General features: G+C 45.4%; 1 protein-coding gene, 2 long non-coding RNA genes and 1 pseudogene across 15 annotated transcripts; 2 read left to right on the top strand and 2 right to left on the bottom strand.

Moving 5' to 3' along the window:
* Positions 1 to 16,471: 16,471 nt before the first annotated feature.
* LOC105496228 (phosphatidylinositol N-acetylglucosaminyltransferase subunit P-like) lies at positions 16,472 to 16,866 on the top strand (annotated as a pseudogene).
* Positions 16,867 to 45,938: 29,072 nt separating this feature from the next.
* On the bottom strand, positions 45,939 to 47,854 carry LOC105496231 (uncharacterized). Of its 5 annotated transcripts, none has more exons than XR_011613407.1 (2): positions 47,571 to 47,854; positions 45,939 to 46,497 (listed from the first exon to the last, which is right to left on the bottom strand). It is a non-coding gene; the product is annotated as an uncharacterized lncRNA (long non-coding RNA). The 5 variants fall into 5 exon arrangements; XR_011613408.1 differs by having other exon boundaries at positions 45,939 to 46,426; XR_011613409.1 differs by lacking the exon at positions 47,571 to 47,854 and adding an exon at positions 47,002 to 47,126 and having other exon boundaries at positions 45,939 to 46,426.
* LOC105496229 (RALY heterogeneous nuclear ribonucleoprotein) lies at positions 47,141 to 134,627 on the top strand. Of its 5 annotated transcripts, none has more exons than XM_011766426.3 (10): positions 47,141 to 47,497; positions 85,681 to 85,763; positions 126,524 to 126,788; positions 127,960 to 128,032; positions 128,213 to 128,260; positions 130,263 to 130,429; positions 131,068 to 131,181; positions 131,394 to 131,614; positions 132,877 to 132,925; positions 134,276 to 134,627. In XM_011766426.3, the coding sequence occupies exons 3-9, from the start codon at positions 126,533 to 126,535 to the stop codon at positions 132,919 to 132,921; spliced, it is 924 nt and encodes a 307-aa protein (XP_011764728.2). In that variant the 5' UTR covers positions 47,141 to 47,497; positions 85,681 to 85,763; positions 126,524 to 126,532; the 3' UTR covers positions 132,922 to 132,925; positions 134,276 to 134,627. The 5 variants fall into 5 exon arrangements, with proteins under 5 accessions (XP_011764728.2, XP_011764731.2, XP_070935595.1 ...); XM_071079494.1 differs by lacking the exon at positions 47,141 to 47,497 and adding an exon at positions 70,476 to 70,567; XM_011766429.3 differs by lacking the exon at positions 128,213 to 128,260 and having other exon boundaries at positions 47,202 to 47,497.
* Positions 102,225 to 123,102, bottom strand: LOC105496230 (uncharacterized). Of its 5 annotated transcripts, none has more exons than XR_011613411.1 (7): positions 122,997 to 123,102; positions 122,729 to 122,797; positions 117,902 to 118,135; positions 112,420 to 112,592; positions 110,359 to 110,502; positions 103,332 to 103,402; positions 102,225 to 102,348 (listed from the first exon to the last, which is right to left on the bottom strand). It is a non-coding gene; the product is annotated as an uncharacterized lncRNA (long non-coding RNA). The 5 variants fall into 5 exon arrangements; XR_011613414.1 differs by having other exon boundaries at positions 118,073 to 118,135; XR_011613415.1 differs by having other exon boundaries at positions 122,729 to 122,841; positions 122,997 to 123,064.
* Positions 134,628 to 143,499: the final 8,872 nt, after the last annotated feature.

Here is a 143,499-nt window from a genome sequence, read left to right as displayed (position 1 = left end):
TTCTTTGACATTCCTCTTATTTAATGGTGGGATCCCTGACCCTTGCCCTTGAATCTGGGCTCTGCGAATGCTTGACCAATAGACAACACCAGAAATTATGTTCTATCAGATTCCAGGAACAGGCCTTAAGAACCTGGCGACTTCCTCTTTCTGTCTCTTTAAACATTCATCTTGAAACCTAGCTGCCATTCTGTGAGGAAGCCCAAGCTGCTTTGAGAAGAGGCCCACCTGAGAGAAAACAGCAGCCAGTGCCAGCTTGCCAGCCATGTGAGTGAGCCACCTTGGCATCGGAGCCTCCAGCTTCAGTAGAGACATCCCTGGTGACATTACATTAACAAAGATGACCTGTCCCCACTGAACCCTGCCCAGACTGCAGTCTCATGAGAAAATAAATGGTCTCTGTCTTATGCCACTAAGTTTAGAGTGTTTTGTTATGCAGCAGTAGTAACTGGGACACTCACCAAACTTCAGCCTCAACTCTCCTACCATGGCTCAGTCCTTCGGTCTCAGTTTCCCCAGCTACACATGCCAGGTCCCCTTCTGGGCCTGTGGCTTTGAGAGGAAGCTTACATCCTATCCCACCCATTGAATGGGATAGGAGCTTATTCTGCTCCCTATATTGCCAGTCGTGTAGGGGTATTGCATAGCCTGCGGCCACCACCCACTTGGTCTCTCCAACAGCCCATGCTGAGAGCCTGAATATTTCATGATAGGCTGCAGCTTTTGAGCTTAGGAAGGAACTGTGGGTGTCATTTTGAGCTAGCTCCCATCCCTTTCATTTCCATGCCTGTATTTGTCAACACTTAGCAGAGGACTCGCCCTTGTGCGCTGTTTGGGAAGCTGTGTGCCATGTCCGATTCACTGCCCCCTGTCACTCCCTGTTACTCCTCACGGAGGCAGACGCCCTAGACTCAGGGGGACCATCTTCAGAGCCTCTGCTAAGTGGTTCTCAAACATGTTTAGATGCCATTTAGCCGCTTGGATGAGCCAGTGACTGCCTCATTAATCTGACAAACGTTGGAAACAACTTGCTTCCTTCCCTCTTTCTGACATTAGGCACCAGCAGCTTCCTCACCTCTGGGACACTTTGAATTTTAGGAGGCCAGTGGAGCCTGCCTTTGGAGGTAGACAGAGGTGAATTCAACTTCCAGATTTATGGTGCGAATCTCTCATGTTCTTGTGATCTTGGGCAGGAAATATCTCCTTGATCCTGGAGGTCTACATTTTTTAATGGGGATAATGCCAGCCTCAGAAAGCTGCTATGAGGAGTCAGTGAGACAAGGTGCACAACTCATAGCTTAGTGGGCCTGTTAGCCCCTTGAGATCAGCACAACATGAGTTCAAATCTCCCACTTGCCCTTGTAAGCACGTTAGTGCTTGTTAGGGCTCAGAATAGTACCTGTTAGGAAGCACTAGAGAAGCCGGGCATGATGATTCACGCTTGTCATACCAGCACTTTGGGAGGTTTAGGCTGGAGGATCACTTAATCCTAGGAGGTCGAAGCTGCAGGGAGCTATGATTGTGCCACTGCACTCCAGCCTGGCAGACAGAGCAAGACCTTGTCTCAAAAAAAAAAAAAAAAAAAAAAAAAAAAAGAAAGAAAGAAAGCACTAGAGAAAGTCCTATGAATTTTATGGATCACTTTTGTGTGTCTTCAACTCCAGGCTTCTGGAATGTTTGCCTTTGATCATAATTATTTTTCTTTTTAGAGATGGGATCCTACTATGTTGCCTAGTCTGGTCTCGAACTCCTGGACTCAAGTGATTCTCCTGCCTCAGCCTCCCAAAGTGCTGGTATGACAGGTGTGAGCCACCACACTTGGCTTGGAATGTCCGTCTTGAGTGGTAAAAAGTGTGGATTCTAGACCCAGTAATTTAATAAATACTATTTATGTGATCTCGGGTAAGTGAACCTCTCTGGGCTGCAGTTTCCTCATCTGTAAAGTGGAAATGATAGTAATACCTACTTTTTTTTTTTTGAGACAGGGTTCAGTTCTGTCACCCAGGCTGTAATGCAGCGACACAACGGACCATGGCTCACTGCAGCTTTGACTTCCCATGCTCAAGTGATCCTCCCACCTCAGCCTCCCAAGTAGCTGGGACTACAGATGTGCACCACCACTCCTGGCTAATTTTCTTTCTTCTTCTTTTTCTTGTGGACATATAGGATCTTGCTATGTTGCTAGGGCTGGTCTTGAACTCCTGGGCTCAAGCAATCCTCCCTCTTCAGCCTCCCAAAGTGCTGAGATTACAGACATGAGCTACTATGCCTGGCTAGTAACACTTACTTCTTAAGGCTGTGATATAGATTAAATAAGTCACTGTATGTGAAGTACCCAGCACAGACATAGCACTATATAAAAGTTATCCTGCATAATGTTGATCCAGATGTGAAATTCCATCCCTTCCTTAATTCCCACAAACTCTAATTCAAAAACATTTTTTTTTGTGTGTGAGTATATTAGAGCTTACAGAAACCTTTGGGTTCGTGCAATGGGTAAAGGAGGGATTTACTGCTTGTTTCACACACTGCTTCAAGTCGAAATGTAGACCATTCATAAACTCCAGCCATGCCTCCATCTGTGGCAGCCCCTCACCATGTCACCCCATGTGGTCCCCATCCTCTCACCTTCTCAATGGTTCCTTGCTTCTCCCTCCCTCCACCTCCATCTCTTCTCCTCAACTCTCCACCCTGGATCATTCTTATCATCCCATCCAAATTCTTCTCCCTTGAGTATGCCAAGCAATTCTTCTCTCCCCAGCCCTAACTTTCTGCACAAGCACGTGCAACACCCACCCCCACCTCCCATGTGCTCAGCAGAACACAACGACTGATATGGTTTGGCTTTGTTTTCCCACCCAAATCTCATGTTGAATTATGATCTTCAGTGTTGGAGGTGGGGCCTTGTGGGAGGTAACTGGATCATGGAGGGTGACTGTTGTTCTTGGGATAGTAAGTGAGCTCTCATGAGATCTGGTTGTTTGAATGTGTGTGGCACTGCCAGGCGTGGTGGCTCATGTCTGTAATCCTAGCATGTTGGGAGGCCGAGGCAGGTGGATCACAAGGTCAAGAGATCGAGACGAGCCTGGTCAACATGGCGAAACCCTGTCTCTACTAAAAATACAAAAATTAGCTGGGCATGGTGGTACATGCCTATAGTCCCAGCTACTTAGGAGACTGAGGCAGGAGAATTGCTTGAACCCGGGAGGCAGAGCTTGCAGTGAGCCGAGATTGCACCACTGAACTCTAGCCTGGTGACAGAGATTCCGTCTCAAAAAAAAAAAAAAAGAAAAAAAAAGAAAGAAAAAGAAGAAGGTGCTTGATTCCCCTTCACTCTTCTGCCATGATTGTAAGTTCCTGAGGCCTCCCCAGTCATGCTTCCTATACAGCCTGCAGAACTGTGTCAATTAAAGCACTTTTCCTCATAAATGACCCAGTCTCAGGTACGTCTTTATAGCAGTGTGAGAATGGACTAATAGAAAGAAAGACCTTCCATTTAAACTGGCCCTACCCTCCTTGGAAAGCAGTTTGAGTTATAAAAAAGAAATGAGGCTGGGCACAGCGGCTCACACCTATAGTCCCAGCACTTTGGCCAGGCTGAGGTGGGATTGCTTGAGTCTAGAAGTTCAAGACTAGCCTGGGCAACACAGTGAGACCCTGCTTCTACAAAAAAATTAAAAAATTAGCTGGGTACAGTGGAATATACCTGTAGCCCCAGTTACGTGGGAGGCTGAGGCAGGAAGATTGCTTGAGCCAAGGAAGTCAAGGCTGCAGTGAGCTAAGATCACACCACTGCACTCCAGCCTGGGTGACAGAGCAAGACCCTGTCTCAAAAAATACATGTAACCTCTTGTTACAGGCATGTAAAGACTATCATAGATAGAGTATAAATTACACAGGTTCAACTATTAGCTAAAATATACATGTATTATATTACATTTACCCCTTTACCTTCTCACCCCCTTCCTCACTAGACCTCAGCTCTCACTGTTCCAGGGAAAGGGAGCCACGGCAGAATAGGGAGAGAAACCAAGGAAGTTAATTTCCAAATATCCGGGTCCTGCTGATTAAAAGGCAGTTCACACAGAATCTTAGGACAATTTTGACAATCAGTAATTTTCGCTTTACAGTGTTGAAGTTAGGACATAACCCCCACATGAGATGGGCATCTATAGCTCAAAAAGTGTTGATGGTCTTCTTAGAAAAAAGAAAATTAGGCTTCTAACAGAGCAAGAGAGTAAAAATGAACATGAAATCTTTGCACAGTTATTTGAAAGAGAAAATTCTGATTTTGGCAATGAGATCTACCATGCTTATGTGGATACTTGTTTCAGCTACAAACATAGGGAAATGTTCAATAAAAGTCTTGAAACAGAGCTGGGGTCTCACTCTGTTGCCCAGGCTAGAGTGCAGTGGCAGGATCATAGCTCACTGCAACCTCCAACTCCTGGGCTAAAGGGATCCTCCTGCCTCAGCTTCCCAAGTACCTGGGACTACAGGCGCATGACACCAACCCCGCCTAATTTTTAAAAATTTTTTTGTAGAGATGGAGTCTTGCCATGTTGCCCAGGTTGGTCTCAAACTCCTGCGCTCAAGTGATCCTCCCGCCTTGGCCTCCCAAAGTGCTGGGATTACAGGCATGAGATGCCATGCTGGGTCTAAAACGTATATTTTTAATACAGAGCTGAGTTGAGAAGGAGGAAAGGGAAATCTCCAAGAGCCTGAAAATAGGAGTGATCTTCAAGCAAGAGCAGTCAACTCTCACCTGCTGTTGTGGCAGCTCCCAGGGCACATCCTTGGACTTTAGGGACAAAGGACAAGGGTTTTAATACCCATGCAGGTCAGGAGATGTGGCCCTGGGGCTCCGTGAAACAGTGATTGGGAACAAAGACCCATTCAAATCCAAGCTGGAGCCTGGAAGGACTCTTCCCCGTGAAATGGGGACCAGAAGTTCTCCAGGCCAGGCCCTGGCCTTACAGGCTGAGGACAGAGCAGATGACAAGGTCAGGAATCCAGACACACGGGCAGAGCACAAGACCATTTATCACAGTGTAGGCACAAGATTGGGGCAAATTTGATGATGAGTCTCAGAGCACAAGATTGAATAATAAGAACGAGAATAACAATGGCCATTTATTGTGCACTCACTGTGTGTCACACGCTAAGTATGTCACTGAATTCTCCTGATGCAGTAGATGCTACTACTGACATTGTCACTGCGAAGCTGACCTTGTAGATTTGGACAATGTCAGGATGGGAAAGTGGTTGTCTACTGGCTCCAGCCTGGCGGGGAGCTTTAGTAGAAGAATTAAGAGGATACTTTTTCAACCCGGTGGCTTTTAAACTGTGCCTCATGGAAGGTCAGGGGCTGCTTTAGGTAGCAAAGGGAAGGTCTTTCTATTTGAGGCATTGTTCCACCCCCTCTTCAACTGAAGCGGCTTCACTTATATCTGTTTTATTATTTATTTATTTATTTATTCTTTTTTTTTGAGATGGAGTCTCACTCTGTCACCCAGGCTAGAGTGCGGTGGCACAATCTCAGCTCACTGCAACTTCCACCTCCTGGGTTCCAGCGATTCTCCTGCCTCAGCCTCCTGATTAGCTGGGATTACAGGCACACACCACCATGCCCGGCTAATTTTTACATTTTTAGTAGAGACAAGGGTCTCATCAAGTTGGCCAGGCTGGTCTCGAACTCCTGACCTCAAGTGATCTGCCCACCTTGGCCTGCCAAAATGCTGGAATTACAGGCATGAGCCACCACGCCTGGCCTCTATCTGTTGTATATATTGTGCTTCTCTCTCATGAGATCTGTTTCACTAAGAGGGTTTTGTAGCTAATCATCATCATCATCATAAATAAAATAACATAACATAAGGCTCCAAAAAAGTGACAATCAGACGTGGTGTCTATTGCTGTGCACAGCCTGTCCCCGTCCCTTCCAGCACCTCACGATGCTACATTGTCAGCTCTTGTTTGGCGACCACTGGACACAGGTCGAGCAGGGACTTTGTTCTCCCAGATTTCCCCAGCATCTGGCCCAGAAGAGATCCTCCACAACTGTGGAAGAGGAAATTACATTGGATTTCCACGTGCCCCAGGCTGACCCAGGAGTCTAAAGGGTATAGACTTGGAACAGGGCTCTGTCCATGGGACATGGGCTGCCCTCCAACCCCTGGGCACCCTATACATAACTAAGAAGAATAAGGGTCTGTTTCCTGCTCATTATATTCACTTAAAGTATAAAATAGGCTCTGCTTCTGGAAGCCCCTTAATTGCGGCTTTATAAAGAGGTCCCACATGCAGAAAAGGGGGGAAATTAATTGGTCTTCCAGGGAGCAGCTGAATGAGGTCTGGTAATTGAATTTCACAATGGATGCCTCCCTCTGGGTGGCCTGCATGTGATCTGGGATGGATATTTGAGGTTTTCCTCATGTCAATGGCTTGGGGTCCTCAAGGTTTATATTTTTTGGTAGGCATTACTCATTCACACTTCTATCTTGGACAAGATGAAGAGGAATTTATACCGTCTTACAAATTCTAAAATGATAGAAGGGAAAGAAGAAGGGGGCAGGGGCCTCTCCTCATCTCGAGATGCAATTTGCTAGATCCTTTGCAAAGGTTGGGGAAGGGCCAATTCAGAGAATAAATTATTACTCAAATGCCGGCTACCCCAGAATGAAGGTGCAGACCCAGCTGGTAGGTACTAGTGCTTGGGAGCTTGGCTCCAAAATGAGTTCTGATAGGTGAGACCCAGAGAGGCAAGAAACACACCAAGTCATGATGATAATTAATACCTTGAACAGGTAGCTTTATACTGAGGTGCCCCCTGAAGATTTGACAAGCACCATGACCCAAATGGTTACTTAAGTCTCTAATGGTTAAAGACTTAACTTGTGTGTTTTCTGTCTCAATAAAATAGCTACTAGTAAATCACTGTCCTTGGGCTGGACGTGCAGGGTAACCCCCAACCACTGCCACTACCAGGATAGGCATCAGACCTTTTAGGTTTTTAAAATCCAAGTCAGCCCTGAAAATATAGAATATATTTCTAGAAATATATCAAACAGATGGAAATATAATACGAGCCACAAATGCAAGTTACATATGTAATTTTAAATTTTCCAGTAGCCATATTTAAAGAGTACCAAAAAGATGATATTGACTTCATAATAGGCTAGGCACAGTGGCTCATGCCTGTAATCCTAGCACTTTGGGAGGCCAAGGTGGGTGGATCTCTCGAGCCCAGGAGTTCAAGACTGGCTTGGGCAACACAGTGAGGCTGCATCTCCACAAAACACACGCGCGCGCGCGCACACACACACACACAAATTAGCTGGATATGGTGGTGCATGCCTGTAGTTCCAGCTACTCTGGAGGCTGAGGTGGGAAGATACCTGAGCCCAGGGGGTTGAGGCTGCAGTGAGACGTGACAGAGCCACTGCACTCTGGCCTGAGTGACAGAGTGAGGCCCCATCTCAAAACAAAAACAAAAACTTTATATTTTATTTAACCCAATATATCAAAAATATCATTTCAACATGTTATCAGTATAAACATTGTTAATGAGACGTAAACAAATGTAAAATGCGAGGTATGTAATGTAAAAGAATTTACATTATTTGAAAATTTTTTGTTTATATTATTTACATGATTTCTTATTATTTGAGGGCTATAAGAGAAGGATCTGTTTCAGGCCTCTGGAATACACTAATTCTTGTACTAAATACATTATTTCTCACACTAAGTCTTTGAAGTCCAGTGTGCATTTTTTAAGAGATCAGATCTCACTCTGTTGCCCAGGCTAGAATGCAGTGGAGTCATCAGCTCACTGCAACCTCGAACTCCTTGGCTCAAGTGATCTTCGCATCTCAGCCTTCTGAGCAGCCCACCATGTATTTTAACTTATAGCATATCTCCATTCACATGAGCCACATTTCGAATGCTCGATAGCCATGGGTGGCTAGTGCTACAAACTGGAGCATGCAGGTAGAGTCCTTCCTACAGACAGTGAAGCCAAAGAAACAGAATAAACCCTTTGTGATTCAAGGGCCACAAAGGAAACTGAAGAGAGTTCTAGGTGAAGAAAGCCAACTGAGGTGGGCGCGGTGGCTCATGTCTGTAATCCCAGCACTTTGGAAGGCTGAGGTGGGTGGATCACCTGAGGTCAGAAGTTCGAGACCAGCCTGGCCAACATGGGGAAACCTGTCTCTACAAAAGATACAAAAATTAGCTGAGCGTGGTAGTGCACACCTGTAGTCCCAGCTACTCAGGAGGCGGAGGCACTAGAATTCCTTGAACGCAGGAAGCAGAGGTTGCAGTGAGTGGAGATGGAGCCACTGCACTCCAGCCTGGATGACAGAGTGAGACCCTATCTCAAAAAAGAGACATAATCTACCACAATAGTGCCAAGATAACTCAATAAAGGAAGGAATTTTAGTTTAAACAAATGGCACTAGGACAATTGACTATCCACACGTAACATAAAGTTGAATTCCTATTTGCACCCTAAAAATTAACTCAAAAAGAATCAAACACTTAAATGTAAGAGCTAAAACTATAAAACTCTTAGAAGGAAAAGATGTGAAAATCAGCCGGGTGTGGTGGCTCACACCTGTAATCCCAGTACTTTGGGAGGCCGAGGAGGGTGGATCACGAGGTCAGGAGTTCGAGACCAGCCTGGTCAACATGGTGAAACCTCGTCTCTACTAAAAATACGAAAATTAGCCTGGTGTGGTGGTGCGTGCCTGTAATTCCAGCTACTAGGGAGGCAGAGGCAGGAGAATCACTTGAACTTGGAGGCAGAAGTTGCAGTGAACCGAGATCATGCCATTGCACTCCAGCCTAGGCAACAGAGTGAGACTCAGTCTCAAAAAAGAAAAAAAAAAAAAAAAAGACGTGAAAATCTTTGTGACTTTGGATTAGGCAATGGTTTCTTAGACATGACATCAAAAGCACAAATGAACCAAAAAACAGATAAATTGGACTTTACCAAAATTTAAAACCTTTGTGCTACAATAGGGAAAAGATAACCCACAGAATGGAAGAAAATATTTCCAAACCATATACCCCCCCTTTTTTTTTTTTTTTAAACAGACAGTGTCTCACTTTGTAACCCAGGTTGCAGGGCAGTGGAATGATCATAGCTCATTGCAGCCTTGAACTTCTAAGCTCAAGAGATCCTCCCACCTCAGCCTCCCAAGTAGTTGGGACTACAGGCTTACACCACCATGCCTGGCTAATTTTTTAATATATGTTTTGGTAGAGGTTGGGGTTTCTCACTATGTTGCCCAGGCCGGTCTTGAACTCCTGGCCTCAAGCGATCCTCCTGTCTCAGTCTCCCAAAGTGCTGGGATTGTGGGCATGAGCCACCACCGTGCCTGGCCTCCAAATCATGTATCTGGCAAGAGTCTAGTATCTAGAATATATAAAGATCTCTTACAACTCAACAATAGAAAGACAAATAACCCAATTTTTAAATAGGCAAATGATTTGAATAGACATTGGCTATAAAAATTACCAAGAAGGCCTGGTGTGGTAGTTCACACCTACTAATCCCAGCACTTTGGGAGGCCAAGGCAGGCAGATCACCTGAGATCAGGAGTTCAAGACCAGCCTGGCCAATATGGCGAAATCCCATCTCTACTAAAAATACAAAAATTATCAGGACTGGGTGGCACACATCTTTAGGCCCAGCTACCCGGCAGGCGGAGGCAAGAGAATCGCCTGAACCCGGGACGTAGAGGTTGCAGTGAGTGAGATGGTGCCACTGCACTCCAGTCTGGGCGACAGAGCAAGACTCCATCTCAAAAAAGAAAAGAAAAGAAAAAAAAAATAGTCAAGAACTACATGAAAAGGTTCTTAATATCATTAGTCATTAGGGAAATGCAAATTAAAACAAAACAGAAAAAAATCAACTAACAACAACGTTGGGGAGGATGTGGAGAAACTGGGACCCACATACATTGCTGATGTGAAGGTAAAATGGTATAGCCTCTTTAGAAAACAGTGTGTTAATTCCTCAAAAGGTTAAACATGTTCATAGTAAAACTCATACACCAATGTTTACGGCAACATGATTCATAATAGCCAAAAAGTGAAAACGACCCAAATGTCCACCAACTGATGAATGCATAAACAAAACGTTGTATATGCCAGGCAAGGTGGCTCACACCTATAATCCCAGCACTTTGGGAGGCTGAGACAGGTGGATTACTTGAGTCCAGGAGTTGGAGACCAGCCTGGGCAACATAGGGGGACATTCTCCCCTTCCCTTGTCTCTACAAAGAACACAAAACTTACCTGGGCATGTTGGTGCGCGCCTGTAGTCCCAGCTACCTGGGAAGCTGAGGTGGAAAGAACACTTCAGCCCAGGAGGCAGAGGTTGCAGTGAGCCAAGATCGCCCACCACACTCCAGCCTGGGTGGCAGAGTGAGACCCTGTCTTAAAAAAAAATAGTTCTGAGAGGCCAGGCGCGGTAGCTCACGCCTATAATCCTAGCACTCTGGGAGGCCGAGGCAGGCGGGTCACTTGAGGTCAGAAGTTCCAGGCCATCCTGGCCAACATGGTGAAACCCCGTTTCTACTAAAAATACAAAAATTAGCTGGACATGGTGGTGCACACCTGTAATCCCAGCTACCGGGGAGGCAGATACAGGAGAATCACTTGAATCTGGGAAGCAGAGGTTGCAGTGAGTTGAGATTGTGCCACTGCACTCCAGCCTGGGTGACAGAGCGATAATCCTTATCAAAAATGAGTAAACAAACAAATAAACAAACAAATAAATAAATAATAGTGATAGTTACACAATCTTATGAATATACTAAAGCTACTCAATTGTACAATCTAAAGTGGTGAATTTTATGGTGTATAGATTATATCTCAACGAAAATAAATGCATGCAAAAAATCCATGATACTTCATTAGAAAACAGAGAAAAATTTAAAAATGTAAAAAAATATATAAATAACAAAAACTGGGATGTAAAAAGAGAGGTGAGAGTACTAGTGCCATCATTTTCAAAATGGGGAGACAGACAAAACTGCAACACATGGTTTAAAATAAAAGCACAGTGACCACAACTTTAATGTATTTGTAATCTCTCCTTTATAAATTTAGAGGGATATTTCAAAAAGTTATCTCTTGAAGTACAGAAATATTTGTTTGACTTTCAACAATTCCTTTAGTTTCTCTCCAGTTCTTTTTTTGTCTAGTAAATTATAATAAAATGTAACATTTCTTAATTAAAATTTGAACCTATAATATAATCTCCTTTTAATAAAATATTTCTATCTCATCCTCCTACTTTTATATTGGCACAAAGACGTTTCAAATAATGCACATCTCTTGTAATTTCTAGACCACAAAATATGATTTTTTTTCTACTATCACCTTCACCCTTTCCTTTATTATTTGAATTCTTCATAATAATGTTGTATCAGTTCCCTGAAACAACAGAGTTCAGGTTCTAAATGACTGGAAGAAAACATGCCAAGACAGCCCATGGTGAAATATAGATTATTTTTTTCTTCACATTATTCTGTATTTTTAAAATTGCTACCCCCACCATCCCCAGAGGAAACTGACCCAACCTTTAGGCTGGAAACAGGGAAAAAATAATTGTGGTTTTCATAAGGGAAATATATCTAAATAGCTTTGGCACAAAACTTCCTGGGCATCTGTACTCCAGAAGAGAATGGTTGATAGGGTACAAGAGCTGTGCCTTGCACCTAGTGTTAAACATGGCCCCAGAGCAGTGGCGGAACTCTGTCAAAGGACCACAATGGTCCATGCTGGGACCTGGAAATAGGGAAACATTGCTGCAGCCTAGGCCAGCAGTACTCAAAGAGGTAGGAGGGTCATCATGTGACAGCAGCTTCTACTGGACGGGAAGTGACTCGGCAACAATAGCACTCCTGGACTCTCCAACGTTGCTCCCATGGCTTTAGGATTTAATCTAAAGAAATAAAAGAGGGCCAGATGCGGTGACTCATGCCTGCGATCCTAGCACTTTGGGAGGCTGAGGTGGGCAGATTGCCTGAGCTAGGGAGTTCGAGACCATCCTGGGCAACATGGTGAAATCCTGTCTTTACTAAAAATACAAAAAATTAGCTGGGAGTGGTGGTGCACACCTGTAGTCCCAGCTACCCTGAGAGGCTGAGGCACGAGAATCGCTTGAACCTCAGGAGGCAGAGGTTGCAGTGAGCTGAGATTGTGCCACTGCACCCTGGCCTGGGCTGGAGAGAGAGGGAGCCTCTGTCTCCAAAAAATAAAATTAAAAAAAATAATTAAAAAAACATAATAATAAAATATGGCTGGGCTCAGTGGCTCACGCCTGTAATCCTAACACTTTGGGAGGCCAAGGTGGGTGGATCACCTGAGGTCAAGAGTTTGAGACCAGCTTGGCCAACATGGTAAAACTCCATCTCTACTAAAAAAAAAAAAAAAAAAAAGGCTGGCCTTAGTGGCATGGGCCTGTAATCCCAACTACTTGGAAGGCTGAGGCAGGAGAATTGCTTGAACCCAAAAGGCAGAGGTTGCAGTGAGCTGAGATCACGCCACTGCGCTCTAGCCTGGGTGACAGAGTGAGACTCCACCTCAAAATAAATAAAATAAATAAATAAATAAATAAAACAATCTATAGCAGTTGCTATCTACAGTTGAGGAATAGTTTACAAATGTTCCATATACAAACTTACAGGTTGCAAGTCCCCTGTAATGTCCATTATTTTATTGAATGCTTTTAAAACAGTCCTATGGGGGAAGGCAAGGATTAGAATCAGTATTTTATGGGTGAGAAAACTGAGGTTCAACAGAGTTCAGTGACTTGTTCAAGATGACACAGCTAGGCCAGGTGTGGTGGCTCATGCCTGTAACCTCAGCACTTTGGGAGGTCGAGGCTGGTGGAACACTTGAGGTTAGGAGTTCAAGACCATTCGAGACCAGCCTTGACAACATGATGAAACCCCATCTCTACTAAAAATATAAAAAATTAGCTGAGTGTGGTGGCACAGGCCTGTAGTCCCAGCTACTTGAGAGGCTGAGGCATGAGAATCGCTTGAACCCAGGAGGCAGAGGTTGCAGTGAGCAGAGATCGTGCCACTGCCCTCCAGCCTGTGCCACAGAGTGAGAGTGCATCTCAAAAAGAGATCACACAGCTAGTTTGAGACTCAAAGTCAGCTTTGTCTAGGCTAGATGGTGCCTAGCACAGGAATCTAAGGGAAGCATGGCTACATTTAGAGTTTTTGGAGAGAACATGTAGCCAGAGGGACAGTAGGTGAGTGTGAATTAGGCACCCAAAGTGAGCTTGGGTCCTGAGCTGAGACCCGGGAGAATCAGTGAACCCTCTTAGTGTGGGTCTTTTCTTCATTCTTATCAGCAGCTCCTCTGCTCAGATCTGCCTCTTTCATCAACTAATACTCACAGCTCTCTCATTTCCAGACACTTTCCTTTAATTGTGTGTGGGATCATATATAGTATCAGGGAAAACTATCCATCGCAAGCCTGATTATAGACACTGGGAAATTAGCAAAGAGAGAAGAGGTTCTGTTTTGTTTTGTTTGCCATTTGTTTAACATATGTGATCTGCTTACCCGTGGTGTCAGTGCCTGTAACAATTATACATGTAACCCAGATGTTCCCCAGGGTCTCTCACCATAGGCAAGCTCAGTAACATGGACTCAGATTCCATTTCCATGGCCTATATGTCCACAGAGCCGTTCCCAAGAGTCTGGAGACCCTAGGGGACTCACATGCTTGGTAACATTGCCTCTGGGGTCCTGATTCTGGCATGAATCTCTATGACCCAGATGTGAAACTCAGCCACACACTCAGACAAATAACCAAAAGCATTCATGGGTATAATTGGATTTTTTCTCAGCTGGTAAAAATCTTAAATACAGAAGAAACAGAGAGCTGTCTAACAAATACCCACGCCCTCCAACTCTTTGAATTTAATGTTATTATTTTACAAGATTGGCTTTTGATTTTTTTAATCTAATAGGGTTAAAAGTGACCTATCTTACGTACGTCTTCCTTCCCAGAGGAATCCACCGTAGGGAATTTGGTGTCTGTCTTTCCAAATCTTGTTTTTACACTTTTACTCATAAAATGTATCCATAAATGTTTGCCTTATGTGCTTTTATAATGCTATTGTATTCCATTTTCTGCAAGTTGCTTTTTTTTTTTTTTGAGACAGAGTCTCGCTCTGTCGCCCAGGCTGGAGTGCAGTGGCCATCTCAGCTCACTGCAAGCTCCGCCTCCCAGGTTTATGCCATTCTCCTGCCTCAGCCTCCCGAGTAGCTGGGACTACAGGTGCCCGCCACCTCGCCTGGCTAGTTTTTTTGTATTTTTTAGTAGAGACGGGGTTTCACCGGGTTAGCCAGGATGGTCTCGATCTCCTGACCTCGTGATCCGCCCGTCTCGGCCTCCCAAAGTGCTGGGATTACAGGCTTGAGCCACTGCGCCCGGCCACAAGTTGCTTTTTTATGCAATAATGTGTGGGTTTTGTTTGTTTGTTTGTTTGTTTGTTTTTGAGACAGAGTCTCGCTCTATTGCCTCAGCCTCCCAAGTAGCTGGGATTACAGGCATGTGCCACCATGCCCCGCTAATTTTTTGTATTTTTAGTAGAAACGAGGTTTCACCATGTTGCCCAGGTTGGTCTTGAGCTCCTGAGCTCAGGCAATCTGCCCTCCTCAGCCTCCCAAAGTGCTGGGATTACAGGTGTGAGCCACCGTGCCTGGCCTGGTTCCTGTTTTTGTAAGGAGATTGGAATGGGATGCAAATAAACAGAGAAGAGATTATATCTAAGAAATACAAACAAGTCTCTCTGCCGCCCTCACTACATGGACATAGACCCACCAAGCAATTCCACCTGCTGCTTCAACTCGTATTATTCCCAGTCGTTTACCTTCTGGCTGGCAACCTTCTCCTCCTTACCTACTTTTAATGCTCCTACCTCCATTCTGTTCTCTCTACCTTCTTCGCAGGGGCAAAAAATAAATTCCTCCCATTTTCTCATGGAAAGCACTTAATCATGTCTTCTGTTACTAGGGGCCTGGTGCTCCTGCCTCCAGTTTGTGGTTCCTCAAACACAGTTCCTTCTTGTGTCAGTTAAGGATTGCAACGTAGCAAGCCCACCCCAAAACTTAACTGTCTTAAAACAATACTACTTATTAGTTCATGAATCTCTGGGTCAGCAGTTTCGGCTGGGCTCAGCTAGGTATTATTTCTGGTCTTGGCTAGGTTCATTCAGGCACTGTGGTTAGCCAGGTGACTCTGCTTCAGGGATTGGTTGACTGTCAGTTGGGACAACAGCAGTGACTTGACCACTGGTCTCTCCTGCTCCTGCAGGCTAGCCAGGGCCTGTTCTCACAGTAGCAGCAGGACTCCAAGAGCGACAGAAGCAGCATGCAAGGCTTCTGGAGGTTCAGGCTCAGAACTGGCACGATGTCACCTCTGCCTGATTCTATTGACCAGAGCAAGTCACAGGCCAGCTTAGATTCAAGATGTCAAAAAATAAACTCCATCTCTTGATTGGAGAAGCTGCAAAGTCACATTCCAAGGGGCCTGGAAACAAGGAGGATGGGAGGACTGTGGGTTGGATTCTCTGGGAAGCCGACTCTGAGGTGGAGATTAACATGCAGGAAGTTACTCAGGGAGCACTCTTGGGATCAACAGCAGGGGAAGAGCAGAGAAGGAAGCAGGATGGAGCAGAGGGAGAAATTGAAGTGCAATGTCAGAACAAAGGCTTCCACTGACCTCATGGAGACCTCTGAAACTGGAATAGGTCTTCCAAGTTGTCCTGAGTAGAGGTAAGGGGACCAGGCCTCTAAGCTCCCAAGCTGATCAATCATTTATGCAGACTGCCCTGAAAAGGCAGCAGCCAAGGAAATTCCCAAAGAGGGCTTACAGCCAAGAATCATCTGCCAACACTTCTCCCAGTAGCTGGTGGAATAAATCCTTCATTCCTCAGTGGGGGAGGAGGGGTGCCTGTGCCAAACATCACAGTCCACTCGACTCCCACCTCTCCCTAAGAATGCTAATGCTTATGATAAAACGCTTGTCACTTGCTATATATGTATACATTAAATATTTATAATCACTTACTAAATGCATCGCCTAACTTGTACAGATTTTAGAAGATCACAATGCTAAATGTCACTCCTTTGAACTTAGTCGTCATAGTTTCATTGCTCATTTATCTAGGTCATCCACTCGAAACTTTAAGGGATGAGGAGAAACAGCTTCTCCATCAGAAACCTAGGGAAGAGCCGCTGGCTGGCTCCCACCCAGGGGGAGGGTCATCGTGCACCTGTGCCTGAGTGGGAGGAGCCTTCGCGCCTAGGCCTTTCCCTCAATTTTTCTTCTTCCCCTCACCCACCCCTCCCCCACCCCACTCCCGCACTGGGGCTTCCTGGTCGGCGCTTTTGCAGGGAACTCAGCGCTGAGACTGTCTAAAGCCCCAGGAAAAATGGTGGAAAATTCACTGCTGCCAGGAAGAGCGATTTATGACTTTGTGCTTCTCTTAAGCTCCCAATTTGGCTTCATACTTTACCTTGTGTGGGCTTTTATTCCTGAATCTTGGCTAAACTCCTTAGGTTTAACCTATTGGCCTCAAAAACATTGGACAGTTGCATTATCTCTCTACCTCCTTATTACTGTAGTAATTGGCTATGTGCTCTTGTTTGGGATTAACATGATGAGTACCCCTTCACTCAACTCCATTCATACAATCACAGACATGCTAAAAATCAACAGCAGAAGAAATACCAAGAGATGGCCATTCCAGCATTAAGAGTTATTTCTACTAGTGAAGTAAACCAAATGTTATTTCTTGCAGCCAAAGACCTTTACACCAAAAACTGAAATGTATGTGGCCATGCTAATGAGAGGTGAAGCTGGCTGGGCTTCTGGGTCCGGGGGGGACTTGGAGAATTTTCTGTCTAGCTAAAGGATTGTAAACACACCAATCAGCACTCTGTGTCTAGCTAAAGGTTTGAAAATGCACCAATCAGCACTCTGTAAAAACAGACCAATCAGCACTCTGTAAAATGGACCAATCAGCAGGATGTGGACGGGGCCAAATAAGGGAGTAAAAGCTGGCCACCGAAGGCAGAAGTGGCAACCCGCTGGGGTCCCATTCCCACACTGTGGAAGCTTAGTTCTTTCGCCCTTCACAATAAATCTTGCTGCTGCTCACTGTTTGGGTCTGCACTGCCTTTATGAGCTGTAACACTCACCATGAGGCTGTGCTCTGCGGCTTCATTCCTGAAGTCAGCCAGACCAGGAACCCACGGGAAGAAAGAAACAACTCCAGATGCGCCACCTTTATGAGCTGTGACACTTACTGTGAAGGTCTGCGGCTTCATTCCTAAAGTCAGTGAGACTGGGAACCCACCAGAAGGAAGAAACTCTGGACACATCTGAACATCTGAAGGAACAAACTCTGGACACACCATCTTTAAGATCTTAAGAGCTGTAACATTCACCGTGAAGGTCCTCGGCTTCATTCTTGAAGTCAGTGAGACCAAGCACCCACTGGAAGAAATAAATTCCAGACACACTGACACCAAGCATTTATTTATTTATAAGTTTTTGCCATCATAATTTTGACCATAAATTAATTCAACCGTTTCTTATTAATAGAGATGTAAAAAATGTAAGTTGATCTTCTCTTAGATTATGTTCAATGAATATTGTAAGTGCTCTCATGTATTGTTAATGAACAGAATAAATAAAATATTGCATTACCATAAAAAAAAAAAGTCTAAGCAAGAACCATTTCAAGCCATGCTGGCAACAGAGTCACCAAACTGCAGTTAAGTTATAGACACAATGTTCTTTGTAGTTCTTTGGAGAGAGAAAGACTGAGATCTGGGTCGTGGAGAGATGATCACTCAACAGGGAATGCGGAAAGCTAGGATAAAATTTGGCTGGCAAATCAGGTCGTGAGAGAAAAAAGAGACCAAGTGAGGCATTGAAAGATAAAGAAACAGACTGGGCGCGGTGGCTCATGCCTGTAATCCTAGCATTTTCAGAGGCTGAGGCGGGCAGATCGCCTGAAGTCAGGAGTTCGAGACCAGGCTGGCCAGCAGGGTGAAACCCTGTCTCTACTAAAAATACAAAAAAATTAGTCAGGTGTGGTGGCAGGTGCCTGTAATCCCAGCTACTCAGGAGGCTGAGGCAGGAGAATCTCTTGAACCCGGGAGGGGGAGATTGCAATGAGCCGAGATCACACCATTGCACTCCAGCCTGGGCGACGAGTGAGACTCCGTCTCCAAGAAAGAAAGAACCCCACGAGGGCAGCTCTTGAAATATGGGAAGACATTTTATGCCTTACAGAGGCAAGTTGTTTTGGCAAAATTCCAGGAGAGCTGTCAAATCAGAATTTGGGGACCTGGGTGGAGAATTGATTTCACCTGCAACAAAGGAGACTCCCTATGACCACATAGAAAAGCCTCTGCTTTTTAGAAACCAAAGGCTGTGACCTTCAAATGCAGGCTTATAGATAGGAACAAACTAACAGGTCAGACCAAAAAGGAGGAGATGACAGAGGTGGCCAGTTGGAAAGTTCTGGGAGAACCACAAAATGCCAGAGTCTTTCAATTAAAGTGGAAAAACCAGTTTACAGTGACTCAATGGAAAGACAAGGATCATGCCATGTGTTGTTAGCTATTCTGTTTAGTCCTCTAGATCTACCCTTCACCTTCTCCACCAGTGGTGCTGTGCCCCAGAGATTCACTTTAACGGAATATATCAAAAGGATTCTTTACTCCCTGACTTTCTATTGGGTTTGCCCAATGGGAGACACATGGAGGATACTAGAGGATGGAAGAAGAGAGAAATGAGGGTATTTATTTACCCAGATCCCCCTCCACTGGGGCCAAGGACTGGAACCATCATGGAAGATCCTTTTCGCAACTCCAGCTCTTTCCACATTCATGGAAGCACTCCTTCTCCCTGCCCCATAATGTACCCCCTCAACAGTCGCAGTCTATGGGGTGCTTCCCCCATTCCTGTTGGCTTCCCTTAACCATTCTTACAACTTTATAAATACTTTCCTGGCCAGGCAGGGTGGCTCACACCTGTAATCCCAGAACTTTGGGAGGCTGAAGCAGGAGGATCGCTTGAGTCTGGGAGGTCAAGGCTGCAGTGAGCTGTGATCACACCACTGCACTCCAGCCTGGGAAACAGAGTGAGACCTTGTCTCAAAAAATAAAATAAATAAACAAATACTTTCCTTGATCACTCCACTTGAGTGTTCTCTCTTTTTTGATGCAATTCTAAATGCTAATCACTGGAGCTAGCTTATTGAAAAGGAGACACCGTGGATTTTTATGGATAATTGTCCCTTTTGGCTGTCCAGCCTCAGAAATGCATACTCACGTCTGGAGAATTTCCCATCATATGAGTCTTGGTGGGAAGTAGAGCTCACTTCCCCACAAAGAATGTGGAAGTGCTAACTATTTGCTTTTCAGCCTCCCTTGCAGCTAAGGCTTGGGCATGTGACCTAGGCTCAGCCAGTCAGAGGCATAAACTAAACTTTGAATGAGAAGTTGGTGATGTAAAGACATAAGGACAGTGTCGGGCATGGTGGCTCGTGCCTGTAATCCTGGCACTTTGGGAGGCTGAGGCAGGTGGATTTCTTGAGGCCAGGAGTTTGAGACTACCCTGGCCAATATAGCGAAATCCCATCTCTACTAAAAAATACAAAAAAAACTAGCCAGGTGTGGTGGCACGCCCTATAGTCCCAGCTACTTGGGAAGCTGAGGCAGGAGAATCACCTGAACCTGGGAGGTGGAGATTGCAGTGAGCCAAGATAATGCTACTGCACTCCAGCCTGGGCAACAGAGCAAGATTCTATTTTTTTATTTTTTAAATTTTATTTATTTATTTATTTTTGTGATGGAGTGTTGCTCTGTCACCCAGGCTGGAGTGTAGTGGCACAATCTTGGCTCACTGCAACCTCTGCCTGCTGGGTTCAAGCAATTCTCCTGCCTCAGCCTCCTAAGTAGCTGGGATTATAGGCACACACCACCATGCCTGGGTACTTTTTGTATTTTTAGTTGAGACGAGGTTTCTCCATGTTGGCCAGGCTGGTCTTGAACTCCTGACTTCAAGTGATCCGCCCGCCTCGGCCTCCCAAAGTGCTGGGATTACAGGCGTGAGCCACTGTGCCCTGCCAAGACTCTGTCTCTAAACAAAAGAAAACACACAACACAACACAACAATAACAACCCAACCCAGACCAAACCAAAAAAACAAAAACTTCCACCTAAATCTTAAAAAAAAAAAAAAAAGACATAGAGACAGTGGAGAGGCCCAGTCTGGTGGTGGTGGCCATAGAAGCAGCAATATCCTGTCTCTGGGGCAGCCCAGGCAGTAGGGCCAGTGACTGTTCCTAGCATCCAGATGTGGAGCTTTAGCAGAATCAGAGAGGCAAGTGGAAGGGTCTGGTACTCTGCACTGGGGACAGCAGGGTCCTCACGGGCCCTGTGTTTCTGCCATTGCGGTGTCCAGGTCTGGTTCTTCAGCCTTCCCAGCAATGCCAAAAATTCTCTGGTATCTTTTCTATGGATTCCTCTCCTGCTTAAATCTACCACAGTCAGTTTCTGTTGCTTGCATTATGAATCCCAACTGGTGGTTTGCCTGCAACCCGAATGTGGATTGCAACTAGGCTTCACAGGGAAATAGAAAACTGGGGCCAATGCAGCTACTCACTCTGCCTCCCACTTTGGTGCCTTAATTTCTCTCTACCTATCTATCTCTTTCTCTGTCTCTCTCAATACAACTCCCACATTCTTCTTTCCAGCTGTGGTTTTGTCTTAATTCATGGAAAGACATTATAGCTTATTGTTTAGGAAGCACCCACTTGGAGGTCAGAATGCCTAGATTCAAATCTCAGATGTGCAGTTCACCAACCACAAGGTTTTGGTCAAGTTACTGATCCCCTTTGGGCTCCGTTTCCTCATCTGTACAATGAGGACAGTAGTAGGGTTTTTCTGTTTTGAGGATGAAATCACACAACATGTGTAAAGCCCTCACCAAACTACTTAGGGAACCATCAGTAATTGTTGCTATTGTTATCTTCATTATCAGCGTTATTATCAGCATGGTTTGGGGACTTATAGAGACTACGCAGAGCAGGCATCTTAAACTTTAAATGCTTACAGGAGCCAACAGGGATGATGAACAGGAGCCATGTATATGAACACAGGCACACACATTTTCCATAGTCCCAAGGGAAGCTCTCCCAAGGGACTATGGAAAGTGTGTGAGTATGTGCCTGTCTAGAGGGAGCAGCCACTTGCCAGCAACAGCCATTTATTGCCGTGTGGAATATGAGCCCAGTGATGCCAGATTTTCCACTATTTCAAGAGAGGTCAGATATCCAGCTATCTGGGGGAAGCTTGATATTTTTCAAAAATCTAAAAAAGCACTATCCTGGCCAGAGGAAAGCTCCCTGGGGCCACAGCAGGCTGCAAACACTAATTTCTATGTTCTAATGCAAATTTCTGGATTGAGTTGAAATTGTCAGGGAGGGAAAGTGGTTAGGTCAGGTTAATTTCATTGGCTCAATCAGGTATGGCCATGGTCCACCACTCACCCAGTGGGGAATGTGGTGGACACTCTCTGACAATGGGGTGTGGGCAGGAATGTAGTGACAGGCATACTTTAGAGAAGGAGGCAAGGACCAAAGGGGTGCCCCGAGAGTTGCTTTCCTATGAATGCCAGCGCACTGAAAACAAATGCATCAGGAATGCAGTAAGTCCCAATAACTGCAAGGTTAAGATAGGGGCTTGTTTATCTTGTTATTTATTTAAATAACAATGTGTCTGGTGGTAGGGCATAACAGGGCTAGCACAAAGGCTCAGATATATCCATGTGATTCCAGACTACTTCCACCTTTTCACACCTCTGTCCTGGCATGTAGGCCTTTGTCCTCATACTTGTCACCTCATGGTTGCAAGATGGCTGCAATTGTGACCATCACAACTATATTCCAGGCAGAAGGAGAGGAAATGAGAAGGAGTAAGTAATGGCCCTTATGTCAGGACTTTTCAGAAATTCCCAGCATATGTATATATTTTCATCTTATTGGCCAGAGCTAGTTCCCATACCCATACCTAGTGACAAAGGAAATTATGAAGGTGAGTATTTTTAGCTTGGTACATTGCAGCCCCAAAGAACATCAGGGTTTTTTAAAACCCTGTTTTGGAAACAAGGAGAGAATAGACCTTGAGTAGGAAATCAGCAGCCTCTGCCACCTCCTCTGGATATGCACCATGTGCCAGACCCCAGCCGAGTACTGAGATACCAGGCTGACAGGCAAAGTCTGCACAGCAGAAAGACACAGAAGTGGGCCAGGTGCAGTGGCTCAAGCCTATAATCCCAGCACTTTGGGAAGCCAAAGCAGGCAGATCACCTGAGGCCAAGAGTTTGAGACCAGCCTGTCCAACATGGCGAAACCCTGTCTTTACTAAAAATACAAAAAATTAGCCAGGCATGGTGGTCTGCACCTGTGGTCCCAGCTACTCGAGAGGCTGAGGCAGGAGAATCACTTGAACCCAGGAGGTGGAGACTATGGTGAGCCGAGATCGCACCATTGCGCTCCAGCCTGGGCAACATGAGCAGAACTCTGTCTCAAAAAAAAAAGAGAGAGATACAGAAGTTGTTGTGGAACCCAACACAGCTGGGCCGGGTTCCAAAGTGAGAAAATCAGAGCTTTGGCTCCTTACAGATCCTCTAGGCCCCCCATCCTTCCTGACCCTTCCCTGACCCTCCTGCTGTCAGTGCAGTCCCACAAAGGGCAGAGTACGGTGGAAAGAATGTGTGACTAACACCGGTAGCAGTTTCAGGAGGCATCCAAGAGATGTTCCAGAGAGAAATATGTAACTGGCATATCTGGTTTATAATGTGTATTAATTCCTGACATGTAACTTGAGTAATATATATAAAGCAAAAAGTCCAAGTGCTGATTTAGGGGCCTTATTATTACTCTGTCAGCAGAATTCATGTTCTATTTGTGCAGTGCTCTGGGCCCAGCATCTCGCCTAGGGCAGCAGGAAGGGGAAGGCTTTCTCATAGGTGCCAGTGGATGGTGGAGGCCCCTGCTGATGGCGATAGGGACGTGGATGAGTACTTGGAGCCCCTGGTAGGGTTGGCAGGAGCTCGTTTGGCAAAGAAGATCGTGGAGCTAGACCAAGTGCCAGCTGAGGCTAGAAGCAGAGGCATCCTACCCCTCAGAGACAGAAGTAACTTAAAGTCTAGAAAACTGTGGGCTGTGGAGTTCAAAGCCAGCTCTGCCACTTCATTGCCATGTGACTTTGAGTAAGTTATTCCAGCTCTCTGAGCCTCAATTTCTGCTTCCGTCAATGAAAACCATAATAGAGCCTACCTAACCGGGCTGTTGTGAGGTTTAAATAAAAGTAACAGGTGCTGAGCATTTACTATGGGTCAACGTAGTGTTACAAGTGTTTGACATGTATTATCTCATTGAATCCTCACAGTAACCTCATGTAGATACTATTGTGATGCCTAATTTACAGTTGAAGAAATGAAGCACAGAGAGGTGAAGTAACTTGCTCGGGGTCACACAGCTAGTGACTGGCAGAGCTGGGGTTCATACCTAGACAATCTGGCCCCAGAGAACACCCACTGAGATGCTTCAACAGACTGCTATATTTTATAGTAAGCACACAGTAAAGGGGAACTCTCTAGGTCAGTGATGTCCAATGGAACTTTCTGTGATGTAAATGTTTTGTAATTCTGTGCTGTCCAATACACGAGCCACTAGCCACAGATGACTATTTAACATTGAAATATGGCTAGCTTGACTAAAGATGTGAATTTTTAATTTAATTTAATGTTAATTAACTTAAATTTAAATAGTCAGGCCGGGCACGGAGGCTCACGCCTGGAATCCCAACACTTTGGGAGGCCAAGGCTGGTGGATCACTTGAGGCCAGGAGTTCGAGAGCAGCCTGGGCAATATGGTGAAACCCTGTCCCTACTGAAAATACAAAAATTAACTGGGCATGTTGGCGCACACCTGTAATCCCAGCCACTTGAGAGGCTGAGGCACGAGAATCACTTGAGCCTAGGAGGCGGAGGTTGCAGTGAGCTGAGATGGTGCCACTGCATTCCAGCTTGGGCGATGGAGCGAGACCCTGTCTCAAAAAAAAAAAAAAAAAAAAAAGAATTTTGAATATTGAACCAGCCTTGCATACCTGAACAAAATCTCACTTGATCATGGTGTATAATTCTTTTTATCTGTTGCTAGATTTGATTAGCTAATATTTTGTTGAGGACTTTTACATCCAAGTTCATGAGAGCTGTTGGTTTGTAGTGTGCCTTCTTTCCACCCTTGAGAATCTTCCTAGGCTTGCTGTGTTATGTCCAGGGATTTTTAGTTGTTAGAGAGAGGTCCTGGGAGAAATGGAGCTATTCCATGTTGGTGGAACTGGAAATCCCACACATTCTTTTTTTAAACATATGTACTATTATATGGATGTGCTGCAATGGATTAAACCAATTTCCTGATTAACACTTAGATTCTTTCTAATTATTTGTCATTGTGAACAATGCCACAATTAATAAGTTCATGCATTTGTCATTTCATACTTAAAGGTAAAGATGCCATTATAAATTCTCAGAAATGGAATTGTTGGGACAAACAGCACATGTATTTTTAATTTTGATGTTTCCAAATTGTCTTCTATAGGCATTGCACCAACTTATATTCCCAATTTTCATGAGACTGCCATGCCCCCTCCACTGACCCTCTGCCAATGGATATCATGTTAGGGTCTTGCTAATCTGATAGTAAAAAAAAAGTCAAGTTTATCTGAGTTTTGAGTCATAGGTAGGCCTTTTCCATACCCTCAAAATAAAGGGATTTTCCTATGTTTTCTTTTGGTATCTTTACTTTTTTTTTTTTTGAGACAGTTTTGCTCTGTTGCCAAGGCTGGAATGCAGTGGCGTGATCTCGGCTGACTGCAACCTCCAACTTCCAAGTTCAAGCGATTCTCCTGCCTCAGCCTCCTGAGTAGCTGGGGCTACAGGCATATGCCACCATGCCTGGCTAATTTTTATATGTTTAGTAGAGACGGGGTTTCACCATGTTGGCCAGGCTGGTCTCGAACTCCTGACCTCAGGTGATCCGCCTGCTTGGGCCTCCCAAAGTACGGGGATTACAGATATGAGCCACTGTGCCCAGCCAACATCTTTACTTTTTTACTTGAATCTTTGATCCAGGTAGAAATTATCCTGAGCTGTATGTGGTGGCATGTACCTGTAGTTTCAGCTACTAAGGAGGCTGAGTCAAGAGGATTGCTTAAACCCAGGAGTTGGAATCTAGCCAGGCAGCTTCACCAGAGTCCTGTCTATCTTTTAAAAGTTCCCGTATTGGCCGGGCGCGGTGGCTCACGCCTGTAATCCCAGCACTTTGGGAGGCCGAGGCGGGCGGATCACAAGGTCAGGAGATCGAGACCACGGTGAAACCCCGTCTCTACTAAAAATACAAAAAAAAAAATTAGCCGGGCGCGGTTGTGGGCGCCTGTAGTCCCAGCTACTCGGGAGGCTGAGGCAGGAGAATGGCGTGAACCCGGGAGGCGGAGCTTGCAGTGAGCCGAGATCGCGCCACTGCACTCCAGCCTGGGCGACAGAGCGAGACTCCGTCTCAAAAAAAAAAAAAAAAAAAAAAAAAAGTTCCCGTATCTTATTACCAGGAACTAGAGACTAAAAAAGAAAAAAATGACCTGGAGATGAGAGGGAGAAATAGATCTAACTTGTTGCTGTTGTTTTCTATCATATGGGTACCCAGTTTTCCCATCAACTCTCTTGGAATAGTCTATCTTATCTCCTCTGGTGTAAGATGCCACTATTATCATATACTTAATTCTTGTGTGTATTTTGGATGTATTCTGGGCTTTCTAGTCTATCCAGCTAGTTGTCTATCTATTCATACAACAACACTATACTGCTGTAATTATTATTTATAAAGATTGAATATTTGATAGCAGTAGTCCTCTCTCATTCTTTTCTTATTTATTTATTTTATTATTTCTTTCTCTTTTTTTGAGACACAGTTTCACTCTTGTTGCCCAGGCTAGAGTAATGGCACCATCTCGGTTCACCACAACCTCCGAATCCCGGGTTCAAGCGATTCTCCTGCTTCAGCCTCGTGAGTAGCTGGGATTACAGGCATGTACCACCATGCCCAGCTGATTTTGTATTTTTTGTAGAGATTGAGTTCCTCCATGTTGGTCAGGCTGGTCTCGAACTCCCAACCTCAGGTGATCCGTCCACCTCAGCCTCCCAAAGTACTGGTATTACAGGCGTGAGCCACTGTGCCCGGCCTTCTTTTTTAATTTTTTTGTAGAGATGGGGGTCTTGCTTTCTTGACCAGGCTGCTCTTGAACTGGCCTCAAGGGATCCTCCGGCTTCAGCCTCCCAATGTGCTAAGACTACAGATGTGAGCCACCATACCTCGCCTTCTTATTTACATTTTTAAAGTTAACTTTAAAACATCCTCAGGCAGGAACTTCAGGAGGTATTCCTGAAGAAGGCATTGTTGTCATCGGAGTTGACAGCTCTATGCATGTCTTGCTGCCGAAGACCTTCCAGTGGCACGAGATGTGGGTGGACCTGGAATGTGATGATATTGGTGATCCTGATCCTGTGTGGGCCTAGGCCAATGTGTGTGTTTGTGCCCTGGTTTTTAATTTAAAAGTTTAAAAAATAAAAACAAACACCTTCAGAATCAAAAAAGCTTATGGAATACGCGTATAAAGAAGGAAAATAGTTTTGTAGAGCTGTACAATGTGTTTGTGTTTTAAGCTGTGTAACAGTCAATAGGTTTTTAACATTTTTTAAGTTTATAAAGTAAAAAAGTTACAGTGAACTAAATTTATTCTTTAAGAAAAAAAGATACTTTTCATAAATTTAGTGCAGCCTTGGTGCCCAGTGTTTATAAAGTCGACAGTAGTGTACAGTAATGTCCTAGGCCTTCACATTCACTCACCACTCACCCACTGACGCACTCAGAGCAACTTCAGTCTTGCAAGCTCCATTCATGGTAAGTGTCCTATACAGGTGTACAATATGATCCTTTATACCATATTTTTACTGTACCTTTTCTATGCTTAGATATGTTTATTTATTATTTATTTATTTGGGAGACAGGATCTTGCTCTGTCGCCCAGGCTGGAGGGCAGTGGCGCAATCTCGGCTCACTGCAACCTCTGCCTCCCGGGTTCAAGTGATTGTCATGCCTCAGCCTCTCGAGTAGCTGGGATTACAGGTGCATGCCACTACACACTGGCTAATTTTTATATTTTTAGTAGAGACGGTGTTTTGCCATGTTGGCCAGGCTGGTTTGAACTCCTGACTCAGGCGATACACCTGCCTTGGCCTCCTAAAGTGTTGGGATTACAGGTGTGAGCCACCACGCCCAGCCAACTTAGATATGTTTAATTACACACACACTTACCATATATATGTCTAGGGTATAGCAATAGGGTGTATAGTAGGGTATACCATCTAGGTTTACATAAGTGCACTCTATGATGTTCTTTGCACAAGGATGAAATCACCTAATGAAGCATTTCTCAATATTTATCCCCATGGTTAAGTGATGCATGACTATTTATATGTACATATATACATATAAAGAGAGAGAGGGAGAGGGAGAGAGAGAGAGAGCACATAGGGACTGTGTATAATTATCATATATATATATCTTTTTCCCTATGCCTTATATATTAAAAAAGAAATACATATATATATATTTTTTATTATTGAGTCATCTTATCCAAGAACATGACACATTTTCCTATTGTTCAACATGTCCTTTGGTAATATTTTAAACTTTTCTTCATATAAATCTCGCACCTTTATTCCTAGGTACTTTGTAACGAAGTGTTTAAATTTCTTCATAAATTGAATCCCTGCATCTTTTTTGTTGCTATTGCAAATGGAATATCTTCTTCCTTTGTGTCTTCTGGTTGACTATTGTTTGCATACATGAAAGCAGTTGATGTTTATTAATTATTTACCATATTATTCCGTGGAATTCATGTATTGTTGTCAGCAGCTTTGCAATTAGTTCTCTTGGTGTTTTCAGTTACATAATATTTTCCCCCAAATACTGATAGATTTATTTCCTCTTTTCCACATCAATGCCTAATAAGATGACCTAATAAGAAGAGACCTCAGTTCCCTACCTTAGTAGTCTATCTGGAAAAAAAAAGCCTCAACAAATTAACCATAATAAAGATACAAAGCGCAGAGTCAAGACAAGAAGCGAAGGTGTCTGGAATCCCAGTCTAAGTTCATTTGCAGTGTTCTATGCAGCCTAAGAGGTGAGGGCCTGCCTGCTTCACCCCCCAATACTGTTGCTTCTCAAATAGCCAGCTTAGAGCTGCTTCTCAAAATCCAACCATAATTTTTCCAGACTGGGCTGAACCAATGAAATAAAATATCTGAGAAGCGAGGAGAGAAGAGGAAGGGTGGAAATAATAATGCTGGCTTTCTTGGGTTTGCACTGTGGCTTCTGGCGCTTGCTTAACCTTTCCACGGTCTCAGGAATGGGAGAATCTACCAGAAAGATCCAGATCCTTTGTGCAACAGATCTATGACCAAGATATATCACTAAATAACACATTCCTGTTACAAAACAATGTACCAAATAGGCTTATAGTAATACTTTTTTTTTTTAAAAAAAGTATTTTTATTTTGAATAAAAATACTTTATTTTAAATACTATTTTATTTTTATTTCAAAATAAAATACGTTTTGAAAAGTATGAATATATGCTGGTACATGCATAGAAAAAGAGATCTAGAGGAATATTAGTTAAGATGATGTCAAAAGCAGTTATGAGCCAGGTGCAGTGGCTCACACCTGTAATCCCAGCATTTTGGGAGGCCAAAGTGGGAGGACTTCTTGAGTTCAGTAGTCTGAGACTAGCCTGGGCAATGTAGAAAGACTCTATCTCTACAAAAAATTTTAAAAAACATTAACTGGGCATGGTGGTGTGTGCCTGCAATCTCAGCTACTTGGGAGGCTGATGAGGGAGAATTGCTTGAGTCCAGGCAGGTGAGGCTGCAGTAAGCCCTGATCACACCACTGCACTCCAGCCTAGGTGACAGAGCAAGATCCTGTCTCAAAAGAGAAAGAAAGGAAGCAGTAATGTCTAGAGATTGTGGCTATGAAAGATGTCTTAGTCTGCTTTCCGCTACTATAGCAGAACACCACAGGCTAGATAATATATAAAGAACAGAAGTTTATTTGGCTCATGGTTCTGGAGACTGGGAAGTCCAAGAACATTGCATTAGCATCTGGTGAGGGTCTTCCCATGGTGGAAGGGCAGAAAGTGGAAGCTAGTGCACAAGACAGAGAGGGGACATTGGGCTAAACTCTTTCTTTTATCAGGAGCCCACTCCCGTGATAATTAACCCACTCCCTCAAGCCCTCATGACCTAGTCATCTCTTAAAGCCCTCACTACCCAATACCATCACATTGGTAAATAAATTTCAACATGAGTTTTGGAAGGGACATTCAAGCCATAGCAAGGAATATTTATTTTCCATGTTATCTGTGTCTGTAACATTGGTGTTTTATAGTAACAACCAGATATTGCTTTTGTCATTAAAAAAAGAAAGATAGCTCTACACATACTAAAATGTTTATGAATGAAACAATGTAATTTCTGAGATCTACTTCAAAATAATGTGGGAAGAAAGAAATGGGTGTAGGTAGAGAGAAACCAGACTAGCCATAAATTGATAAACACTGAAGTTGGATGATGGGCAAATGGGAATTTGATATATTATTTCCTCTGCTTTTGTATATACTCAAAATTTTCCATAATAAAAATATTTTAAAAGGAAGTAATTTTATAGACACAGATATGAAGAGACAGCCACGTTGTAATTTTTAAAGAAACAGCGTTGTATGTATGATATTGCATCTGTGTGCAATGATACTTGTGTCTCTCTCTAGGTTTGGTATATATGTAAGAAAAAAAAAACTTGGGTCAAGTAATAATAACAAGCAAGTTTACTGAACACTTGTGAGGGTAGCAGGGAGCATCTTAAGTATAGAAATCTCTACTTTCTTTTTTTTCAAAATGATGTGTTTAAAGCTGAGCGCAGCACGCACCTGTAATCCCAGCACTTTGGGAGGCCAAGGAGGGCAGATCACCTGAGGTCAGGAGTTTGAGACCAGCCTGGCCAACATGGTGAAACCCCGTCTCTACTAAAAACACAAAAATTTGCCTGGTGTGGTGGCATGTGCCTGTAATCTCAGCTACTCAGGGGGTGGAGGCAAAAAAAAAGATATATTTAAAGCCACCACCTGCAGGTCTTTTGGAAATTTAAGTTTTTGCTAGCCCAGTGAATTTTTTGACGTACTTCCCATAAAAGGGTGGTGTCATGTACCCTCCTTTTGAACCTGGATGGGCTTCTGTTTTGACCAACAGAGTACAACAGAAGTCCCACCTACCTAATATTCGCACCCTTTCTCTACCACTTGCTAATTGTGACCTGTGGCACAATATGAACTTTACGGCTCTATACCTCCTTTTCCACCTCTGTAAAATGAGGATAATCATAAATACCTCATAGGATCATTGTGAAGATTAGATGAGTTGTATGTGAAATTCACAGAACAATTTCTGGGCAGGTAGTAATTACTAAATAAATATTTTCTTCATTAACAACAACAACAAGAAAGAGTACAGCAGAAATGATGCAGTGTGATTTCAGAGGCTGAGTCATAAAATACCATGCAGCTGCTGCCTTGTTCACTGGAGTACTTACTCACAGGTTCCTGAGCCACTGTGTAAGTTTAACTACCCTGTGGCTGCCATGCTAGGAGGAAGCCCAAGCCACATGGAGGAGCTATGTGTAGGTATTGTGATCTGCAGTCCCCACTCTGCCCAGCCTTTGAGTCATCCCAGCCCAGGCACCAGATAGGTGAGCACAGAAGTCTTCAGATGATTCTAGTCCTCAACCCTAGGAGTCTTCCTCAATAAGCCCCTAAACATCATGGAGCAGAAATAAATTATCCCTACGGTGCCCTGTGTGAATTCCTGATCCTCATTATCTATGACCAGAATAAAGTTGTTTTTGTTTTACATCACTAAGTGAGATGGTTTGTTATACACAATAGATAACTGGAACATAACATGCAGACTTTCAATTATATGAGATAATTACATTGGGTTCTTACGGTTTAAATCACTGTAAAGAGCATTTTTGTCCTTACTCACAGTTAATCACAGTCTTACACTGTAGTCTTCTTTACTTATATTTTTAAGTTAATCTATTATTTTTGTTTAAATATATCTTTAAGAAGAAAAAAAGAGTGTTTTTGTAATGCATAGTAGAAACAATTGCTATGAAAATTTTAAATCATGCTTTTCCATGTATCATTTTAAATCATGTTGTGGCTCACCAGGGACGTATCCCACCTTCTAGGAATTACTGCATTAAGCTTTCTTCTGATCACAAAGGTCTCTTCTAACTTTTACATTTGAGAATGTATGAGGTTCCTGTCCCCGGGTTGTCATTGCATGCTGCCCCAGGACACCCTTTCTCTGAAGGAGTTCACAGACAGAGTTCCCGTGCAGTGTATGGGAAAGTTAATACTCGCGGGAGGTGACCCACATCAGGAATGGTGAAGGGTCTGAGATTTTACCCTACTTACAAACTCATTAGCTGGATTATTTCCCGAATGCTGGCAGAAGACACAGACTCCTGGGTCAGAGATAAGAAACTGTATTACTTACAGAGAAAGTAGAGGCTGACATCAGGCTTACCCTGATTCCCCAAACCTCCAAAGTCCTGAGGATGCGATGCAGGTGGGCCTGCTCACACGGAGTTGTGTCACAGGAGAGGAATATTGAGCTAAGAGAAACTACTGCTTTTACAGTGAGCAGTCACAAACCTTCCCTTTGAAGACATGACTTCATCCCTCAAGGTTGTTTTCTGCAAACACAACCCTGAGAAATGGCCTGAGTAAAGGGCAATCAGGGTCTTGCCTTCCTGGTGCACCAGCAAGAACATGCAGGGATGCTCAGAGCTCATGGATATCCTGATCACAAGCTGCATGGCCTAGGTCAGATAGGCTAGGGGGTGCTGTGAGGTCCCAGAGCTGAAACTCCACCACTCCCTTCCCAACTCCTGAAAGCATAGCATAATGTCAGCAAAGCGGAAGGAGGGGTATTAAGGGGATCACCTTGACTCCACTTTAATCAGTAATAATAAAAGGCAAATGATTTGCTCACTTCAGCTTTACTTTATTAGTACAATAATCCAAATGATGCTGAGCTTCTTCAATTTGCACTTTCAAGGAAAATCACACTAACAGGTTTCGTCAATTAGTTATTGCTATAGCAATGCCACATAACAATCAACCTCAAAGTCTCAGTGGCATATGACAGTAAGCACTGGGGTTACAAGTTTCCTGATCAGCAGGTGGCTCTGCATCACTCCAGAAGTAGGCTGGGTGGCTCTGCTGCACGCAACTCCCATCCTCTTCCTGGAACCAGTGGGCTAACCAGAACATATTTAGTTCTTGGAGATGATGGAATTGCAGGAGAGTATGCCTAGCTGTGTAAGCATATTCCAAGCCCATTTGCTTTATGTCTGGTGCTATGCCATTGGCCAAAGCAAGTCTCATGGCCAAGCCCAAAGTCAAGGGGTGAGGAAGTATACTCCATCCATGGAGGTGGAGGGGAAGGAGGAAACGTTCCTGACAACAATGGAATCTATTTTCTATCAAAAGCCCATAGTTTCTCTTCCTATTTTTCACTCACACAGGCCTCACACCCTTTTTGCAAAGTCTTCTTCGTATTCTCCCTTCAAGTCCAAAGTACCGAAGTACAATTAATTCTCAAATAACGAATATTCACATGATAGTTCCTCCCTTACCTCTCAGAATTGGGCTATAGAAAAAATTTGCACTCGTTTTTTCTCAATTAACCAATATTTCTTCCCAAATAATAAAGAAGAAACAAAACATTGACTTGGAGTTTATGCCTCTTAGCTCCTACTTCCGCCCACCCTGCTGGGATCTGCTCCTGGAGGCTTGACAATGACCCCAGCACTTTATGTTCAAGCTTTTACAGCACACGAGAACTTCTGTTTGAGAGATATGTACTGTGCAATTCCTTATAAAGAATGACTATAGTTTTTATGGTTATATATATTGCCTTATAAAAGGTAATAAATTAATTTAGGAACGATTCTGAACGAAGAGCAAGAATAAGAGAACAATAACTAAAACATCTATTTTCTTTGCTGTCTTGTAGAGTTGAAAAGAACATACTTAGGGAATGAGCTTTACAAAGACGTTAAACAATACAGTACCTAAGAATGTTGTTATGGTGATATCTTTTCCTTAAAGATATTTTTTCTTTATCCCTGGTGTGTGTGTGTGTGTGTGTGTGTGTGTGTGAGAGAGAGAGAGAGAGAGAGAGAGAGAATATCAGGGGACGTGTGTATCCCTAGGAGTCTCTGGAAGGTATTTGTTACATGCTTAAAGACCAGTTATTGGCAGCCATTATTATAGCCCCCCAATCTTGTCCCAGCTGTGAAGATCCGCCGCCTGGGAGGGCACCTGAAAACTCCTCATCTTTTCCATTGCTGGCGATATCTGTATTCATCAAAATTCATCAAAGGTTTTTTGTTGGAAGTGATAGAAACCCAACTGCAACTACTTTGAGCAAGAAAGGGTAGTTCATTTGTTCACATAACCAAACCGTGGACAGCGCCCTGTGGAGCCAATACCCCGGATGACTGGATTCAGCTACATAAAGGCCACCAGGCTGTTCTCTCTCTTTTCTGCTGCTCTTTGCCTGTTGGAGCCATTCTCGCCAGTCGCAGGTGGACTTCTCCACAGGGAGGGGAAGACGGACTCTGGCCACTCCAGAATCACAGCCTTTCAGCTTTAGCAACTCTTGGAGTTCAGAGAACATCTCTCCCTTAGTTTTGGTGTAAAAAGTTCCAGGAGATATCTCTAATTGGCCTAGCTTGAATGACATGCTCATGGCCCGGACCAATCACTATGGCTCCATTTCCACGACAAAGGTGGGATGCGCTGATATGGCCACCGGGGACATCATTGGGAACTATGAAACCACTTTAATTTGTATTAGCTATGGAGATTCTTATGAGAACTATCAAGTTGATAGCAAGCCCTCTCTCTTTGTCTGTGCCTTAGGAGGCCCATCAATGGGAGGGAGGGGATCTGGAGGTTCCTCCTATACAGCAGGGTTTGGTCCCTGTGGGTCAGTGAGTGGGGCTTATAAAATTAAAAGCCAGGTGCGGTGGCTCACGCCTGTAATCCCAGCACTTTGGGAGGCCGAGGCGGGTGGATCACCTGAGGTCAGGAGTTCTAGACCAACCTGGCCAACATGGTGGAAACCTATCTCTACTAAAAATACAAAAATTTGCTGGGCGTGGTGGTGGGCGCCTGTAATCCCAGCTACTCAGAAGGGTTAGGCACAAGAATTGCTTGAACCCAGGAGGCGGAGATTGCAGTGAGCCGAGATCGTACCACTGTACTCCAGCATGGGCAACAGAGAGACTCTGTCTCAAAACAAAACAAAACACTAAATGGGTGATGTTTTAGGGTTCTCTCAGTCACACACCTTGAGACAAGAATCCAAGGCCAGGTAGTTTATTTGGGGGATGATCCCAGGGAACACGTTAACAGATTAGGGAGTGAGACAGGAAGGAAAAGGCTGCCAATAAATCAGGTATGATGAAGAAATTCCCCACTGTGGACAACTGGAGCTCAATCCCACTGGGACTTCCAGGACACAAGAACACTCAGGTGTATCCAGTACAAGGGAAGAGGATACTAACATCATCATCAATTCCCTGTCATTGGCTGAACGATATTTCTGTGGGTACCACATCTCCAGTACTTCTGTCTTGTCCAGTGAGTGGGCCAAGTTTGCCTTGGTGTCAGGAGAAAGCTCTCAGCAGAGTCACAGCTGCAGTCATCATCTTAGGGATTCAGGGCTGAGGAGGCACACGTGGGGCCCTAGCAGATGACCCCGGATTTTCAGCCCACAAAACCATGATAGGCTGGAGTTTCTCCATCCCGCTGCTAAGTCAATGGGAAGGGCCTCTCAGGTCATATTCCCAGAGGATGGCTCAAGGATCCATGTGTGACCTGGCTGACACCCAGGCCTTCTTGAGGGAGGAAGAGGTGGGAGGAAAGGAAGACGAACCTTTTACTCAAATGGTATGAAATACTCCTTCATGAGACTTTGAAACTGGAAGAGACTCCGTTACAATTAGTAATCAGATTTATATTTTTCTCTATCAGAAAATAAAGGAAGCACACACACAAAAATGATCACTTACGGAAAATAAAGGCTACTCAGGAGACTGAGGTAGGAGGATCACGTAGGCCCGGAGGGTTGAGGCTGCAGTGAGCTATGATTGTGCCACTGCACTCCAGCCTGGAAGACAGAGAAAGACTCTGTTAAAAAAAAAAAAAGAAAGAAAGAAAGAAAAAAGGAGAAAGAAAATAAAGAACTATGCATTTTTTGCAACTGTGAATTGTAGAGGGTAGAATTCAATCCTTCCATAATCTCCATGATTATATTTGGGGAGCCCTTTATCTGCTTTGATCATTGCCATATTCATTGCATGTAGCACTGTACTAGGCACATAAAAGATGCAGACTAATAATTTATTGAATGAATGTATGCTTCTATATTTCCCTACTAGTGACCCTTTCCCTCCCAAGATTCAAGCCATTGAATTTCAATTAGTATATTGCAGCTTCACCCAGAGCTGTGGGAGTGTTGGTATTTTTTCTCGGACAATTAAGTGCTTTAGTGGAGAGTCAGGGGGTGAGGGGTTGCGCTCTGTGCCCCACACAAGCTACGCTGGCCTCACAGAAAATGGTGAGATTGTCAGAGCACTGGCTGGTGACGGAAGGGCTGTATGTGCCCCTTCAATTTAATGGCCTTTTAATTAGTATCAATAATAGCTAGGCCGTCCCTCGCTGCACTGCCTGTCTGTCTCCAAGGCTCATTATGACCAGGGATGAACAGCGCTCCTCCAATCCCTTATGTCCTCATAGTCATGAGACCCTTTGCTATTGCATAATATTGCAATCCACCATCACACCTGGCCCACAGTAGTTGCTTAGTGGATGCTACTTCTTTTCCACTTTTGGCCCTCCTTTGAAGCCCCAGCAACTTTAGGCATTCGAAGCTGGGCCTCTGCACCCCATTCCTTGTAGACAGAGGGGTGGAAGGGCTGGAGATGAGAGTCCTCAAGAGAAAGAGAGTAGCTACACCCAAGGCCTCCCTGGTGTTCAGGCTCTGTGAGTTGGGCTGGGGAGATAGATGGAACTGCTCTGTGTGCGTAGGGCAGGGCTGGGACCGGTAGGCATCCTTCTTTGATGTCGGCATAAACTCTAGCAGGACATTTTGAAATAATCTGATCCAGGGTTTCAAACCAGCAGACTGTAGGTTTGAATGGCTGTATATTTTTAAACAATTCAAATGAATTCATAACATTTCTTTTTCTTTTCCCTGCTTTTCCTGAGCTGTATATAACATTTTAATGTTGGGAAATTTAACATCATAACCTACATTTCCTGCTTCTCTAAGGAAAAGAAAAAAATCAGGTGATCTAGCTACACTGGGCCCCGATTCCATATGGTAACAGTTGGTTGAAGCTGGGTAGTGACCACCCCCACATAGAAGGGCATAGGCTCAGCCACTATAATCCTCACCTGACCTGCTTCCCTTGTCTGTGTTATCTGCCTGGCCTCTGCGAGCATTTCAGTATGCTTCCCCCCTCACTGAACAGCTGGAAAGACGGGCTCAGGGAGGGAAGTGGTTTGAGTTGTCTAAGCACATACAGACAAATAATGGCCAACTTCAAGCCAGGCTATTGTGAATCCCAGTCCAGTGCTCCTATACCTCACCACTTTCTGCTGCTGCTTATAAGTTTCTTCAACTGGACAGAAGTTACTGCAGTGGGAGGTGCAGTGGAAGGAGCTCACTCAGAAGTGTATGAATGTGACAGCTCTGTCTCTGCTTGACTGGGGCTGTTGCTTCCCATCTTTGGGCCTCAGCTTCCCCATCTGTAAAATGGGGCTAATAACAATCCTAATCTCTTAGATGTGGTAGAGCTCTGAGAACTCTGTGGATGTAGGAAATGTTATTGAACATGATTGTTGTTTCGATTGCTATGTAACCCCAAAACTTTGTGATTTAAAACAATAACCATTTTATTTGCTTATGATTGTTCAATCCGGGCTGGGCTTAGTTGGGTGGTTTTTCTAGTGATCTTGCTGGTGATCACTCTTATGGTTGCATTCAGCTGGCAGGTCGGCTGATGGCTGGGCTCAACAGAGAAGCTGGGATGGCTGGCCTGACTCTCTTTATACAATTTTAGTCTCTTCCCACCATGTGTTCTCTCCATGTGGTCTCTCCAGCAGGGTAGCCAGACTTCTTACACAGTTGTTCAGGGCTCCCAAGAATGAGCATTCCAAGAGGACAAACCCCAGTGTGCAGGCATTTCCCAAGTCTCTGCTTGCATCACAGCTGCTGATATCCCGTTGGCCTAAATTTGTCACATTGAGGTAGAAGGCAGGACTCAACTCCAGAGGTGGGGCTCAAACTCTGGACCAGATTGAAGACTAGCTGAACAGGGAAGCAGTGAAAGCACCTCTCCATAAGACATACCCAGCAATGCCATGTCAGTTTACCACTGTGATGGCAACACCTGAAAGTTACCACCCCTTTCCATGGCAATGGCCTGGAAGTACCATCCTTTGTCCAGAAAATTCTGAATAACTGGCACCTTAATTTGCAGGTAATTAAAAGTGGGTATAAATATGACGACAGAACTACCCCTGAGCTGCTACTCTGGGCATGCTGCCTATGGGGTAGTCCTGTTCCGCAAGGAGCAGTGCCTCTGCTGCTGTTGTACACTGCCGCTCCAATAAAAGTTGCCATCTAGGCCTGGTGCGGTGGCTCATGCCTGTAATCCCAGCACTTTGGGAGTCCGAGGCAGGTGAATCATGAGGTCAGGAGATAGAGACCATCCTGACCAACATGGTGAAACCCCATCTCTACTAAAATTCAAAAATTAGCTGGGTGTGGTGGTGCTTGCCTCTAATCCCAGTTATTCAGGAGGCTGAGGCAGGAGAATCACATGAACCAGGGAGTTGGAGATTGCAGTGAGCAGAGATTGTGCCACTGCACTCCAGCCTGGTGACAGAGTAAGATACCATCTCAAAAAAAAAAAAAAAAAAAATTGCCATCTAACACCACCTGTTTGCCCTTGAATACTTTCCTGGATGAACCTTCCCGGGCTAAGCCCCAATTTTGGGGCTTACCTGCCCTGCATCAACATGGCAAAGTCCATAGTCAATGTGGGAGGGGACTACATAAGAGTATGAATGCCAGAAGCATGGTTCACTGGAAGCCACCAAATTAACAGTCTACTGCAATCATTTCATTGGGGTCTAACTAATGGCTAGAGTAGGCAGAGTAGGCCTTCACCTGCAAGGTGAAACTTGATAGTCCCCAGATCTTCCTGCTCAGAATGTTCTCTCCTGATGAACCAGCCCAGATTTGATGTTTACCTTTACTTTGCAGCTTTGGCCCAGCATGACCAGGCTTTCAGAGTTCACATTAGGTCACAGCCCTCAGTGCCAATCCAAATGATTAGTATGATTGTCCACGTGTGGAGAAGGATTCCATGGTGGGCAGGGGGACAGAATGTCCCGATTGGCCAGGCCTGGGTCAGGTGCCATCACCAGGGCCGGGGGGAATGAAGTCAGCCCCTTCTGAATTAATAGTAATAATATGAATACTAGATGACATTTGGGGATGTTTACTATGTGCCAGTCACTCTTTTAAACATTTTATCTGAATTAACTCATATAATCCAATAACTCCATGAGGTAGATACTATTCTCCACATTTCTTATATGAGGCACAGAGAGGTTAAGGAATTTTTCCAGGTCCACACAGCTGGTCAATGGCAGAGCCAGGATTCAAATCTAGGCAGTCAGACTTTAGTTTCCATACTCTTTACGGCCTGGACCAAGAATAGGAGTAGAGGCTCACAGAAAAATCGGATGCTGGCATGGCATAGTGGCTCATGCCTGTGATCTAAGGCATAGTGGCTCATGCCTGTAATCTAAGCACTTACAGGGAGTCTGGGATGGACAGATTGCTTAAGCTTACGAGTTAGGGACCAGCCTGGGGAACATGGTGAAACCCTGTCTGTACGCAAAAATACAAAAATTAGCTGGGCATGGTGGCATAACCTGTGGTCCCAGCTACTCTGGAGGCTGAGGTGGGAGGATCACCTGAGTCCGGGAAGTTGAGGCTGCAGTGAACCATGATTACAGGACTGCACTCCATCCTGGGTGACAGAGGAAGGCCCTGTCTCAAAAAAAAAATTTTTTTTTTTAAAGTCAGATGCTATTAAGAATATTGGGAAATGATACAGCATAGACAAAAATAGTATCTATAACTTGCAACTACCCACTAATAACCATAAAGACATGATGTGCCATTTAAAGCATGATCTAAGGAAAACCTTCATGTTCTTTACGCAGAAACTTGGGCTAGATGTGGTGGCTCGTGCCTGTAATCCCAGCACTTTGGGAGGCTGAGGTGGGAAGATCTCTTGAGCCCAGGAATTCAAGACCAGCCTTTGCAACATAGTGAAACCCTGTCTTTACAAAAACATTAAAAAAAAAAATTAGCTGGGCATGGTGGTACATGCCTATAGTCCCTGCTACTCAGGAGGCTGAGGCAGGAGGACTGCTTAGCCCAGGGGTTCAATGCTGCAGTGAGCTATGATTGCGCTACAGCACTCCAGCCTGGGAAACAGAGAGAGACTCTGTCTCAGAAAACAAACAACAACAAAAAACTGGGTAATTGGGTATCTTCCTCTCTACTCCAGATGGGATTCTTTTAGTTTTAGGTTCCCCTTATTGGATCCAAAGCTGAGAAGTTCTTGGGCCACCTAGTCAAGAATTCCTGAAGTATAGCAAATAAGAACATCTGGGACCACACGTTACCAACATCTGGCCACAAACTCTTAAAATAATATGGAGAAGTAGATTTGGAGAAACAGATGAAGAACATGAGGGGGAAGGTGCTGGGTGAAATGTACCTGGGGAATCACGATTGAAGCAAGGATGATTGAAAAGTCTCTTCAAATATGTGTGACACTTCTAAGTATTGGGGGGTGGGGTGGGGGTGGAAGGCCTCATGTATCTGTTGTTTCCTGGGCACTCAATCCTCTTTGAACAAGATGCTCTTGATGGTTTTTCTCATTAGAACAAATGTCACAGACCCAATGTCTTCCTCGTTTATATTTCTTCTAATGTGCTTCTGCTTGAGCAAGTGAGCCCTTAATGTCAATTTCAATTAACATCACTGCATCTGATCTCAGTGGTGTCACTCATGGATGCAATGAGGGATGGAGGAAGGTCACTGGGAAGTGGGGAGATGTGTCCCCTCTTGTTCGAAGGCTTGAAGGCACCAGTGAGGGAGGTATTGGGAGGGAAGGTGTGGAATGATTTGCTCCCTACTTTATAAAGACCATACTTTAAAGATGTCAGCCTGTCTTTTGTTTGATAAAAAACTAATGGGAAGACCTAGTGGCAAGGCAGAGAGCAGGGACAAGGGCTCTGAGGGCTGAGCCAGGGAGAAATGAGAGACACACAATCTTGTATTGACTTATGAGAGCTTCCTCCATAACCTTGAGCTCCCTAGTGATCAATCACAGCGTGTGGGAACTGTATGCTCCAAGTCTGCTATCCGGTGTCCTGGGGATTCCCAGGGATGGCTCAAAGTGGTGGTCCGGCCCCACCACTTCTGTGTGTGGCCTGATCTCAGCATGGAAATGGGATGGACCAGAGTTTGGGGTGGGTGTAACAGAGCAAGCCTCAGGGAGAGGTAGAGATAGTCATAACCTGCCAACTCTTCCTCCCTCTTGTTTTCCATCCTTCCTTCCCTTCCTCCCTTCCTTCCTAAGAAGGGAAGTTGTTCCCTTTGTGCCCTTCCAAAGGGAATTTGTTCAGGAAAGAGAAAATATGGATTTATGTTCTCCAAGACACAATCCTTAGGGATGATTCTCCCTCCTTTGAGAAGTCAGAGCATTTGTTCTTTCATCCTCTTTGTCATCAATAACAATTATTAGAAGAGCTTACTATTTCTTGAGCACCTTCTGTGTGTCAGGAGACACTACATATATTATTTCTAGCTTTCACAGCAACCCTCAAGGTAAATGTAATTTATGCCCACTTTACAGAGGAGGAAATTGGGGCTTAGAGTGCTTGAGGAGTTTGTCCAGTAAGTTGATTGAACTGGGCCCGGTTCATTCGATTTCTGGCTCCAATGTCATCAATTACTTGCAATATATACTTGCAAGGGACTGGCTCCTGGCTAAGACCTGCTAATGGATGCATCTGAAACGAGAAATGTCTTCTATTCAAGTCCCAGACATCCATATCAACAAGGATTAAACACAGAGTTTAACCTGCATCAACTGGCAGTCAAGATGCAAGGGCCGTAATCCTGGTTCTGCAACTCTTTTGATGGGCAGCTTTCAGTGTATATGATGTGTGAACTCCCCTCTCCAGACTTCATTTCTCCATATGCACAATGGGCAAGTTGGACTAAATATGTCCAAGAGTCAGTTCAGTTCAATCCAATCTGACAGCACTCATGAGGCTTTCCTGTGTGACTGTGCCAGAAGGATATAAAGATGGACAAGGTAGACCTCCGTTCTCTAGGTGAGCTAGATGCATGCTCTAATACTTATACATAAAGAGCAAGAAAGCTTGGCGAGCACGGTATCTCATTTAGACTCGGCCAGTGGCAATGTGTGTGGCACAGGAGATGAGGCAGGCTTCAGGGTGGAGGTGCCATTGGCACTTGGGCTTGAAAAGGAAATAGAACATGTGGAGGTGGAGACAGGAGGAAGCTTTTCCCAGCCAACACCACATGGAGCAGAAGAACCACCTGGTCATTCCATAAAATTGTGAGAAGTAACAAATCATTGTTGTTTTAAGTCACTACATTTTTGGGGTGATTTCTTATGTAGTAATAGATAATAGACCCCAAAGGTGGGTGTGTGATTATAGGCTTTATCCTATAAAGGTCAGAGATTGCCCATTTTTAGACCACAGCCTACAGTAATTGGTCTGCAGACATAATTCATTTGGCTTGCACAAGGTTTTTAAAAATAGTCAAGCCAACATTTAGAAATTGGGAGATTTTATATGAAAATCCAGATTTGGGGGCTCTCTTGAAGAATCCTACATCTCAGCACCTGCATTCTAGGAACAGTATGCAACACACATCCTCCAGTTCATGACAGTGCTCTCCACTCCCTGTTGTCTCATGCCTAATCTTTCTAGCCCCTGTAGACACTTGAGGGTTTGCTATTGTTGTTGTTTATTTGTTTTGAGAAGGGTCTCGCTCTGTTGCCTAGGCTGGAGTGCAGTGGTGTGAGCATGTCTCACTGTAGCCTTGGCCTCCTGGGCTCAAGTGACCCTCTGGCCTCAGCCTCCCAAGTAGCTGGAAGTACAGGCACATGCTACCATGCTGGCTAGTTTTTTTTTTTGTTTTTTTTTTTTTAGAGACAGGGTCTCACTACGTTGCCCAAGCTGGTCTCAAACTCCAGGGTTCAAGTAATCCTCCTGCCTCAGCCTCCCAGAATTCTGGGATTTCAGGCATGAGCCACTGTGCCCAGCATGACATTTGAGTTTTTGATCCATGCCGATGACATGGCAGTGGGAGGCCATTGAAAGTTTTTTTGTTTTGTTTTTCTGTTTTTGAGACAGAGTCTCTGTCTCTCAGGCTGGAATGCAGTGGCATGATCTCTGCTCACTGCACCCTCCACCTCCCAGGTTCAAGTGATTATTCCACCTCAGCCTCCTGAGTAGCTGGGATTACAGGTGCCCTTCACCACGCCTGGTTAATTTTTATATTTTTAGTAGAGATGGGGTTTCACCATGTTGCTCAGGCTGGTCTTGAACTCCTGACCTCAAGTAATCCCCCCACCTCGGCCTCCCAAAGTGCTGGGATTACAGGCATGAGCCACTGTGCCCAGCCCATTGAGGGGTTTTGAGCAGAGAAGGAATGATGAGAGTTAGGCAGTAAGTAATGTATTGGTTGGGGGTGACTCTGGGGCGGGTGTAGTAAAAATCTATTATTCAATCTGCCCCAGACCATGAACTCCATCTTTTGGGAAATGCATCTTTCTCTGACCATACGGTTCCGATGGGGCTGCCATCTCCCTGTACATCCCATTTCCCTATTCACAGTGATTGGTTAGAGAGTGGCACCTGGCTTAAGTTGGGCTAGTCACAGCACCTGGTTTTCCAGCCATAGATGATTGGTACAGGGACGGGGTCTTACCCATGTTGGACCAACCAAAGTTTTTCCCTAAAATTTTGTCCTTCATACCAGAAGCAGAAACCCTCAGTCTCTCTCCGGTGGAGCAGGTGAGAGTTGTGAGTGGTGAGTACTGCTGCAGCCAGGTGCCTAGCCTTGAGGAGAAAAACTCACATACAGAGGCGAGAAGAGATAAAGGACTGGGAGGAGAGTCCCAGCAACATTGAAGCCTCTGCCCTCACCACTTCTGTGCATTTTCTGGGCCTGGTTCTCCAGCCCTCCCATCAGTTCTGGGAGCTCCCCATTCCTTCCTGATAAATTCATTTGCTGCATCTGTTAGCCTGAGTTTATTTATGTTTCGTAATTTGCAACCGAGAACACTGGTGATAACCGGGGGCTTTGAGGCAATTCCAGGAGGGCTACTTCTCACCCCAGTCAGGGAGGAGCCAAGACAGGGTTTATCCTCAAACGCAGAGCAGGAAGGAGATAGTGCTATTCCCACGGGAAAGTGAATTGTCCTGTGAGGCAGGTATCCCTTCCTGCCACTGACTTCCTCCAGAACCATTAAGTAAATATCTATGCCTTTCTGAGCCTCCATTTCCCTATCTGTAAAACAGGACCTGGGAAAGAATGGTGATTCTTAAACTGTATTCTGTAACACCCTGGGATTTTGTGGAGGGATCACTGCTTAAGAAGGGTGGCCTGTGGCTGGGGTGGGGAGGTCTAGCAGGAAGGACTCTAGGTTCCTCTCCCCTACTTCAAGCAAAGCCACCTCCTCTCCCTCATCTGTTTCATGCCTTGCCTTTCTGTGAAAGGTCTTGCGTAAGAAAGGTGGACAACTTGAGAAGTTTGAAAACCCCTAGATGAGGTGTCTTGGAGGAACTCTCCAATTATAAATAGTTCATGATTTTATGGATTCCAAGAGAAAGCAGGATAACTTTTGTTTTGTTTTGTTTTTGAGGCAGAGTCTCGCTCTGTTACTGAGGTTGGAGTGAAGTGGTGTGATCTTGGCTCGCTGCAACCTCTGCCTCCCGCGTTCAAGCAATTCTCCTGCTTCAGCCCCCTGTGTAGCCCTACATTGGCCATATCACATTTCCTCATCTGTGAAATGGGGGATAAAAACAGAACTAACCTTGTAGGATTACTAAGGGGATTAAAAATGCAGTCAAACCAAATTACATTATATTCTTCCAATCTTGACGCTTTATCATTTATTGTCTCCACCTGTTGAACTGTACTCATCTGTTTTAGTTAGGAAATTATGGCTGCAGGTTATAAAAATCACAACTCAAATTACTATAAAAATATATTTGTTCATGTTAAGGTCCAGAGGTGGGTCAAGCTTCAGGAATGGCTGCACCAGTCTCTGGTTCATTTTTTTCTGTAATGTTTTCTGTCTTGCCCTCCGTGTGATGGTTTTGTCTTCTGGCTGGCTTCCCTCATGATGGCTAAAAATAAAAAAAAAATCTGCTGCAACTCTAGGTAGGCATCATACCCTATGCCATACTATCCAGAAAGCAAAAGAATGTGGCATCTTCATTCTTCACCTTTATTGGACTAACGACCCTAGGTCCTTAATAATTAGGAAGTAGGATAATATAGTAATTCAGCATGTAGGACCCAAAGTTGGACTCCATCATCAGCTGTGTGACCTTGGGAAAGTTAACCTCTTTGTGCCACAGTTTCCTCAGCTGTACAATGGGGTAAGAACAGTACCTACCACATAGGGGTGTTGTGGGAATTAAATATGCTTGAAAAGCACTTAGCAGACTGCATGGCAATTAGTAAATTCTCACTAAGTGTTAGCTAGTGTTGCCAGCATATTTCCTTAGAAATGTCTCCCTTCTGCTGGATGTGGAGGCTCACGCCTGTAAGGCCAAGGCAGGAGGATCACTTCAGCTCAGGAGTTCAAGACCAGCTTGGACAATATAGTGAACAGCCCAGAGTGATAGCACATGCCTGTAGTTCCAGCTACTAGGGAGGCTGAGGTGGGAGGATTGAGTTTGGGAGGTCGAGGCTGCAGTGAGTCTTGATCATGCCACTGCACTCCAGCCTGGGCAACAGAATAAGACCATGTCTCAAAAACTGTACAAACATGGCAGGGTGTGAGGTGGCTCACGCCTGTAATCTCAGCACTTTGGGAGGCCAAGGCGGATCCCCTGAGGTCAGGAGTTAGGGCCCAGCTTGGCCAATTTGCTGAAAACCCGTATCCACTAAAAATACAAAAATTAGCCGGGCATGGTGGTACACGCCTGTATTCCAGCTGCTTGGGAGGCTGAGGCACAAGAATCGCTTTGAACCCAGGAGGCAGAGGTTGCAGAGAGCCGAGATCGTGCCACTGCACTCCAGCCTAGGCGACAGAGCGAGACTCCATCTCAAAAAAACACACAATGAACAGACAAATAAATGACAGAACAAGAAGATAAACTAGAGAACATCTCGAGACAAGGTGTTCAGGGAAGATTTCTTTTGAGGAGGTGATATTAAAGCAGAGTTTAGGGAATAACGTCCGAGGCCTTGCGCTCAGGGTCGTCAACTCTTTAATTTGATTTCTCTTCCTTTTGAAGCAGGGCAGGGAGTCATCAAACAACAGAAGGGCAATTATAACTGCTGGTATGGCAAAGCCAGGACTCTGAATTCAAATTCTGCTCCATTCTCAGGAATCCTGTCTGTTAAGCAGGTTCTGGGGAAGCGATGTGAGTCGTGAAATCACAGGTCAGAGCAGGCATCGAGAATATGGTCAGTTCTCAACTTTCAGGGAAGTCCATAGCTGAAGAATGAAGGACAACGGGCCTCTTGTGCTCTCGTTAGGAAGACTGGTTCACTGGAGGCTGGAACACGATTCAAGTGAGAGATCCCGACAGGAGAAATGTGTAGGAGGGAGGACTAGTACCTGGATCAAGTTATAAAACATCTCCTGCATCTTTTTCGGACATCACCCTCAGCGCGGCCTCTTCGCCCAGTCCCAGATTAGGCAGCGAAGAGCGATCCTCACCCTAAGTGCCACGTCCCTTGAAAGCGAAAGGACCAGGAGTTTCTTCCTGCCTCGTCTCTTCCGGATCCCTCCTGCACCGCCCGCAGCCTGCAGGTTTCAACGCCATCTCCAGGCCCCACCCACCTCAAGCACCACCCCTCAGTCCTTCCTTGGGGCACGCCTCCTTCCGGCACCCGCCCAGAGTAGGCGCCCCTGGGGCCCCTCCTCCCCTCCCTGCTTCCGGGCCCGCCTCCTTCAGGCCCGCTTCTATCTTCCTCCCACTCTAGGCTTCTCTTCAGCCCCGCCTCCCTCCGTCCGTGGCTCCGCTCTCTGGGCGGTTCTCCATTTAGCCCCGCCCACAGCATCTCCTTTCAAGCACTGTCCTGGCTCCCAGCTCTCCATCGCCTGCACGGCCTTCCCTGCCTGTCCGACGACACTCTTCCCAGGGCCTCATCACCCTCTTAGCTCCGCCCCTACTTCGGCTCCAAACCTGTGCAAGCGACTCTCTCTTCCCGCCCCAGCCCCGCCTCCCCAAGCCGCGTCTCAGTCCCTCCTCCCTTTCAGGCCCCGCCCCGGCCCCGCCTTCCTCCTGTCCCCGCCGAAGCTCTGGACCTTTCCAAAGCCAGGCTGAGAGGGTGGGGAGAGCCCATGCGCTTGAGAAGCCGGGCTGTTTCTGGGCGGGGCTGCAGACTCCTAGTTCTCGTGTCACCGTGTCCTTCCGGGAAGACAGAGAGAAGGGGGAGAGCCCGGGACCAGGGCCGGAGCGGCGGGCGGGGCTGAGCAGCGGGGAGCCGCTCCGGCTGCCCCCACCCCCGCGCGCCTCAGTGGTGCCGGCCGAGGGCAGGGCTCGCGGCTGCGGGGCTCGCGCCGCTGTCAGTGCGGCGGGGCGCGCAAGCGGCGCGGGCGCGGGGCAGCGGAACCCGGAGAAGCTGAGGGGGCGGTAGCGGCGGCGGCGGCGACGACGACGACGACGACGACGACGACTCCCGCGCGTGTGCCCAGCCTCCTCCCGCCGCAGCTGCCCTTTTCCTCCCTCCCTTACGTCCCCGAGTGCGACAGTACCGCCTCCTTCCCAGCCGCGCGGCTTCCTCCAGACCTCTCGGCGCGGGTGAGTGGGGGCTGCGGGCGTCTCCTTAGGGGTGCGGGGAGGGTGTGTGCTTTGTGCCTTTCCGTTCACTCACTTCTTCAGGCAGGCCGCTGCCTATATTTAGAAACTCTTATTTCTGCCCTTCGGGGAGTTCCCGAGAGCCCGAGTAACTCTAGGCCCCCTCCGCCGCTCCTTTCTCCCACTGGGACCCGCCGCCCCGGGTCGCCGGCCCCAGCCCTTAGCGCCCGGTCCCGTTCCCGGCCGCCCTGGCGTTCCCTGCCTGCTCCTTTCCCGCGGGCCAAGTCTGGGCCAGTAGTTGGCTGGGTGGGCCCGCGCCCGCTCGGAAGTTGGAGTCTTTTGTGCTCGTGCCCCGCCCCGCCCGACGAGGGGCGGAGGGAGGGGAACGGAGGCTGCTCCGGGGAGGCCTCGGGCGGGCCCGGCCGCGGCTGCTTCCGGCTCTCCTACCCAGGCTGGGTCTACGGGCTCCCGGAGGCGCGCAGAGCTGGTCCTGTCTCGGCTCCCGCCTCTTCTGGGCTGTTTGCACGCCTTGGGCTCGGAGAGAAACAACCACGGGCCCTCGAACTGGGGCCGTATCCGCGTTTTCCTCAGCCCCCTTGGCGGCCGAGCCTGAGTTTGCCTCTCGGTGACATGGGGGGAAAGGGAAACCCGCTCAGGGAGGGAACTAATATGTGAAAGAAGTGGTTAACACCAACAGGGAGCATTTAATGAGACTTCACCCAGGAACTTCCCAAGCCTTATTTCGTTTAATGCTCACAACGGCCTTGTGGTTTATCCTCATTTACAGAAGCAGAAATCAAGGCGCAGAGGGGTCAAGTAATTTTCTCCGAGTCACAGTAGCCACAGAAGTGCAAAGGAGCGGTGCCAGTACCTGTTATTTATTAATATTTCCTGGTGTGAGCATATATCATCTCTTAGTGCAGAGGGCATTTTTACCTAGACTTGGGTCACACCATTTAATTAGGGACATAACTCTGGGTTTTCCTTGACTTCTGGGCCGTTGTCCACTATACTATGGATGAAATTCCATTCTGGGGTTACCATAGCTCCAAAGGAAAAGGTTTGGATGAATTCCTTGCTGGTATTGCGACAATTAGAAGTTGATGGATGCAGACTCCAGGACTCAAACACAACTCAAATTCCCGGGGGTTTTGGCTCAAGGAAGCTTTGAGACTGTAAACGGTGGGATCCACCCTTTAGTTTTTGTGTGGCGTGTTCCTCCTCCCAGACCTTGCAGGTTCTCTATGTTTAGATTTATCAATCCTAGTTTGATGGGGGTTAGGGGGAATCGCTCAAGTCATCTGCTTTCAAATAAATATTTCTCCTATTTTCAGATAAGGCCCAGAGTGGTTAAAGTGAACTAAAATTAACTTTGGCAAATGTTCCAGTTTTTCAATGTGATCCGGTTTGAGGGAGTGTCTAAAAATCAGGCAAGGGAGTTTCTGGGCCAGGTCTTAAGGAGTCTCTTGATGTTCACATTAGTTCTTTGGAGTCTGGTAGGTCTGTGGTGCCTGGCCAGGATTCTGGATTTAGGAGTCCTATGTAGGAGTTGAAAGGGGTCCTACCGACCATCTGGTCCACCTTTTTCCATACCTGCCTTTCCCTGCTTCCCTGCTAACTAAACCTTGGAAAGGGGAAGTAAGTTGTCTGAATTCAGACTGCCTTGTCAGAGCGAGAAGTGAAATTCCCAGTCTTCTTCCTCCTAATCCAGTAATAATTTTATTTCTCCCATACCTTGCCATTTCTTGTATTTTTTTTTTTTTTTTTTTTTTTTTAGTAGAGACGGGGTTTCACCGTGTTAGCCAGGATGGTCTCGATCTCCTGACCTCGTGATCCGCTCGTCTCGGCCTCCCAAAGTGCTGGGATTACAGGCTTGAGCCAGCCACTTCTTAAAAAGGGCACGAAACCACTTATTCAGGTCTTAAGGTCAGGAATCCTGAGTAATTGGAAATCCCAAGGAAGTTTTATAGTCCCCACCACTTTCTGTGCCTTATGGTTAGTATTAAGAGGAGGCCAGGTTTAAGCACAGGTGTACTAGTTCTCACAAGTCACCACTTCGGTTTTATGTGTTTATGGCTTATATACTCTTCCATAACCATTATGTGGTTTAATTTCTAATCCATTTCTGTGAGGGAGTTTGTAGAGCTTGGTTTATGTCTCTTACTGTGAGGGAATGGAGACATAGCATAGCACTTGCCTTAGATGACAGAATGAGTAAGTAGTGAGGACAAGACACTTCTCTGGAGCAGAGGATTTGATCTGGCATCATAAACTGAGCCACTCATTGTGGCTCTCTGAGCCTCAGTTTCCTTATGTGTAAACTCTCATAGGATTGTTGCGGGGATTATTAAAAAAATGGCTTTGAAAGTGCTTTATAGTGGCAGTAGTAATAGCTAAATTTATTAAGTACTTAACGTGTGCCACCGGCCAATGGACTGAGGACTTTATGGACTATATTACTTAATTTTCAGAGCTACCTGTGAATTAAGTACTATTATTATCCCTGTTTTATAGAAGAAACAGGCTTAGAGAGGTTACATTACCTGCCTCAGGGTCATGTAACTGGTAAGTGGCCAAGGCAGTATTCAGACTGCAGACAGTATAACCTTAAAGCTGGCATGCTTTTTTAAAAAAAAATTGTGGTAAAATATATATAACATAAAATTAACCATTTAACCATTTCAAAGTGTACGTTACGTGACATTAAGTACATTCACATGGTTATGCAACCATCATCACTGTCCATTATCTTCCCCAGCTGAAATTCTGTACCCATTAAACTAACTCCCCATTCCCTCCTCCCTCCAGCCTCCTGAAAACTATCATTCTACTTTCTATGAATTTGACTACTCTAGGAACCTCATGTAAGTGGAATCATGCAATATTTGTCCTTTTGTGACTGCAAAGCTGGCACACTTAATGTCTTCTTTAGTCTCAGCGTGCATTGTAAATGCAAAATATTAGTCCTCGCCTGTAGCAGAGATGTGGCATGCAGCTCCAGAGCAGGAACCCAGGCCTGGTTGTATCTCTGAGTAAGACCTACTTCTCTCCCCCTTCGGTTGAGCTTGCTTATCACCGAAGCCTGTTTTGAATCTCTGCTGGCTCCCTCAGTATCTGCAGAAGAGACCTTATACCCTGTGTTTTTGGAGATGGAGTCTCACTCCGTCGCCCAGGCTGGATTGCGGTGGCACAATGTTGGCTCCCTGCAACCTCAACCTGCTGGGTTCAAGGGATTCTCTTGCCTCAGCCTCCCGAGCTGCTGGAACTACAGGCTTGCACCACCACGCCTGGGTAATTTTTGTATTTTTAATAGAGATGGGGTTTTACCATGTTAGCTAGGCTGGCTTCGAACTCCTGAACCTCAGGTGATCCCCGTCTTGGCCTTCCAAAGTGCTGGGATTACAGGCGTAAGCCACCACACCAAGCTATTACACCCTTAAAATAGAACCTAGATAACTTCCCACCCTCACCTCGTTTGCAGCTGCCTTTCTGACAGTCTAGGGTTTGGGGATATGGGGCTGGAGTTATCAGGAATAACAGTGCAGTGGCAGCAGCTTGGATCAAAACTACTCAGGATGATTAAGTAGATCACCTTTATGAAATGTTCCCTCTTTCGTCCCCCTCTTTCCATAAAGACACACAGGAGGGATTAGCTTTTGGGTTCTTAGAGGATGTTTATGGATCCTCACTGCTTGCAGTTGGTTAAGATGAAGTTAGATGCTGCATATAGCATGTCAAAATGTCCTTTTGACCGTCTTCTGTGTTGGTGTATTTAGGGGAGTGGGCTTTTTATGTTTATGAAGATGGTTGGAATTTTGTCCTGATAACAACTGGGGGTTGGGAGAGGTGGTGTCTCAGAGATGGGTAATAGGATAACAAACATGATCATGTGTCTGGTCATGTCACACTCTCCTTAAAGATCTGATGGCCCAAACATTGCCTACATATTAAAGTTAAAACAAATGTGACCCATGAGGTCAATATGTTGAATTTATTGGATAGAATCTTGTAGTTGAGGGACCTTATAGTCATTTAGACCAGCTACCTGGCTGATATTTGAATTGGTTACTTGTTGAGACTGTCTTTCATTGGATACCTCATTTTTGGAAAGTTTTTCATTCGCTGAACAATTAGTAAGCATCTGTCAGACCTGGTACTACGCTTAGGGATTTGGGTTCATATAGCCTAGTGGGAAAGATAGGCAAGGAAACAGGCAGTGTGAAAAGTGTTGTGACAGGGACAGGTACCAGGAGAGCACAGGAAAATGATGCCTAACCCAGCACTGGAAGGTCAGGAAAGGCTTCTTTGGAGGAGAAGTTGGTTAAGCCTAGCCCTCAGGAGAAGAACAGACATAAGCCAGGAAAAGAAGAGATCTGGGGAGTCAGGGAGGAGGCAGAGATAAGACTGTTCTAGGTAGAAGGAACAGCAAGTTCAGAAATGGTGATAATAGGTTAAGACTTTTGGCCATTTACCATATCCATTACGTACTATTCTAAGAATTTAATTTGTATTAACTTATTTCTTCCCATAACCATCCTGAAAGTAAGTACTATTATTAATCCCATTCTGTAGTTGAAGAAACGGGCTAAGAAAGCTAAACAAATTTCTCAGGATTATTGGGTGGAGCATAATGCTTGAGGTGGGTGGATGTGGCCAGACAGGAGACTTTCAAGGTAGGCAGAGCAGAAGCCAAGTCAGGAAAGGGCCTTCTTGCCTGTGTTGAGGAGTTTGGACTTCATCCTGAGGTGAGGGGGCCATGATTCGATGTACATTTTGGAAGGATATCTCTGGCTGCCTGTTCAGGAGTGGACTGGAGAGCTAGAGCACTGTGGGCAGAGAGGCCAGTTAGGAGGTTGGCAAGAGGTGATGATGTTTCAAATGAAGGTGGTGGAAGAGCATGTGCAAGAGTGTGTGTAGAGAAAAGATGGAATTGCTGGGCCTGGGGGCTCACGTTTGTAGTCCCAGCACTTTGGGAGGCCAAAGTGGGTGGATCACCTGAGGTCAGGAGTTTGAGACTAGCCTGGCCAACATGGTGAAACCCCATCTCTACTAAAAATACAGAAAAAAATTAGCCGGGTGTGGTGGCGGCACCTGTAATCCCACCTACGTGGGAAGCTAAGGCAGGAGAATCACTTGGATCTGGGAAGTGGAGGTTGCAATGAGCTGATATCGAACCACTGCAGTCCAGCCCTGAGTGAGACTGTCTCAAAAAAAAAAAAAAAAAGAAAAAAAAAAAAGAAAAAAAAGAAAAAAGGTGGAATTGAGTCATGAGACACAGATTATTGGTGTGGAGGGTAAGGAAGGAATCAGGATGACATCTGGTTTCTACCTGGTGCAGTTTTGTAAATGGGTGCTGTTTATTGAGGTGGAGACACAGGAGAAGGAGGAGCACGTAAGGGAGGGAGTAGGGTTTCTTATACAGGGTCTCCTTACATATGCTTTCGCTTACCTCTAGTTATGGATTCCAGTTCTTTGTGTCAGGTATGAAAGGGAGAGAGTGAGAGTATGGCACAACTGGTCATGTTCCTGGCTAAACTGGATGATGCGAACATTAGTTTAGGAAGAGAGGAGATATTCAATCCTAGACATCTGGGCATGGCACAGCCTGGAAACTACTTACGTTAAGCCAAGAAAAGTTTACATTTTCTCCAGGTTACGTCCTTTGGCACTTTACTTTTCATATATTAGTGTATTCCTCTCTAAGTCGAAGCCACTTCTCTGCTTACTCTCTGCTAGGCACTGGGAAAACAAAGATGAGTAAAACTTATCCTAACGAGCTCATAATCCAGAAGGGCAGAAATCTCAGTAGCTTGGATGCAGCAGTGGCCTGGGGAGAGGGTGGATGGGGCAGGGCAGGGTAGGACAGGATGGAGAGGGACCCGGAAGGGTTTTTATTAGGGATAGGAGTCAGGAGACCCCACTGTGTGTGCCAGTCTTTTTCTCAGTTGGCAAGTGTCTAGGTTTATTCATCCAAATAATGACTAGATGACCCACAAGGTCCCTTCTAGCAATTACATTTTAGGATTCTAGGTGGTGGTTTAGATAATATATCTCTAGGAGAGATGTTTTCTTTCTTCCTCTCCCCCTTCTTAGTTTGGCATTGGTGAGGGGGGAATGGGGGTGGAGATAGCAAGGTTTTCACTTGAGTGTCTTGGTCTTAATTCAATTTTGGCCTCATGCATAAAATGTATAGCTGGAAGGGAGAAAATGACAGCCGTTAACCTGCTTGTCCTGCAACTTCCCCCTCGATACTGTAAGGATAGTTTCAGACCTGTGCTCAGGACGCAGCTCACAGACCCTTAGGAATAGAGAAAGTGTGCAGTGGAATAAATAGGAAGTCTAGTCACTAGCCTGAGCATCGTTTGGTCAGTGTGTGGGCTGGACTAAGGCCCTTTTTATAGCCTTGTTTCCTCATAAAATCATTTGGGGAGTCCCTGAAATTCTGTAAAGGTCCAAAGAGTGGGGGTGGGGAGGTAGGGATAGAAAAAGGGTTGGAGGTCCCCCTCTCTCTCACTTCTCCCCTCTCTTTGAATGAATAAGTAGAAGCAGGTATCTGGCCAAGTATTAATGTTTGTTTCCACAGCCTTGCCTTAATTTTCTCAGTGTTAGCGTCTTCTGTCATTTCATAATGGCTTTCATGGTAATCAATGTCCTGTACCTCCTGGGAGGAAGGAAGGAAAGATGGGATATTGTCCCTGGGCTCTAGTCTCCATCTCCAGAAGAACCATTTAAGACATCCACTGCCCCCTGTTGTTTATTCTGGGGTTGGGATAGGGGGTTGTGGCTGAATACTTGGGTTTCCTAGAGGGTACATACTTGAGTTTCCTAGGGAGTGCTCTACTAACTAAAGTGCAAATCTGGCTATCTTCCCAACACACTAGTGAGTTTGACTGGGGAAAACAGCCGTCAGTGGGCTTTTGATGCTTGCCAAACCCATGTTAATTGTAGGTATCTAATACTCTCTGGGATCTCTGTCTTCCTGTCTGTGAAACAAGGGAATTGGACTAGATAATCTTAAGTGATATTTCTACCTTTTTACAGTTTTGTGAAAGTGGCTTGAGAATTCATCTCTGGAAGGAGAAAGGACTTTGCTAAAGTATTGAGAGGATCTCAGAGGGTTAAATTCTGGGTTCACAGATGATACCTTTCAGTATATAAACAGATGGATATTGCTTTTTAGAGTGGACAGCTTGCTGAAAAATTGCTTGTGAGATGAATTTGTCAAATTGTATGCTGAGCTCCATTATAAACTTGGAGCTGTAGCCTCATGGGACAAACTTGGAGTCTAAGACTATAAAAAAAATTACATTTAAATATGTAGCAAACTTTAAAGTCACATAATAAAGGAAAAAAAAAAAAAAAAACACTTTAAGATTCTCACACTGTGGTAGTAATGGAAAAACACTAGACCAGAAACTTGCATTTCTTAAGGGCTTTAGCTTATGGAGTATATACCCCACTGAGGTTACCTGCCCCTTGAAGTGCCATCTGTAGAGACTGAATAGTTCTGTTTGTCAAGGTAAGACTCACTGCTTTATTTCAAGTAAATACTCTCTTTTAGAATGCCAGGTTTAGAAGCTTAATGTTATTGGCCAGATTTTCTTCATTCCAGAAACATTTATCTGGTATTTAGCTGTCTCCTGTTTGTTTATTTTATTAAGGATTTTAATAAGCTTAGTTAATGGTACTATTTACATGGTGTCTGTTGATCTCTTTGTCTAGTTTCCTTTGAAATTATTTGTGTTAGTGAAAGCAAGCCCAGCAGTAGATTTAAAAGGGTCATTTCCGTAACTTCATTTATCTAGATCTGGGTTTTCTTTGTAAATGTGACCACACTATACTGAGAAGTCAAATGTTTCTTTTTTTTTTTTTGAGACAGTCTTGCTCTGTCGCCCAGGCTGGAGTGCAGTGGCATGATCTCGGCTCACTGCAAGCTCCACCTCCCGGGTTCACGCCATTCTCCTGCCTTAGCCTCCCGAGTAGCTGGGACTGTAGGCGCCCGCCACCACGCCTGGCTAATTTTTTGTATTTTTAGTAGAGACGGGGTTTCACAGTGTTTGCCAGGATGGTCTGGATCTCCTGACCTTGTGATCCGCCCGCCTGTGCCTCCCAAGGTGTTGGGATTACAGGTGTGAGCCACCGCGGCCATGTTATTTCCTTTTTATCCAGAACATGAATTTAAGGCTTTGGAATTTTGTTCTTGCGGATACCTGTAAGGTGGTACTGAGGAATGGTGTTGCTGCCAATGTAATAATGAGGGCTGTGCGTGACTCAGTTGGACACAAGAATAACTTCTCTTCAGACTTTTAAAGATTCACCCTAAATTGATTCTTACACCAATTAAAATCAACCCTTCCTAAAATTAGGGTTCAGAGGAAGTTACTTAGTTGCTGTGGCATGATTATTTATGCTTGGGAGTCCAACAGCCTTCCATCCCTAATCTCAACCATTCGTTCCAGGAATTTGGAGTACCTCCTATGTGTTCTCCTTGTGGAGAACATAAAAACCAACAAGACATAATTCCTGTCCACAAATTACTTTGAGTCTTGAGAGGAAGACAGAGAAGTAATTCAAATCCAGCCTGTTGCCCTGGCTCATATATTTGGATTGAGAGTTCAAACGGAAAATAACATAATTGTTGGCTACGTCAGTAGACAAGGAGACCAGTTTGATAATCTGACTTTCAGTGTGTAGACTTTTTTTTTTTTTTTTTGGCATTTCCTTCTCTCCCTTCTGTTTTTTACAGATATTTATCCTCCGTTGCTAAGGTGTCCAACACCGAGTGTGTAAAGTCAGGAGTGTTAGAGTAGGGGACAACATTGCCCTTCAGGTTTGGGTGGCCAGATACCTGCATCTGGACACCCAAACAGTTCTCTGGCTGGCTTCAGGAAGATTTGGTATTGTTTTGCTTCTTATGAAGAAATGAAGAAAATTAAGTTTCATTCTGAATTATTTTAAGTTTTATTACGCTCTATTTTGAAATAAAATTGCTCTGTTTCGTATGCAAGTGGAATTATCTGAGGTGTGGTTTCTGGCATTCGATCAGTCTGTGATTTAATAATTGTGATTATATTGTAGTTTGTGAAGCCCATTGCCACTGCCTCTGCCAGCCGCCTTTGAACACTTTGCAGCAAGGAGCCCTAGCAAATGGAAATGGTGGGCACATTGAGGCTCTCCTGGTTTTGAAGGGCTCTTCCCTCTTTCCTACCCTTCAGAGAGAAATGTTACTTGGGATGCTGTGTTGTGCTCCCTATTTCTTCCAACAATTTAGCATTGCCTGTGGGGTCTGGAATAATAAGGCCATGTAAACTGGAGATGTCATCTCTCACTCTGAAGTTCCATTTTCTCGTCTGTGAAGTGGGGTTAATACTCCATATCTTGCCTTCCTCACAATGTTATTGTGAGGAGCAAATTAGAAAGTTGTAAAATCACGAGACAATTTATATGTGAAGAATCCATTAGTCATTTGTCAGAGGTGAAAGGTAAGTGACAGAATTTTCCATAGGAGGGGAGATCAATCTCTTTGTAGGGAGCAGGGAGAGTGATCTCAGCTGATCTCTGGGATTGGGAAAAGGTGTGATGAAAGCATTTGGACAGGGGCAATGATGAAGCAAAAGACTAAAGGTGAACTGTGTAGCGGGAACAGTGAGTGAGTGTTCTCTAACCTCATACTCTAAGTCCTAGGTTAGGCATATGTTTAGCTTTAGTAAATACGCCACAGTTTTAAAAGGCCTGCCAGATTACATGGTTAGCGATGAGAAAATTGCTTTTCTTCTGTGTCCTTGTAAACGTTTGGGATTATCTGTCTTTTTCATTTGAAGCCATTCTGTTTAGTATAGATATGAATTTTAAGAACCACAATATGAATTCTCACATAGCAAGTACCATAAAGGGGTACAGTGATTGGGAAGGTCAGAAGGGGAAGAGATTGCTTCCTTTGTACATGGAGGAGGGGCAGAGGGGGAGTTCCCAAGGAACATTTGTGGACCAGTGAGTATTTGTGCTGGACCTTGCAGGATAAGGATAATGACCATCTGTTGTCCAGGACCATTTTAATTTCTAAGATTCTGTCTGGTTGTACTTACAGATTATGAAATACCAGTATTGCCATGTCTGTACCGTATCTCCCATACTATTTAGAAGCAACACCCAGGTATCTTTTCCTCAACTGATGTGCTTCCCTTCCCCCCTTTTCCAGAAAGAATGTTCACAGGTGATTAGGCTGCAGAGATAGAGAACATTCTGTGCAATGGGGACAACTTGAGTAGAGGCACAGATGAATGACTAGACTGAGTAGCATCCATATTTCTGCTAATGATCAGGTGGTAGAAGTGTCCCACACTTTGGAGATGGGTGATACCTTCTCATAGCCTCTCAGAGCAGAGCAAGGTCATGTCGTTATGAAGCCAGTTTGTATTTAAACTGGATAAAAGGATGAGAATGATCTCTTTGCTTATAATTATATCATTTCAGGAAGGAAATTAATCCAGTAAACAGTCGTACTTGAAGTATATCAAAAGAGAGTTTTTCTTCTTAAAATGGTTGGGGAGGGAAGGGAATACTGAAACCTACATAACTTAGTCTCTCAGAGCTCATCTATTACTTGTATATTTGCTCAGGGAAAAAATTGCCATTTCTTTGTCAGCTTTTATCCTGCCAGTGGACCCTAGCTGGGTGTTTATTTTGTGTAGTTTTACCAAATCACTTTGAAGGTTGGCATGAACATTGATCATGTCTTTGAGCCTTTCTTCTTTGTTCTGTCAGCAAATATTAGAAAATGTACCTTAAATTACTTGGTTGGGGAAAATAAGGTGGCCCTGCCTGCTTCCAGAGAACAGCACTTTCATGTTAAACATTAGTCAGCTTCTGATCCTGTGTCAGGTCATGGGGTGTTTGTCAAGATAGACAGGGTGCTAGAGCTGCCACTAGGGACTTTCACTAGAGAATTTCTAGGCCCCCTGTAGAGGAGACTAGTTGAGTAGTTGATTTAAAAATCTGATGGGCCGGGCACAGTGGCTCACAGCCTGTAATCCCAACACTTTGGGAGGCCGAGGCAGGCAGATCATGAGGTAAGGAGATCGAGACCATCCTGGCCAACATGGTGAAACCCTGTCTCTACTAAAAATACCAAAATTAGCTGGGCGTGATGGTGCCTGCCTGTAATCCCAGCTACTCGGGAGGCCGAGACAGGAGAATTACTTGAACCAGGGAGGTGGAGGTTGTAGTGAGCTGAGATCGTGCCACTGCCACTGCACTCTAGCCTGGAGACAGAGTGAGAGACTCTGTCTCAAAAAAAAAAAAAAAAAAAAAAAACTGACCTGGGTTTTAAATGTTAGCGCAGCCTTGCATATTAGTGATATTAATTGGGTGTCCACTATGTTGAGATACCGTATTTAGTACCTTGTGTTTATACTAATACAGCTAATATTTACTGAAGGTTACTATGTGTGAAGCTTTTTATGTATATAAAATATTATTTAATTCTCACCTCAAACCTAAGAAGTAGGTTGTGTTGATCATGATCATACAGATAGGAAATCGAGACACAGGGAGGTTAAGAGATATGCCGTGGTTGGCCGGGCGTGGTGGCTCACGCCTGTAATCCCAGCACTTCGGGAGGCTGAGGCAGGTGGATCACGAGGTCAGGAGATCGAGACCACGGTGAAACCCCATCTCTACTAAAAATACAAAAAATTAGCTGGGCGTGGTGGCAGGCGCCTGTAGTCCCAGCTACTTCTGAGGCTGAGGCAGGAGAATGGCGTGAACCCGGGAGGCGGAGCTTGCAGTGAGCCGAGATCACACCACTGCACTCCAGCCTGGGGCAATGGAGCGAGGCTCTATCTCAGGAAAAAAAAAAAAAAAAGATGCTGTAGTCACGCTGCTGATAGATGGAGTTGCTAGGATTGAAACCTAACTAATTCCTCTTTATTTTTAATATGGAAAATTTCAAATATATACAAAGTTGAATAGGTTAATAAAATATTATTTATCCATCACGTGACTTCAACAGTTAGCAGTTCCTGGTCAGTCTTGTTTCATTTATACCCCTACCTACTTTTTTCCATTCTGTGCTTTGAAGAAAATCTCAGCTATCATATTTTGTCCTTAAATATTTCACAGTGTGTCTCTAAAAGATGACTTCTAAAAACAATTGTAATGCCATTACCATCTTTATAAAGTTTAACAGTACCTTAATAAAATAAAAATCCACATGATTATGTTCAAATGTTCGATTGTTTTGTAAATGTCACAACCTTATTTTGATAGTTTGATTCAGGATTCATATAAAGTCCACACATGGTTCTTAAGTCTTTTAAGTCTCATTTAATTTATATGGTCCCTTCTATAGTCACACTTTGCATAGAGATGTTTCAGTCAATGATGGGCCGCAGATATGACAGTGGTCTAATATGATTGTAATATCTTTTTTTTTTTTTTTTTTTACTGTACCCATTGTATGTTTTAGGTGCACAAATACTTACCATTGTGTTACAGTTGCCTACACAGTAATATGCTGTATAGTTTTGTAGCCTAGGAGCAACTCTATACAGCGTATACTATGTAGTCGAGGTGTGCAGTAGGCTGTGCCACCCAGGACTGTGTAAGTGCACACTGGTGTTTGCACAAGGACGAAATCGCCTAATGATGCATTTCTCAGAATGTATCCCCGTTGCTAAGTGATGCATGACTGTAGTTATCCCCTGTTTATTTGTTGAAGAAGCTGGGTGTTTTTTTCTATAGATTTTTTCATGTTCTGGATTTTGCTCATTGCATTCCTATGGTGTGTTTTCTGTGTTTCTTTGTCCTCTGTATTTCCTGTCAATTGTTGGTTAAGGACAATATCTCTTTTTTTTTTTTTTTTTCGAGATGGGGTCTCGCTCTGTCACCCAGGCTGGAGTGCAGTGGCGTGATCTCAGCTCACTGCAAGCTCTGCCTCCCAGGTTCACGCCATTCTCCTGCCTCAGCCTCCTGAGTAGCTGGGACTACAGGTGCCTGCCACCACACCTGGCTAATTTTTTGTATTTTTACTAGAGACGGGGTTTCACTGTGTTAGCCAGGATGGTCTTGATCTCCTGACTTCGTGATCCGTTGACCTCGGCCTCCCAAAGTGTTGGGATTACAGGCATGAGCCACCACGCCTGGCCAGAACAATATCTCTTAACCTTCATGACAACCCTACAAAAATAGGTATTGTTCTTATTTTGTAGGTCAGAAAACAGACTGAGAGAGGTTGGGTGGCTTGTCCAAGGCCACACCAGGATTTGAACACAGGCCTACCTGTCTGCAAAGCTTTTGTTCCTTCATCACTAAACCACTTTGTGACCTTAGGCAAATCATTTTAAGTTCTCTGGGTCAGCCAGGTACACCTGTAATCCCAGGACTTTGGGAGGCCAAGGCAGGCGGATCATGAGGTCAAGAGATCGAGACCATCCTGGCCAACATGGTGAAAGCCCGTCTCTACTAAAAATACAAAAAATTAGCTGGGCGTGGTGGCACGCGCCTGTAGTCCCAGCTACTCAGGAGGCTGAGGCAGGAGAATTGCTTAAACCCAGGAGGCGGAGGTTGCAGTGAGCTGAGATCATGCCACTTCACTCCAGCCTCGGTGACAGAGCGAGACTGTCACAAAAAACAAAACAAAACAAAAGCCAGGTGCAGTGGCTCACACCTGAAATCAGCACTTTGGGAGGCAATGGAGGGTGGATCACCTGAGGTCAGGAGTTTGAGACCAGCCTGACCAATATGGTGAAACCCCATCTCTATTAAAGTACAAAAAATTAGCTGGGCGTGGTGGTAGGCACCTGTAATCCCGGCTACTTGGGAAGCTGAGGCAGGAGAATCACTTGAACCCAGGAGGCAGAGGTTGCAGTGAGCCAGGATTGCACCATTGCACTCTAGCCTGGACAATAAGAGCGAAACTCCATCTCAAAAAAAAAGAAGTTCTCTGGGCCTTCACTTCTTTGTTTGTGACCGTTTGAGTGCCTACCATGTTATAGTATGGTACTAGATGGTGTGAATAATACCCATATGAGTAAGACTGTCTTCAAGGAGCATGTAGTCAATCAGGGACTGCAAGACCATATGCTATTTCAGACAAGGTCATTGTGGGGCTATGGGATCCTTAATCTCCCTTAAGAGTGTCCTGCCTCCCTGCCTGCCATCCTGTCTTGCTGTTTTCTGTGCCATGCTCTTCACTGCTGCCTGGTACCTTTTCCTACAAACCAGTTTTGTTGTATTCTCCCTGCTGTAAGTCTAGCATAGGAGTTTTGGTAAATAAACAAAAGTTTTTCCAGCAATAAACTTTTCTTTGGATTGAGTTACTGTTTCAAGGGCAGCTACTCTTTTTTTCTCTTGTGTTTGGCAAAGGTGTTATTGCTTTTATGGAGATGCTGAAGGAATCTAGGGAAGATAGAATAATGATGGAATGAAGCATGGGGAATGCCATCCTGCATCAGGGGAGAACATATATTTAGCATTGTACTGTTCACTCCCAAGGGCATCTGACTAATGGGGTAATTTTGCTCTTTTGCAAAGACAAGGAGCTTTTAGTTGTGATGTTCAGGGAGCAGAATTTTAAAGGTATTCTATTTAGGGGAACCAAGCTGCCGGCAGTGTTGTCGTTTTTTAAATGGAGACATGGTCTTGCTCTGTTACCCAGGCTGGAGTGCAGTGGCACAATTGTAGCTTACTGCAGCCTCGAACTCTTAGGCTCAAGCTATCCTCACGCCTCAATCTCCTGAGTTGACATGACAGCTGGAATGACAGAGACATGCCACTACACCCAAGTGTTTTTTAAAGTTTTTTTGTAGAGATAAGGTCTTGCTTTGTTACCCAGGCTGGTCTCACACTCCTGGCTCAAGCAATTCTGCTATCTTGGCCTCCCAAAGTGCTGGGATTATGTGTGAGCCATTGCACCCAGCCTCTGTTATTATTTTGAGTGGAATAAAAGCCTGGGGAGATTGGAACTGCTTTTCAGTGGAGATTGTATGTATGTGTGAGATGAAAGGTCCTGTCATAGGGCTATGAAGGTGACTGATTTCTCATGAAAAAGGAGGACGATTTTTGAGAAAGTAGCAGAGACTAGAACCTGACGCTGACCATGAGCAATTTTTCCATTTATAAGAGTAGGGGTAGGCCTGTCTTCACTCTCTGAGTCCTCTACCTGGGATTTGTTTTGTTTTGTTTTGGTGTTTTTTTTTTTTTTTTTTTTGAGACGGAGTCTCGCTCTGTCACCCAGGCTGGAGTCAGTGGCTTGATCTTGGCTCACTGCAGCCTCTGCCTCCTGGGTTCAAGCAGTTCTCCTGTCTCAGCCTCCCAACTAGCTGGGACTATAGATGCGCGCCACCACGCCTGGCTAATTTTGTATTTTTAGTAGAGACAGGGTTTCACCAATTTGGCTAGGCTGATCTTGAACTCCTGACCTTGTGATCTGCCCCCCTCAGCCTCCCAAAGTGCCGGGATTACATACATGAGCTGCCACGCCCCAGCCTCTACCAGGGTTGTTATATTGTGACTCCTTGTACACTGGCTAGTCCATGCTTTAGAAGCTTGTAACCTGAAGCAAAGAGACATGGCTTGGATCTTTGGGCAACCCTTTGAAGCATTGGCCCAATTTGGCAGAAGCTTTGAGTTTACAACTTCATGTACTTCATGTTCTTCATTTCTCTACTTTTTTCTACTTTCTGCTTCCTTATCGACTGGCTTCTTTAGACAGCATATTTGTTCTCAAGTTTGTCAAAGTCACACCATTTCCTATTGTTTCTTTGATACTCAAGCCCAGTGTCAGTTGCCATTTATCACCAGAGTAGCACTTTTTTTGGGAAACACTTGATCAGCTCATTTTTGCTAGCTGCTTGCCACCAAGGTCCAACCCAGCTCTAGAAGGAACGCTAATATTGAAGAGACTTTTACCCAGTTAAGGTGCTGGTGAATCCCCTGCGACTAAGTAAATTATCTTCATTTTACTGGGAACTTTTGGGGCCCTTATTGGCTGGTAAATCTGTCTCCTGGCCTATCTTAGGACTTCATATGGACAGCAAACTAGTCAAGGCTCAGTGCATCATGTCCTTGTCAAGTTGGCATTTTTTGCAATCCTTGTTATATATTTGTAAGGTAGAGTGAAAGTGAGTCTGATGCGTCATGAAGGAAACCATGGACATTAATTCAAAATCAATAGTGTTTTACTTATGAGTTGGTACCTGGTCTTTTTTTCTTCCAGTGGCACTCTGTTGCCCAAACTGGAATGCAGTGGTGCAATCTCAGCTCACTGTAGCCTCTACCTCCCTGTCTCAAGTGGTTCTCCCACCTCAGCCCCCTGAGTAGCTGGGACTACAGGCATGCACCACCACGTCCTGTTGTTTTTATGTTTTATTTTGTAGAGATAGGGTCTTGCTCTTTTACAAACCAGGCTGGTCTTGAACTCCTGGGCTCAAGCCATCCTCCTGCCTTGTCCTCCCAAAGTGCTGGGATTACAGGCCTGAGCCACTGCACCAGGCCTGAAAGTAGGCAAAAGAATCACCCAGAAAGTCACCTGCTGTTTCCCTTTGACTTCTTGTGATTACTGTAACATCATCCAGTATGTGGAGTATCGTGGTAATTTCCATGACAACTGATCCTGATTTCCAGATAAAGAGAGGGAGCTAATAAGTGTTAGGAACTCAAAAAGGGTAGTAGGCTAAGTTTTTGTGATGCTAAGTAGAATTTTTAGCCGAAAGGCCCTTTCAGCGGCAACTGCCTGATTAAACCTCTTGCTCTTGTAGGTCTGGAGAGGTTAAGCAACTTGCCTAAGGGATTGCTATGTTTGTGGAATAAACTGGATCCTCAGTTTAGTATCTCTCCTTGCCTGCTATTCTGCATAACTTTTTTCATTATATCTTGGCTGAACTGCGAGCTATATGAAGACAGAAACCATGTCTGTCTTGTTGATGAGTGTTTTTCCAGAGCCTGGCATAAGATCTAAGTATTTTTTGAGTGAATGAATAAACTGGGGGTGTTTCTCAAACTGAAATACATGGCTGCATAGTAGATGATACATGAAATCACAGGGTAAAGCATACATCTTCCTGAAGTGTCAGTATACTTAGATTTTTTTTGGAGTTGGATTAGTTTAAATATTATAACTGGTAATTTAAAGTTTGCTTTTAACTTTAAATATCTTTATGGAATGAATGATAAATTAGCATGAATTGTTTAAATGAAGTGACAAAGCATCAAATAAGTTACAGGATTATAGCAGGCCCTTTGAATTCTACCCCAGGGTGAGTCTGGCATCATCAGATCTCTGATATTTTTAAGAGCAGCTAGAAATCTAATTTTTTTAAAAGTGAGACCTGATTTTGAATGTTGGCAATTAACTCAGGTTTTTAAGTAAATTTGTACATATCAGACATATTCTTGGGCCTAAACATCTGCTTGTGACATTTGAGATAAAATACAGGTCTGAGCAGGAACTAGACTTTGGATAGGGCCAAGATAGGTGGTGGTGTCAGGGATAGCTCCTGTTCTGAGTCTGGCTCCCTCAGATTTCAAACTAACCATAAGCAGGGGTGGAAAGAGTAAAGCTAGAGACTTGATCAGAACAAATTCCCACAGTAAACATCCTCTATAGGAAACGGCTTCTGTAACTCACAGGCTACCGTATCCCTTCTCATTTACTCCCCTTGTTTTGCAGATGAAACTAAGGTCCAGAGAGGGAACCAGAGCTTTCTTCTAGGACCTTAAGAAGCAGCCATGGGACCAGATGCAGTGGTTCACGTCTATATTCCCAACATTTTGGGAGGCCGAGGCAGGCAGATCACTTGAGGTCAGGAGTTCGAGACTAGCCTGGCCAACATGATGAAACCCTGTGTCTTCCGAAAATACAAAAAGTAGCCGGGTGTGGTGGCACACGCCTGTAGTCCCAGCTACTCAGGAGGCTTAGGCATGAGAATCGCTTGAACCCAAGAGGCGGAGTTGCAGTGAGCTGAGATTGCGCCATTGCACTTTAGCCTGGGCGACAGCGAGACCCTGTCTCGAAAGAAAGAAAGAAAAGAAGCAGCCATGGGTCCTGGGCAGGCTCTACTTCAAACTCTTGAGCTTTGTTTGGTTTTCCTGCCTCACACACTTGGGCCATGGGGCAGTGGCTTCTGGCATAGCCTGCGGTGGTTGGGAGAGCTGAGCTAAGGCTTCTTGGTGCAGCCCTATCATCATGAAGTGGCGGAAGGTTGAGGTGGCAGATGGTAATGTGCTGAGCCTCTTCTTGGTGCAAAGGGTCTGTTTCTGTCACTAGCATCAGAATGACTTTTTTTTTTTTTTTTTTTTTTGCCTAGAGAGATGTAGAAGACAGCTCAGCAAAAAGAAGCCTCAGGGCCCAGATAGAGCTATCCCTCCTTGTGCCTTCCTTGCCTCTTCTCTTCCTCTTCGTTTTCCTTCCTCCACCTTCTTTCTTTTTGAGCCCTACTTACCCTCTCTTCTGCATCCTCCCCAACCCCACATCCTTTGTTTTTTTCCTCACTGTTGCCCTTCTTGAGAAATTCTTGTATTGCTACTGTAGTACGCAGAGCTTGGGATCGAACCTGTTTTCTGTGTTTTTAAAGGGAACTTGCAGTAAAAAGTAGGGCATCTAAAATAGGGAAACTAGACATCTTGAAACTGTCCCCTCTTCTCCATTCCCACCCCAAGTCATAAAGAATGAAATCTCAACTCTGGCCTTGGCCACAAGGCTCATGCAGTCTGGTGCCATATCACTTTGCTGCCGTTTGTCAGCAGCAAAGTGCTTAATACCTGCTGTTTCCCTGTGTTTCTGCCAGTAGGAGGTTCCCTGTATGTGCCAGGTTGTATCATGACTTTGACTACAGACAGTCCCTGGTTTACAGTTTGACTTACTGATTTTTTGACTTTATGTTGGTACGAAAGTGATATGCATTCAGTGGAAACTGTACTTGGACTACTCATACAACTAGTCTGTTTTCACTTTCAGTACAGTATTCAATAAATTATATGAGCTATTCAACACTATATTATGAAATAGGCTTTGCGTTAGTTGATTTTGCTCACCTGAAGGCTAGTGTTAATGTTCTGAGCATATTCAAGGTAGGCTAAGCTAAGCTACGGTGTTTGGTAAGTGCATTTTCCCAGCCTGGGCAACATAGACTTCATCTCTTAAAAAAACAAAACAAAACAAAAAACCTAGTTTGTGTAATGGGGCATTCCTGTAGTTTCAGCAGCTACTTGGGAGGCTGGGGTGGGAAGATCACTGGAGCCTGGGAGGTTGAGGCTGTAGTAAGCCTTGATTGTGTCACTGTACTCCAGCCTAGGCATCAGAACGAGACCTTGTCTCAAAAAAAAAAAAAGACTTTCAACTTACGATATTTTCAGCTTACAATGGGCTTATTGAGATGTAACCCTGTTGTAAATTGAGCAGCATCTGTATTTCCCCTAAGTAGAAATTCCCCTTATCTTCTTATCTCCTTTACCTGACAGACTCCTATTTATCGTTCATATCAATTTCAATGCCACTTCCTCAGGCAAACCTTCCCTAATCACTACAAAAGCAGAATTAATTTTGATCAAATAAAATGCAGGATTTATAGCAGACCCTTTGACTTCTAGGACTGCTGTAGTTGTACTCTAGTGCTGTGTCACACCCAAATCCTCTCTCGTTCATTAGATTGAGACATTACAGACCAGGGGATAGTGTGCTACTTACCTGTATTTCCCTTGTGTCTCTGAAATAGGCTTGGCACAAATAGTACTTGCAAAATGAATGATGGAAATGTGTATGCATTGATACTTATAGTATAGTTTGGGGTTAAGTGCTACAGATGAAATATGACAAAGTGTGCTTTGAAAGAAGAGGCTAAATTTGGGGGTGACTAAAATCAAAAGAAATTATTGACTTGAGGGTCTCTGTTTTGTAAGAATAGGTAATTAGCTTAAATAAGCAGCAAAAGGTTAGTTTTAATTATGTAGTTTCTGTTAATAAGTGTTTTTGTCTGTTTTACCTCAATTTGAACAGGTAAGTTTGCCTGCTTGCTGGACATGCCTCAGAACACATGAATAGCCCGTACTAGATCTTGGGAACGTGGATCTTAGCGTCACTTTGGAATGAGTTCTTATATAAATACCCCCAGCCTTTTGAGAGCAGGGCTTATTAAAGGACGCATATGTAGGGCCAGTACCTACTGGCAGTTGGGTTCAGGGAAATGGGATTGACGTTTTAAAAAGCAGTCGGATTCTTAGCTCTTGAAACTTATTAACTTTAATTTCCAGTAATTAAAAATTTTAAATTTTAAAATTAGAATTGCCAATACTTTAACCTTTGAGAAGGGTTTCTTAGAAATAAATTTAGTAATGTCCTCAAGACGTTAGTCTTACATTTAAACTTTTTTCTTTAAAACTTGGTATTGGTTGTTAACTTTTACACAGTTCTGAGTACTGTTAATATCTGGAAAGTATCTTGAGATATCAGTGGAAAGCTAAACAATCTAAATTTAACAGGAAATACTTTTTTATGATTCAGAAAATAAAATCAGATTTCTTCAAAGTCAAAAAAAGAAATATGACAAAGTGCTCTGGAAATTTACTGGAATTCTTGAGAGAGAACTAACTGGAAGAAATGTTGGAAGCTTCTAGAAGCTGGTAGCATTTGAGCTTGTCCTTAAAGATTCAGCAGTTCAGTTGGCAGAGATGGTGGGAAGAACCTTCTAGATGGAAGGAATGGTTGGAGTAAAAGTAATGAGGAAATACAGAAGTCAGGCCCTACCTGCTAATCTACCTGTCCCCCTTATTCAGAATTTCTGTCAAATGTGTGCTAAATCTTTGTGGGCCAGCCTAAAGGAAATTTACTTTTCTTCCTATTCTTTCCTTCCCTTCTTCCTACCTCTTTTGTCCTTTTTTCCTTTTATTTTTTGTTTCTTCTCAATGTTTCCCTTTTTTTTTTTAATCTCCCCATTTCTCTAGTCCTTTAAAAAAACCCAAAAAAACAAAAAACTTTATTTACCTTTCTGTACCTACTTCTTTTTTGCACTCTTCCTAGGTAACCCAAGAAATCCAAGCCTTTGGGTGGAGATGTGAATCAGCCATACAATATTTAACTCCAAATAACACCTCCCCTTGTGAAGCTGAGAAGTAATTGAGTCATAATTGCTTCTCATCTGTCTCTTGTGTTTTATTGGCATAGACTTTTCTTTTTAACCTCCCACAGTGCTGGGGGTGTCATTATCATTTTATTTTTCATAGTTGTCAAAATGTCAATTTTAATGAGAAATTTCTGCAGATAGGTCTGCCCTTGAGTGGTAGGAGCCTTCAGGCAAAGCCAGGGCTAGATGAATCAGAAATGTTCATGGATCTGTTTTCTCATGCATACAGGTGTATAGGCCACACAGAGACAGACATACACTTTTCCCCATCTCTGCAGGCTCAATGCTTTGCAACATGTGCACACACACACACAATTGAGTCATGATGGTGCATATATGTTCTTTCTTCTATACACATTCAAAGTATCTCCCTTACACTTTCAAGCCATCTATTCCTCTTCCTCCCGTATGTGCACATATTTACCCTCTTACACCCCTGTCCCACTGTCTTCTACCCAGATACCCAGAATTGTGTGTGCTACAAAAGTATCTGCAAGCCTAACGCAGACACCACACTGTTTACTCCCTTACATATACGCACAAGTCTTCCCCTCCATACATGCCCACATATACTCAGACATCTCTACCCATGCCAGATGCCACACACCGAGTACCACAGCATCCTCCACATTTCTTTATACCCAGGTGCTATCACCACCACCCCTTAGGGTGGTGTATCTTCATAACAGACATTTTAGTTTCAGACTAGTTTTGAAAGGAAATGTTCTTTGCCGACAGCCAAGCTAGCAGACTGTTAGGAAGTTGGAACCATTTATGACAGATCCTTTGGATTCAGGCCCCCAGTATAATGATGGGGGTAGGGGAGGACTGGATCAGACAACAGTGGGCTACCTCTGTTACTGTTTATGACCCAAGGTGAGTTTGAACCTGAGTTCACTACTATTGGAAGGCGATCCCATACTTAGCACAAGAGAGCCAAAGCCCCACTGCATGTGTTCCAAATCAGAATCTCTGGGGTCTGGCATAGAAACTGATGTTTTTAATGAATTCCCTGAGTCCTTCTGTTGTGTAGCCAGGTTGGGAAACACTTATCTAGAGAAAGAACTAGAAGTAAAAAGATATGTATTATCTTCTGATACCACCTTGGATAAGTTTCTTTTCTGGACCTCAGCTTTCTTCACTGAAATATAAAAAACCTTTACTCATAAAGGACCCTTTCAGTTCTAAAATTTCATGCTGCTTTATGATGAATTTAGTCTGGGATCTTTTTCTACCTCATGGTGTCCGTTCTCTGTGTCTGCCTGGGGCAGGGCATTTGGCCAGAGACCAGCGAGGCAGCCCAGGCCCTGACCTTCTGGCAGAAGCACTGACACAGCTCCTAATTAGAAATGGATCAATATGGGCCTGCAGCCAGGCCTGGGGAGCCTGGGAGGAGGCTGGAGTCCTGCTCCTAGGTGAAGAGAATAATTACCATGAAATGGATCTGGTTGTACTTATCAATACAACAGTTCTGCTGGTGTAGCCCACCTCCCCTGGGGACCAGCAGGCAGGGCTACCCTGAGCAAATGGGAAAATGGTTAACTTGTATCCCTATTTGATGTGTTTTCCTCACCTTTTAAATTCTTACCTAATGTGATGCTAGGTACATAGTATAGGCCCCCTCTTCAGATGGAAAAATCACTTATTGAATACCTACTAAGTGTTAAATACTGAGCCTCATTGTGTTTATTTCTCCTTGCAACCTACTGGCATAGGAGGGAAAGGAAACTGAAGCTCAGAAAAGTCAAAGTGAAGTGACTTGGCTGCCCATTGTCATATAGCATAATCTCTATTGTGCTATGCTATTAATATATTTCTGAGCATTTGCAACACCGATTCCAATCTGATGAACTGTTTTCTACCAGGGCCCTCCTTTACCCTTCTACAGACTGAACTGGAGCTCAGGCTGTCTCCCTGGAGCTGTTCAAAGACTGGAGGAAATTCTTTAAAACCTGTGGTAAGGCAGGTGTGGCGGATGGGGAGGGATGCTCTGCTTGCTTTTGCTTTCTCATCTGCTTTCCAAGGTCCCTAAGGAGTGAGCAGGCTCTAATGGGAGAGATCAGTTATCATTTGGGATCAATGAGAAGGTTTTCTCCTCTATGGAGTGCAGAGTCAGGTTTCTGAACTGGCCTTGTGCAAGGAGGGGGAAGGGGTTCATAACTGGATGCATTGGAGAACCTGCAGGCTTAACATCCTCAGCAGCCAGTGTGGTCAGACCAAATTCCTCCTATAGTTGGTCATTCATTCAGCAGATACTTGTTGAGTGTCTCCTGTGTGTCAGGGCTTGTGCTAGTGCTGGGGATTCTTACATGACCTCACAATCTAGCATCAGAGTCAGACAAAGATACAAACCACAGTGTAATGTATGTTCCTTAGAAGAGTGTATAAGGGATTCTGAGATTCCAAAGGCGTGAATGGGGGTTCTCCTAGGGGATATAATTTTGATCTGTGTTTTGAAGGAAGAATGAAGAGTAAGAGTTAAGCCAGGAAGGGCACTCCAGACCAGGGAACCAGCACAAACAAAAGCATAAAGATGTGTCTGGGAATTCTTGATAAAATGGTGGGCATTAAAGCAGTACCTAACATGTAGCAAAGCAGATTGACTGCCCTGAGCCCTTATCCTTTGCCAGATTTAAGGCTGTAGTAGTAGCTATTGGATGGCAGTAATGCAGGAGCAGCAGGTAGGGAGGAGGAGATCGATTTATTAGCAAGTGCCGACTGAAACTTATTTCTAGACTTCTGTGGGGAAGAAGGGAGGAAGCCTGAAGAGCAGCAGCCCTCTGTCCTCTGGGCCAGACCTGCAGAGGTGTTGTAGTTCTTGGCAGTGGTTTGAAAGTTCATCTGGTCCAGGCAAATAGCTTTGCTTCTCTCATGGCAAAGTCCTCTGCTTCACACAGTCTGCCCCTCCTTTCTGTGTTCTTTTAAAGAAAGAAATTAATGGAATCTGTTCAAAATACCCCTGAAATGAAATTACATTTTTAACTCTAATTACCCTAATTAAAACTTGACAGCCGTAATCCTGGAATGGCAGATATGCCTGGGACAAGCTCACTTACCCAGATGGAATGTTGTTCTGTTCTGGGTTTAGAAGAAAATTTCTTTCGGTGTTTGTTTTGTTTTTTCCATCAGCAATTTAGTCTTTGACCCCACAAATTCCACACGATAGGATAGCTGCACTTTTGGACTACAGGCTTGCCCAGGACCCCTAATCTCAACAGAGGTTCCTTTGCATCCAGAGGTAGAGCTCCTGATGATTCTTACTACATACCTTTGAGTTTTTTCTTCAGTTGAGATTGAATTGCAGCCTTTCCCTCAGTGAAATCACCTGCCTTGGGGAACTAAGGATCTGTTCTTGTTAGAAGGCTGTCTTCTGGTCTAGGGCTAAATATGTATTGGGGGTCAGTTTAGGGCTGGTACTTAGGATACAATTTGAGGCTGGGGACAAGGAGGTCTGAAAATAGGATCCCTTGGCCGGGCACAGTGGCTCACGCCTGTAATCCCACCACTTTGGGAGGCTGAGGCAGGCAGATCACTTGAGGTCAGGAGTTCAAGAGCAGCCTGGCCAAGCTGGTGAAACCCTGTCTATGCTAAAAATATTTTAAAAATTAGCCAGGCATGGTGGCGGGCACCTGTAATCCCAGCTACTTCGGAGACTAAGGTAGGAGAATCGCTTGAACCTGAGAGGTGGAGGTTGCAGTGAGTCGAGATTGTGCCACTTGCACTCCAGCCTGAGCGACACAGTGAGACTCCGTCTCGGAAAAAAAAAAGATCCTTCTATTCTTCACATAGTTCCAGTTTCTTTAATGCAGCACAAGTGAGAGCAGCCTAGTGAGATGCCTGGTCTTGGCCTCTGCTTTAAGTGGTTACCTGGCCGGACCCAAAAACATGATGGGATGGGAGGTAGGGGCAAGCCCATAAAGCAGACTGAAGGGTTCTTTGATGCTGTGGGTCGTCTCATGGTTCTGCTAGAACCAAAGATCCCCATGTTCTAGTAATCTGTTCGGCCTAGAAGCCTGTTCAGTAGGCAGACACTGGGTGCTCTGTTAGGTACTGCAAGGGACACAGAGTTGAGTAAGATACAGTCCCTGCCCTTGAGAAACTTAGAATTCTGGAGGAGTGGGGAGGTAGTGGTGGGTGAGGGACAACCATATACATAACAAATTATGTAAGACAGAGCAAGCTTTATTCAGCAGATAGGAAGCTTGAGTGCCCACTGTGTACCAGGTTCTGAAAATAGTGTATAGACATATGAGACACAGTTCCTGTTTTTCAAGTACTTCCAGTAAATTAGATAGGCATGTAAAGGTTCACTGTAACACATATAAGTGGAGGATGTGCTGGACAGATTACCTGGGAAGGAGGCTAGTCAGGGAAAGTGAGGATTAACTCCCATGGGGGTGAGGGGGGGAATCATTGGCAAAGACTTCTCCCAGGTGTTGGCATTTGGACTTGTCTCTAAGTAGGTAATATTGGCAAAGGGATGGAGAAAGTCATCGCGGATGTTAGGGAACAGCATGAGGAATGGTAGAAGCTGCCAGATTACAACTCAGTGTAATTGGAGTGCAGTGTGCAGGAAAAGGATGTAGAGGATGAATAAGGGTAGAGTTTAAACCATCCTGTAGGCAAAGGGGATCCACTGAAGTTGCAGGACTGTGATAGGAATAATGAATTAGGCGACAGAGGTGATTGGAGACAGATTAGTTAGAACAGGTGTCAGCAAACTAGTGGGCCAAATCTAGCCCACTGCCTCATTTGTAAAGTTTTACTGGAACACAGTCACACTTGTTTGTTCATCCGTGATTGCTTTTGCACTACAATGGCAAAGTTGAATACCACACAGACTATGGTAGTCCACAAAGCCTAATTACTATCTGCTCCTATACAGAAAAAGTTTGCTGACCTGTAAGTAAGAAGGTAGTTATGCAGGTTCTGTAAGAGAAGATAAATGTCAGAACTAGGCCTGAAATGGATTGCAGGTATTTGAAGAAGGGACATGATTTAGCAGAGAACACCTGTCTTACCTACCTCTCAAAACTTTATAAAAATCAAATTTACTGAAAGTCACTGTCTTTTTCTTTTTCTTTTTAATTAGTTTATTTTTTGTGAGACAGAGTCTCACTCTGTCACCCAGACTGGAGTGCAGTGGCGCAGTCTTGGCTCACTGCAACCTCCACCTCCTGGGTTCAAGTGATTCTTGTGCCTCAGCTTCCCAAGTAGCTGGGATTACAGGCGTGCACCACCACGCCCAGCCAATTTTTGTATTTTTAGTAGAGATGGTGTTTTGCCAGGTTGGCCAGGCTGGTCTTGAACTCCTGACCTCAAGTGATCTGCCTGCCTGGACCTCCCAAAGTGCTGGGATTATAGGCATGAGCCACTGTGCCAGGCTGAAAGTCACCGTCTTAGTCCATTTTGTGCTGCTGTAACAGAATACCATAGACTGAGTAATTTACGAACAATATAAGTTTGTTTGACTCATGCTTCTGGAGGCGGGGAAGTCCAGGGCCCCTCACCAGGGGCCGCGTCTGGTGAGGGCCTTGTTGCTGCATAAAAATGTGGCAGAAGGCATCACATGGTGAGAGAGAGTGGGAGGGCCGAACTCACTTTTATAATAAACCCACTCTCAAGATAGCAAACACTTTCCTGCAATAATGACATTAATCCATTCATGAAGGCAGAGCCCTCATGCCCTAATTTTGCCTCTCAGAGTCCCCCCTCTCAACATTGTTGCTTTAGGGATTAAATTTCCAACACATGAGCTTTAGGGGACACATTCAAACCATAGCAGCCATGGCCATAAAAGGATACTTGATACACAGGCAAGTCCTGATTTGTCTTTATTAGCTGTGTGACCTTGGGCCAGTCACTTAACTCAGAAGTTCGGGTGAATATGAGTAGAATAAAGAAAAGACTCATCAATCAGATCTTCCTCAGGAGACGGAACTCTTTTTTAAAAATTTGTTCTTTTAAACTTTCTTACTAATTTTTTTTTTTTTTTAATAGAGACGGGTCTTGCTCTGTTTCCCAGGCTGGTCCTCAACTCCTGACCTCCCAAAGTGATCCTTCCACCTTGGCCTCCCAAAGTGGTGGGATTACAGGCATGAGCCACCACACTCAGCCTTCTCTTTCTTTTTTTTTTTTTTTTCTTTTTTTAAATACAATGTCTCACTTGGCTGCCTATGCTGGTCTCGAACTCCTGGGCTCAAGTGATCTCCTGTCTCTGCCTCCCAAACTGCTGGGATTATAGATGGGAGCCACCACACACAGCCTGGACAAAGCTCTTATTCTCTTCTCTATACCTTATAACTAACCCCTAGTTTTTAAGTTTGAGGGCCCTCTAGTGGAAAAGACAGATACCATAGAAAATCTGGAACATAGTATGAAGTTGGGGATGGGTAGGCAGAAGGTTTTGATCACTCAAAGCAGCTGATGTTGTGGGTGGAGGGGCTTATGATACTTTGAGACACCCTATTCCTTTTCCCTCCATAACTGTTGACACTTGTTCTGTCCAGTTTGAACTTGTTTCTGCCCCTCAACTGCCAGAGCACATAAGGCCCCTACGAAACTAAAGGCTGGCTTTATCCCTCAGTTGCCTTTACCAAACAGAAACTGTGTGCCACTTGACATCCCCATGTGCCCCTCCCTGCCACTCTACCTATGCCTTACTTCCTTTTTCCTTCAGCACTGTGCCTCTGCCCTGAAGGATGGAAAAAGTACCATCTAGGGAGACCACAGTGGTGAGTTTTAAGCTCATTTCTGCCTTCAGCTTCCTATGTGACCTAAGACAATTCATTTCACGTCTCTGGCCCTTCTGTAGGATCCAGTACAGGTATCTTCAGCCACTTTTTGGGACTTGGGATTTCTTCTCTAAGGCTCCAGCTTCATAGCATAGCATTTTTCCCCCCAAAGTTCCCCTCTCTTTTCAATCTAGAATATTAGTATATGCTCAGAGATCATTTGCTTGAAATTCACTACCTTCACCCATGAGGAGAGTAGTCATATCTCTCTTTATTGGTAGGGTTCCAGGAACTGGCAGTCAGTCTGATTGCTAGAGTGGAACAGACCCTGTCAGCAAGTCATGATGTCTCCAGGATGGGTGGTGTACTTCAGTACAGGCAAACTTTTGGCTCTGGGAATCCAAGATACAGTAGAGGAAGAAGGGCCAGGCAGTAGTCTAGGCAGTTTACATACTTTTTCCCCCTCATTTATCTTCACTATTCTGAGGTAGGTGATTTAATCACCATTTTACAAATGTGACAACTTCAGTTTTAGAGAGTATCATTCAGTAGACAATGACTGACTCATTGCGAATATGGGAAAACAACTAAATATTTCTTGCTCCCAAGTAGGGAAGAGTGGTAGAAGAGACAGGCAGATGAAACAGTGGTCAGAGCACTAAGGATACCCAGTTTTGGTGGCAGAGCCAGGACTTAAACCTAGGTCTATCTGCTGGTTCTTCCTACTATATGCTGCCTTCCTTACAGAGGGGTGGAGAGACCAGCAAGCCCAAGTGGACATCTAGGCTGGCAGGCAGTCTCTGGACGATGGCCATTCGTGGGGAGGCCTGTCCTTGGATTTTGAGCTGGGCTTTAGTTTGGGGGGGTGGGGGTGGCGGGGGCTAAAGTCTTAGGCAGGTGACTAAGACAAGGGATCTCATGTGGAACTGAGCCCATTTATAGAATAAAGCACCTAATTTTGTGCACTCCAGAAAGTGAAGCCTTATGGTCAGCACTGATCATATGCTGAAGTATCACAAGAGCCCCACAGTCAGTCTATGGTATAATAACAGGGAGGAAGAGTTGGTATCTAGGTACATGGTTGGGGTCCAGAGTTTTCTTTAAAAATGAATGTTGGGTCTGGTGGATAAATGAGCTCTCAAGTATAGAACATTGAGCACTGGGACCTCAGTCTACTAGTCCATTCCCCTTAGTTCACAGATGAAAAAACTGAACCTAGCATTTTCAGGGGCTTTTACTGAAGAGTACCCAAGGTAAAGCAGGAGGACTGAAGGATGCTCTAGCCCAGAGCTAACTAGTCATGGTCAGAGAAAAAGGAAGACATGGCCTCTGGGGAAAGGAACCAGCATTTGCAAACGCTGTGCTGAGAGGAAAATGGTTCAAATTTTTAAGCTGAAATGATTTGTAGACTCTAACAAGGCTTATTTTTTTAACCCGAAGACAGCCTCCCTATCAGCTTCTAAAGTCCCTCGCCTCTCTCACTTCAGGTGGGATTCAGCAATTCAAATCCAGTTCTCAGACTAATTCTGATTCCAGGCAGGTAAATGAAACAGTCTTACCCTTGACTCCCATCCATGTACCTACAGTCTTTACGTAACTGAGCTGAAACTGAATCCTTACTGAATTTTTCACAGATTCCATTTTGCCTGGCCATCCACTTATGATTTTAATTTTTGGGTGAAATTGGTATTATCTCTCAGATCGTAACCCTCCACCCTGGAACTGGAGTTCCTGGACTGAATCTACATCTGCAGTTAGAGCAACATCATTGCTTTTTTGTTGTTGTTGTTGTTGTTGAGATGAAGTCTCACTCCTGCCTCCGCCTCCTGAGTAGCTGGGACTACAGGTGTGTGCCACCATGCCTGGCTAATTTTTTTTTGTTTTGTATTTTTAGTAGAGACGGCGTTTGACCATGTTGGCCAGGCTGGTCTTGAACTCCTGATAATCTCAGGTGATCCTCCCACCTTGGCCTCCACTGGGATTACAGGCGTGAGCCACCACACCCAGCCTGTCATTGGTTTTTGAATACCTATTCAAAAATTGATTTGTAAACTTGAAATTTGCAGTTCCAGCCTCCACATTGAGGTCCCCTCCAAAGTTATTCCATACTGTATGAAGTCTGAGTGAGGTGAGAGGTAGCTTGGTTGGGAATAAGGAGACTGGGTTCTGGCCCTGCCACTGACTTCCTTCTGTGTGACTTTGGACAGATTCCCCTCCCTGCTCTGATCTCACCTCCCTTTTCGTAAAATAGTTGAACCCTTGCAGCTCTGGTCTCATCAGGGGCATGAAAGCCATTTCTACACGGTCTCAATTGCACAGAGCAGTGTTTGGTCGGAGCTTTGGTGTGTTGGTTACTGATTATAAAGCTTTAGATTCTCACTTCCAGCTCGAGAGGGGGAAGGGGAACTATCCAACTGTCTCATTAGCATGGAGAAAAGAAAACAGTAATTACTTGTGCCTCCCTTGATAATTCCTGTGGGTTGGATCTTCTAGGGAAGGAGGAGGGGAAAACTAGAGATAGCTTCAGCTGAGAAAGGAGAAATGCTGTTAGCTACCCAGAAAATGCAGAGGCGAGAATGATTGTCTTGCACATCTGTTGTATTCTGTGGACGTTCCTCCAGGCAGCTTGGAGACTGCCTAGATTGAGTTTCATCTATTTATGGCATGCATTATGTTCTCATACGTGAACATGGGTTGGGCTCAAGACCCCTAATGTCACCTGTCATTAAGAAACCAGCTGTCCTCTAGGGCCTACTTTTTGATACACTGGGCATCCTGGCACCTGTCTTTGTTTGGGAGTATGGGAGGGTTTTACTGAGCCATTTTGTGTCCTGGCTGCATTTTTTATTATGTTGTGAGGTCATTTTCTTTACCCCACAGCAACACAGCCAGTTGTTTTATTATGCCTGAGCGTAGGCAACCATACAGTAGAGCCAGTTACAAGGGTCAAGGTCAGGTATCCTTGTGAGGGGAGGAGTCTGGAAGAACTGCAAGACCACGGGGTTTACTAAAGGCTGGGATAAGCAAGTCTTAGAGAAGGGTTGAGGCAATTTTGAGGCTGAGAGGTTAGGGGAGCTGGAACCCAACTATCAAATAGATTGGCAAGTTAGCTTGTGGGATGAGGGCCATTTGCCCTGTGCCTTTGCCCTGTGCCAGTCTTTTACTCCCTGTGTGTGGTCAGTTGTGAGCCCTCGAGTGCTGACTGTGGCAGAAATGGGTTGGAGACTGCCTTCAGGGGAGCCCTGCCTGAGGGAGCCTGGAGCCATTAGACTGAGATTGTCTCCTGTGGCTGTGGCTGCTCACTCGTGCCTTGGTTGCCACCCCAGAGGCCTAGAGAACCCAGCTTCCCTTTCTCTTCCTGTCTCTTCAGGAAGGTAACCCTTCAGCAACACCTCTTTTTTTTTTTTTTGAGACGGAGTCTCGCTCTGTCACCCAGGCTGGAGTGCAGTGGCCCCATCTCAGCTCACTGCAAGCTCCGCCTCCCGGGTTCCCGCCATTCTCCTGCCTCAGCCTCCCGAGTAGCTGGGACCACAGGCGCCGCCACCTCGCCCGGCTAATTTTTTGTGTTTTTAGTAGAGACGGGGTTTCGCCGTGTTAGCCAGGATGGTCTCAATCTCCTGACCTAGTGATCCGCCCGTCTCGGCCTCCCAAAGTGCTGGGATTACAGGCTTGAGCCACCGCGCCCGGCCTTTTTTTTTTTTTTTTTTTTTTAAGACAGTCTCACTCTGTTGCCCAGGCTGGAGTGCAGTAGTGCGAATTCAGCTCACTGCATCCTCTGCCTCCTGGGTTCAAGCTCTTCTGCCTCAGCCTCCGGCGTAGCTGGGACTACAGGCATGCACCACCGCACCCAGCTAATTTTTTTATATTTTTAGTAGAGACAGAGTTTCGCCATATTGGCCAGGCTGGTGTTGAGCTCCTGACCTCAGGTGATCTGCCCACCTCAGCTTCCCAAAGTGCTGGAATTACAGGCATGAGCCACCTTACCTGGCCCAGCACCTCTTTCAGCCAGTCTTCCTGTGGGCCCTAGAGCTTGCTTATTCTAAACAGCAAGAGTTCTGTAGGGACATGCTATTTTTTTAAAATTGTTTTACAAATGTAGGAGATTATTTCCTCTATCAAAATCTTTCATCTTCGGCCCCCTGGGAATGCTCCTTTTCTCTTGTCCCAGACCTTTTGCTTGATTCCCCACCCTTTGATGTCCAGATCCAGGCTTCCCATAATTTTCACTCTTCATTCACTTTCTAGCTCCTTTCCCTAGCCTCCAGTAGTAGATTCCTGGGTTTTCTTTTTTTAGAGGATAGGAAGGTTTTTCAACAGAGCTTTCATGACAGGGAGCTATTGGGGAAAGGTCCAGAGGATGTCAGTAACCCCTTAGCCACAAGGAGAGATATACTCCCAGGGCTTGTTAGCTTGGAATAATGCTGATAGAGGAGGAAGCTGTGACAAGAGAAAGAACCTGCTTGTCTTCTGACCTCTGCAGGCTTCAGCTTAAACCAGGCAGAGGTTGGGCTGGGGCAGGGCAATAGTGAGGACTAAGGGTTGGAGCCCTGAGCAACTTGTCGATAAGTGCTTCACTTTACCTCCTGTTGACAAATTTAGTTTGGAGTTTGCACAAGCACACTCCTTTCATTTAACATTTATAAAGAGAAATTCCTGCTGCTTCTCTTTTGAATAAAAGTCCTTGGTTCTGGTACCAGAAGGAAAAAGATCTTTTCCAAAGTCTAGACCTCAAACTTTTTTAAAATTTAATTTAATTTCATTTTATTTTATTATTTTTTTTTGAGACAGAGTCCTGCTCTGTCGCCCATGCTGGAGCGCATCCGCTCACTGCAAGCTCTGCCTCCCGGGTTCACGCCATTCTCCTGCCTCAGCCTCCCGAGTGGCTGGGACTACAGGCACCCGCCATCACGCCTGGCTAATTTGTGTGTGTGTGTGTGTGTGTGTGTGTGTGTGTGTGTGTGTGTGTGTGTGTGTGTATTTTTAGTAGAGACGGGGTTTCACCGTGTTAGCCAGGATGGTCTCGATCTCCTGACCTCATGATCCACCCACCTCGGCCTCCCAAACCTCAGACATTTTAAACCTGCTCAGGTGTCTCCTTCCTTACCTATTCTCCCTTCACCCCTTTCCCATCCTCTTTTCTCTGCTCCCTGCCTTTTCACTCCTCGCATCTCCCTTAACTTGTGAAAACAAGAATGGGAAAAGGACACCTTAAGCCAACAGATTAGTAGGTGTTTGGTTGATATAAATACTGGGACTGAGACTGTGAATATGGAGCTTGAGATTTTGGACTTTACTTCTAGTCCTCAGAATAAGAGTTACTGGGCAGGTTTTGTTTATTCCTTGATTAACTCACATGTCAGATACTTAGACTGACACAGAGCCTGGCAGGTAGTTCAGAAGACCCTAATCCTACATCACCCAAGACCCATATGACAGTTCATAAGACCCTAATCCTGCCATAAGGTCACAATCTTATGGAGAAGATGAGCAGCAGTGAGCACACAACCCCCACTCCTTCCACATCCCCCATTCAATCTTTGGATTTTGAGGATAGAAAGAACTTTAGCTTATCTGGTCTTCTTTCATGTTGCTGTGTAATAAAGTAAGGCAGATCATGAGAGTACGTAGGCTCTGGAGTAAAGTAAAGCAGACCTGGGTTCAAATTCTAGCCTTGTTGCTTACTAGCTGTTTGACCTTGAATGGCACACTTAGCCTCACCTGTCTTCAGTTACCTTGGTTGTAAAATGGACATGTCATCACCTACTTCACAGGGTATCATAAGGATTAACAGTTTAACACCCAGCCTCATGCCTGAGGCATAGTAGCAGCCCATGTCTTTCTGTCACCCTGCATCAAGGCTTGGCTTAAATCTTTGCTTCTTCTGTGAAGCTTCTGAGACAACCCCAGGTCAGACTGATTTGTTTCTTCACTTTCACAGTATACAACATTCTTTGAACTGTTAGATCCTGCCTAATATTCTTAGTAATTTTTTTTTGTGGGATATCATAGTCCCATCCTGAATGCCAAGTGCCTAAGGATAAAGACTGTTCTCAATCATCTGTGCGTCCTCCATAACCCCTCACTCAGAGCTGTGTACATAGCAAAGCCAACCAGTACAGCTAGTATCAGGAAATATTTTTTGACTAATTAGATAGAAGGTTCGTGTATGTACTCTGTTTTTCAGCTTACAAGAAGAACTATAAAATACCTGGCTGGGACTCTCCCATCCTAACTCTGCTCTTTTCCTCACCTGTTATCACATTGATAAAAACATGTGATCATAAAATCCTTGTGTTGGCAGTATAGGAATTCCCATTTTGCAGATGAAGGATCTGAGATGAAGATTAGAACTCAGGTCTGTTGTTGGGAGATAGATCCAGACTAAGTAGGAGGAATAGAAACAGAAATCTTATAACTGGCTGGGCGCAGTGACTCACGCCTGTGATCCCAGCACTTTGGGAGGCCGAGGCAAGCAGATAATTTGAGGTCAGGAGTTTGAGACTAGCCTGGCCAACATGGTGAAACTCCGTCTCCACTAAAAACAAAAATTAGCCAGACGTGGTGGCATGTGCCTGTAATCCCAGCTACTTGAGTGGCTGATACAGGAGAATCGCTTGTACCCGGGAGGTGGAGGTTGCCGTGAGCTGAGATTGCACTACTGCACTCCAGCCTGGGCAACAGAGCAAGACCCTATCTTAAAAAATAAAAAAGAGGCTGGGTGCAGTGGCTCAAGCCTGTAATCCCAGCACTTTGGGAGGCCGAGACGGGCAGATCACGAGGTCAGGAGATCGAGACCATCTTGGCTAACACGGTGAAACCCTGTCTCTACTAAAAAATACAAAAAACTAACTGGGCGAGGTGGAAGGCACCTGTAGTCCCAGCTACGCAGGAGGCTGAGGCAGGAGAATGGTGTAAACCTGGGAGGCGGAGCTTGCAGTGAGCCGAGATCGCGCCACTGCACTCCAGCCTGGGCGACAGAGCGAGACTCCGTCTCAAAAAATAAAAATAAAAATAAAAAAGAAATCTTGTAACTGACTAGGTCTCCATTCTTTGGAAGAAGCAGGAATTTTTACAAGGAAGAAGGGGAACCCAGGGGTACTGTATTCCTGAGGCCTTAGCTAATGGTGAGACCAGAAGTGAATATACCCACAAGCCGGAGATGTTTCAAGAACATGGCAGAGAGAGTGGCGAGAAAAGGGTTCAGGATAACGTCATAGATTCACTAGGCCTTGAAAATTAAGAAGGGTTTGAATGCGTATAAATGAAGAAGGGCAATTCCAGTGAGATAACAGTATGGGCAAAAAATATGGGAGGTGGAAAGCCCACAGTAGAAGTAAGGCAGATGATGACCAGATACTGGCATACCTAAGAGCAAGGCTGAGGTGAGCCATGACTTTTTTTGAGCAGGGAAGTGGCACTAGGCCCATTAGTCTGGCAGTGTGGGTCTCATGGATTGGAGTAAGAGGGGTAAGGGAGACTAGTGAAACAGAGACCGGGGAAGAGACTCCTGTAGCAGTCTGCCTTTGTAATGTCAGTAAGTTTTGAGAAATATTCCAGTAGTGCAAGCAAGAGATAATGTGATCCTGAACCAAGAGGAAGTTGACAAAGTAGGGAATAAATAATACTTTGGGAGGCCAAGGCGGGTGGATCACCTGAGGTCGGGAGTTCGAGACCAGCCTGACTAACATGGAAACCCTACTAAAAATACAAAATTAGCCGGGCGTGGTGGCCGGCGCCTGTAATCTGAGCTACTCGGGAGGCTGAAGCAGGAGAATTGCTTGAACCTGGGGGGCCGGAGGTTGCAGTGAGCTGAGATCGTGCCATTACACTCCAGCCTGGGCGACAGAGTGAGACTATGGTGAAAAAAAAAAGAAAGAAAATAATGATTTGGATGAGCTCTTAGAGTGGAAAAAAGTAGAGCTTTCAGAGGGGAAAAAAAAAACCCCACAAGGATTTGGCTGTTGTAGGAATGGGGCAGAGAGAGAAAGAGGGGTTGAGACCATGAATATTTGGAGTCTGAGTACCTGGGAGAATGGTTATGCCATTCTCTGAATCATAGAGGCTGGGAAATAGAAGATGAATCGAGTTTGTTGACTTGTTGATTGGAGGTGTTGATAGTCCAGTCCCTTTAGCACCCGACTCCCTGGTGCCTCTGCCTTTGTCTTTTGATCCAGAGCTACAGAGATCCTTCAATTCCTTGTGCTTGCTGCTTTGTTCCAGACCTGGAGGCCCCCCGTACCCTCAATCCCTCTACTCATGACTTGGAGCAACTTTTACTCCCTCTGAAATAAAATAGTGCTTAGGCCAGTACCTACTCTGTTTCCAACTGTGCAGTAAATGCACAGTTGTTATTAAATGGCCGTTGTTATTATCATAGCTTTGAGATTACAGTAACTAGAGATTAGAGAAGCCTCTGGAACCACCTGGCTGAAGGACTCAGGAGTCATTCAACTTGTATTCGGTAAAAAGCCTGGACTGCAAGTATATGGAGAGGATGTCAGGCTTGGGTGTAGATGGGTGGGGGACTGTGAGCCATGTAAACTAGAACAAGAGAACATGTTTCCTGCCGCCTTCTGTTTTTGAGAATTGTTACATGTAATGTGAGGTTAAGAGGGCAAGCCCTGGAGTTGGACTCCTGGGTTCAAATCCCAGCTCCACCATCTTGTTACTGTGCAATGAGCAAATGTACTTAATTTCTTTGTGCCTCAGTTTCCCCATTAGTAAAATAACACACCAACCTTAAAAGATTGTGAAGATTAAATGCGTTAATACAAATAAAAGGTTTATATCAGTGCCTAGTATGTGCTAAGTATGTGCTACTATTCTTATTCTAGAGTCTGCTCTATTCCATTCCACATTCCTGGGAATGAATATATAGGGATTTCTCTTCACCATCCTCACCCAACAGAGGAGGGGTCTGAGCAAAGAAACCTGAAATAAATCTCAGAGTGCTTGAAAGTTTGTCTCAGCTAGAATCTAGGTTATCTAAGCCTGGAGGAGCCTGGGCCACAAGTGACAGAGTTGTCTGGAAGACCTGAGTTTGACTCCCAGTTTTACCACTTGACTTATTTTGATCTTGGGCAAGTAACCTAATCTCTGAGCCTTAGTTTTCTCATACGTAAAATACAGAACAAATTCCTTCTTGTGTTTCTAGTATACCTCATTTTCCTTGTGACTCCATTCTAGCTATATTATTAGTCTCCTTGTTCCTTAAACATACCAAGGCCACAGGACCTTTGTACTTGCTGTTCTCTCCCTGGAACACTTTTCCCTCAGATCTTTACATGTCTTATCCCCTCACTTCATTCAGATCTCTCTGGATGTCACCCCTCATAGAGGCCCCTCCCTGACCATTTTATCTAAAATAGACTTCACCCTTACCTTTTGTCATTCTTTAGTCCCTTACCTTGCTTTCCTTTCCTTTTTTTTTTTTTTTGAGATGGAGTCTCGCTCTTGTTGCCCAGGCTGGAGTGCAGTGGCGTGATCTCGGCTCACTGGAACCTCCCCCTCCCAGGTTCAAGTGATTCTCCTGCCTGAGCCTCCCAAGTAGCTGGGATTACAGGCGCCCACCACCATGCCTGGCTAATTTTTTTTTTTTTGTATTTTTAGTAAAGGCAGGGCTTCACCATGTTGGCCAGGCTGGTCTTGAACTTTTGACTTCAGGTGATCCGCCCCCCTCGGCCTCCCAAAGTGCTGAGACTACAGGCATGAGCCACCACGCCAGGCCTGCTCTATTTTTCTTTATGGCAGTTAGCACTGCTTGAAATTATATGCTGTAAATAATTGACCTGTCTTTTGCTAGGATGCAAAATGTGTAAGGTTAGAAATTTTGGGCCAGACGTGGTGGCTCTCTCCTGTAATCCCAACACTCTGGGGGGCCAAGGCAGACAGATCATTTGAGGTCAGGAGTTTGAGACCAGCCTGACCAACACGGTGAAATCCCGTCTCTACTAAAATAAAAAAATTTAAAAATTGCCGGGCGCGGTGGCTCAAGCCTGTAATCCCAGCACTTTGGGAGGCCGAGACGGGCGGATCACAAGGTCAGGAGATCGAGACCATCCTGGCTAACATGGTGAAACCCCGTCTCTACTAAAAAATACAAAAAACTAGCCGGGCGCGGTGGTGGGCGTCTGTAGTCCCAGCTACTCGGGAGGCTGAGGCAGGAGAATGGCGGGAACCCGGGAGGCGGAGCTTGCAGTGAGCTGAGATGGGGCCACTGCACTCCAGCCTGGGCGGCAGAGCGAGACTCCGTCTCAAAAAAAAAAAAAAAAGAAATTTTGAATGCCTGCTGCCTGTTCTGAGCAGCACCCCTAATGGACTTTTCTCTCTATTATAGGTGAGCCCTATTCCCGGAGGCAAGTGGTGCTGACCCTGTAACCCAAAGGAGGAAACGGCTGGCTAAGCTCAGCATTGTTACTGGTGAGTGAGGGTGCCTGGGAAAGCTCTGGGCAAGCTTAGGCCAACATGGAGGGTAACTAGTTTGGGAATTGTTTTTACCTTCAGTACAGATAACTCACAAGTGATTATCTTCCTACTCCATGTCTAAGAGATCGGATGTTGCACAGGTAACCTTCTGAACTGGGAGGAGGGTTGAGACTGCTCTCCTAGAGCTGCCACAAGAATGTCTGGGATCATTTACCATGAGTAAGGCAGAGCAGGTCTGCTTCCTTCTTGCTTCTGCTAGCTGCTTTCTGCTGGGATGTGGCGGGTGGGGAGCTATCCTGGGACCTGGTGGCTGTACCTGTCCTCTCACAAGCTCTTTAACATGACCTCACAGCCCTTAGAGATTTTTGGGGGGGGGGTAGAGGGGGGACAGAGTTTCACTCTTGTTGCCCAGGCTGGAGTGCAATGGTGCTATCTTGGCTCACTGCAACCTCTGCCTCCGGGTTCAAGCAATTCTCCTGCCTCAGCCTCCTGAATAACTAGGATTACAGGCATGCACCACCATGCCCGGCTAATTTCATATTTTTTAGTAGAGACGGGGTTTCTCCACGTTGGTCAGACTAGTCTCGAACTCCCGACCTCAGGTGATCCGCCTGCCTCAGCCTCCCAAAGTGGTGGGATTACAGGTGTGAGCCACCGCGCCTGGCCCCTTAGAGACTTTCTTAGATTTAGTTTTTACTGTGATCTGCCAAGCTCATAGGTCAGCGCCAGAAAATCCTGTAGTTTCTTCAGTTCTGCAAAATGTTGTATGAATAATGGTGAGAGTGGAGTGATTAGGGCTTTATAAATGGGATGTCAGGGGAACCTGCAGATGGTGAGAAGGAAGGAAAATCCACACATTAAGAACTTACTGTGTTACTGATGTCAATCTAGACAAAATCCCTTTTTGTTTGTGTGGGGTTTTATTTTTGTTTTTGGGAGACAGGTGTCACTGTGTTGCCTAGGCTGGTCTCAAACTCCTAGGCTCAAGTGATCCTCCTGCCTCAGCCTCCTGAGTAGCTGGGATTATAGGCATGTACCACCACAGCCTGCTCTGAAACCTCATTTTATAGATGAGGAAATTGAGGCTCAGGAACTGAAATAATTTGCCCTGGGTTCACACCTGGGAATCCATAAAGCTGATGTTAGAACCCAGGTCAGTCTGACCATAAATGCCATTGTTCTTCCTGACCTGACAGGCTTTCGTTGGGCCGCTAATTTCCCTCTTTAATTCTGAATTTTCTTACAAAGTTCAAGAAGGCAGACTTAGGGATTCAGAAAGGAGATTCAGTTGAGGGGCTGAACAGGGCAGGTAGGAGTTGGGGGTCCCTCTGAGCAGTGGTATTTCTAGTGAGGGGAGCTACTAGACTGAAAGATAGGAAGAACCTTCAAGCAGGCAGAGGCCCAGGCTAAAGTGACCAGAACAAGAAGAATGTATCTGTAACACATGGTATCTCATAAACACTTGGGCCAGTACAGGATAAGGACCTGAGTACTGGCTTGAAGTTGAGAAACCTGGGTTTTTATCTTCTTTCAACATGTGCCCTTGGACAGTCTTCATTCCCCTGTATGTAAAGTCGGAGTGCCTCCTTGTCCCCTCATGTCTCTCGTGTGTGCACCAACCATGCAGGTATGTTACAGAGAATCAAATGAGAAATGCAAGTTGGAAAGCTTTGTGAATTGTAAAGCAGCATGAATGAAACAAGAAAGTGAGAGGAAAGCATTTTAAGTGTCTGTCTTAGCTCGTTTTATGTTGTTATAAAGGAGTACCTGAGGCCGAGTAATTTATAAAGAAGAAAGATTTATTTGTCTCACAATTTGGATGTCTGGAAAAGTTCAAGATTGGGTGTCTGCACTCAGTGAGGGCCTTAGGCTGCTTCTACTGTGGTGGAAAGGGAACTGCTGTGGCTAGAAATCAGATGGTAAGAGAGGGAGATGGGAGATGCTAGGCTCTTCTTAACAACCATCTCTTACAGGAACGAAAAGAGTGAGAATTCACTCGCTTCCCCTACCCTCCTTCCAGGTAGGGGATTAATCCGTTCATGAGGGATCTGCCCCCAATGATCCAAACCCCTCCCATTAGGTCCCACCTTAAACATTGGGGATCAGATTTCAGCAAGAGGTTTGGAGGAGTCCAGCATCCAAAATATAATAGTATCTATGGCATCTCAGTCCCTGACCTGTTTGCCACCCCATTCCCCAAAAGTAAACGGGAGGATTTTCCTTTGGAAATTTTTCACTGTAAATCTTCTCTTATGCCCTTCTCCTCCTCTCCTTTCTTTTGTAGGCCCTACCCATAGCTTAGTTTTTCCTTAAGGAAGAGGATTCCAGGGCACAGATGACAAAGCCAGGTGGCACAGATGACAAAGCCAGGTAGCACAGGCAGCCACGATTTGCAGTGTGTGGGCTGCAGAGTGCAGGTTTAAGTGCACTCATGAACCCTGCAGTTCCCAAGAGCCCATCCCAACAGGAGTCGGCACTCCACTGAGGTGTTGCCTCGTTCCCTGCTGTCATCTCTTGAAGAAGGCTATTACTCCTTTGACCCTAGGTTCCCTGCCTGCCCCTGCTTACTGCTAGTGAAAAAGGCTCTTGTGCTGTAGCCTCACATTTTATGGAGGCCATGGTCATTCCAGTTTTTCTACCATCTTGTTCTCCCCCTTTACCAACGATGGAGACCATTCTCTTCATACTGGGTTTTAACAATGGATATTCTGTTCTTCTATCTGCCTGAGAGTGCACAGAGGGTTTTGACCCCTACCTTCCCTCGTACTCTGAATATCCAGGCTCTTGCTGCCACTTCTTTTTGCCTTGTTAATGTAAAGTTCTACAGCTTCTGGCCTTTCCCTGGCCTGGGTGCCAAGCTTGGATCTTATATGCTTCCTGTAACAACTGCTCTGTGAAGAAGCTCCACTATTAACTTCTAAAATATGAACGATTCCATGTAAATCAATGTATAATATATACATTTATATATGATAAGCTACCCATATAATAGCTTATTTATCTAACAGCCTCATTTTTCCAGAGTCCAACTGAAAAACAAGAGGGAAGTAAAGCATTGTCATCCTTAAGTATTTGCACAGTGCTAATTTATTCTTATTTTTAATTTTTATTTTATTATTCTTATTTTTAATTTTTATTTTTATTTACTCTGTCTGGGAGACAGAGTCTCACTCTGTCGCCCAGGCTGGAGTGCAATGGCACGATCTCCACTCACTGCAAGCTCCACCTCCTGCGTTCACACCTTTCTCCTGCCTCAGCCTCCTGTGTAGCTGAGACTACAGGCGCCCGCCACCATGCCCAGCTAATTTTTGTATTTTTAGTAGAGACAGGGTTTCACCGTGTTAGCCAGGGTGGTCTCAGTCTCCTGACCTCGTGATTCGCCCGTCTCGGCCTCCCAAAGTGCTGGGATTACAAGTGTGAGCCACCGCGCCTGGCCATTTATTCTTATTTTTACGTGTTGTTGAAACAAGTTTAGCATTTGGTTTCTAAAACCCCATAAGATTAAAAGCAGCATATCAAAAAAGGGAGAAGAGCTGCTATATTAATCCCATCTAGGGGTGAGAGCTGAAAGCTGACTGAAAGGGGAGGAGTGAAAGAAGAGTAAGTTAAAACAACAGTCTGGAGGCCACTTAATTTAGGAGCAGCACCTCCACAACTGTGTCCCTCAGTAAGATGAGGGTGGGGCTGGGTAATTCTGTGGTGGTTTTGGGTTCCTCTTGAAAGCCAAAGTTTTCAGAAAATGTTAAGTATTTATAGTGTCTACTATATATTATCAAACACTATACTGAATGCTTTACATAAATATATTTCATTTTCATAGCAACTTGGGAGGTAGGTGGTGATATTCTTATTTAATAAATTACTTGAGAGTTAGAGAGGGACGTGTAAGCAGTGATCAGAAGAGCTAAGCTTAGAACCCAGAAGAATCTGGCTCCAGAAAACCAAGTTTTTTTCTATTATATCCTACATTGGCTCTTTCCCCACTACCTGAAACCCTGGTCCTTCTCAGGCTCTTAAGCTAGTAGTCCCCCGCTACTCCTTTTTATTCATTCTTCTATAGACATTTTTCGTTTTGAAGATACACATTTATTCATTCATTCAGCGAGTATTGGATTGTCTGTCATATACCAGTCACAGTTTCAAGTGTTTGAGGTGTAGCAGTGAATAGAATAGTTTTTTCTCTGTAGTTTATGTTCTAGTAGAGGAAAGCAGATAAACAAATAAATCTGAAGAAAAATAAAGCAGGGTAAGGGAATAGGGAGACACTGGATTATTAAGGAAGGCCTCTCAGAAAGTAAAATTTGTGCCGAAATATGTAAGAATTAGAGTAGTGAGCTATATGTATCTTTGGGGGAATAACATTCTAGGCATAGAGTTCAGCAAGTTCAGAGGTCCTGAAATAAGAGCGTGCTTCTTGTGTCTGAGGAACGAAAGGAGGCCATGTGGCTACAGATGTGGTAAGAGCAGGCAGCCTTCCTTACCTTGTTCCCAATTTTAGGAGGAAAGTATTCCATCTTTCACCATTGTGTGGTGTTCAGGCTAAGGAAGTTCCCTTTTATTCCTAGTTTATTAAGAGGTTTCATTATGGATGGGTGTTAGATTTTGTTGATTTTATGGTCTTTGTTCTTTATTCTACATTGACATTACATTAATTGATTTTCAGATATTAAATCAACTTCACATTCCTAGAGTAAATCCCACATGGTTGTAGTGTGTGATCCTTTTTATATGGAGTTAGATTTGATTTGCTGGGGAATACTGTTCTGTAGTTTTCTTAGGTCTTTATCTGCTTTTGGCATTAGGGTGACCTCATGGAATGAATTGATATGTTCCCTGCTCCTCTGTTTTCTGAAAGAGTTTGTAAAGGATTGGTATTATTTCTTCTTTAATTGTTTGATAGAATTCATCAGTGAAGCCACATGGGCCTGGGCTTGTCTTTGTTGGAAGAGTTTAAAATTACTAATTCAAATGTCCTACTTGTTAAATCTACTTAGATTTTCTATTTGTTTTTGAGTCACTTTTGATAATTTGTGTATTTTAGGAATGTTTCCATTTCACCCAAGTTTCTAATTTGTTGGTAATTTGTGTCTTTTTTTTTTTTTTCTTGGTCAGTCTAGATACAGGTTTGTTCATTTTGCTTGTGTTTTCAAAGAACCAACTTTTAGTTTCATTGTTTTTCTTTTCCATTGATTTTTTTACTTGTGTTTTTATTATTTTCTAATTTCTGCTGCTTTGGGTCTAGTTTGCTCTTTTCTAGTTTCTTTTTTTTTTTTTTTTTTTTTTTTTGAGACGGAGTCTCGCTCTGTCGCCCAGGCTGGAGTGCAGTGGCCCCATCTCAGCTCACTGCAAGCTCCGCCTCCCGGGTTCACGCCATTCTCCTGCCTCAGCCTCCCGAGTAGCTGGGACTACAGGCGCCCGCCACATCGCCCGGCTAGTTTTTTTGTATTTTTTTTTAGTAGAGATGGGGTTTCACCATGTTAGCCAGGATGGTCTCTATCTCCTGACCTCGTGATCCGCCCGTCTCGGCCTCCCAAAGTGCTGGGATTACAGGCTTGAGCCACCGCGCCCGGCTGCTTTTCTAGTTTCTTAAGGATTAGTTTATTAAATTTTGAGGCACAATACACCCCTAACCAAACAATTCTTCAGGCTTGACTATACCAGTGGACTGTCAGTTTGCTCCTTCTGATACAGTAGCCTCTGGAGAAGTATCAAACTTCAGAGGGGGCCTGATTCAGAAACAATAGGGAAGACAAGTGGCCTACAGTGTATATGTGTTACCAGTAGAGAGAGTGCTAGGGCTAGACCCATAGCGCCTGGCAGCCTGGACCCTACCTCCCCAAAATCAGCACTGGGCGGGCAGTGAGGCAGGCTGAGCTTCAAGTAAGACATATGGGGGTGGTGTAGCAGGAAGTGAGGTGACACTTGGCAAGCCAGGGCCTCCCAGGCTTCTGAGGAAGGTTCCCTGATAAAGAGCTAGAAGAGACAGCTGCCTACCTCATGGACTTCAGAGGCTTCACAGTGGCTTTTGGGGGACCTTTCTGAACACCTCTTTTGCCTGTTACAACTGAAATTCTAAGCAGAGATTTGATTCCATTAAATAAGGGTTACAGTGCAGATGCCATAGGTAACATTGAGGTGGGAGGGGCTCTGAGCAATGCCTGGGCTTGCTGGGGACTTACTCGTGACCTTTAGTTTCCTCATCTATAAACAAGGAATAATAGTTTCTACCCAGCCTACTGTGTAAAGCACATTTCAGGTAAGTGCTATATAAGACCATTGGATAGTGTACAAATGTACAAGACTATTAATGTTAGTAATTACAGTGTTAGGGACCTGGGATAGAGTCTGAGAAGGTCTAGGAGCAGTAGCAGTGCATCATTGTCCTTCAAGGTATGGGGATGAATGTTTGACCAAGGTGGACCTGGTGGCTTAGAAAGGGCAAGAGACTCATTGTCTGCCAGTGTAATCATCAGATGGCTCCTAGAGAATTCTGTGTAGGAGCGGGGATCTGATGGGGGGAGGCTGCCAGAGCAGCTCATGTAAGAAACAGCTGTTCCTATTCACTCTCCACCCGAGGATTTTGGCCATATTTTATTACTTTGGTTCCAGAAACAGCTGGCTTGCTTGAGGATTGCTGTCATAGCAAAGCAATAACCTACAGCTTGCTTGGGGAAAAGGAATCGCATGCAAAGGGCTCTGAGCGCTATGAGGTCCTGGGTTCCCCTGTTCCCTTCCCCAGTTTTCATTAAAACTAAAGAAGATCCTTTTGTCCCTTTGGAGCAGCAGGCCAGAGCAGAACAGCCAAACAGGAGAGGGACCTATAGGTTAGATTAACTGGAGGGCAGTTCTAGGGATTTTGGCTGTGGCAGTGAGACAGGGTCCTGAGCCTAAGAACATTGCCAAGAGAACAAAATCTAAGCTGGATAACAAAGCTCAAGAAACCATGGTCTGTGAGCAATGGTGGTTCTAGAACTTTGAGATGAGTAAGAAGTGAATAAAGGGGACTTATCGAATGGGACAGATTGGGGGGTGCTCAAAACTTACTTTACCCCATTAACACAAAGCAGAAATTGCTTCTTTGGAATTATCTGTCATTGTATTATTTGAGTCTCCACTATCCATCCTTCCCCTCATTGCCACCTCCCATATCCCCAATTAACATAATCTGTCAAGAGTCAACAATTCTGAGTACATAGGGCAAGAGGTAAAAGATAAAAGATATCTGTGACATAATTCGTCTTTAGGAAGATGAAGTAACTGCATCTTTCCCACTATTGTGTGTATTCTTAATACCAAGATTTGGGTCCTTGATCTGACATTTGTTTTCTGTGTGACTAACTTGTCTAAGCTGTAGTTTCCTCATATAAAGTAATGCCTACTTTATATAGCGATCGTGTTGCTAGTAGGAGATGATGAAGAAAATACCTGGCTTGGCTTGGTGTTCAATCACTAGTGATTGGAATAAATTCTGATACCATGTGTTGAGCGTCAGATTGAAGTAGGAGAGTGTGGCGACCCAGGCTCTTAACCCCGTTCTACTGACTCAAACCTGGGAAAGCATTCCTCTTTTTCCTCAGTTCTGCAAACAGGGAATGAGGTGGAAAGTTGGTCCATAATTGCTGATGTTTCTTCCTGTTCTGTGTCTCCAAAGGCACATTGGTCTGTGGTCCAAAAAGATTAAAGAGTCAACAGGGACCCAAGAGAAGTCTCAGCTTCGGTCCTGCTTAAGCCTGCAGCAGGACCAGTTAAAAACAAAGAGCCACTATCTATAGTAAGGTGTTAGAAGTGGCTGGGAGTCTGCTGCAGGGCAGTGACCTGCCTGTCACCCAGCATTTGGAAAATAAATGTCAAAAAGAAAATCATAATGGCCTAGAAGGTTGGAAACTGAGTAGCTAGCAAGTGTGAGAGAGGGGCCATGAGGCATAGGACCCAGATTGTGCTCTATCACCCACTCACTGGGTGTTCCCAGTCACGCTGTTTCTCCTTGCATCCTCCATATCCCCATCTGTAAAAATGAGTTAGGCATTGTATTCTCCAAGGGCCTTTTCAGGACTAACTTTCTGAAATTTCATTGGCCCCTTTTTTCTGGCTCTTGTGTTTGTACTCTAGTTTTTGCCTTTAGTACTGAGGATTTCATTTATGAGAAGGCTTTTTAACCAGACAGGGTTTGTCTAGCCCTAGGGTATTCAGAATGCTCTTGAAACTATAATTTCAGGCCATTCAGTTTTCATCTAGAGATGCCTTGGTTCACCTGATCCTACTCCCTCGTTTAACACTGAGAGATAATGCAACAGAGAAGAAAGACTACAGGCTTGACAGCTGACCCTGAATTCAAATTCCTGCCAGTATTAGCTTAATCTTTCTGAACCATATCATCATCATTTAAAAGTCCAATAATGGGCTGGGCATGGTGGCTCACGCCTGTAATCCAGCACTTTGGGAGGCCAAGGAGGAAGGATCATGAGGTCAAGAGGTCGAGACCATCCTGGTCTACATGGTGAAACCCCGTCTCTACTAAAAATACAAAAATTAGCTGGGCGCAGTGGCATGTGCCAGTAATCCCAGCTACTTGGGAGGCTGGGGCAGGAGAATCGCTTGAACCCAGGAGGTGGAGGTTGCAGTGAGCAGAGATCTTGCCACTGCACTGCAGCCTGGGCAACAGAGTGAGACTCCCATCTTGGGAGAAGGAAAAAAAAAAAAAAGTGCAATGGTGATAACAGATTCAGCACACAGAATTATTTTAGAAGAGGAAAGAAAAAACTGAGGCCCAAGAGGTGAAGTCAGGTTCAGGTTCTCACCCAAATCCAAATCTCTTGTGTCTCGTTCCAGAGTTTTTTCCCCTCTAGAGCCAAGGTCAGTTGTGCCCATATGGATATGGTAGCAAAGATTGGAACTGAAAGCATGTCAGCTTTTTTAACATCTCTGCCAACAGCCCTCTCAATTCCCCTGTGGCGTGTGTCAATAACACAGCCCGTACTTGTTTTAGAAACAAGCGCTCCATAAGCACTCCTGTTTGATTTGCTTTGGCTGGTACAGGATCCAGATGCTCTTAGAATAGCACAACACTCTCCAAATCAGCCCATTCCCATTCTGAGCCACTCACAGCTCTGATCTGCTGCTGGCTGGGGTTCATCTCCGAGTCTTCCCCACCTATCATGTGAATCACATTCAAACTTTCGCTAGTTTGCCCTTTCCCTCTTGAGTAACATTTATTGTGTGCATACTGTGTGCCAGGTATTGTGACAGGTACTTTAAATAGATTATCTCCCTTAATCTTTATAACTCATTAAGCTATTAATAGCTCCAGAGGGGAAAGCTGAGGCTCAGTGAAGTGAATGAATTTACTGAAGCCATATCTAGTCTCTAAAAGAGCTAGAGTTTGAACTGAGTCCTGACCCTATCGACTAAGCCGTAAGGTAAGCTCTTTCCTGAGTATCACACTGCCTCCCTGGCCTCCCTTCCAGGAGTGTAGAGTGTCTGGGAGTACCCAAGAAGAGGCGTTTGGTGCCCTGAGTGTAATAAGAATGTCTTCCATGCCTTCAGTGTATTTTCCTGAGAGTTTCTGCACTCTGTGCCTCAAACCAACTTCTCCAGAACCCAGGTATAGAGCCCAGAGATCCAAGCACTAAGTGAGAGAGGCCATGTTTCCATCGTGATCATGGAACTGAGTCCCTAGTGAAAAGTATATTTGTCCTTTTCAAAGTTGAATGGAGAGAGTATTTCAAGCAATAACCTCTACTTGTATGCCCAACTCTGAAGTACAGGGAAGGAAAGGGAAAGGGTCTGTACTCCTCGACTGTGATAAGTCTCCTCCAGGGACCTGGCAGGAGCGGAGACATGCACACACAAAAGATGTTAGGACTAAGATTGTTCTGATAGGTTCTCAAATCTGTACTCAGCAGTTTGCAAAGCGATTTACCTTCAAGAAACCGTACTGTGAAGAAACTGAAGGAATCTGCCTTTATGTGACAGAGCCAGGGGCTAGAGTCCAAATCTTTAGTCTTGATAATGCCAGTGAGGCTAAGTCTTCCCTGAGAGGGTTTTCTCCCTGGCGTTGGACCTACCCAGTCTCCAGTTGCAAAAGGAGCAGGCCCTTAGTTTCTGTCTTTTTCTGAGCCTTCCTCTGCCCTCTTGTCCCCCTCCTCACTCATTCATACTCAATTGCTAGGGACTTACTTTGAACCCTTATAGGGTGTTATTTTTAGGCACAGGGTGATAGGAGATATTTTTTGTCTCTGTATTTTCCCCAGGATCAGTTGCCATAAAATCATGGAATTTTAGGATATCAGAGTGGGAAGGGACCTTAACTGACAGTCATCAAGTTTACATAGTAGCCCTTTTTTAAAACATATAACTCCAAAACAGAGCTTCTGGCTGGGTGCGGTGGCTCATGCCTGTAATGCCAACACTTTAGGAGGCCGAGGCGGGTGGATCATCTGAGGTAGGAGTTCGAGACCAGCCTGGTCAACATGGCAAAACCCTGTGTCTACTAAAATACAAAAATTAGCTAGGCATGGTGGCGCAAGTCTGTAATCCCAGCTATTTGGGAGGCTGAGGTGGGAGGATCGCTTGAGCCGGAGTGGGTGGAGATTGCAGTGAGGCGAGATCAAGACACTGCAGTCTAGCCTGGGCAACACAGCAAGACACCGTCTTTAAAAAAAAAAAAAAAAACCCACCACCAAACACAGCTGCTTTGGCTGAAGCAGCAGCAAGAGGCCTAGTAGCTCAGCCTCCCCACTACCCTTACCAAACAAAGACAACCCCCCGAGGCAGCTGCCTTAAACTTCAGGGTTCCCAGGATCACAGTTTGTAAAACAACACTGACCTGAACCAACTTTCCCATTTTATCATTGTTAAATTGAAGCCCAGCAAAGGAGAATAATGTGCCAGGGTCACAGAGTGAATTAGTGGCAGGTGCCCTGACTCTCTGCCTTGTGTCCTTTTTACTATCCTATGTCATTATGTCATTTCGTTAAGTGACCACTTCTAACACTTGACTAGCATCCTGTGCCTGGGTGTCAGGCTTCTCTTGCCTCATGATGTCTGGTTCTTGTGAGGTAGGCAGGCTTGTGAATGTGTGTGCCTCGGTCAGGGCATAATTTTCATACATAGAGCGAGCGTGTGTCAAGTTTTGTTTAATTGTTTAATGTGGAAACCAGCAGAAGTAGAATAGCTGTGAAACTGGATTTAGGTTGTTAATGAAAGAAGGACTGCTGAAATAAGATTGTTTTGGTTAGTGCCCTGATGAAAATATAACCTTTGAAGTTATTTTGTCTGCATATAAAAGGTATACCTTCTTAGTTTTTTACACATTAACCTCTAACTGCAGAGTTTTAAAACATTTGAACCCTAATCATTTGTGAAGAATAACAAAATTCCGTTTCCCAAGAGTGTCAGATGACTCCGTTCATAATAAACAATGTGTCTAACATGACTTTAAGTGGTCACACAATCATCTTTTTGCCTTACTTCCGAATTTTGGATAATTTTCCTTAACATACAACCACTGAAAATGATCAGAACCTCTTGTGTTAAAGCCAGCTACAGCCATCCCAACCCAGGAAGGCAGCTTTCTGCTCAGGGAACAGACCTGACCTCTTTACTAAAGTTTCTGCAGTCAGCAGCCATCAGCAAGATCTTGAGTTCGCTCTCCTTGCAGCCCTGCTCAGTGGCCTGGAATTTGGCCTTTGCTAACCCTAGACTTGCTTCTTTTTCTTCCCCTGTTCAAGGAGGCTCTTTTCTTGCTTGTGGTCTCACCCTCAGGACCATCTTGGATGCAAAGAGGTTACAGATTTCCATTTGGAAGAAGTTTCTTTTATGTGCAGAGCCAGTTCTACTCAGAATAAGCAGCTGCTTTCATTATGTGGTTTTGTCTCTGAACATGTTTTGTCCATCTTTCCGTGCCCACTGCTACCACCCAAAGCCAGATCTTAATAATCTGTCTCTGGCAGCGTTTTAATTATCAACTCACTTGCCGCTCCATGTCTAGTCTTTACCCTGAAATACAACCTTTTCTCTCTCCATAGCTTTTTAGACACAGATCTTATTCCTATGACTTCCTTGCTCATGAAACCTCTAAAATCTAATCTTAGTAGCATGAAATTTGAGGTTCTGCAAAGACTCTTTCTCCCTGTTCTTTCCAGTCCTTTCTCCAACCCTCTTCTCATACCCTGTTCCATAGGGGTTCATACTAGTGAGTAGGAATATTAGAGAAACCATCTTTGGGACAATATGAAGGTTAGGAAGCATTCTTTGTTGTGGGGCCATGTTAAGATTTAATTTGGTAAACCTTTGTGCTGGGCACAGAAATAAGTCTTAGGAATAAGGAGTAACCAAACGCATGGTTAAGGATTTTGGAGCCTGTAGTTGATGAAGGACAGGAAGGTAAAGTAAGTAGGCTAGAGCGATAATCACTCTGAATGGAAACATGGAGAGTGCTTTAGGAGCTTGGAGGGGACCACTACCTGAGAGATGAAGGAATACCTCCCAGAAGAGGTAATATTTGAGTTGGACTTCAAAGATGAGGCATTTGGTAATTGTAAAGGGGAGACTGTAACTTCTAAGCAGAGAGACCAGTGAGGACAGAGGCACAGAAGCTTATGTGTGTGTTTCAGAGAAGGGAAAACAGTCCATTGTAGCCAGAGTATAAGAGTTCAGGAATGGGACTGTGGTTAGGGTTAAAGTTACCAAAGTAAGTTGGGGTCAAACTCTGAAGGACCTAATATTGGAGGCTATTGTGTATGTACTGTGTTTCACACATAGCATACAGTAATACTTCATTAATTAGGTGATATATATTTGTCTATTTGTGCGAGTATGTAGCTCTGTGTTAGTATGTGCATTACCTTTTTTTTTGTTTGTTTTTGAGATGGGGTTTTGCTCTTGTTGCCCAGACTGGAGTGGCAATGGTGTGATTTCGACTCACTGCAACCTCCTGCGTTGAAGTGATTCTTCTGTCTCAGCTTCCCTAGTAGCTGGGATTACAGGCATGCGCCACCACACCTGGCTGATTTCGTATTTTTAGTAGAGACGGGGTTTTCCCATGTTGGTCAGGCTGGTCTCGAACTCCCAACCTCAGGTCATCTGCCAACCTCAGGTGATCACCCACCTCGGCCTCCCAAAGTGCTGGGATTACAGGCGTGAGCAACCACACCTGGCATGTGTGTGAACATTTGAAGAACCATTGAGGCCAAGCAAATATCAAAAATTGAAGCCAGAAAGACAGATTGGACCTAAGCTTACCTAGGCTTGGAACTCCTGAGATGTTCCCCAGTCCCACAAGCCGATATGTTAGTCACAGAAAGCCAGCATTGGAAGGGACCTTAGGGACAGTGTTTATACTTACGTACATTCAGTTATCCATTCAGCAGATGCCTGATACTGCCCATAGAACTGGGATATAGTAGTGAACAAAACAAGGACTGCCTTCATGGAACTTGTTATTTATTTATTGAGACAGGGTTTCACTCTGTCACCCAGGCTGGAGTGTGGTGGCGTGATCATGGCTCACTGCAGCCTTGACCTTCTGAGCTTAAGCAATCCTCCTACCTCAGCCTCCTGAATAGCTGGGACTACAGGCATGCACCACTACACCTAGCTAATTTAAAAATTTTTTTGTATAGAACCAGGGTCTCCCTTTGTTGCCTAGGATGGTCTCAATGTCTTGGGTTTAAGCGATCCTCCTGCCTCGGAGGCCTCCCAAAGTGTTGGGATTACAGGTGTGAGCCACTGTGCCCAGCATAGAACTTGTTTTAATGAGGGAGACAATAAAAAAATTAGTAAATCAATTATGTAATTCCATATGCATTATGAAGAAAGATAAGCAGGAGTAAAGTGTTAAAAAGTGGCCAGAGTAGACCTCTCTAAGGAGGAAGATCATTACCAGCTTAGAGAAGAGCAGGTGAAAAGGCCCTGATGCAAGAACATGTTTGTAGAATAATTAGAAGGCAGCCAGTGTGGCTGGAGCAGCAGCAGTAAAGAGGAAAGAGGCAGGAGATAAGGCTGGAGAGTGGGCAGCTGAGGCCAGAACATAGGGCCCCGAGGTCCACTGGGCTGATGAGGAAATGAGGTTGGCATGTAGCCAGGATCACACATCAAGTTAAGAGCCAGGCCAGGATTGGTATGGTTCTGGTTCAGCCTCCCTGCCTTTGCTCCCTGCCATCTTCTGTCTTTTGGCCAAGATTAACTTGAATCTCATTTAATACCTTCATTTTCATCTCCCTCATGCAGCTCTCTCATTTCTCAGACCTACATTTGCTCACATGACTTGGTAATAGAGTGATTTCTGGAAGGTCATGGCTAGAGTGGTCCTTGGACATCTTTTAGTTCAATCCCTGGTATTAGAAATCCAGAGAGGGAAATTGGCCTGCCCAAGGCTACTTACCTAGTTAGGAGTAGAACTTGATTTCCTTTCCCCTGTTCTCTTGCTGTCTGGTGTCTGGCTCTTCATTTTCTGTGTGCTGTTCCCTTTTTCTTACAGTTTCCAGCGGAAGGGAATCAAGTTGTGACCCACGTAATTGACACAAGCAGCTAGTAGCATTCCAGGACCCTCTGCCACCTGCCCTCACTTTAGCTTTTTATTTGGTCTTTGTCATGTGAATTTACTGTTTGATTCAGGCCAGTGTCTTTGAACTACTACCCTCTGCAAAGACATGTTGCTAACTCTGCATCCTTGCTCATGCTATTATTCCCACACCTGAACTGGCAGCCTACTCTTAACCACTGGTCTGTATCCAGGAGGCTTGTCTTTGAAGCCCAGCCCCAGTCTTATCTCCAAAGAAGCAATGTGGAAAGAGGATAAAGTTTGGAGTGGGATATAGTTGGATTTGAATCCCAGCTTTGGCACATGCTGGGACCAAAGAAATCTTAGACAACTTGACTTCTGAGAGTGGTTTTCCTGTTTGTAAATGAGGCTACTAATAATTATTTAAGGTATTGTATGTGTACATACTTTAAGCACTGGGTAAAGAGAACCTCTTACTCACTCCTCCTCAAAGGTGCCTTCTGAATGCCCTTTCCCTTTTTCCTAATACCTAATAGGTAACATTTCTTGGGAGAGATTCTGTGTGACCGGCACTTTGCTAAGTGTCCAGTACTTTTAAAAGGCACTTAACTCTGCATGTGATTCCATAGTTGTCGCCAAATAAAAAGTTAATTTTTAAAAAGCACTGATCTCATTTTTTATATATTGGTGTTACTCTTGTTGTATGTAGATAGAGGCCAGGTTAGAATTCAGTATATACCTGTGTTCCAGTTGTTGCTCTGTGATTTTCTAACTGTGTAAACTTGGACAAGCTACTTGACCTCCACTCTTTTTTTCTTTTCTTTTCTTTTCTTTTCTTTTTTTTGAGGTGGAGTTTCACTCTTGTTGCCCAGGCTGGAGTGCAGTGGTGCGATCTTGGCTTGCTGCAGCCTCCGCCTCTTGGGTTGAGGCGATTCTCCTACCTCAGCCTCCCGAGTAGCTGGGATTATAGACATGCGCCACCATGCCTAATACTGTATTTTTAGTAGCGATGGGGTTTCTCCATGTTGGTCAGGCTGATCTCGAACTCCGGACCTCAGGTGATCCTCCCGCCTCGGTCTCCCAAAGTGCTGGGATTACAGGCGTGAGCCACCGCGCCTGGTCTTGACCTCTACTCTTAATGTGTTTTTTCCGCTAGAGCCCTAAAATTCAACACTAGTTACATTTGGAAACCTGACTTGCTTATCTGCTCACCTTGGAAAATGTATCTTTGTTGAGTACAGAGCAGTAGCACCTGGGCTGGCCCTGTGTGACTTAGAGCAGACAGTATGGGAGGTGGAGAACTGGGTGCATGGGAACCATTAGATCAAGGATTGAAAATTCCTCACAAATCAAATAAATCAAAAGATTTCTGAGGTGGGAGCAGGGGGCAGTGTTGATGGTGACTCTGCTTAGATTATCTTCTGGGGATGGAGGATTGCCAGCTCCACCGAGTGGAAGGACTGGTGATACACAGCCACTCTTGCATGTGCCTGGGCAAAAGACAGTGTGTTGGTGGCAAATGCCTAACGTGTCTATGGCTGACCATGGGCCATCTCTGCCATTCAACACATCAGCTGCTGGCAGGGTTGTATTGGTTTGATAGAGCTTTAGTCTTCGGAGTCACACAGACCTGAATTCAAATCCTTCTCTGACATTTACTATAATAATTGTGTTCCTTAGGCTGATCCTTTCTTTATCTCTCAGATCCTCTTTTTCCTTTTCTGTAAAATGGTGTGGTGGATATCTGCTTTTGAGGTTGTGAGGATTTAAAATAACTTAGGTAAATAGGTGCCACACAATGCCAGATACTTAGCTGGGTGAATAGCCTGGTGATCTGTGACTGTTAGCTCTTTGAAGACCAGTATCTCTAGCAGGTAGCAGTAACGTCAGCACTGCTCTGATTCCCTGACCAACCCCCAACCCCACCTTTGCCTCAGGGTTGTATCTGAGTAAGCAGGATTGTTACACAGCAGAGATGCAGGAGCAGAGCAGGTAGCTCAGGAGCCGCTGATGAACAAAAGGCTTCTTCTCTCTGTTCCCAATAAATTGGTCCTTGGGGATCCTAGCTTTGAAATTCTAATTGACACAGGAAGGAAAAGATTCATTAGGCTCTGGACTCATTAAAATGCTCTGCTGCTCACCTACAATTTATTCTTGGCACTTCATCAAGAGGAATTAAGTAAACCAACGGACTGGGAGGCTACTGACAGCAGAGTCGTGTGCCTCGTGCTCCTGGGGGGATGAGAGTGTTGGGCCTCCTATGCTATGGAGCATATAGCTGGCTTTAGAATCTCCTCACCCCTAGGACTTCACATGAGTCTAAGTCTCATGTGCTTTTAACAATGGAGGGACCTTCTGAGATCATGCAGTATAACTTATTTATAGATGGTCCAAAGAAGAACTAGGACTTGCTCAAGGTCATGAACACATTAGTAGTGGAGTTAGAATTAGAATCAGTCAGGCTGCATGACTTCTAGGTCAAGAATATTTTCTCTGCATCATTGGATTTCTACACCCAGTGTTTCATTCATTCAGCCTTCAACAGATACTTTTAACACATTCTGTGTGCCAGGAGTCTGTAATAACGAAACAGCCATGGAGGAAAGTAAATACCTGATCCAGTATTAGGAGAGATTAGAAAGGCCTCCACGTCTGAGAGAGGGATAGGAATTAACTCAGCAAGGAGAGATGAGGAAGGTTAAGGCTGAGGAACTGGCATCTGTGAAAGCCAGGCTCTGAAGGGGAAGTTGAATCTTGCTAGAGTGGAGGAATTGAGGAAGAAATGAGATGTTAAGGCGAGTCGAGTCTATGAGGTTTGGGCCACTGCATGGTTGTAAAGAACCCTAGACCTGGGATTAGGAGTCCTGAGTTCTAGTTACGTTTCTGCTACCAATATGTTAGTCATCATTCTAGTAACACTTCACATCTTTTAGATGTGCCATGATGGGCACTGGGGTACAAAAACGCATAAGGTGTATGTAGTCCCCTCCCTCAGAGATCTGTCAGTTTAATGAGGCTAGCAGGCTAATTAGCAACCCCTATAATAAAGGAACAGTTACCTCTGCTGTAGGAAGTCAGAATTGAGCTGTGTGTTACTTTCAGCACTTTCTCTGGGCTTTGATGATCTCACCTGTCAAATGGTAAATAACCACTGTCTTATGTAGCTCATAAACTGATGGGAAGACAGACAACTTTGTAATAATTGGCGTTTGTTTGGCATTTTGTGGATTTCAAAACACTTTTGACATCATCAATTCATTGAACCTTAATTGCAATCTTATGACATAGGAAATTTCCCCACAGTGTACAGATGAGGAAACAGAGAGAGGTTGAGGCTTATTCATAGTTTCACAGCTTTTGATTAACAGAATTTGGGATTGTAAATCTAAATCCCATGCTCTTATTTTGAAAAGTATAAAGATGGCAACCTTTCTTTCTGTCCCCTCCTTAGTGGCAAATTGTCCCCTTCTTCCCCTTTTCACAGTCACTAGAAATGCAGAGAATGTCTACTCTGTATAAAAAGCAGATCTAAACTGACTGGGGAGAAAGAAAGGAGCTTATTTCAGGTGTTCTTCAGACTGGACTCTAAACTTTTAAGATCATGTGCTCCTGTGCTCCCATCAGCTCCTGCTGTTCCATCTCATGCCATTTACAGAGCGCTCTCTGAGCCACTATTTCGTTGGCTACTCATAGCAACTTGTGGGGTAGACAAAGTGTGCTTTACAGATGGGTAAACTGGGGTCCAGAGTCCCTGAATTGTACATGCCAGAACCAGGATTGAATGTAGAAGTCTTGGGCTCCTGACACCAAACAGGTGCTCTTAACTTAGAGAATATAGGCTCCTTTGATTCAGTTCAGTTCAAACAATTCTTGAATAGAACCCATGTGCCAGAGACTGCTATGCAAGAGAGCCTCAAGATGGTTAGGCTCAAACCATCTCGGTCCAGTACCTTACTTAAGAACAGGGACTTGTGTTATTTACTTCTCTGTCCGCAGTCAGGACCTTGATCCAAAAATGCTTTGCTGTTGTTTTTGGCCTTAATCTGCCAGAAACTAGAGGGAGCAGATGGCCACAGCAATGTTATGAGGATGTGATGTCAGGCAGGGTTAAAGGATGAATTGAGAGCCCTGCACCCAACTACTTCTGTGTCTGTGCCTAGGCCCTTGTCAGGGTAGTCTCTGTCTCAAAGGAGAATGTAGCTGGTCAGCCTGGTCCCATTTCTCATTTCCAGTCACCTCCCCTTGTTGCCATCCAATATAATGGGGTTAGTCTCCTGGACAGATCTCATACAGAGGTTGCTAGGATTTGCTGTCCAAATGACCCTTTGGACCTATTTCCCAGGCATGTTCCAAGATGATGGTAAGGAGTCTAGCCCCACAGCCAGTGTGACATTTCTATCCAGATAACTCCTGGCTCACAGGCCTCCCACCAGGCTCTTACCCACTCCGATGTTTTCACCCTGACTCCTAAGAAGTAGATTGGCAATTTAGTGTGAGTCTGTCAGACAGCCTAGCAAGTAATCAGTACTGTGAGAAATGGACATATTTCCTGTTTATTCAAAATCCTAATGAAAATTTTAAGGAGCACTATTTGGGAAGGGATGATTGGGAACCTTTCAAGAACAAACAGCTTAGAATTCATGAACAGAAATAGCAACGTTTATTCATAATGTTTCAGATGCTCCTAATACTCACATCTTTATATATTACAGACCCCTTTCATATGTGTTATGGCTTTTGAACCTTAGAGCAACTCTGTGAGGGAAGTAGTGTAAGGATTACTATTCCCACTTGACACTTGAGAAAACTAAGGCCCAGGGAGCTTTAAAGAGAGTTAGGGACCATCTAATAGTCATGGTGGCAGAGCCCAAAACAGAACGATGATTTGGAAAATGAGTACTCCTGGGTTTGAAATCTGGTGCTTGCCACTTTCTAGTTGTGTGACCTTGGGCAAGTTACTTGGCCTCTCTGAGCTCAGTTTCCTTCTCTGTAATACGAGGATAACAATGTCTACTCCTTATGATTGTATATGGATTTAATGATATAATTAATGGAAAATGCTAGCACAGTACAGAACACGTGTTAGGAGCTCAGTAACTGCAGGTGTCCTATCTCATAGGATAGTGTTTTCAGTATATTGTTTTCTGAGTCTTTGAAAATTGATACTTTCACTGCAGTAAAATAGACTACATATAATAAATTCTCATTAACCAGAGTATCATTTAAGTGCCTCACTAGGTTAAGAGAACTGGATAAGAAGGGAAGGCAGGGTGCTCCAGGCACTGGCTAAGTACTCCTGATGCAAATCACAATAGGTTAGAGCTGACAGGGACCCTAGAGATCTGTCCCAGTGTGTCTTCCTCAAATTGTGTCTTCCTCAGAAGAGATGTTAATAATATGGGAAATATCAGATTGAATAATGCTAATAAGTACATTTCTTTACTGCTGACTTCTCAGACCCTTATTCTGTGTGTCTCTTGGAATGAGTTGAGAGTGGAATATGCCAAATTTCCTCTTCTTGTTTGACCTTGGAGCCCCTTTTTTGAGGAACTTTCATTAACGTCTTGAGGAACCCTGGTTTTCCATGGAAGATTTCATGTAACAGACTCAGTCCAGTTCTTTAATTTTTAAGATGAGGCAAGCTTAAGGTCTGTAACCAAGGTCTACAGCCCATGGCAGAACCAAGTCTAAATCTCAGGGTGCCTAACTCTTTCCTAGGCCACATTATAATTTGTACTCCATCATTGTTCCTTTTCTAGCCAGCAAATCCTAAAATTACAGAGGATCCTGCAAACCACTAATCAGAGAGCATTGTTAGAGCGTCAAGCTTTCTGTTTTGATGTGTTTATCCCAGTAGGCAGGAAAATGAGGAAACAACAGGCTTAATGGCCATCAGATGTTTCCAAACAGTTGAAGGACCAGGGGTCAGGTAATTATCTCAGTAACTGGAAAGGTGCCCTTACCCTGCAAAGTCGAACTCTGTTCTTCCTGCTGTAAGAGGTTTGAGTTACATCTGGGGGACTCATCCAGTAGGCCCACAGTCCAGCTCCTACTGAGAACTAAACTCTGACACCAGTAATATAAAAAAGATCCTTAGAGGGGTTTGAAGAGAATATATCAAATTTCTGCTCCTCTGTCACCATCTCCATCACAAAATTGAGTGGGTAGGAATATCCTGCTGGATTTCTATCCAGACAGTGGCAGAGGAAGTTGGCTTTGGCATTTGGCGAGGCTATCCTTGCATTTTACCAAGCCTTCTAGTTCAGATCAAGTTTTTCTTTTCTTTTCTTTTTTTTTTTGAGACAGAGTCTCACTCTGTTACCCATGGGGGCTTTGAATCCTTAGTTCAAGCGATTCTTGTGCCTTGGCCTCCCGAGTAGCTGGGGCTACAGGCATGCACCACCACACCTGGCTAATTTTTTTGTATTTTTAGTAGAGATGGGGTTTCGCCACATTAGCCAGGCTGATCTCGAACTCCTGACCTCAGGTGATCCACCCGCCTCGGCCTCCCGAAGTGCTGGGATTACAGGTGTGAGCCACCGTGTCCCTCCCAAAAATACCACCTTGGCCGGACGCGGTGGCTCACGCCTGTAATCCCAGCACTTTGGGAGGCCGAGGTGGGTGGATCACGAGGTCAGGAGATCGAGACCATCCTGGCTAACACGGTGAAACCCCATCTCTACTAAAAATACAAAAAATTAGCTGGGCGCAGTGGCGGGCACCTGTAGTCCTAGCTACTCAGGAGGCTGAGGCAGGAGAATGGCGTGAACCCGGGAGGCGGAGCTTGCAGTGAGCCGAGATTGCGCCACTGCACTCCAGCCTGGGTGACAAAGCGAGACTCCATCTCAAAACAAACAAACAAACAAAAAAAAAAACCCACCTTTAACTTTGCAAGTTTATACGGTAGATTGTTCAAAGCACATCTGATCTCAACACAATCCTGTGACATAGAGGTTCTTTTCCAGGTATCATATGAGGACGTTAAGGCTCAGAAAAGAGATGGTGAGTTGTCCAGGGTTTGACAGCAAATTAGTGATAGACCCTTTTCACAGATGCTTAGTGCAAGGCTGACATTTAGTAAATGTTCAATAGTTTTTTTTTTTTTTTTTTTTTTTTTTTTGAGACAAGGCTTCACTGTGTCACCCAGGCTATAGTGCAGTGGCACAGTCATGGCTCACTGCAGGCTCAACCTTCTGGGCTCAAGTGATCCTTCCACCTCACCCTCCCAAGTAACTGGGACTACAAACATGTACCACCATGCCCGGCTAATTTTTTAATTGTTTTTAGAGACAGAGTCTCACTATATTGCCCAGACTGGTCTTGAACTCCTGAGCTCAAGCAGTCCTCCTGCTTTGGCCTCCCAAAGTATTGGGATTACAGGTGTGAGCCACCATGTGTGGCCAAAAAATATTTATTAATTGAAAATTTTAATACATTCTCAGGGATCAACTTAAGGTCTCCTAACTCTTTGCCCAGTATTCTTTCCATTAAGATCGCTTGGTGGGGCCAGTGGTTGGGTTTCATCTCAGGGTGACCAGATAGTAAAGAGAGGGAGGGCTGGATCTCTGTCACTATTGATATGCTGACAAGGATGGCATTTTCTGGCCTTTGCTGCAGTCCTTATACATATTCCCCACTACAGAAAGCCCAGATTCAGTAGTCTCTGGGCTGCAGACTCAAGCTTTTATTGCCTTTGCTCCCTGTAGTATACTGAACAATGACACCAGTGACCCCCAGCTTCTCACTCTGCCTTCTCCTTTATTTTCTGTCTCATCAGTGTCTTGCCTCTCCTTCTATTCTGCTGATGGATGAGGAACTTGAGCTCATTTCACAAACATCAGCTACAAGGTTCACTGTTAAGGAGTTGTTGTGTCACATACCTTGGGAAACCATTTACTGAAAAACGCCCACCTAGGATTCTTTCACCTGTTCACTAGCAGAAATTTCACTGGTTGCCAGGGTAATGCTGGAGGCTGGGATTGCAAAGATTAATAAAACAGTCTCTGCCTTCAAGGAGTTCAGAATTTAACGGAGGGAGACAGATATGTAAATACAAAAGTGCAGCAGATGTTGCAGTAGAGGTCAGCAGAGAGTATCTGGGTCCAGAGGAGGGAGTGGCTGGATCTGCCTACAGGGTGGGAAACAAAAGCTTTCCCAAAGAGTGTTCTATAGGGACATCACATCCGTGGGTTTGTACTCAGAACACTCATGGCCCCAGCCACACCACCAGATCAGAAATTGGTTCCAGGCCGGGCATGGTGGCTTAACGCCTGTAATCCCAGCACTTCGGGAGGCCAAGGCAGGTGGATCACTTGAGGTCAGGAATTCGAGACCAGCCTGACTAACGTGGTGAAACCTTGTCTCTACTAAAAATACAAAAATTAGCCAGGCGTGGTGGTGCATTCCTGTAGTCCCAGCTACTTGGGGGGCTGAGGCACAAGAATCGCTTGAACCTGGGAGGTGGAGGTTGCAGTGAGCCGAGGTCGTACTCCAGCCTGGGTGACAGAGTGAGACTGACTCAAGGAAAAAGAGAAAGAAATTGGTTCCAGTCGTACTTTATTGGTGAAGCTGTCTCTCTCTTAATCTTACTCATGTTTAGAGTATGATATTTTGAGCTATCTGTTAAATGGGGGCAATAGTAATACCATTTTCATGTAGAAAATTCTTGAGCATTTAACTTGCATTGTCTTAACGTTATCTCATTGAATTCTCACAACAGCCTTATGGAGAAAGTACTGTAATATTATTCCCATTTTACAAATGAGAAAACCAGGCACAGAGAGGTTAAATCATTTACCCAGCATCATACAGCCAACATATAGCAGAGCTGGGATTTGAACCCCAGGTAGTCTGATTCCAGAGTCATTTTCCTAAAACGGCCCCAAAAAGAGCTATTATGACGTTGATGTAATTCTTACCTCAAAGAGTTGTTTGAGAATTTAAATACTTAGCAATGTATCTTCCATGTAATAAGCAATTAATGTAATGACCATTTATATTTCAAAACATTCTTTCCTAAATGCTGGGGTGGATTGGGCTGTTGCAAAGATATCCCCTTCCTGTCTCTCTCCAACTTTTCCTGGCTTTAGCATCTGTGCAGCCTGCCGCTTTGTATCTTAAACAGCATAGATAAGGAAGGAGGTGGGGGTAGGGCATGGGGACTGTGGTATGTGGCTCTGTTGGAGTTCAATTCAGCAGATACTCCCTAAGCATCCACTCTGGGCTAGAGCCTGTCCTGATGGCAGTGGGGATGCCAAGATGAAATAGATTGTGGTCCCTGCTGTCCAGGAATTCACAGTCAGTCTGGGAGGAGAGATGACACCGAAACAGATTATTTTAATACAGTCTCCTCAGATGGATCTTAGCCAGCACATCAGACCCCACTGCCCACAGCTCATTCACAACTAGCAGGGCAAGAATGCCTTACCATTATATTGATTGTTAAAATAATAATCCTGTTAATATATTTGACATCATTAAAGTCACTGTTATTAATGTAGAAAGTAGTAATATCTTAGAGAAGGTCAGCAGCTACTCGAAAGAGACTTTTAACATGCTCAATTGGAAAAACCTATTTTATTTTTATGGGTAGGAGTGTTCCAAAACTGCGGGTAGGGCTAAGGGTATCCTTGGCTTGGGGACTATACTGTGGGGAAGGATTTATGTCCACCCAGCCTCCCTCCTGGCCACCCGATGTGCTCCATAGTTATCACATACTTTATAGCTTCTTGTTTCCAGGCACATTTTTTTATTTGGCAGAATGAGCAAGAACGGGGGAGGTAGCTTTCTGAGGCAAGACATCTGTCAGGAGAGGCAGTGACTGAGTGCTGAGATTGGCAGGGGCTATTGCCAGGGCAGCTAGGGCTTTGTGGAGTGTATGTCTTATTGCATATATTACCTCCAATTAATGGATCCATGGACACCATCAGTGCTTCCACCACATGCCTAGCAGTGTGCCCCAAAATCTCTGTGCTGCTTGAGGAGAAAAGACTAACACATGAGACAAAAAGGGTTTGGCACAAGATGGGATGCTTTGCTCAGGGGTTGGATTGGTGGTTCAGATGCTCAAAAGCTATAGGGACTTACGAGTGCCTCCTTATTGAGCACTGGGCTGCATACGACATCAGAATGGGTGATGGCTGTCTCTTAGTGTCCACAAAGCCCTTTCTGATCTGATGTCAGCTAGGCGCTCTAGTATCATCGGCATCATTTCTTCTTACATCCTGGACCCTGGGCAAACCAGAGTACATCATATTATTCACTAAATGTGGGATCTCTGTCAAACTTCTGTAACTTTCCTTATGCTGTTTCCTCTTAATTGTACTCTCTTCCTGTGTGGGGGTTAACTTCAACTCATCCTTCAGGACAAGATTGGAACTTATTGATGACTCTTCTTGTCTGAGTCTTCTCCCTTTCTTTCTGTCCCTTAGGTAATTGACATGCCTCCAAGTTCCTAGTTGCTCCTGTCATAGACCTCATCAAGATGAAACATAGGTTCTGGTTTTCTTGAGGTCTCCACCACTGACTGGACTATAAATTCTTCTGGGGGAAGATTGTACTTTATTAGCCTCTGTACTTTTATACAGTGTCTGGCAGTAATAGGTGGACAATGAATGATTTTTTGATAAATGAGTAAATCTTTTTAGCATGTTACTCCTCTACCTAGGAACCCACAGTAACTTCATGGCACTCAAAACTTTGTAGACTCAAAAACTAGTAAACATAGTAGACTATATATCTTCACATGTACATAAAAACAATAATGAGGATTTGATTTTCCCTACTAATTTAACTCTACTCTCCGTACCCACCACCTGCCCAATATGGCGACACATGATGCTGCGAGGTTGCCATGAAAGTGACATTCATTGGAGATAACAGTGTAAATTGGTATAACTCTTTTGGAAAGCAGTTAAGCAGTGTCTTGCCAGAGCCAATAAAATGTTCATATATTGGACCAGTAATTCCACTTCTGGGAGTCTGTCCTAAGGAAATAGTCTAGTTTATACAATAAGCTTTCCCTCAGATGCTGTTGTTTTTAATAGTGAGAAATTGGAAAAAGCCTAAAAGACCACCAGTCTAAACTATGATAAATCTACTCAGGGAAAACTACAAGCTTTTAAAGCAGTAGTGCAAAAAATGATGCTTACTGAAAACTGTGCGGCAGTAAGGACAAATATGTTATAATATATATAATAAATGTATTATAATGCTAATTGAAAAAATTAGGCTACAGAGTTGAATGAGGGATCTAACCATGTAATCCAAACATAATGTGCAAGAAAAACACTGGAAGGAAATACACTAACATGCTAACAGTTATGTCCCATAAAGGGTTGGGCGTTTAACAGATGATTTCATATGGTAATTTCAAATAATAAACTTACTAAATATAATAGCACAAATTCTTACCCAAATTATTGGTTAAGAATTTTGAAATAATAAACCACCCAGGTGTAGTGGCTCACGCCTGTAATCCCAGCACTTTGGGAGGCCAAGGTGGGCGGATCACGAGGTCAGGAGATGGAGACCATCCTGGCTAACATGGTGAAACCCCGTCTCTACTGAAAATACAAAAAATTAGCTGGACGTGGTGGCGGGCGTCTGTAGTCCCAGCCTCTGATCTTAATTTCGGTTTTAAACAAAGAAGTGATAGGGTAATATATTACTCTGGTGACAGTAGAGGATTATTTAAAGAATGTTAATAAGAATGAAGAGAAGGGGGCTACATTCTAAAAATACTGAGGCCAGATATGCAGGGCGTGGTGAATAACTCAGTATGTGGGGGAAACATATATGCCTAATAGAGAACATTGGCTCAAGGAGTTTAATGAGATGTCCAAGGTCACACAGATAGTAAGTGGCTGATCCTGAATTAAAACCCTGTTCTGTCTGTCCAAAGCCATGCCCTTTCTCCTGCAGCTGAGACACCTATCATAGTTTTGGAGAGACTTTTTTTTTTCTTTTAACCAGTTGTAGTGTAGAAGCTTGTTTAGCGTAGCGCCTCCTTTTTGAGGGGAAGGGGGCCAGGAAGGGTTAATTCTTTCTAAGACAATGACAAGGGGGAAAGACCATAGATACCAAAGCTGCTTCTATCATGATCAGTTGAACTGATTAGAAGTTCAGTAGGCATTGGGTGTGTCATACCTGTCGTTTTGAGGGCTGTTTTTTGTGAAGTTGCAGTGGTTCATTGGTTGGCTTTTGTTTGTTGCTTAGCTTATGGTAGCAGGGCCTCTTGGACGTAAGCATGCATATGTATACCGTATTACATGCTAATGAACATTTTGTTCATTGCACCAAGTTTATTGATGCTGCTGCTGCTGTGGGAGTGAGAGAGGGGTCAGGATGGCAGCTTTAAACAAGGGACAATGTCTAAGCTGCTCTCTGGAAGGAAGGGTTCACCTGACCATACAATACCCTATCCCCATACTTACCTCTCAGTGACTAATCCAAGAAAAGTTGATTTTGAACTTGAGTCTATCCTTTGAAGTATGATACTTATCCCTTCGGAAGAACCTATTTCATATTGACGTGTTCACTCTCTGACCTTGGGCAAGGTCTCTGTGCTAGGGTTTACTCTCTGCACTGGGGTTTGCCTAGTAGAGAACATTGGTTCAAGGAGTTTAATGAGATGTCCAAGATCACACAGCTAGTAAGTGACTGATCCTGAATTTAAACCCACTAGAGTTTACTCATTTATAAAGTGAATGACACATGACTACTCAGAGGATTGTTGTGTATAGATTCAGTAGCCTTAACTCATGAAGAGGCTTGTAAGCTACATTAAAGGATTTGAACTTGGTTCTTTATGGTGGGAAGCCCCTGAAGGATTTTAAACAGGAGGCGGCAGGGGCACACTTGATTGATCACACAGGAGGCAGATGCTTAGTAATGTTTGTGGAGTTAGTGTTGTTACCAGGGAGACAAAGGCAGAGTGGCTGCGACTGTGGCATCATTCTCAGTGGTCCCCTTTAGACCAAACATGTGGCACTGTGGGAGATGATACTTAGAGCCCTAAGTTATGTTTGGATCAGCACCCTGGAGAGAGGTCACCCCTTCCTTCCTTCCCCTGCCTGAATGTGGGAAATTTAAAATATATGTCGATGCATATGCTGTCTTGTAGGGTCAAGCCTTTGGGGCTATGAGGGGTGCCACTTAGTGTGTTCAAGAAGGATTGTTGTAATGAGGAAAATACTGATTCTGCATGAAAGGATTTTAATCAACTGCCCTGATACCTGAGGGACACAGTACTTGGCTGGAGTGTTGAGTTTTGCAGCATCCAGCCCTTGCTTCCAGCCTATTGGCTTCCTGCCTGGGTGCCTCTGTCTAGGAAGACATGCAGCAGCTATCCATCCTGGGAATATTCCTGTCCATGCTTATGTAGCACATCTCAGGGAACAGAACATGTTACCTCCTTTGACCCTCACAACAACCTGTGTTACAGGGATTTTTATCCCCATTTTACAGGTGGGGAACTGTGAACCTCAGAGAAGTCAAGTGCCTTTTCAGGGTCATACAGCTAGTAGAGACGGGATTCAGGTCCCAGCGCTCCACAGGCAAGGAGAAATCCAAAGCTAATAAGCCCCCATTACTGTTTTAACTTAGAGCTGTGCTTGTTGTGGGAGGAGTTAAGCCTTCCTCTCATACAGGTTGGGAAATGAGAACAGGATGCGCTACCACAGCACAGCCTTCTGCACCCTGACTCAGAATACAGCAGCCACAGAATGTAGAAGTTCCATCAGAGACACAGAATAGTGAGCAACTGGGGGCTTCTTGCAGTATCAGTCCCTGGGGCCCTGTTGCCCAGCAGGGGAGCCTAATCTGCTCTATAGGGTCCTCAAAGCACAAGGAGGCCTTGGTGGGAACCTTTGCTTAGGGTCCTCTTCCTACCTAATTTCTCAAGTTGTATTCCTTATGAACTCTGGCAGCTGCAGTGTTCCAGATGCTCATTTATTTATTCATTCATTCAGCACTTAATAAGTACCTACTCCTGTCTTTCCTTTTATGTTCAAGGCACGTTTCCAAATACTAGAGTTTTGGTGATACACTTGAAGAGACTTTATTGCATCCACAGTCATAGTATTTTTTTCCTTGATCACAGTTCAGCTCTAGGTTAATGTTCCATTAGAACTGACCACCTTTTTATACTAACGTGGAAAAGTTCTTGCAGGTTCCAACAACAACAATAATAATTGAGATTGAGCATCCCTAAGTTGAAAATCCAAAGTTCTCCAAAATCGGAAACTTTCTGAGTGCCAACATCACATTCAAAGGAAATGCTCATTGGAGCATTTCAGATTAGGGATGCTCACTCAGCTAGTTAAGTATCTGCAGATATTCCAGAATCCATAATCTGAAACACTTCTTGTCCCAAGCATTTGGATAAGGAATACTCAACCTGTAGCAGCAGGAGCTAATATATTTGCATGCTTTCTGTTGTGCTGGACACTATTCTGAATGTTTACATGAATTATTTTATCCTCTAACAACCCTAGAGATATGTATTGCTGTCTGCATCTTACAGGTGAGACAGACACTTCCCGAAGGTCATGTCGTAGCCAGTTCAGTAACAGAATGAAGGTGTTTGGTTTCAGTTCTCTCCTGATGACATTCCATGTCCTCTCACACAGGAGTAAAGATTCAGGCTTTGGCTCCTGCTTGATGGCAAGCCATGTATTTAACTCCTACACACAGCAAGCTTTACTTCTTTCTACACTGTGTCGTATGACCCACTCAGCTCTGAGTTATGCTGAAAGATAACACTACATAAGCTCAAAGCAAAAAGCAGTTTTGTACACTGATGAAAATTTGACCGCACATGTGGAAGATTGAAGGTGCACTATTGTGCCTTTGAACACTGGTGAAGACCTACTCAATTTCCCCTGTCATAGTCTTAGGTAAGTACAGTAGCATTCAGGAATGAATCTGGTTTCCATCCCTCTCAACTCCCTAGATGGCGAGAGAAGACTGGTTTGTAAACTGCCATGATACAAGACAGAAAATGAGAAAACCTTTTATTCCTTTCACTCTCCTGGCTAGTTTCCTCATGTTCTTCAAAGTATGGAGAGAGGGTCTGGAATACCAGACTCTTCAGAAATATATACTCAGGCTCCAGGAGAGTAGTTCCAGTCCTCCATTAAGCCTAGATCGTCTTCCCTTGCAGGATGTAGCATGATGTAGAGCAGAGACCAAGATAAATCACCACTCAAAGTTCTAGGTGGCAGGTCCTTAGTCTCCCTATCCCCTTCTCTCAAGAGAGAGAGACAAGAAAAGGAAAAAAATTGGATAGTTTTTGTAAATTAGTCTGACACTGATATCTAAAAACAGGCTCAAGGACTTGGAAAGAAATGAAGTAAACTTCATGCTTTCTTTGCTTTGGTTTCATAGAAGTTCACAGTTGGGCAAGAGTGGCTTAGAGCTATGTTACTCAAAGTGAAGTTTAAAAAGCAAAACAAAAGAAAAAACTGCTTCACCACAAATAGTTTTGAGAAGTACTGACTTATTTAGTTAGTGTGACAATATGAAAAATAACCTCAGTCTTTTGATTATAAAATGAGATTAATAATACTTGCCTCAAAGTGCTGCTTTGGGGATTATTTGATGGTAAATAATGTTTTGAGTACTTAATATTTGCCTACTGCTGTGCACTGTACGTGTATTATTTAATCTTCTCCACAATTCTGTAGTAAATTTTCTGAAACTTTGGATAGGTTATAGGATTTGCCAGAGATCAAAGGTGTGGTAAGTAAGCAAGTAGGTAGGATTTGAATGGGAGTTACGCGGCATGTTCTGTGTAAGGAGCCTGTTCCCCATGTGGGCTCCCTTGTCACTGTACTTTCTCTGTATCACTAGTGGTAGAGATCTGCTTTCTTTTTTTTTTATCACTGACCCTAACTTACTTTGTTACCTTGGGCAAGTCCCTTTCTCTGAGCCTTAATTTTTCTTATTTACCCTCAAGGGTATGCCACATGACCTAGGTTTTTTTGTTCCCTAGATCAGGTGGCATATCCTAGGAACCAGGGACTTTATTCATCTCTGGTTCCACAGCATCTAGCTAGATAGGCCTGGCATATAATGAGTATTCAGTACTGAGGCCATTGGTTACTCTAGAGGATCTGTAAGGTTCCTTTTACTCACTACTTTCTCTGAACATCCTACATACTTTATCCTCTGCCTTCCCCACCCTTCCTCAACATCATGTTTCCTGCCTAGTTCATAGGACAGCATGACCTTATTTCTTTATGTCTGCCTGTCGTAAGCAGTCTTGATCCTGCTGTACTTTCAGACAGCCCACATGGTACCCATGTTTTTATTGTCTGTGAAATGTGTCTAGGATAAACTACCAGGGATATTAAGTTAAGGGGTAGAAGGGGCCTGCTCACAAAATCAGAAGAACACTCTTATTCCATTCCTACCCAGTTGGGCCTGCGCCTACGGCAGCCCTGCCAGGCCTGAGTAATGGCCATAGCTTGGAGCAGGGTTTTCCTTGAGCTCCATCGGGATTTCCAGTAATTGGAACATGGCACCTTCCAACTTGTAATGGATGGCAAAACAAGAGGGGCATTTGTCACTGCCTGACTTCCCTGTGGGAAAGAGGCTCATAAGTCACAGCTGACAAACCCTTTGATGACTTTTAAACTTCATTTACAGAAAAGAATAGCTATAATCAACCAACAGCAAGCAGTGACTAATCTTGCCACATTATCACTGTGAGGAGCCAACCCTTAAGGCATAGGAAGGGGGCAGGGGCCATCCCCAAAGCTCACAGCAAGTGCTGATTGGCTCTTGGACTTGAGAGTATGCCTTCAGCTAGGTCCTGTGAGTTTATGCTCCAAGGATCGGTGTTAGGAGGTAGAGGAAGAAACTGACAAGGCAGATACAGGGCATGCCCAGTTTTGAAGCCGTTCTGGGCCAAGATTATGAGATCAGCTCTGGTCTCGCACATATTCATCCTACCTCTGCCATTTCCTGGCTTGAGTGAGACCAAACACCAAGCCTTAGTTTCCTCATATGTGAAATGGTCACAACATATATCATCACTATCGCATAGCAAAAGCCTTAGTGCAGTTCCTGGCATGTAAGTACTCCACAAGTATTGATGATCATTATCATCATCATCATGTTTGGGCCTGGAGTACCTTTTGTGGTCACATGGTTTAAAACCTAGGTTATATGGCATGTCAGCAAAGCCAGGACCATTCTTCCTGTGGATGGGGGCTCAGTGGGAGCAATCTAATGGAACGGGAATAACACAGGCTTTAGAATCAGACAAGCCTTTGGGTCTTTCCATCCAAAGCATGCAACTTAATGTGACTGTAGACAAATTAAGTTGTTTCTGAGTCTCAGTTGTATCTGTAGAGTGCAGATGATACTACATATCTCAATAGATTGTGATCAGGATTACAAGCGATTATGCCTGTAAAGCTTTCAACTCAGTGCCTGGTACAAAGTTCTACATATTAAATTGTGTGTTCCCTTTTTGTTCTCCCTCAAGGCAAGAATAAGTATGCATCTCTCCAGGGAAGCAGGAGACAACAGTGAAGACATTCTTGTATTTCAAACTTCTATTTCCAGCTCTATGTACGGGAGGAAGAGGAGAATAAGGGGATCAAAGAGGAGAAAGGGATACCTTTTGTATATTGTTCCTTCCTCCTGCCAGGCCTCTCCCGCTGTCACTACTCAATGGGAATTCCTCTTAAACACTCTCCCTTTTGGTAGAGCCTTCCATGCTGCTCCTACCCCTTCTCTGATCTCCCAGACTACTTTGCTTGGACAGTAGACCATCTCAGGGCATGTGTACCTTGTGGCCATGATAGATGTCCCCTGCTGGACAGGGAGTTGCTTGAGGTCGCAGACCCAACTGCTGAATAAATAAATAAATGATTGATTTGTTATTTGATAATACCCAGTCCATAGTTAGCTCCATATTTGGATATTTATAATTATGATCAGACGGACAAGTAGGTGTTTGGATGACTTCTATGGCAAAAAATAAAGAGGCTGACAATCATTTGTAGGTCCTTAATTCTAACCCAGTATCAGGGATTATAGGCATAAGTTACCTACCCATCCCTCCTTAACTTGTCCGGTTCCTGGAACTAGGAAGGGGAGCTTGTTACAGATGGTAAGCCTCAGCCTAAGGCCCCAGACAAGAGTAGAGTTAGTGTTCAGGATGCAGGAGGGTGGGATTATATACCCAGACCATGCTATGGGGAGATAACTGAGGCCTGCCTTCTGTTTCTGCTTTGGAGTATCCTCTCAGGGCCTATCAGATACGGATACCAACGTCAATAGTATAGGACCTCACAGTACAGTTGAGGGGTGAGAATGACTCAGCAAGGCTGGAACCCCTCCTGGCCAGTGTTCCCTCCTCTCCCAGCCCCATACAGTAGTGGTTTGACAGGAATGGGGTGGGGACACCTTTATGAAGTTTCTAGGTTTGGTTGCAGATACTAGGACAAGGGAGAACATGCATAGGCTCCCTACTCCCTACCCCCAGCTCCCTTACTGTCAGGCAAAGTGTGGTGCACAGGGAGATGACATAGTAAAGAACATGTCATCTTAGGGCTAGGATGTGGAGGAGCTAGAGTGCCAGGCTAGGTTCATCTGTTTTCATAGAGCATTTGGGTTATCCAGTTTCTTAATACCTACTAGTCCTACCCATTATACCAGCACTTTACTCATATTTTCTCCAGTTCTTATCCTAATTCTGGGAGGTGGGTATAATTTCCATTTTGCAGTTGAGGACTCTCAGGCCCAGCAAGGTGAAAGGATATGGCCACAGTTACAGTTTTAAGTGATAGATCTCGGATTGGAGCTCAGTCCTGTCTGACTCTAGAACCTGAGCTATTTTTGCTATTTCATATGCATTTGTCCTTTGTTACTACGATACCGTTTTAAAAAACAGGTTCCCAGAGAGAGGGCTTCTTGAAAAGCAAGTAGAGCAGAAGACTGGTGAGCGCTGTGTTTCCCAGCGTTTCCACAGTGCCAGCACAGAGGAGGACACTCAGGAAATGTTTGTTAAATGAGTGAAGGAGAACTGGGTAATAATAGAAATTGGCATAATCTGTATCCTTTGATAGTATATTACAGATGCAACAGAGCACTTTCACATCAGTTAGCCTAGTTGATTCTTGGACCTGAAAGGTAATCAGGGAAGAGATTATTTCTGTTTTTGGATTAAAGACGAGAAGGCCTAGAGAAGTTACGTGACTTGTTGCAGGTCACGTGACTAAGAACAGTAGAGCCAAGGCCAAGCCTTCTGGACCTGTAACCTGCAGTGCTTATACTTCACCCATCCAGGAGCTTTTGCTGTTTGACATGCAGGGAGCTGACTCTTGAGAGTGGTCGGGAACTAAAGAGCATTCCTTGGGAAATTAGTCCTGTCTGGCCAGTAATAATCATTTGGGCACTGCTAATGAGCCAGGACTTGGCCAGTTTAATGAGATTAATAGATGTTCTGTCATCCCTGGCCGCCTGGTAAAAGCAGAAGCCTCCAGACCAAGGAGGCCCTGGACACTGATGAGTCTAATTGCTTGACTTTCTCCAGAAATAGTCTTCGATCACTAGTAGCTATTTTCCTTCTGAACCACCCGGATGTCCCCAGGGTTATCTACGGGCAGAGAGCTGGCCACAGGCTGCTGTTCCCCTCATCGCTGTGCAGGAGAATAAGGCCAGAGGTGCCCAGCAGGACTGAACCAAGACAGAGACTATAAATAGCGCTGGGGACATCAAGACCTAAAGCAGCAGCTCCTCCCTTGAAATGAGCATTTCAAGAGGAAGAGATTCAGTGCTGGGGAGGATTTACAGAGTTCTCTGAGTGCCTGAGACTAGACTTGATCTGATAGGCATTATTAGGAGCACATGAGGGGTGACATGGCAGAGTTAAGAGTGTTAAGACAGCCATTGAGACAGTGGAATGGAGAGTGTCGAGTAAGAAGCCTTGATTCAGGACCCCTAGCTGCACTCCCCTCACCAGCTGGTTGACCTTAAGTAAGTCACTTATCTTTGCTGATCTTTTTTTTTTTTTTTTTCATTTATACAGTGGGACGGGATGGGTGCAGTGGCTCGTGCCTGAAATCCCAGCACTTTGGGAGGCCAAGGCGGGATGGATCAGGAGTTCGAGACCAGCCTGACTAGCATGGTGAAACGCCATCTCTACTAAAAATACAAAAATTAGCTGGCTGTAGTGGCGGGCACTGTAGTCGCAGCTACTCAGGAGGCTGAGGCAGAGAATTGCTTGAACCCGGGAGGCAGAGGTTGCAGTGAACCAAGATCATACCATTGTACTCTAGCCTGGGCTACAGATGTCTGGTGAGAGCCCTCTTACAGGTTCATGGACAACCATCTTTTCACTGTGTTCGCACATGGTGGAAGATGCAGAGTAGCTCTCTGGGCCTCTTATTTATTTATTTTTATTTATTTATTTTTTTTGAGACGGAGTCTCGCTCTGCCGCCCAGGCTGGAGTGCAGTGGCCGGATCTCAGCTCACTGCAAGCTCCGCCTCCCGGGTTCACGCCATTCTCCTGCCTCAGCCTCCCGAGTAGCTGGGACTACAGGCGCCCGCCACCGCGCCTGGCTAGTTTTTTGTATTTTTTAGTAGAGACGGGGTTTCCCCGTGTTAGCCAGGATGGTCTCGATCTCCTGACCTCATGATCCGCCCGTCTCGGCCTCCCAAAGTGCTGGGATTACAGGCTTGAGCCACCGCGCCCGGCCCTCTTATTTATTTTGTAGAGATGGGGTCTTGTGATGTAGCCTAGGCTGATCTCCAACTCCTGGCCTCAAAGGATCCTCCCACCTTGGCTTTCCAAAGTGCTGGGATTACTGGCTTGAGCCACTTCCTGGCCTGGGGCTCTTTTTCTTTAAAGGCATTAAACTCATTCTTGAGGGCTTTCCCTTCCCTTTGGGACCTAATCACTCCCAAAGCCCCACTTCCTAATACCGTCACGTTAGGGATTAGGTTTCAACACAGATTTGGTGGAGGAGGCACACTCATACTACAAGAGATATAAACTGGATTTGTTCACTAAAATTCTGTGCAACCATGAGGAATTGTAGTAGAAAAGGGAAAGGGCAAGGACCAAGGAGAGCGTGAGTGGCTGACACAAGGTAACATAATCTTGCTGGGGAAGTCAGAACCCAAGGCATCCCTGTGCCATGTGCAAGATACCTGCAGATACCTATTTCTGAGGTTCTGATTCCAGTTCCGGCTTTGCTCTGTTAACCAATTACCTTGCTTCTCTGAACCTGTCTCAGTTTCCCTATGTCAAACAGCTCCTCACAGGGCTGTTGTGAGGATTAAATACTGTAATACCATGCAGCATTCAGTAATTAGTGGCTTTTTTTTTTTTTTTTTTTTTTTACGGGAAGTCTCGCTCTGTCGCCTAGGCTGGAGTGCAGTGGCGTGATCAAACAGTTCTCCTGCCTCAGCCTCCCAAGTAGCTGGGATTACAGATGTACACCACCATGCCTGGCTTTTTTTTTTTTTTTTTTTCTTTCTTTCTTTTAAGTAGAGACGGGGTTTCGCCATGTTAGATAGGCTGGTCCTGAGCTCCTGACCTCAAGTGATCCACCCGCCTTGGCCTCCCAAAGTGCTGGGATTACGGGCGTGAGCCACTGTGCCAAGCCAGTGGCTGTTTTTACTGTGACGGCTCTTTGGGTATCTCATTTACCCAAAGTTCAGAGGTAACTTTTAGGACTTTTCTACCTTTGCAAACCCCTGTCACTTTTCTCCATGTTCAGGCTTGGCTCTCCTGTGTTCAAAAACAATTTCCAGCTGAAATATTTCAACTGGAAAAAAATGAATTTGTTTTTGCCATGTTTCTTCTGCTCTTATTAGCCTGGAGGAGCAGGCCCGTCCCTTTGAGCTGTAAATTGCATTTCAAAGCCTGTGTCCCTAGTGGATTTTAATTAACTTAAAAGGCCCAGCTTTTACGCAGCAATTGTTTCTCCTGCAGGTATGTGAAGGCACTTATTGGGGAGCCAGTCCCCAGTTTTCTCAAACATGGTGTTTTTTTTGTTTGTTTTGTTTTGAGACACTGTGGTCTCTCCCAGCTCCTCACTGTCTTGGGGCCTGTCTCTCACCAGCCCAGAATGAAAAATGGAATATAAGGACCCTAGACTTAGCGTCAGAGGACCCATGGGTTAGTCTTGGCTCTGCTACTCACTAGCCGTGGCGTCCTGGCCAAGTTTTTACTGTGGGTAAAACTTCGTTCCTCCAAGTGAGAGCATTTATAAGCTCCATGTGCACACAGGTCTCTGCTCATCTGACATTGCAGAAGTCTCTAGGAACAAATTTGCTTCTCTCCCTTCCTCCAACCACCAAGAACAGTCCTTCTACCCACCTCTCTTCAGCTCATTGCTAAACCTAGGACCCCTGGGGGCTGCAGACACCTTGCTCTCAATTACACAGCTAATCTGAGAGGCAGAGCTTGGCCCAGGGCAGGAAATAGCTTACCAAGTCAAGTAGCTCCTGCTGAATGGATGTCGATATTTTCTAGAGCTGCCACTCTAAGCTAGGGGAAGCCTTGAAAAGCATAGCAAGAATTGGGTGGGAGGGATTGAGTTGGTCTGTGGAGGTGGGTATTTGGGTCAAAGATTAGAAAAAGGTATCTGGGACCTCTGCCCCGGTGGTCCTAACCACTTAAGGCAGTCCACAGCTAGACCTTCTCACCACCTCCTGGGACATATGTCCACTCCCTCCCTAATATTGATTGAACACTTACTGTGCCTCAAGTTTTGTCAGGCCTGCCCTGTAACATTTGCAGGGCAGAGTAGTAAGAGTACAAATAGAGACCCATGTACCATATGTTTAAACATTTGAAGGTTCTAAGTGAAGCTAATAAATTGTGATGTCCCTAACAACTTGGAATACCATGTCTAAATTTAGAATTCTTGGACTCGTTAGGATTCTGTACCTGAACCTGGCAGTTCAGGGAGACCTAGTCTGGCCCCACCTCCTTTTCATTCCCTTTCCCAATTCTATTCCTCATTTAGAGGAGCCTCATCAACATGTGTGTGGTCACTCAAGCCTTTCCACACCCCCATAGATACCTGTCTCTTTGGGCTGAGGGAGTCCACACAACAGTAGCACATCCTGCGCATCCTGCTTCCAGAGGAGTGTGCAGGGCATGAAAGTGGATAGGGGGCTGTTGAGACGAGGAGCTCAGAGGTTGGGTGCCTGGAGCATGCCATAGGTGAGCATTTCTCCTTTTAACTGCAGACTTCTCACCCAGAGCAGCACTTGCAACCACATACATACACTTCCCAAGTCTCTCCTCTACAGATCAGAAAACTGATGTTCATATGCCATGGCTTCTGGCTGCCCCTCCTTGGCATTATACAGAATGAGTTCCACTCTGACCTTTGCCCTCATCTAGAATGGGGCTTGCAGATGGCAGTATTGGAATAAAGAGGTGCAAGCCAGTGTAATTACAAGATCTTGTGAAGGACTTTAGGGTTTGCAAAGTCCTTTTATGTGCATCATTCCAAACCCCAGGGAATGAGAGAAAAGACTGGCAGAGCCAAACCTTAAAAACTTGGCTCGCCAGTCAGGGAGGTGAGTACTGATCTTGTCACAATACCATGAACAGCTGTTCAGCAAATGCTTCCTGCTCAGTGATGCTTGTGGCTCCCAGTAGAGGTCACTCTGTCTCCATCCACACCCCAGGCTTGGTTGACTCCCTCTAGGCAAAGCAGGTGGCTTCTCCCTGGGCCAAAACTGTAGCCCTTTGAGCTGAACTACCTAGGAGAGAATCATCTGATGCCCATACAGGGGCCCTATTAACTTCTTGTATACCCATGGATAGACAAAGAATTAACCCTTGAATGGCTTGGCATCCATGTAGGAGAGGGATTGTCAGCGAGAACTGTGAGGAATGGCAAGCCCATGGGAACAACAAGCATTGAGCATTTCCTGCCTCGTATGCTATGCACAGTGTGTTATTCTTTGTGTCCCTCACTGCCTAATAAGTGTAGATGAGTAGAACCACAGGTAAACTAACCAGAGTCTGTCTCTTTCCAAGTCAGTTCCAAAGCTGGAACCAGCCCCTTCATCAGTAGCAGTGATGGGACCCTCTCAGCCCCTTTTCTTTATCTGAGATAATGCACTCCTGACTCCTATATCCATTAGGTAAGCCTAACCCCAGGAGCAGTTTCTTCCCAAGTTGGGCTCAGGTCCAGCCTATGATTTCCTTGTAAACAGTACCACCTGCTGGTCAGAACATGTCAGCTTCCAGGCAGGGAGGATTTAGGAGAAAAGTCTCTTATCCCCTAGTGGGATAAGAGATACAGATTTATTTTTTCCAGTTCACTGAAAAGAAAATCCCCCAACATATTAGGTAAGTAGGCTGGCAGACTGATGAAAGTTTTTATATATGCTCTTTGGAGTCTTCTATCACCTGAAATGGTCCTAAGGTTAGGTTATTGAGATAGGAGGGTTCCAAAAGGGAGCGGCATCAACCTACACCCATGAGCAGAAGACTGGGCCGGGAACCGCGAATGCCAAGGCTTAACTTAGGCTTTTCCTACTGAAACTGAGTTTCTCTCCTTTTCCCTTTCCCCGTGGTGCCTATGCCTAGCCATAAACTGTGAGGGAAAAATTTGTACAGCCCTTTGGGGTAAAAGACCTGACCAGAATATAGAGAGCAAAGGGTAGGTGCAGTGTTATGTCTAAGCCAAACAGAAAAATATTTGAATGAGTTAGTATTAATATGGGTAACTAAAAAATAAATTTATTAAAAGTAATTCTCAGGTGAATGTGCTGACTTTCTGTGGTATCTGAATTGGCTTTAGCTCTGGGAAGCAAAATGATAAAAGTTGAAAGAAATAGACTTTAGGGACGGACTGACCTGAGTTTGAATGCTCCTTACTAGTAAGTTAATGAACTTGTCAATTAATTTCTGGTAAAATATGAGTAATCACGACATTCACTTGTGGGATCTTGGGATTATTCAGTATTGTATGCCACCCTTAGCCCACAGTGAGTACTTGGCGAGGCTTTGTATTAGTCCATTCTTGCACTGTTATAAAGAAATACCTGAGATTGGGTAATTTATAATGAAAAGTTTAATTGGCTCACAGTTCTGCAGGCTGTACAGGCCTCTGCTTCTCAGGAGGCCTCAGGAAATTTACAATTGTAGTGGAAGGAGAAGGGGAAGTAGACACGTCTTCATATGGCCAGGGCAGGAGGAAAAGAGACAGTGGGAGGTACTACACTCTTCTAAATAACCAGATCTTACAAGCACTCACTCACTATCACGAGAGGAGCACCGAGGGGGAAATCCATGATTTCAGTCACCATGATCCAGTCACCTCCCACCAGGCCCCACCTCCAACACTGGGGATTACAATTAGACATGAGATTTGGGCACGGACACAAATTCAAACCATATCAGGCTTTTCAAAATGGCTGGTAGCAATCCAGACAGTTCTGTGTCTGGATCAGACTAAGCAGTTTTGTTTTCTTTTCTTTGTTTTACTTTTTGAGACAGAGTCTCGCTCTGTCACCCAGGCTGGAGTGCAGTGGCACAATCTCAGCTCACTGCAACCTCTGCTTCCCGGGTTCAAGCGATTTTCCTGCCTCAGCCTCCCAAGTGGCTGGGATTATAGGTGCCCGCCACCACGCCTGGCTAATTTTTTGTGTTTTTAGTAGAGACAGGGTTTCACCATGTTTGCCAGGCTGGTTTCAAACTCCTGATGCACCTGTCAGGTGATGCACCTGTCTGGGCCTCCAGAGTGCTGGGATTACAGGTGTGAGCCACCACGCCCGGACCCTGCAGTTTTTATCATGTGGTGGTCTAGAGTAAACATCACTTGCAAATACCATGTGACCATGGTTCTACATTGAAGATCTTCAAATTTAGATCTTGAATAACATTTGAGATGAGCATTAAAGAAGTAGACTTAGAAGAATTAGAGTCAAGCAGATGAGGGGGTCAGATCCCAGCCCTGCCATTCACTAGCATCGTGGCCTCTCTGAATGTGAGATTTCTCCCTTGTAAAATGTTGTGGTTCTGCATATCATGTGAGTACCAAATGAGGGGATATATGTAAAGCACCTGGCATGAGGTCAGCAGCCAGTATGTGGCAACTCTTGGTAACATGACAAGAAAACAAGATGCAGAAACAGGTAAGCTGGATGCTATAAGGGTTAAGGAAGGTAAGAGGCAATTCATTTATCCAGGATATGGGCTGTGGGCAGTCCTTGAGCCCAGCCCAGGGACCCAGCTTCACAGAGGCTCTCTCTCTTCAGGTAGGCACCATGTCCTTGAAGATGCAGGCAAGCAACGTAACCAACAAGAATGACCCCAAGTCTATCAACTCTCGAGTGTTCATTGGAAACCTCAACACAGCTCTGGTGAAGAAGTCAGATGTGGAGACCATCTTCTCTAAGTATGGCCGTGTGGCCGGCTGTTCTGTGCACAAGGGCTATGCCTTTGTTCAGTACTCCAACGAGCGCCATGCCCGGGCAGCTGTGCTGGGAGAGAATGGGCGGGTGCTGGCCGGGCAGACCCTGGGTAAGCCTCTCTCCACTATATTCTCCTAGTATTCTCTAGAGTAGCTGCTATCTCTCTTCAGTTCTCAACCCCCTTCTCTGTTTCTCTCACCACTACCACTCCTCTGAGATTTTATAAATTTATAAGGTATGGTTAAGTAGTTATGAAATTAATCCCTATAGGGAAGAATTTTAGAAGCTTCTGGAAAACACTTCTGACCTATCTCTGCTTTCTCAGAGCTTGTTAGTGACACGCTTTACAGTTCCAGTTAAAATGCAGATTCTCCAGAGAAAGAGACCAGAATGGCCTAGAACAGCCTGTTACACCGGGTACAGATCCCTTAGGTTAGAACCCTTTCTGAGAGCGAGCAGGAGGGTCTGGGAGCGCAAGGACAATGCGAATACGCTTGGCTTTGGTGTCACGTCCATGTGATATGACTATGCTAGTGGTCTCGAAGTATGTACAGTGTTCATGTTTGTGCATTTACTCCTGTGTATATGTGTATGTTTGAAAAGGGGTATCTATATGTGTTTTTTTCCTGAACAAGAAGTGTATGGATTGACTGAACATGTGGAGATATGTGGACGCATACCTTTGTATGTATAGGTGTAGTGTGTGTGTGAGAGAGAATGTATTTGAATGTGTTAGCAGATACGCATATATTTACCAGGTATTTATTGAGACCTTTGCATGTAGTAAGCATTATTCTAGGCATGAAGGTGTTTGGTAGAACATCCATGTGAATGTGCATTGGCTCATTTGCATGTGGGTAGTTGTCTATACTGAGTGTACTTGAGGGTACACATTACCTGTGTGTGACTTTCTTACCTGGATATGTGAATGTGTGTGAGGGTGGCTCTATGTATGTGTTCCCATGTACTTGAAGTGTTATGCATATAGGAATACTCGACGTGTGTGGGTGGGGGGGATGGGGGAGGACATGTTTATGAGCGTGTATGGATGGATCTGAAAGTGTACGGACATGTAAACAGGCATATCCATGTGATATCTGGATATGAATCTAATGTTTGAAGACTAGATGTGTGAAGACCTTTGTTGGCGCCATCAGTGAGCAGAATCCATGTGTATACCATGTAAGCACATGAATTGCTGTGTGTGTGCATGAGGGTGATGGGTGTGGGCACACTACTGTCATGCTAGCATTCCAACTCTGCCTTCTCCCTCCACACAGACATCAACATGGCTGGAGAGCCTAAGCCTGACAGACCCAAGGGGCTAAAGAGAGCAGCATCTGCCATATACAGGTGGGGCTGTCTGTCTGTCTGTCTGGGTGGGATGGCTCTCTCTTTCCACAGAGGGAGTAAATGCTGGTGTGACAGTGTGCTGAGTCTAGAACTTGGGGAGGTGTTTGGAGATGAGGGCCTGTGGAAAGTGGGCTGAGTGGCCGTCCCTAAGCTCCAGCCCTCTCCCCTTTGTTTCCCCAGTGGCTACATCTTTGACTATGATTACTACCGGGACGACTTCTACGACAGGTGAGCAGGGGAGGGGCGTGCCCAGGCGTGAAACAGCCAAGCTGGAAGGGTCCTGAGAGATTGTTGGTGCAGCCCACTCAGTTCTCCAAATGAGAACCAAAGCCCAGAGGTTTGCCTAGGGTTGCTCCACCAGTCAGTGGCAGAGCTGAGACTGGGGTCCTGTTCTGCAGATACTCAGGCCAGAGCTCCTACTGCCATAGCACACTGTCTACCTCGCTAACTACCCTTTTTCCTTTTTGTCCTTGGGTGAGACTCAAGGAGACTGTACAGCCAAGAGCTGTATAAATGTGGCCAGTTGGAATACACAACAGGGTACAGCGCTGGTTGCAGAGAGTTTGAGCCTTTCCCTCTGTGAGGTACCCAAGCAGCTGGTAGGAACCCCAGAGCTCAGTCTAAGCCTCTTGGGTTTATATTTAGAGACAAGAGGCCAGCAGCCGTTTGGAAGTCTGATTAGTCCCTGATGGGCTGTGGCTTACCCTCTACTCCCAAGCCTTACCCAGACTCCAGCCCGGAGGCTGTGGGCTCCCACTACAACAGCACTAGCCACATTCTTGAGTAGAAATCATGGTAGAGACTAACTCAAATCTCTCCTCCTACCTGCTTCTCTCCCTCTGTCCATCTTAGCCCACCCCAGGCAGCCCAAGAAGAACAGTGCCTCTCTGAGCATCAGTCGTCCACCCTGACCCTCACCCCCGACCCCCTGTGAATGGTTTCAGGAGACTGTGTGGTGGAGTGGGAAATATCCTGGGAGTCGGAAGATTTAGGTGCTAATCTCAGCTCTGCCACTGAATGGATTGTGTGACCTTGGGCAAATTCCCTTCCCAGTTTGTGAAATGGGCTTGCACCAAGTGATCTCTCCAGGCTCCTCCAGCTCTGGGATTCTGTGGTTCAGTGATTCTGACCAAGGCCAGAGCCGTCCCCTCCCCTTGGGGGCAGAAATGCAGGGTCTGGGATTGGATCCATTCCCAGAGACTCTCCATCTGCAGCCATCACCACCTCCAGGGAGGGGCTCCCTGAACAAAGGAGCCCCAAGGAATGGGGCTTTGGCCCAGTGGTGACAGATTTCCTGGCTGTTGTCAGGAAAAATGATATGGAGTATACCCCCTACGGCCGCAATTCCCTGAAAAAGGTGGTAGCAGCAGATGTGGGAAAGACTGCTTCTCAGCCTACTCAGTTTCTGCCTGGTCAGCTGGAAAGGAAGCCTTCCGGGAGAGGGCTGGGAGATGACTTTGGTTGGGAGCAATGCACAGCCTGGGAGCCTTGGGGGGTCTGATTGAGCTGCCTGACCTTGATACTGTCCCAGGCCCCTGGCCTTTGTCTCTGGAATGGAGCATGAAGGGTGTGGTGATTAAGGAGGTCAAGTAAGGAAAGCGCTTAGACTTTAGTCTTATGCCTCTGAGGTCATGGGCTCGTGAGCTGAGGGTCTCAGTACCCTGACCTTTCATCTATTAACACATTCTAAAGTGTGTTTTTAACCGAATTCTTTCATGCTGTACCCTTGGGTGGACACTGAATTTGGGTAGCCGTCCTCATTTGGCATATGGGGAAACTGAGGCTTAGGCAGGCTCAGTTGACCCCCACTCCCATACCTCTCTATTCCTAGCTGGGGATTTGTGCTGCTTTGAGAGTTGCAGACTCGGAGCAGAGGTGGCAGTTGACCAAGCAGAAGTCAGGTCATGTAATAGAGCAGGCCTGGTTGTCAGGGGACCCAGGGATGTCTCCTCTTTTGAATGGGGTATAACCACTACCACCTGCTGCCTTGCCTGCCCTTACTTGGCCTGGATGGTTGGAGAGGTTGTAGTGAGGTCGTGAGGATCCCAACAGCCATCAGGGTCCGGAAAGCCCTTCCTCTTCACTCCAGGGCTAGCTGGGAGCCTGCAGAGTTGTGTTTAGTGCAGGCCTCCCAGCCCCTCACCAGCCACACACATTTGGAGCTGGAGCTGCAATACCTGCCTGGTGGCCACAAGCCATGCTGCAGCCTCTGGCCCATCTGCCCTCACAGGCTCTTCGACTACCGGGGCCGTCTGTCGCCGGTGCCAGTGCCCAGGGCAGTCCCTGTGAAGCGACCCCGGGTCACAGTCCCTTTGGTCCGGCGTGTCAAAACTAACATACCTGTCAAGCTCTTTGCCCGCTCCACAGCCGTCACCACCAGCTCAGCCAAGATCAAGTGTGAGTAACTGTATCATCTTTTTTTATCATTAGCAAAATAATAGAATGACTTTTTTTTTATATTGGAAAATAGATAAAAGAAAAAATCTTCCACAATTCTGCTGCTCTGACACAATCACGTATTTTCATGCATTTCTGTGAGGAGACAGCTGTTTTAGGAGGAGGGGGTGGGTTGGGTAGGGTACAGAGGGTCCAGTGCTGGATATGGTGCCCAGTGAAGAAATGATGCCATCTTTCCTCTAGGAAGGATAAGGACGGGTCTACACAGGCCCACTACTCCACATTCACTCTGGTACACACATACTGCTTAACTAAGCATGCAGGAATTCAGATTGCAGAAGACATGTTCTTACTCAGGTGCGCACAGAAGAGCACACCACACATACACACCTGTGCTCCTGTCTTTCCTGGGTCCCTTTCAGAGTTGAGATATCGGGAGAAAAGAAAGCCAGGTTCAGAAGTGTTCACTGTCATTGTAGGGATGGATGCCAGGTAGTCTAAGGAGGAGGCCTTTTCCCTGAGTAGGGAAAAAAATAATAATAACTGCTTTCCTGGTTGAAAGAACAGGGCTGAGGTTTTGTGCTACTGTCAAGCCTCCAGCCCCATAGATGACAGCCCTGTCCCCCCTCCACTCCCAGTAAAGAGCAGTGAGCTGCAGGCCATCAAGACGGAGCTGACACAGATCAAGTCCAATATCGATGCCCTGCTGAGCCGCTTGGAGCAGATCGCTGCGGAGCAAAAGGCCAATCCAGGTCAGCCTCTGAGGATTCTCACCCACCTCCGCCACCAGGGCACAGGGCAGAGCATGGGGAAATAATACATGGGAGAGAGGAGCTAGGGTGGCCCTGCAGATCCCGAGCCACCTGCACTCACCATGCTGAGGCCAGCTTCTGCTAAGGTGCTGCCCTAGACAGCTGCCCCAGGCTGAGTTTTATTCTCCCCTCCTCCACCCCTTCCCCTCAAGATGGCAAGAAGAAGGGTGATGGAGGTGGTGCCAGCGGCGGTGGTGGTGGCGGTGGCGGCAGCGGTGGCGGCGGCGGTGGCGGCGGTGGTGGCGGTAGCGGCAGCCGGCCACCAGCCCCCCAAGAGAACACGACTTCTGAGGCAGGCCTGCCCCAGGGAGAAGCACGGACCCGAGGTGACGGCGATGAGGAGGGGCTGCTGACACACAGCGAGGAAGAGCTGGTGAGGGCCTGGCCAGGGGCACGACTGGGACTTGACTGCGCTCCTACTCTCAGGAGACCAACAGGGCAACGGGCAGCCTGAGCTGGTTGCCCCCACTGTGAACTTCCTCTTCTCTCCTTCCCAGGGGTTCTAACGGTCCTGGGGGAAAGAGGGAAGAATGAGCAGGGGGCACTTGCCTATCTCAGACACCATCAGAAGTCCCACTGAGGCCTAGGGCAGACCTCCCCTAAGTGCAGGGTGCATTCTGGCCTCCAGTTTCCACATGAGTTGGAGAAGGGGAGATTTGGACATAAGAGAGCACAAATGGCCTGCAGAGCTTCAGAGTAGGGCTGGGGTGGCTTGTGGAGGCCACACCCAGGAAGTGGGTGTCACCTTCACATGAGGATTTTCTAAAAGCCGTTGCTGCTCAAGCACGAAGCAAAAGCTGTCTCATAAGGGAGTGAGCTCCCCACCTATTACTAGAACTATTCAGGCTGAGGGCGGGAGGCCATTTGACAAGGAGCTTATGTTGAATGGGAGGGTAGACCAAACTCTGAGTCTGTGGGATATGGGTTGTGTACTTGCTGCTCATTTACTTAATGAACTCTCATTGAGCACCAAGACCCAGAACACACTCTCTAACTTCACATAACCTTAACAAGAGCCCTGTACTATGCAGAGTATTCTGTTCCCACATTTTACTCTGTGAGGAAACCGAGACTCAAAGACTGAGTGGCGTGCTTAGGGAATCAGCTCATAGGGACTGAACCAGGGTTGGAGTCTAGACTGACTTGCTGGGTCTGCAGCTTTCTCCTTTTCAGCACTGCTAGGTTCTATCATGAGAACAGATGGGCTCATGGCCGTGACAGTTAGGAGGTCTGCCTTATGCCCAACTCATCTCTCAGTGTAGCCTGATCCTTCATCTTATTTGCTCAGGCATAGCAGTGTCCATAAAGGCCCTAACAAAGACTTAGATGCCGCCAGAGATGGGGAGCTCACCAGTCTCTAAGGCTTTCAGCCTTCTCCGATGCAGGCTGTCTATGCACAGAAATGGGGCTCCTGCGACTCCCAGAACACTCTTCACTCCTCAGACCACCCTCACAAGCTTCCAAGCCAGCTTTGTTGGCTGGTCCCATAGTCATTCCCCTTGGCTGTTCCTGCCTCTTCTGACTGTGTCCTCTAGATGCTCTCTGGACCCTGAAGTTTTTCTGGACAGATGGCTCAGGGCAGGACTCAGAGCTGCAGTGAGTGATGTGTGGTCTCTCTTACCTCCTCCCTATCAGGAACACAGCCAGGACACAGACGCGGATGATGGGGCCTTGCAGTAAGCAGGTACAGGGGTCCTGTCCTGATGGGCAGAGGGTGGGGAAGCAGTGAAGTGGAGGTTGTTGCTTTTTCCCTGGATTGTGCAGGAAGTGTCATGAAGCATACCTGGCCTGGTAGCACTGACTGTGCCCAAGAATGAAGTCCCTTCCATATCTAGCCGTCCCATCACACCCCTTCATTCCTAGGGCTTGCCATGCTGGGGAAGCAGGTGCCGTAGATGGGCCAGCTGGGCCCGCCTAGCAACGGTTCCTTCCCTCAGCACACTCAGCCGTGTTGCCTGTCTCTGCCCTTGAGGAGCTCCTAGTCTGGTAGAGGAAGATATGAGCCATTACCACCTAGTGTGAGCAGGATAACAATAGAGCGAGGCCAGGTCATGGAAGAGATGATGTGTAGCTGAGCCTGCTAGTGATTGAGGGAGCAATGTTCCACACCAAGGGAATGGCCTTAGCCGTACAGAGCTGTGACAGTCTTTGGTATGTGGTGAGGCCAAGAGCCTCCTGTGGCTGCAGTGCCTGGCTAGTTGGTAGAGGACTCTGCTTAGCATCAGGGGGTGATTGTGAAGGACCGTATGTGTCAGGCTTAGGGGCTGGGATTTGATTCTTTCATGGGGAGGAAATGCCCTGTATGACAGGAGCTACACCTGCTTTCTCTGAGTTCATCTTCAGTCCCACAAGCTGATGATTGTACCAATATAATAGATGTGGAAACAGACACTAACGGGGGCAGGGAGATAAGGTAGTAATTGGTGGAGCCTGGATTTCAGCCCGGTGGTGTTAGGCTTCAAAGCCCACTCTCTGGCCACTGTTTACCATCTACTCTGCCCTACCTTGAAGGAAAGCCAGGCCACACCTAGCTCTGCCTACTCTGACCCATTCCTTTGGGGTGCCTTGGGTGGAGAAAGGTCTCAAACACCAGTGTTCCCAGGGAGGTGTCTGGATAGATGACACATTTATGCTGTAGTAAGGTATCCCACCAGCAAAGGCCCCAAGAAGAACTTTAGAAAATTCTACATATGCTGCAGTCTTCTTTCGGAACTTCTTGGTTTGTTTTGTCTGGAATGCAAACAAACCTCCATATCCAGCCATCCTGCTACACCCGTTTGTGCCTGATGCTTGCCAAAGCTTGTTAAAATAGTTCACAGGTGAGTTACATGGGCTCAGGTGAGGAAATGGAGGTTCAAAGAGCAGGTGAGACTTGCCCAAGGTTCCATGGCCAGGAAATTATGAGGCCACAGCCAGAGTGCAAGAGTATCTCTGTCTCCAGACATCATTCTATCCTTTCTTCCCTACCCCTGTTATTAGCACCAGGGTCTCTTCCTCTCGGCCTTAGTCTCTTCTTTGTCTCTCTCTCTCTCAGCCTGACAGGAGCAATGGCCACCAGCAGGTGAAGGGCATCGCTGCCCCAGGCCTCAAGCCGGGCACCCAACCCTGGATGCCACCCCCCAGCGGGTACCAGAGGAAAGCTGGCAGCAGGTGCCTCCTCCCCCAACGCATCCCAGCCAGTGCCATATCCTCTGCAAGTGGAGTTACTGGCCTACTCCTTCCCCATGAGCCCTCCCTGTCTGCACTGCCCAGGCCAGAGGGTAGAGCACAGGAGTTTCCCCACACTGCCTCCCCTCCCCAGGACACTCCCAGGCTTGGGTTTTTTCTATAGGTTTGGCGGGGGGCCACAGGGAGGGGACCCTGACAATAAAGAGATTGGATCCCAACCTGCTCTGAGATGGGATGATTTGTGTTTTCTCATGAAGATATCCCAGCCCTTCTGCCCACCAAAAAGCTGGTCTGGGGTGCCTAATACTGATCCATCTGGACCTTAGTGTCCTCGGTGGTGATTAAAATGGCCAGTGGGGCCACTGGGGAGGGTTGGATATGCTGGCCCATGAGCAGCTTGCTGGCTGAAGTGTCAAGCAGTTGGTTTACCCCATAGTAAGTCAAGACCTTACCTCTTTCCCCGGCTTCTAAGTCTGGTCTTTCCCAGCTCTTAAAAGGATTCTGGAGTCTGCCAGTATGTACCTTCTCTCTTCTGGCTGAGGACACTATAATTTTTTCACTTGGACTTTGTCCTCCCACCAGCCTCCCAGTCTCCTGCTTCTGCCCTATACCATCTCCCAGCAGCCATGCAGTCTTTCCAAACGTATCCCTTCCCTGCCTAAAATCCCTTTACTGACTCTTCCTCCTGAATGTGGGGTGTAAGATCCTGCTTACTCCAGCCTCTCCTGTTTTTGTCACCACCCCTTTCCTGCCCCTGACACAAACCCTACATCTCAGCCTCACAAACCACACAAGTTCTTCACACTCCAGGCAGGTTTGGTAGCAAGGAATAGAGTTGCACTCCACTGACAGCAAGCAGTAGGAAGTTTGCATCAAGAAACACGCAGCCTGTCTGCGCCTGTCTTGGGCCACCCATCTAGACATTTGTTCTCTAACAATCAACCGGGTTCCTTCAAACGTGTGCTTCTTACACATGCTCATTGTGTACTGCTAATGTCACCTCCTTCCCCCTTAACTCCCCACAATGAATGGATCCATTTTCCCCATGTTCAAGTTCCCAAGAGAGAATCAACTGCCACTGCAATTTTTTTTTTTTCCTAATCACTCGTAGGTTACAAGTTCCCACTCTGTTCCAGTGAGCTGCGGGATTCATATGTGGCCACTTAGGCTGGTCTCATTGATATGGAGCTGTGGGAGGGCAGCACCCAGAAATAGGCTTTGTTCCAGGCCTGGCACGCACTCTCCCTGCTCCTACTTTCTCTACCTGGGAAATAGCCGCTCAGGATGAAGCTGCTGCTGTGGTGTCACCACCTCTGAGAAGTCTCCCAGACCCTCCGACTGCTCGTTAATTGCTCATTGTTCCCCCAACACAGAATTCAATCCCATCATCAGAAAGGGCTTTAGGTTTTCCCTCCATCTTTACGTGTTGCTCAGAGTTTGCAGATCTGCTGGAGTCCTTCTTGAAAACTCCCGTTTCAAATCAACCTGATCTACAGCCTCTAAGGAAGCTTCCCCCTGGGCTTTGGCTCTAGGTTTTGGTAGAGGGTGGAGGCTTTGGGCAGTGCTCAAACTCCACAGGGAAGTCTTTGTTGTCCATGTCTCTCTCACTGCGCAGTCCTCCTGCCTGTCATCCTTGGCGGGCCAGCACTCTGAGGTCCCAGTGTAGCTCTGCACTTTGGTCTTCCCAAGCTCTCCTGGGGCCTGACTAGGCCAGCCCCAAGGCGGCCAGTCCTGGCCTCATACCTGAGCCAAAGGCCCCAATCCCTGCTTGGCCATTGCCTGAGTATTAGCTGCCCCAGCAGGATCACAGTCCCCATACATTTGCCTGCTAGGGACCCTGGGCAGCAGGGAGAGAGTTGAGATTTGTCAGGAGCCCATGGTGGAGGCTGAGACCTTAAGGCCATGAGATACAGGCATGGGGTGAGAAACAGGCGCCTTGGAATTGGGCTGGGCCTTGGCCCAGCTTAGTCAAATCCAAAGGCTTCAATTTGGAGAGATGAAGAGGGTGTACAGAGGAAGGGGCTCGGTCCACAACGAGTGCCTCATCTCCCTGAAGAGCTCTCAGTGGAACATACTTCACCAATCCATGTACCCACATCTTTGCTTGTCCAGAAGGCCAGAGTCAGCTCTAGCAGACCCATTTCAATACCCTGGCAAGTCATTACTGCCCTTAGCTCTTAGTGTCCCCACTGTAAAACATGGGGGACAGCTGCTAGCCTGTATTGGAACTTGGGCAGAGTTCAAAGAATGGGATTTAGAGCTGAATGAACCTTGCACTGAGGGCATAATAGCACTAGGGCACTATCCCTGTGCCCCCAGAGCCTAGTGCTCTGTGCCTGCTGCAGGCCCTACCCAAACGTGCTTTACTGAGGAACTCAGTGTTTCAGAGCTTGACGGTCAGGTTGATCATGCGCTTGTGACCATGGACTTCCTTAGTATGCCAGGCTTGGAGGACGGTGAGAAAAGCAGGGAAGACACTTTCAGGGGTAGCAGGCATCAGCTCTGCTCACTCCTGCCCATAAGGCCTTGCCTAGTCATGCTGGCACCAGGTCATAGGCTGGACAGGGAGAATGAGAGTCCCATCGGGTATTCCAGAAAAGCCCCTGGATGCTCCCCCCTGGGAAAGCTCACAGTGGGACCCTCGGGTAGGAGGTTGGGTTCCAACACTGCGTACACGTGCCCTTCCACCGCGTTGGGGCAGCAAAAACATCCATTCTGCTGTGCAACAGTTGTCATTTTTCTAACATCTGAAAACTCCAAAAGGAGATAGTGATAAATGTGGTACCAGATTCTGCCCAAAGGACCAGTCTTTAGATGTTTTCAAGATTGGAAACCTCATTTTTGATCCTCACAGCTATCTTGAAAGAATAGAGCAGCCAGTGGGTATACTGGATTGTGAGCCAAGAGGCCTGGGGCTTTCCCCCTGTTGCTGCCAGCCAGGTTGATGACTCTGGGCAAGTCTTTTTCCTTTCTAGATCTGTTTCCTCGGCTGTAAAATGAGAGGTTGATCCAGATCAGGGATAGTAAATGGGCCTTCGTTCAGTTACTATTGTATAACCACCCCCAAATTTAGTAGCTTTAATAAACATTAGCTCCCGATTGTGTGGCTTGGCAATTTGAGCTATGTTCAGCGTGGCAGTTCTTATTTGGACCCTCATGGCTGAAGTGAACTGGCAGATCAGCTGGGGACTCCTGGTCTCAGATGGCCTCCCCCACATGTCAGGTGGTTGGCTGGGCAACTGGGCCACATGTTCCAGCACCTAGCAGGCTGACCCAGGATTCTAGACATCATGGCTGAGTTCCAGAAGCCACAAGAGAACACGAGCCCAGTGTCAAGTGCTTTTGAGGATCTTGCTGTGTCGTATCTTTAAGGTTCCATTGGCCAAAGTCACATGGCTAAGCCCAAATTCTTAACAGGAGGAGCTTCAAAATACGGCCATATTTTAAAAATCTACCTCAGGTCTCAATTCACTTGCCGGCTCAGAACTTTTAGTAGCGGCTGCCTGGAGTGCCTTTTGAGGATCTGCAGCAATTTTTAGACTGTTTGGAAATACTGATGTGATAGTTTGGCAATGTCTCTTATGGGCACGGAATTCAAGTGTGGGCACATGTCAGGTATTTGCCAGCCCTGGCCAGGTTGACCCATAAGGTCATAACCTGCCCCATAGGATGTTATATGCAGTGGGTCTGTCTGACAAGACCACAGAAATACAGAAGGCAGAACAGGGCAAAAGATTCTGAGCCAGGCATCCTTGGTTTTCATCCCAACCAGATCATAGATTCATTGAGGTTTTAGGCAAATCAAAATCCCTTCACCAGTAGCCAGACTCTTCATAATAAACTTCATCCATAACAGTAAACCATTTCCTGAACACTTGCTGTTAAAAAGCACATTTTACACTTAATCTCCATAACCACCCTCAGTAGGTGTAGTAAGGACTTTTGGTTACAAGTTATAGAAACTGAATTCAGTCCTGCTTTAGTGGAAGTTTATTGGCTCACAAATTATAAAGTCCAGGGATGGGGCCGGGCGCGGTGGCTCACGCCTGTAATCCCAGCACTTTGGGAGGCCGAGGCGGGCGGATCACAAGGTCAGGAGATCGAGACCACGGTGAAACCACGTCTCTACTAAAAATACAAAAAATTAGCCGGGCGCGGTGGCGGGCGCCTGTAGTCCCAGCTACTCAGGAGGCTGAGGCAGGAGAATGGCGTAAACCCAGGAGGCGGAGCTTGCAGTGAGCCGAGATCGCGCCACTGCACTCCAGCCTGGGCGACAGAGCGAGACTCCGTCTCAAAAAAACAAAAACAAAAAAAGTCCAGGGATGGATCTTCAGACATGGGGACTTGGGTTCAAAAGCTGCCATCAAGAGTCTGGTTAGCCAGGCATGGTGACACGTGCCTGTAGTCTCCGCTACTTGGGGGACTACAGTAGGAGGATCATTTGCACTTAGGAGGTTAATGCTGCAGTGAGCCATGATCCTGCCACTGCACTCCAGCCTGGATGACAAAGCGAGACCCTATCTCAAGGAAAAAAAAAAAAACTGGTTTTCAGGCAGGTTCCAGGTAGTGGTAGAGCATGGCCATAGGGCCTGTGAGGGTAGAGGGACGGAGGAGAGAATTCCCAAAAGGAGGACAAGCCTTGGTTAACAAAAACAGAAGGAGTCCACTGTGTGGTTATGACTATTCTATAGATTTTGTAGATGAGATTTAAAAGCATGGCCCCAAGTAAAGGTGGCATCTCTATCCTTCTATCCTCGCCTTTATCTAAACTCTGTGACCGATCTATAGTGTATGATGGTGGTGGTGCTCTGCCAGTCTCCCAGTCCGGGACTTAAGCATTAGCAGCTGCCACTTACCATCTCTTGGGACCCAACCACCGTGCTGTGAAGCAGCCCAGGCCACACAGGCCACGTGTACATGTTCAGCTGACAGCAGTATCAAATGTCAGACATGAGTGAGGAAGGCTTCAAGATGACTCCAGCCCAGCCACTGTCTGAGGACAAAGTAAGAACTGCCTCACTGATCCCATTCAAAGTCCAGCACAACGCGAGATAATAAAATGTTGTTTGCAGATGCTAACATTCAGAGTGATTTGTTATATCAGTAACCAGGACACAGGCCCAGAGGTTCAGTAGCTTGCTGTGCTGCTCATGGGACTAGGTTAAGAGTATAGATTTTGTTGCCGGGCGCAGTGCCTCACGCCTGTAATCCCAACACTTCGGGAGGCCGAGGCAGGCAAATCACGAGGTCAGGAGATGGAGACCATCCTGGCTAACACGGTGAAACCCCGTGTCTACTAAAAAATACAAAAAAATTAGCCGGGCGTGGTGGCGGGCACCTGTAGTCCCAGCTACTTTGGAGGCTGAGGCAGGAGAATGGTGAGAACCTGGGAGGTGGAGCTTGCAGTGAGCTGAGATTGTGTCACTGCACTCCAACCTGGGTGACAGAGCAAGACTCTCTAAAAATATATATATATATTTTTTTTAAATAATTAAATATATTTTTATGTGTATATATATATTTTTGGACAGAGTTCCTAATCAAATTATTTGTTGTGTGACCATAGGCAAATCATTAGCCTCTCTGAGCCTCATCTTTCTCATCTAAAAACCAAAAGACCACATCCTATTACGAAAATAAATGAGAACATTTACCACCACCTAATCCAGTGCAGATTCAGGTGATTTTCCCGGGAACCAAGTAACAGACCATAATTTCCTTTTTTTTTTTCCTCTACTTATTCATACCCACTTTGTTCCAAAACATTTCAGGCATCTTAACAAGGAGAAAATGAATAAAATATAAAAATGAGGTAAAGGAGATAATGGAAAGAAGGCTTTTTTTGATGTTCCAGCATCTTTTGAGTTACTATAGTCAAGAGTGGTGTGTCGGTTGGTCACTAAGCCTCGTAGGGCAACCCAGCTGGCCCTCTGCACTTGAGTGAATGGACACCTCCCGCCAACTGATGTGTGGGTTCCTGGCATGCACATATCCCCTCACTGCACCTCCTGCGGGAGCCCAGATGACCTGTCCTACAGAGGTGCAGTAGCTGGGTCCTCTTTGGACAAGTGCATGGGTTTGGCTCTCCCAGGTGCATGGAACAGAAACGGGCAGGGTTACCCGTTCTCCCTGACCTGGACCTTTTTTCTTCCTTGTCCTCTAGTCTCTAACACTTAAGCCCCCTCATCCCTCAAACTCCACCTTCAGTGGTTCCATCTCCCTGACCATGCAGTGAAGCTGCTTAAGGCCAGAGACTGTCTCATTCATCCTTGCCCATAAATCTTTTACACGTGTATTTGTGATGTGGTCAACTATTTATGAAACATACAATAAAGTATTTACCTTTGTGTTAGTTTTTTTGAGACAGGGTCTTGTTCTGCTGCCCAGTCTGGAGTGCAGTGTGCTAAAGCAATCCTCCCACCTCAGTCTCCCAAAGCAGCTGGGACCACAGGCGTGCGCCACCACACGCAGCTAATTTTTAAAATATTTGTAGAGATAGGGGTTTCCCTATGTTGCCCAGGCTGCTCTCGAACTCCTGGGCTCAAGTGATCCTCCTGCCTCAGCCTCCCACGGTGCTGGAATTACAGGCGTAAGCTGCCACACTCAGCTACCTTTTGTGTTCTTAATTGTATTCCACCTCCGCAGCAGCATTAGGCTCTACAGAAAGAGATGTGTGCATATATACATATATGTAGCATTTACTTGTGCCCTTTGAAGTTCTGTACACCCATTACATTATTTATCCCACACAATTGGGAAATTGAAATTTAAGGTTGAGTAATTTGCCGAAGATCATGTCACTTGAAGGAGGTAGAGGCAGGATGCAAACCTTCCCTGACCCTGTCAGAATAAACAACTCTGAAATTCCTCTCTTGGTTTTTGTGACAACAGTCTTTCCTGGCTGTCCTCTGAGCACTCCTGTTTCCCTTGCTGACTCTTCCCCTTGTGCCTGCATCTCTCTACCCTCTTTTCTCTGTACCCGCTCCCTGGATGACTTCATCCATGGCTTCAGACTCCACTCATGGCTCCATGATCTTCACCTCTAACTCATTTTCCCCCCAAGAACACCAGGGGAGTAGGTACAGATGCCCATCTAATAACTGTACTTCGATGTCCCCAAGAACCTTTCCAGCCCCACTTGCCTGTGTCAACCTCCACTGCTCCATTTTTCCCTGTTGATTTTTCCCTGGTACCTTAGGTCCTTTCTGTGTCTGTCTTGGACTTTTGCAGTAACCTCTAACTAGTCTCCCTGCTGCTCTTCCTACTCGGCTGTCTCCTTTATCACTATCCCATTGAGTGAGATCCACACCCCTTAGCATGACAAAGAAGACATCCGAGGGTTGATTGACCCCTTCTTCTCAACACCTCCCCTCCCGCAGTCTGCCTCTTCGTCTCAAGCCACATGGAATAAATTGTGGAAAGACCTGTGCTGTCTGGCTTGTGCCTTTACACATGCTGTTGTCTCTACCTCGAATGCTGTGTTCCCCCACTGGCTAACCCTCGTTATCCTTTATAACAGCTCAGAAGTTGCCTGCTCAAAAACACCTCCCTGGCCTATCACTCACACACACACACACACACACCACACACCACACACCACACACACACACACACACACCACACACCACACACTGGCTAACCCTCGTTATCCTTTATAACAGCTCAGAAGTTGCCTGCTCAAAAACACCTCCCTGGCCTATCACTCACACACACACACACACACACACACACCACACACCACACACCACACACACACACCACACACCACACACTGGCTAACCCTCGTTATCCTTTATAACAGCTCAGAAGTTGCCTGCTCAAAAACACCTCCCTGGCCTATCTCACACACACACACACACACACACACACACACCCCCAGATGTGTGTATTTTGAGATGGGAGTCTCACCCAGGTTGGAGTGCAGTCTTGGCTCACTGCAACCTTTGTCTCCCAGGCTCAAGCAATCCTCCCACCTCAGCCTTCTGAGTAGCTGAGACACCAGACATGTGCCACCACGCCTGGCTAATTTTTTTGTATATTTGGTACAGATGGGGTTTCACCATGTTGCCCAGGCTGGTCTTGAACTCCTGAGCTCAGACAATCCTGATCCTGAAATTCCATCCTAGAAATTCAGCCCAATAAAAGGAAAATAGTTCTATGTGCCAGGCAGGCCTGGGTTAAACATACTATCTTACCATTACCTCTTTAAAGTGGACATTTTCCCACTTTATAGCTGAGAATATAGGATGATAATCAGTGGCAATGGGAGACTGCCACTGTGGACTGTTCAAAGCCCATGCTCAGCATTATCAAGAATTAGCAAGCACTTGCCTTTAGGATACTGATTTAACTATGGCATAATATGGATAGACTTTTTTTTTTTTTTTTTTTTTTGGAGACGGAGTCTCGTTCTGTCGCCCAGCTGGAGTGGAGTGGCCGGATCTCAGCTCACTGCAAGCTCCGCCTCCCAGGTTTACACCATTCTCCTGCCTCAGCCTCCCGAGTAGCTGGGACTACAGGCGCCTGCCACCTCACCCGGCTAGTTTTTTTGTGTTTTTTTTTAAGTAGAGACGGGGTTTCACGTTAGCCAGGATGGTCTCAATCTCCTGACCTCGTGATCCGCCCGTCTAGGCCTCCCAAAGTGCTGGGATTACAGGCTTGAGCCACCGCGCCCGGCCATGGATAGACTCTTACGTGGTCTTTTAAAATTAAGCCTGTAATTTGGAAAAATGGTCTTGATACTAAAAAGTTATATGGTGGTTAGGATTATGGGAATTTAACATTTTAAATTATAATCTCATCTTCCCACCTCACCTGCTACAAAGTCCAGCTTCTAAGAACACATTGCAAAATTTAATGTTCTGTTCAATTGTGAAGCCTCAGTATTGTCAGAGCAAATATACGGAAGGGGGAGTCCAGGTGCAGAGCTGGGACCTCACATACCACAGCAGCACTTCTTCCAGACTGTCTGGCCCAGCATGTTTTCTGCAGAACCTGTCCTGTGTTCATCAGGTGAGGGGAGAAGTATGCAAAATTCTGCATATTTTTTACTCCCTTGAAAGAAACTTAATTCAAATACATATCACCTAC

The sequence above is a fragment of the Macaca nemestrina genome, chromosome 15 (genome assembly GCF_043159975.1).
Source record: "Macaca nemestrina isolate mMacNem1 chromosome 15, mMacNem.hap1, whole genome shotgun sequence".
Taxonomy (NCBI): Eukaryota; Metazoa; Chordata; class Mammalia; order Primates; family Cercopithecidae; genus Macaca; species Macaca nemestrina.
Note: the sequence above shows the minus strand (reverse complement) of the source record. Positions and strands in the feature narration are given on the sequence as shown.

Coding starts and splice junctions, on each gene's coding strand:
- LOC105496229 (XM_011766426.3), top strand. CDS start 126,533: ATGTCCTTGAAGATGCAGGCAAGCAACGTAACCAACAAGAATGACCCC. Junction 126,789..127,959: donor GCTGGCCGGGCAGACCCTGG/GTAAGCCTCTCT, acceptor CCCTCCACACAG/ACATCAACATGGCTGGAGAG. Junction 131,615..132,876: donor CACACAGCGAGGAAGAGCTG/GTGAGGGCCTGG, acceptor CCTCCCTATCAG/GAACACAGCCAGGACACAGA.